General features: G+C 45.1%; 2 protein-coding genes across 19 annotated transcripts in view; both read left to right on the top strand.

The window, feature by feature from the left end:
• CAMTA1 (calmodulin binding transcription activator 1) overlaps window positions 1-12,325 on the top strand; it is a 1,857,772-nt gene extending 1,845,447 nt beyond the window's left edge. For 17 of the 18 annotated variants that reach the window (XM_068238930.1, XM_068238931.1, XM_068238929.1 and 14 more), the window contains one exon: window positions 10,467-12,325. In XM_068238930.1, the coding sequence (XP_068095031.1) occupies window positions 10,467-10,499 (33 nt within the window). In that variant the 3' untranslated portion in view covers window positions 10,500-12,325. The remainder of the gene's footprint in view (window positions 1-10,466) is intronic. The other variant, XR_011021914.1, reaches the window with a different exon arrangement.
• Window positions 12,326-47,112: 34,787 nt separating this feature from the next.
• VAMP3 (vesicle associated membrane protein 3) lies at window positions 47,113-118,373 on the top strand. Its single transcript, XM_068238925.1, has 5 exons — window positions 47,113-47,257; window positions 99,777-99,852; window positions 104,973-105,131; window positions 107,385-107,436; window positions 111,596-118,373. Coding segments are annotated over exons 1-5 (306 nt in total). The 5' UTR covers window positions 47,113-47,255; the 3' UTR covers window positions 111,613-118,373.
• The last annotated feature ends 25,806 nt before the right edge of the window (window positions 118,374-144,179 follow it).

The following is a 144,179-nucleotide window of genomic DNA, read 5'->3' as shown; positions in this document are numbered from 1 at the left end:
CGCAGTGTTTAGTGATTTTTCCACGCAAAATCACGGAAAAATCACTCCTGCAAAACACCGGCAAAAATCGCCGGCGTTTTGCGTTTCTAAGTGTGAATGGGGCCTAAATGAAGAAATAGTGTTTTTCTGTTTTTTCCCTTCTTTTCCCTTTAAAATGCGTTGAAAATAAGGTAACTACTAAACAAAATTATCACTCACTAAAAGCCTAATTTGTCCCGAAATAAACAATATATAGATCATTTAGGTGTGATTAGTAGTAATAAAGTTATTGGTGAATCAATAGGAGCAGTGCTGATATGTGAAAATTTGTTTGGTCCTGAATAGTTTTGATAGTACATTTCCCTCTACTTTTTTTACTTTTTTAATTGCAAATTCCAGAAAAGTTATTCTAAATTAAAGATAAAAAATTATCATCAGAAAACTCAGAAGAAAAAGTTAATTGCATATGGGCCAATATTTCATCTTCGGTGTAAAATAATTTTTCAGCACTTTGCAATTACAAAAGCACCAAAAAGTAGGTGAAAAAGTATTGTCAAAATGATTCTGTATTTTCTTGCTTGCTGGAGGCTTAAAAGGCCTTTTATTAACCACTTGCCGACCAGGGCTGTATTGGCTGATCGGTGCTGCGTGGGCTCTCCAGCCCGCAGCACAGATCAGTATTATGCCAGGGCGATCAGACTTCCCCCCTTTTTTCCCCACTAGGGGGATGTCCTGCCGGGGGGGTCTGATCGCCGCCGGCCATCTGCGTTTTGCGGGGGGGGCTCCTCAAAGCCCCCCTCCGCAGCCATTTCCGCCCTCTGGCTCCTTACCTCCCTCCCTCCCTCTCTCTGTAATGCGCAGGACGGAGTTCCGTCCTGCGCATTGAAGGATAGGCTTCTGCCTATCAGATGCCGGCGATCCCCGGCCAATCAGAGGCCGGGGATCGCCGATCTGCCTTACGGCGCTGCTGCGCAGCAGCGCCGTATGATGTAAACAGCGGGGATTTCTTCCCCGCCTGTTTACATTTTGCCGGCGAGCCGCTATCGGCGGCTCTCCGGCTGTTCACGGAGACAGCCTCCGTGAACTGACATGGAAAGGCCGCTCGATCGAGTGGCCGTTTCCATGGTAACCCGCAGACGACCAGTTTACGCCGATCGGCGTTAGCTGGTCGTCAAGAGGTTAAAGAGGCATATCACCTAGGAGAAAACATAGGTGAAGAAGTGAATTGAATAGAGGCGTATGGGCCATATTTTTCTCCGGATCATTTTTCATCTTATCTCAAAAATATTTTTTTCAGTGCTTAGCTATTGAAAACGTACTAAAAATTAGGTAAAAATGTAATATCAAGCTCGTTTTAGGTAGTTTCTTGCTTGTCGGGAGCTTTAAAAGTGCTCTGTTGATGAGGTTTAAAAATATCTTCTTGGAAAAAACTCAGGAGAAAAGTGAATATAATATGGCCCTATGCAGTTACCAAACCCACCAGCGTAAGTGCTGGTGAGTTTCTTAACTTGGGCAAAGGAGGCGTCACCTAATGCAATTACATTTAACCCCCCTCCCTCCCCAAGGAATAGAAGAACTCGCTTGGGTGATACATGAACTATGAAGACCCATTCATCATCTGCCATTTTTTGAACATGTTTAGATTCATATGTCAGGATATTCTCAGGGGATTTAGTTGGGGGAGGGGTGCTTTAACCCCAAAGCAGTCAGGCATAGAGCCAGAAGAGGACTCTCTTAGGTCTTATTTTCCCTATGAAAAGTTCTGAAATTACTTTTTGTGGTCTTATATTTTTACATCACACAATCCTGGCATTTTAACATAAAAACAGGGAACACCAAGAGCCCCAATAGTGTAATACATACTGGATAAGGTGGCAATAAATTGGTATTGCTAGATACTCACAAGTTAGGGTCACCAGCAGGCAACCACTGTAAAGGCAGGTGGGGAGATTATCCTGACTCCACTCAGGATTAAGAAGTCGCTCTCTGTACACAGGAAAAAAGGGTAGCAACCCTCCACCAAGGGTGGACTCCAAATTGTATACAATGAACAGAGGCGCCAAAAGTATAAAATTACATTAAATGAGCTTAAAAACCAACTTAATTGGCAAAAATGAAGGAGGAAGTGGTGGTCTTACCTCTCTCAAGCAGACACAACAACGACTGTGATTCAGACAGTCAAACACATTTATTAGAAACTCCCAAAAAATTGCAACGCGTTTCGCAGGCTCAATCCCGCTTCGTCAGGCAATACAGGGAGGAGTATCAAGCGATCTGCACAAGGATTCAAGTTAAGCGCCTCTGTCACAGACCACCACTTTCTCCTTCATTTTTGCCAATTAAGTTGGTTTTTAAGCTCATTTAATCTAATTTTATACTTTTGGCGCCTCTGTTCATTGTATACACTGGCATTTTAACAGTTCTGTACATTTTTATATGTCCACTGTAGATGCAAAAAAAAATATATTTTTGTAGTTAAAGCGGAATATAACCCTGCATTTCAACTTTGCTCTAAAACATTATTTACAGTATATTATATGCAACCAGCATTTTTTTTTTTTACTAGACCAGCATTGGAAGGGTTACACAGAGCTTTAAAGTTCCTGGAGATTTCTGCAGACGCATCCGAAGCTGACATAGATACATTTTGTTTACATAAATGTATCTAAGTGTTGAATGTGACTCATCTCTCTGACTGTGAAGGAGTTGGAGGACAGCCAAAGAGTGTGTAACATTTCTCAATAGATACATATAACTAAATAGAATGTAACAATCTGAACTTCTGCATATCTCTCCACGGAACTTTAAACCTCTGTGTTTAACCCTTCCAATGCTGGTCTAGTTAAAGAAAATGCTTTTTGCATATAATATGCTGTAAATAATGTTTTAGAGCAAATTTGAAATGCAGGGTTATATTCCGCTTTAAGATGAGTAAAAAAAAACTCAGGAGAAATATATCTAACATCTGTATGTAGAAATAGTAAAATACCCATGGAAATATTTACATTCTCACATGGCTGTGTGTGCGTGCGTATATCATTTATTTGTTACAAATTGTGTTAATTGAGTAAGTTAGTGAAGTGTGGCCCGGTGTTAGTCGAGAAGCAGAAATGCAGACATCAAACCAACAAAGGTTGAGTCCGGTGACACCTTTAAAGGACTTCCGAGGCCAAAATCCGGGCCCAAAACATAAAAAAAGTTAGCTACCTTCATGACTTTGTAAGGCACGGAGGACGCCGTCCGCGCCCTCCGTGCCGTTCCGCCTGGTCCCCTCTGCTGAATAGCCCCCCGAAAGGCTGCGACCCCACGATCCGGGTCGGCATCTTCTGCCTCCATAAAGATGGCCGCCGGAGCTGGCCACGGCTGCGCAGTCCACATAGCCGCTACTGCGGCTGCGCAGCTCTAGGGCCAACCCTCCGATCCACGCTGCCTGTTACGTGATCGGGGGGTTGGCCCTAGAGCTGCGCAGCCGCAGTAGCGGCTATGCGGACTGCGCAGCCGTGGCCAGCTCCGGCGGCCATCTTTATGGAGGCAGAAGATGCCGACCCGGACCGTGGGGTCGTAGCCTTTCGGGGGGCTATTCAGCAGAGGGGACCAGGCGGAACAGCACGGAGGGCGCGGACGGCGTCCTCCGTGCCTTACAAAGTCATGAAGGTAGCTAACTTTTTTTATGTTTTGGGCCCGGATTTTGGCCTCGGAAGTCCTTTAAGGACTAACTGTACATGGTTTATTGCATGCCTTCGAAACATTATGTTTCTTCTTCAGGCATTCTACAGAACTGGATCAGAACCGTGCAATAATTGTACGGTGCTTTATTGTACGGTTCTGATCCAGTTCTGTAACATGCCTAAAGGAGAAACTTAAAGGGATACTGTAGGGGGGTCAGGGGAAAATGAGTTGAACTTACCCGGGGCTTCTAATGGTCCCCCGCAGACATCCTGTGTTGGCGCAGCCACTCACCGATGCTCCGGCCCCGCCTCCAGTTCACTTCTGGAATTTCTGACTTTAAAGTCAGAAAACCACTGCGCCTGCGTTGCCGTGTCCTCGATCCCGCTGATGTCATCAAGAGCGCACAGCGCAGGCCCAGTATGGTCTGTGTCTGCGCAGTACACTCCTGGTGACATCAGCAGGAGCGAGGACACGGCAACGCAGGCGCAGTGGTTTTCCGACTTTAAAGTCAGAAATTCCAGAAGTGAACTGGAGGCGGGGCCGGAGCATTGGGGAGTGGCTGCACGGGCACAGCATGTCTACGGGAGACCATTAGAAGCCCCGGGTAAGTTCAGCTCATTTTCCCCCGACCCCCCTACAGTATCCCTTTAATGTTTCGAAAGCTTGCAATAAACCACGTACAGTTAGTCATTAAAGGTATCAACGGAATCAACATTTGTTGGTTTGATGACTGCAATTGACTTAGTAAGTGTAAAATAATAGTAAACATTTAGTATTCAGTTTTTGCTGTTGGGATTTTTGCCCACAATATCTTGCAAATTACTTCTGTTTGTTTTTAAATCTTTTTATTGCGGCACAAAGAAATATAAACATACATGATATATCTGGCAAAAGTTCAGTAACAAAAGGTCACATTTTATTTAAAAGAAGAGAGCAAAGAGAAAGACAAGATAACTTATTGAAACAAACTGAATGTTTTTTTTTTTGGAGTTCTGTTAGCAATTGAACTGAGTGTATGACGATTTGCCAAAATGCGTCTTTATACAGAAAGAGTTTATCAAATAACTATATTATACTGTATATAACAATAAGAGATAAAAATAAATTGCAAATCACTTCTAACTTGTCATTTATAGTCCTCCTCGCATGCATGCTATATTTAACTCTACCCACAGATTTTAATGATTGCTGAGTCAAGAAGCTGTGAGGGTCATTCCAAAACCTGGAAGCGGATCTCCAGCCCGGCAGCCTTCCTGTAAAAGAAAGTTATAAGTTACCTGTGCTGCCTGGTCTCTGAACCACCCGACTTCCAGCTCATGGCTCCGCCCCCCAGAGAAAAACGCCAAGATGTTTGCTGGAGTTTACTGGAGTAAACATCTTGGCATTTTTCTCCGGGTAGGGAAGGGAGGCAGAGCCACATGCTGGATGTAGGGTGATGGGTTTTTGGAATGGCTTCAAGAGACAACGCAGGTAACTGTAACTTTCTTTTACAGGAAAGCTGCCAGATTTTAACTTGCAGGCTGGAGGTCCGCTTTGAACTTCCTTTAATTCAAGTAGCTCATGGTGGAATTGGAGGTATGTTTACAATGACTTGTTGTAGAAGCAAATCCCTTTTTAGCTCCTTGGCTGTTGGCTGTTAAAGAGACTCCGAGCACCTCTCATGGGCATGCCTTTAAGCCAGAAGACTTCCAACAAAGTCGTGCTATGACCTCTCTGGAGGAGCCTCTTGCAATGGCCATGCGTGTCACTTCCTCTTCCTGCTTCACTCAGTGATGCACTCCTCTAACAGAGAAGACAGGGGTGACCCGGAAGTTATAACATAGCCAATATGACAGCCGCAATTTTTAAATTGAAATAGAACTATTTGGTGTAGAATGGCGATTCAGGCATCAAATGAAAGAGGAGAGCACAAGCTACAGAATGGTATGCATCTTTAAGTACTTTGCAGTACTGGTCGGAGTCTTAAAGGCATGCCCATGAGAGGTGCTCGGAGTCCCTTAAACATTAGCACCCACAATTAGCTGATCTTTAGTGGAATCCATTCTTCTCTCTACCTCTTCCACTGGCAGCCACACAACCTGAAAACAGAGTGGATCCATCTCCATGTTTTCTCCTGAAGATACTATATACAGATCATGATTTTTCAAGCAGTGCTGCATGTTGCAACACTACCGTTTCAGCCAAATCTTCAGCCGAATAATTTAATTTGCCTTACTTTTCCCTCTGAAAGTTTTGTTTTTAATCTTTCAGACCTTGCAATTGTTCACACAGACAATTGTACGTTGTTTACAGCTGACCGCATTGCTCGTATTTCAAGCACTGCCTATTCAAGTAAAACGGCAGCAATGGTACCCCTGTTTCTCGCCATTTACCGACATTTGCACATATGCTGTATTTCTATCCTTATATTTACCAATGTTTCAGTCGTCCCTTAAAGCAGCCGTATTGTTCCAAGGTTGTGTACTGCCATGTCTCTGTGTCCCCCTGTGAAGGTGCAAAAGGATGATAGCTGCTAAAGGCCACCAAAAGATGCTAAATGCTTTTCTGTATGCTTTCAGAAAAGCGTTTAACTAAGACACCGCCAAAAGCATAATAATATTATGGACAGTGGAACATGAAAGGTCAAAGCATTCAGCAGTCTTGAATAACTTTCATGACCATAAGATGTGGATGGCCATAATCGTCCATATCTGTGGAAATCTGTTCTGTAGACTCGGAAAAAGTAGCATTTCTGGTGGAATTTTTCATTAATTGCATCAAGGTCCTTGGCCTGTACACAGACAAGATTTTGCAGCACTATGGATCTGATGCATTGGACTGCTTAATAAACACTAGATTTTCAGCAGAGCTTGGCTGAAAACCATCTATACTGTGTACAAGGACATAGTCTTGCCTTCATGTGGCCATCTGTATTCTCCATCTCTTATGTAGGCTTGTGCAAAGGACTTGGGGACATGACCTGCGTATGGAAAAAGGGTTTTTGCCATTTATTTAGGAAAGTGTTCTTTACAGTAAAAGTACCGTATTTCGTGCCGTATAAGACGCTCCGGAATATAAGACGCACCCAGGTTTAGAGGTCACAAACCAGGGAAAAAAAGATATATATACTAAACCTGGTGCGTCCATATTCCAGGAGCATCTTATACATGTTCTCCCCCAAATGGTGTCCGCCTGTTTCCCCATGTCCCCTCCTGTGTCCCTTATGTGCCCTCCTATGTCCATTATGTGCCCTCTTGTGTCCATTATGTGTTCTCCTGTTTACCTTTATGTGTTCTCCTGTGTCTCTTTACATGCCCTCTTGTGTCCATGATGTTTTCACCTGTGTCTATACAACCTCCTGTGTCCCATATGTGTGTACCTGTGTCCCTTTATGTGTCCCATATGTGTGTACCTGTGTCCCTTTATGTGTCCCATGTGTGTACCTGTGTCCCTTTCTGTGTCCCATATGTGTGTACCTGTGTCCCTTTGTGTGTCCTCCTGTGTCCCATATGTGTGGCCATTCCCTGGTGCCAAGTGGGTGGTCGCTCTCTCCCCGTGTCTCTGATGCCCGTGCACAAGTGAATCAGTAATGCTCAGGCAGCCGGATCACATACCACATGGCCGCCGCCGCCGGGAACTGCCTCCTGTGTAATGCTGCTGGCGGCTCTTGTCCCGTGTGCCCGCTCGTTCTACTGCATGTCACTCCCCCATTTGCCAATGTAAATATCGGGCAGCTGGCTTCACTATCGCCGCGAGGATTGCAGACCTTGTCCCCCTGTGCGCGGCTGGCTCTATTGAAAGGCTCGTACTGATTGCGTCATCAGTACGAGCCTTTCAATAGAGCCAGCCGCGCACAGGGGGACAAGGTCTGCAATCCTCGCGGCGATAGGGAAGCCAGCTGTCCGATATTTACATTGGCAAATGGTGGAGCGGAGACGCAATAGAACGAGCGGGCACACGGGACAAGAGCCGCCAGCAGCATTACACAGGAGGCAGTTCCCGGCGGCGGCGGCCATGCGGTATGTGATCCGGCTGCCTGAACATCATTCACTTGTGCACAGTCATCAGAGACATGGGGAGTGGGCACACACAGGCAGGGAATCCCCGACATGGCGGCGGTTCATATCGGCGGGCGTTCGGAGGTCGGGGATTCCCTGCCTTTGCCGTATAAGACGCAGGGACTTTTTCTCCCCATTTTTGGGGGAGAAAAAGTGCGTCTTATACGGCGGAAAATACGGTAGTTAAAATGTGGAATGTATTCCCACAGGAAGTAGTTATAGTATATTCTATATCTGCGTTTAAGGGTGGTTTAGATGCTTTCCTTGCATTGAAAGACATCAATGGCTATAATTACTAGGTAATTCCCTGCAGTGTAATTGGACCAAGCCTTGTAAGGGTTTTTCACCTTCCTCTGGATCAACAGGAATATGTGAGGGTGCAGGCCAGTGTTGTACCATGTTTTCAGGTTGAGCTTGATAGACATACGTCTTTTTTCAACCCAAATAACTATGTAACTAGCTTCTGACATCGTTATCACAGCACTGTCTTGATCTGGTATCATTTTCATGGAATTACGTCAGCCCACCATTGATGCAGTTGTAGAAACAATGAGCATGTGTTTGGCTGCATCTTGTATCAGCCAATAATTTATTTGCTTCTTGCTGTGGCGGCAAACACATGGTGCATGAACATACCATTGTCATTGCAGTTTGTAAAACAATATGTAAGCAGCAGATCCTGAAGTGAATTGGGAGCAAACCAGGTGAAGGATTTTTAAAATCCAAGTGTGCTGATTTAGGAATGCTGCATTCTCAGCATGCGCACATGGGATGGAAATGGGCTGTAAAGTTAAACACAACAATTGTTGATTTGTTTGTTGTTTTTATATCGTATGTCAGCTGCCAATGACTGATAAAGGTTGAGCAAGTCCAAATTACTGATCATAGGAGGCCACATATTGTCCAATCATGCCCCTGACTCACTGGCATAGTGCAGTGCTTGGGTTGATTATGTGTCCCAAAGTTGTTCATTGGGCTTTTTGACAATTGAAAAATAGCTACAGGCGAAACTCGAAAAATTAGAATATCTGGCAAAAGTCAATTTATTTCAGTAAGTCAACTTAAAAGTTTTAACTCATATATAAAATCGGAACCTTTTGCAGGTGTTTTGGGTTAATTAGCTGATTGGAGTCAGACACTTTGAGCCTAGAATATTGCACATTTTCACAATATTCTAATGGGCTAAGATTTTGATTTTGGGGTTCTCATAAACTGTAAGCCATAATAATCAACATTATAACAAACAAAGGCTTGAAATAGCTCGCTTTGCATGTAATGAGTATATTTCATATATTAGTTTCACCTTTTAAGTTGAATTACGGAAATAAATGGACTTTTGCACAATAGTCCAATACAAACAATTTTTTGAGCGAGGAGAACGCCAGCGCATACCACTAAGGCTGCATCCGAAATGACCACCAGCTCAGTGTGCAGCACCCAAATAGATTTTCTGCACACTTTGCATTCAATTCAGATGCAAATCATATGCAAATCTGCTACTACTTATTATGCAAACAGGAAACTCAAGAGGAGGGCCTGGGGGCTTTTTTTTTTTTTTTGCTTAGCTGCTCCCAAGGTTTTAAATTTAGGTTAGGTCACTTGCCCGGAGGTTTGCCTCACCGTGGCGCAATTGTCTAGTATAATATACTTTGCATGCAAACCATATTGGAAGCTAAAGTTCCTCCTAGTGTAATAAATGTTAGCACTTGTCTTGGATGCAGGGCATGCATTTTTCAGTCTGGCAGAGGTGGTGTATGCCTGTGCGATTAACCATTCAATTGCAACATGTGTTTAGGGACGCGCAGCCTTTCTCCCCCACCTTTTCTAAACAATTTTTTGAGTTTGATCTGTATTTTAGAACCAGTCTTTTCTCATCTAACTAAAAGAAATGGATGGAAATAATTCACTCGGTAAAGGGTTCCCCTCTCTCATCAATTCAGGTCCTAAAACTCTGCTCAAGGAGGTAGATTTGTAAAGGAAGCACATGCCATTTTGTCAACTCCTGTATAGTTAAACGGTAGTCAACAGACTAATTATAATTTGAATGCGTTTTAAATTCGCTCTTTATACCATATGAATGTCTTACAGGTGGCCACACACCTTGCAATTTTTTTAAATTACTCCTCAATTCAAGAATTACGATCAGTTTTTCCTACTGCTCAAAGCATTTCAAAAAAATCTCACCGTTGTATCTGAAAATGTGTTACATTTTCCCCAATTATGAAAAACAAATTATTGAAAACAATAAAAAAAAATTGCTTGCGTCCATACGTTAAAAAATTAACTTTATACCCTTCAACATTCAATTTGATAAAAATTGATCAGAAACATCCACCAGTCTTGATCTTCTTTTAATAAAAAAAAATGGTAAAATTGATCAGATTTCTCAAACTAATAAAAAACTTTTCAGTTTTTCTGTACGACTGATCATTTTTAGCAAATCGTATCCGGTTTGGCCACTTTTAGACTATTGTACCATTGAACAATCAGATTATAAGGTATTTTGACCAATTAAAGATTGTACAACTAGATTGTTAGGTGTGTGGTCAGTTTTATCACCAAAAGGTAAGTGTTTGTCACACATTGGAGTCATTGTTTGCTCATTTACAGTTAGGTACATCTGCTGGCTATACGTCCCAAACAATGGCTGTCAAGAACCACACTTCCACCCCAATTTGATTTATAGTTGTTTTAAAGCATTATTGTGTTTATTCCTAAGTTTTGTAAAAAAAAAAAAAAAAAAAATGTAAATCTGTTTGTTTGTTTTTTTCTTTTTTTTAGAGTGAAAGAATTGAAAAAGGCCAAGGAACTTGAAGAAATCAAACAGCGCCCCTTAGCAATGTGACAGCGCTTTCTGGACTGTTTTCATTTTCTGTTTTTAGCAGAGACATGCAACAAAAAAAAGAAAAAACAAAAAAAACAAAAACACACTGCAGTTTTCAAGTGATCACCTGCAGGATTTTAACAGTAATCTTTTTGGTCATTGCATTTGCACTTTCATGGACAACTTTTGCTTTCTTCAGCAAGACATCTTGGAATTAATCTTCTGTTGAATCATGGGAAATAAAGATAAAAGTTCGGCGCCAGGAGATGTATTGAACGTAGCTCCGGTCTCTGAGAGCCGGAGCGGTGAGATTCACATAGGGCTGAATTCAAACAACGTGTGGAACTGTTCAAGTGTTATACCAAAAATTCTAAGGAAAAGGTGGAAATGCACAAGCAAAATCTGAATGCTAAACCCAGAGCCCATCGATCACTCACAAGGAGGCCATGGAGATCCTTGAATGAATAAAGGGTTTGGACCATACTTTAGCTTGACTGTCCTACTGTCCTTACCTGAGCTGCTTCTTTGACAGAATCTCCAGGTCTTTAGTATTCCCCATACATATACCATACAACATGTGCAATGTATAGGCATATCAAATTTAAACCGTTATGCTTTAGAGAACATAATATAAACAACACAAGTCTGAAGGAAATGCAATCTTCTTCAAGCGTGTCAGTCTTTTAGAGTGGCCAAGGACTCAGCCTGTCCACAATCTCAAGAACAGTTTTATATGCTCAACTCTTTTTTTATTTTAATTCAAAGATCTATGTATATAAACATATCTATGCATTGTGCACATTACTCCTTGAATGGACAGGATCTAGAGTCAATGTCTACTAGAAAAATGTAAACCTCATTTGAGAAGGGTTATAAAAATATGCTGGTTTAAACTTTTTTTTTTTCGAGTGATAACCAAGAATTTGAAATTCTGTATTATATTCATCTCACGAACATAACTGTGCACGGTATGATTACTACTAACCCCTACGATAAATATTCAGACCACCTGCAGAGTCGGTATATTCCTGCCAATTACGCAGTTCAGCTGTCCTGTAAGAGTTAGTAACGGGACTCATAAAAATTGACCATCGTCACCCTTGCCTCAACCAGTATTTAGCAAACTCCATTTTTAAAGTGGAGACCAGTATGTTATGCACAAATAATTATATATAATGATATAAGTAAGCAGAATGAAGATTATATCTTCTAGAAATTTATTTTTTCATGAGTTTACATGATCATTTATGTTTAAGCTTTAGTTACGAGTCTAATCTCATAACTAGGGAAAAAGAAACCTTGTGTGTATCGATTGCCTGTTTCCCATAGGGGGTTGCATATACTGCCCATAGGGATTAACCTATACTGCCCATAGGGTTGCATTGACATTGCCTGAACATTTTGCCACCTAAAAAAAAATCAATCGGTGCTGCGTGCTGGCCAGTTAATAGTATATTTGGTCTTCTCAAACAGAGAACCTGAGAAAGAATTGTATACAGAAGGTGGGAATGGAAATGGGAAATACTATTTCACTAAGATTATTCTTGAGCAAGAGTATATGGATGCAGGATAAAACCATGGTTGGAATCCCTATTATTTGTATAGTTTGTTGGACTGCATTGGAAACGTGTGGATGAGTTGTCTGTATATATTGTATATAATAAAGAAAAAAAAATAAGATATGTGCATGAAACAAAGAACTCAAAAGAGATGAAAAAAGCAAAGCATTAGTGGCTATGGTCTGTAAAATGAAACAAAAATTTTATTTCACTATAAAAGTAATTTATTTTAAATGTTCTTTAGAAGAACATTTTGCTAAGCATGATTAACTGCAGAAAAAAAAGCTACTGTATTTAGAATTTAGAAAAAAAAAAAAGCTAATTAACATTAATAAACTGATATGTTTACATTTCATATTTGGCTACCAAAACATACTTTGAAATGTTTAATTTTTCGTTTTACTTTTTAATTTTCGCCAATGGTGCCAAGTAACGTGAATGCTATATTGCTTAAGAAAATTTAGTTACATTCGCAAAGCAGATACTCATAAAAAAAAAAACTGTATATGCTTAAAATCATACACTCACGCCAATAAAAAAAAAGTAGAATGAAACTCAATAAAAATGCTAAAAACATAAAATGTAAAAAAAAAAAAAACACAAATAGTATGAAAGTAGAAAATATGTTTCACATTTTCATATCTACTTGCTGGAAGTCAGAAAATGTTAACTAATAATTGCACACAAACTAAAGTGTAATACAAAAGTGTAAAAAGTACAAAAAAAGTAAAAAAAAGATGCTAACTGGTCTTGTAGGGGACTCATGGTATAAGATATTTCCACACAGAAACAAGCCAAAGTGATCAGATTATAAAGTCTTTGAAAGAAGGAGAGTTACAAAATTAAGTGTGCTTCGGTATTCAACTTTTGGCACTCATTGCCAACAACATTTGTTTAAACTTTTAGACTTACAATCTGCTACATATCTGATTGTATGGGGAGACAGTACTATTCAGGTTGTACTAGCCTTTTTTTCCCTACTTCAGCAGTTTCTACTGTATATTTTTTTTATACTGAGAAGTAAAATGTAAAGATAACACAATGTGCATATGTAAGAAACTTTTATCCGGGTTGTTCAAGACAAAAAGGCTTGAAAATGAAGCTTAAAAATTGACGAGGTCAGTACTCTTGCTGCATTTTTTAACAAGTTCATTTCCTTCACGTGAGATGTACAGATAGGAAGGAGTTAAAAACACTGATGTATAGGTTATATACTTGTCATAAGATCACGCACAATCCACCATTATGAATAGTCTGTACATTTAAGAAAAAAAAAATATATATAGTGCTCTTTTTTGACGGGACATTGAGTGTTCCAAGAAGAATGTATTTTATTATTTATCCACGAGGAACGGGATGAAAAAATACACATATCAAAACGCCTTTTTGGAATAACACTGCTGTTATGTATTAGTATTAGCCTAACTTTTAGAATTTTGTTATCTGGAACTGTATATTAATATTTCCACTTTTCATGAAGAATGTACTTTTTTCTCACTTTGGCAAGAGTACTGGTCTCCCATGTAATGCTGTATTCTCTGTATATTTGTACTAAAAAAAACACATTAAGGTCAGTGTTGTGCAGTGTGTTGATAATGTTATCAGATTCAGTAACATGCAGGACCTTTCCAAGTTACTGTCGCACCAGAAAAAAAAGCCGTCACAAGGGCCTGTTCTAGCGCATCCCTGTTCTAGCGCATCAGATGCATTGAACTTTTCAGGTTGAAGAATAATTGCACTTTCACTCAATTATTTGAAAAAATAATTCAACGCTAATGGTGAGAATTAATGGGAATATATTACTACTGAATTTTCAATTAAAAATAATTACACAAGGTATTCGGTGCCCTGGCTTTGAAAGGGGCTGGGAGTACAAGAAACGGTTTAATGTCTAGCGCTTGTCTTCTCCTGCTGCTGCCCTGTCTGTACAACTTGCTCCACCCCTATTGCCACTGAAAAAGGAGAGGGGGGATTAAACACGAAATAAGCTGGTATTAACTTTTCACAGTATAGAGAGCCAGTGCCAAAGCTCTTTTGCTTCGTTTATATTTTTCCATTCTACCCTCACATTCCTTTCTAAGGAAGCTGCCTTGTTTGTAGAGCTGGATAAGTTTGGCCAAATGTAAGAAGGGCTGTAAAGTTTATTAAATAAACTGGTGTCACTTATGTTTTTACCTTTAATCTTTATCAGTATCAGTGGGATCTGAACAAGTTGTATCAGCTGAGAAAAGGGGACTTAAGACGCTTGGCCAGCTTCTACATTTGGCTGTAGGTAAACAAAGGGCAGCTGCTGCCCTGTACAATAGGATAAGAGAAAAGAAATGTACAATGCTGCCTATTTGCATTATCGATTACTAATCGGTTTAAAACATCTCTACAGTCCCGTGAAAGTGCAGTTATCCTTTTAAGAAGGTGTCTGAACAGAAACTTTTTTGCAGTAGACCCGTCACTGACAACAAAAGCTTGGATATTTTTGAATGTAAGATGCATAAAAACAGTTAACTTGGATGGGATACATAACATTTCCCAAGTGCCAGGAGTCTGTCATAATATGTAATTGTTAAACGTATTCTGTCTCTCAGCATTTTTTTTATTTTATTTTTTATTTATTTTATTTTTTTTATGTTCAGCTTCTGTAAACATTAAAAAAAAAATTACCATCTGTACTGTGTGAGAGAAATAGAAATTATAACGTGAAATCCCTACATGGTTGCACGCTTATGGCAGTTCCACACAGTAGTTGGCGCCAACGGGGGGCCCCAAAGGCTTGCATGTAAAGCTAATATAGATGTCTCCTTTTTGTAAGTTTTATTTTTGTAATTGTGCATGTAAAAAACAAAAAATCACCGAACTCAATGATCTGTTGAACAACTCCGCTGCTGGACCCATGCAAAATGTTTTGAATTGCCCTTAAAATTATGGAAAATGTTTTCTGAATGCTTTCTATTCTTTCTGCTGTAAATTACGAACAATTAAATTTCCCCATATTACATATGTGTTTGCCTGATTCCTTCTCATTCTTTCATTCGCTGTTATTCATACACTTTACTATAAAATTACATTTTTTCCATCAGATGCAATCTGTTGATGTGATTTTTACGATCGAAAATAATCGGAAGGTAATTATCAATTGTTCTGATAAAAGGGTCGATTAGGGTATTTTCTCTCTCCCAATTCGATATTAGGATCCAACATTCGAGTCGATTACAACAACATAATATATCACTGCAATAAGTAGTTTAATAATAATTTATTAATAATTGAATGCTGTTAAAGAGGGACTGTAGTGAAAATAACATAATGAATAAAATTGCTTTTTTTTTTACAATTACTTTATAAATTATTTAGTCAGTGTTTGCCCATTGTAATCTTTCCTCATCCCAATTTGTACTCGGAAATTTATCACAGGTGGCGACATCTTTAGAAAAACAAAAAAGAAGCGCTCAAATAGTGCATTAAAATTTTGAATGAGGATGCGCCATATAAAATTGCACTTACATTTAGGTTTCTTTAACCTCCCTGGCGGTACTCCCGACCTGAGCTCGGGGTAGAAAAAAGCAGCTGCTATCGATGATCCCGAGCTCAGGTCGGGGTAGGGAGTGCAGCGCTTTACCTTAAGTTGTGGAGTCCCGCGCGCGATCGCGCTGCGCAGCGGGACTCCAGCCTCTCTCCCCGGCAGTGTGGGGTCTTTCCCTGGCCGCCGGGATCCCCATGTTCCCGCTATTCTTTCAGGGACCCGGCGGCCAATTGGAGTGGCGGTGGCGGCGTGACGTCATTGGGGGCGGGGCTAATATTTAAAACAAACTTCTCTATATTAGAGAAATATAGAGAAGTTCGTTTATATGTATATCTAGTGGACAAATTTAAAACTGCAGCGCTGGAGCCCAGGAAGGTAAATTTTTTTATTCTGCTGCAGATCTCCCTGCCAGAAGGATTTTTTTCAGGTTTTAGGATCTGAAAGAGTGGAAAAAAATTGCACCTCTTTTAGACCCTAAAATCTGGAAAGAATCATAATGGCAATGGGGTTAAAATCACCATGTAAGTGGCCTGCCCACGATCTTGACCCTCTGCCACGGTCTGGCCAGGACCCAGAGTTGCGACGTTGTTGTTCCGCGGTGTCGCAAGGAGGGAAAGGAGGGGGCGTGACCACTCACGTCAGTGCCTCTACGTCACTACCGGTTTCGGCGCCTCCTGCGCCTTCATCAGGTCCAGCCCTGACGAAGGTGCAGGAAGTTCCAAAACCGGTAGTGACGTAGAGGCACTGACGTGAGTGGTCACGCCCCCTCCTTTCCCTCCTTGCGACACCGCGAAACAACAACGTCGCAACTCTGGGTCCTGGCCAAACCGTGGCAGAGGGTCACGATCGTGGGCAGGTCACTTACACACTGATTTTAATATATAATAAATTGTATGTGTAATACAGATAATAGAACATTAGTAGCAAAGAAAAGAGTCTCATGTTCTTATTTTCAGGTATATTGCTTTTTTTATGGCATTGCATCATTCTCTAATATTTGCAGTTTACAAACTACATGTAGAAACCACTGGCGTAACAATGGGGGAGGCGACTCCTCCCCTTAGGGCCCGCTCAGGTACTTTTGTGGGGCAGGAGGGGTCACAGCATAAGAGGAGAGCGTGGCCGCAGATCGGTGGGGAGGTGGGGACATCCCCCCCTCCCTCACCTTGGGCTCTCCTCTCAGCGCTCCCCCTCCTGCAATCATTGGTGGCAGCGGCGGCAGCAGGCTGAACACATTACCTCCTTCTCGCCGGAGGTCTTCCGATCTCTAAGAGCACCTTCCTGTTTACGCAGGAAGTTGCATGAAGCTCTTAGAGATCGGAAGACCTCCAGCGAGAAGGAGGTAATGTGTTCAGCCTGCTGCCGCCGCCACCAATGATTGCAGGAAAGGGAGCGCTAGGGAGGTGGGGGGCGGATTTTTTTTTTTTTTTTGCAGGGGGGGCCGGGGATTTCTAGGTATGCTCCTGGTAGAAACTTTATTTGTTGGTTGTTATGGGCAAAGACACACCTTCTGTTCGGCACCAGCAGCTCATAGCTGTGCACAGCGATACGACATCCCAACAGCCAATGCAGATAGCTTATCTAAAGTGGATTCTGGATGCCTCCATCTTTAAGGACTTTATTTGGCAAATAAAGTCATACAGGTGTGTGCATCAGTTATCTTTGTTACATGTTCATTACCTCAGCGAAGCAATCAAACTGTAGTAGGTCATCTTAAGCGTTTTTGTGGCGCTTTAGCTAAACCTTGTGAATAACTCAGCTTTTCTCTTACGAACATCTATGCTACATCGCACTAAGACAGGTGCTACAGCATACAGACACAGGAAGTTAAAGGACATTAGAAACGACTAGAAGTAGTCTAGAAGTAGAAGTAGCTTTCCCCGAGACCGTCCATTCTTTATAAACAGCCAGTCAAGGGTTAACACTGGAGCCCACCCTGAGGGGTGGAGTTCGCCGTCCATCACATGCTAGGCCTGCCATTGGCTGGCTGGAGCATGTGATGGAGTGATGCACAGCTTTACTGCGCATGCCCCGTGATCTACATCAGAGTTGTAACTTCTGGTGGCCTGTTACCTAAGCGATTTTCTGAGCGTTTAGGGAGTGATTCCAACCGCTAGCGATTTCCCTAAACTCTCAGCTAATGTTATTGGATGGGCCAAACACCATTGTGGCGATTGCGATTACCAAATCGCAAAGCGCAGGACATGCAGCATTTTTAGCGTTAGCGTTTCTGCAATGTAAAGTATATAAACGCTGGCCTAATCGCTCATCAAAACCTGCAGAGAGCGATTTTGCTAGCATTTTGAAGTTACTGCACACTGTAAACAAAATTAAAATTAATTGAAAGGACCATTCAGAATTAAAAATGCTAACCACTAATCGCTACACAATTGCTGGCAAAAACCTTACACTTTTTAAAATCGCTACCAAAACCGCTCATGAAATCGCTTACAAAATGCTCATACAAAACGCTAGCAATTGCGATTAGCGATAGCGTTTTGTAGTGGGTTCTAGGCCTTAATCTATTCTTTAGAGGGACAGGTCAACACATGTTTACCTTACTCCCGCCTGGATGCCGGCACATCTTGAGTTGATACCACACTCCGGCCTTCTAGAAGATACACAAAATGTTCTACTGCAACTTGTGCTTCCAGAAATATCTCTATTTCTCTCTAATGGTGGCCACTAATGATCCAATCTTTTTCATCCAATCTTACCAAATCTATGTAGTATAAGGGTAAATTGAGTGAATATACTGAATGGATACTTCAGTTAGTTCCCTTATATTACATAGAAATGGTAAGATTGGATGAAAAAGATTGGATCATTAGTGGCCACCTTTAGAGAAATCCTTTGTAAAGAGAAACTCTGTTTATAAAGTCTCTGACTAAAGCATGGTTCACTAACACTAATAGGAGATTCTCTACTGCAAGAATCTGATCCATAAGATCGCTTCTTACCCCACAAACTGTGTTTTAAACTATGAAACAGAGCAGAGCTAGTAAGCCTTTGAACTTCCTGGCAGAAAAAAACCTTTAACAAACAACAAACAGTGAGAGACAGGTTGAGATTAGGGATGGTCCTGCTTAGGAAGAAGCATGTGATCAGCTAATAGATTTGTAAGGTTCTGATTTGCTGGTCCTGGTCATGTGTTAAACCTGGAAGTCATCTCAGCAAATCAGGACCTTACAAATCTATCAGCTGATCAAACTGATTGCAGAGAGATGGAACAGCACTTCGGCAATCCTCTGTGGATGTGTGGGAACCAACCGCTTGTACCAACAGGGTAAAGATCCGTCTTGTTTGAAGATAATGGTCCGCACCACATCCAGGTATAAATCAGCTTTATTGAAGATCCATAAAATGCTGTGTAGCAGCTACAGTCCGCCGTTTCGGGTTATATGCCCTTTTACAGTGCTGAGCAGCTTGTAAAAGGGCATATAACTCGATACAGCGGGCTGTAGCTGCTACACAGCATTTTATACTTGGATGTGGTGCGGACCATTATCTTCAAACAAGCTGATCAAACTGATCACATGCTTCTCCATGAGTTCTCCTAATCAGGCCCATCCCTAGTTGAGATAAGTGCTTCAGAAAATAGCACTGTTCTCTGACTAAATTAGTAGGAGGGTTCAGAGAAGCTCTTTTGCATAGATAACAAGTGAAGTTTCTTAACCCTCCCTGTACTGGAAACAATATGAGACTCATATCTGTGCTACTAATGTTCTGTTTCTTAGGTGTACTACACATACAAATCTTATATCATAAGTTTATTTTCACTTCAGATTCCCTTTAAAGGATACCTTAGCTCTCGTAAATTTGAAAAATGAATCTTAAGGCATAAATGGTTAAAGGACATTATCCCTGCACTCTGATTGGCCCAATAGGCTGCCTGTCACTTCACAGGAAACTTGATAAGCAGCTTATTGGGCCAATCAAATTGCGGGGATAATGTCCTTTAAAGTGATTGGATCCGCAGGGGCTCAGGGCAGGACGAGTGGAGCTCTCGTCATTGCCAATTAGCAGGCATAGGTTTGTAGCGCTCGCTGTGCTACTCTGATAAGGCATGCTAGCGCTGATGAGGCACACTAACTCTGATAAGGCATGTTGACTCTAATAAGACACGCTAAGCGTGCAGTTAGGGGAGCTATAGTGATAGACCCCTATGGGAGCTAAGGTAAAAAACATGTAAAATGTTTTAATTTCTTTGCAACCGGATTTCATGTATTATGTACAGTGCTGGAGAAGATGATATGGAGCTATATAATAATAATGCCATCATTTTCTTTTTACAACTGCGGAGCACTTCCCAATTCTTGCCAGGAACTTGAAGCATTTGCTTATATCAATAACTGCCTTCCTCAGAGCAGAGGAGCACTGCTCTGATCAGCAGGAGGGTCCAAGGCAGGAGAATGCAGAGAGGAGCATCAATAGGATTCAGAGGTTTCCCTCTCCTTAGGTATTTGTTTCTGAAGTGCTTGGGAAACGTGGGTGATCAGATAAAAAGGATTGGAAAAGGTTAATAGTGCCCTAAGTCTACACCTGAGTTGTTTGAACTAGAGGTAACCGCATTGGCCAATAACCTCAGATCTGGTAAAAAATCTTGTTGTTGTTGTTGAGTTTTGTCTTAAAGCGGATCTGAGATGAAAAACTATAACAAGTAACTTGTCCATATAGCTTATCTAAAGTTTAGATCGTTTACATAGCAAATCTAGCGGCAAACAGCTTCAACAGCATATGATTATTTATTCCTGTGATACAATGAGGGCAGCCATGTTCTGTTTGTCACATTACACACAGACAAGCTTCTCTGCATCTCCACCCCTCAGCCTGTGAAAAAAAAAACTAATCCTCCCTCCTCCCCTCTGCCTCTGAAATCTCTGGCTAGTAATACCTCCTCCTGCCCAGACTGAGCTCGCATGAGCCCTTGCTACTGTCTGAAAATGCCAAGGCTCTCTGAAAGGCTGTGGGCGCCACTTGTTTAGTTTATAGGGAATTAGAGTATTAAAACAAAAAAGTATTTGGCTTGAGGAATGCCCTATAAACTATATGAAAGGAACACAATTATGCAATGCGTAAAAGTTCATCTCGGATCCACTTTAAGTTGATATGAAATAAGTTCCATGTGGTATATCCACCAGATCTAGTTAAGAAAGGCAGAAGTTGGAGGAATAGGGCCTTTCCAGTGTTTGGCTATGAGGCACCTACAGTATCAGCTGATAGAGGTGGGCGGGACACAGGCAGGCCAGTCCTTGCTCTCCATTCACGAGTGCTATTCAGGGAGGCCTGTCTGTGTTAAAATTCCAAATCTCCCACCACGGCCTTAACAACATGCAAACTTATGCGCTTATGGTGGGAGATTTGGGATTTTGAATCGCAAATGGAGGGCAGGGACTGGCCTGCCTGTGTCCCGCCCACCTCTATGATTGGCCTGTGACGCTATGCTCATTAACAATGCAGCATGCGCGTGATTGGAGGGAGAGAGCGCTGTGCACGATGGGAGGGGCGGCTGGTGACGTCAGTGAGCGCCCTCTACTGTTTGAACTTCGCCTTCTCACAGGACGGGACACAAATAGAAGATGAAGAAGACGCCAGAAGAAGTGAGAGACTGCGGGGACCTGGGGACTCGGCGGACAGGTAATGTATTGCTGCCAGCTCTACTGTAACAAAAAAAAAATTGCTACACCAAAACGCTCTAAAAATTGCTAGGCATGATTAGAAAATCGCTAGGCATATGCCTAGAATTGCCTAGAAAAATCACTCCAAAAAGCGCTAAGCGTTTGTGATTGCGCTAGCACTTTTTGGTGTGAACTGGCCCAAGGATCCGGGCACTGCTCCTCTACATGCATCTGCGCAGGTATGGCCACGCCTGCACAGATAGCTGGAGCCGCTCATGCACGAGCGCCTCTGTGCTAATGTGTGCTGTGCTCACACGTGTGCAGAGTAGTACGGTCAGATCATTGGACCAATGAGAAGCTGCAGCGGAAAATTCAAAGGCGCTTTTTTTCAAAGTTCTCTTTTCTGCTCCCTGCATTGCGATACAGAACTCTGACGAAACTCGTTAAAGTATCTTAGAATCTCCTGCCAAGGTTTCCTACTGGTCTCTTGCTCTGACCAATCAGAATCCTCATCAGAATCCTCAGCAAGAAGGATTGGTTAGAACAACAGACCAATAGGAGACCCTAGTGTGACATTTGGGACAAGAAATTAGACATGGATTGCAATGTGGAGAAGTAAAAATAAAAAAGGTTTGTTTTCTGTTTCCTTTTTTTTTTTTTTAAGGAAAGGTCTGTGTTGGGTGTTCCTTTTTGTACTAGGAACACAATACACAGAGAGAGAGAACATACAAGCCCCATGCAGATAGTGTCCAGTAGGACTGAGCCCATGACTCAAGTGCTGCAAGGTGAGACTGGTAACCACTATGGCACCTAGGCAGTGGCGTAACCCCAAAGTTAACCTCCTGAGCGGTATGCCCTGTCGGGCACGCCGCTCTAGAGGTTTTAATAGCCTCATAGTCCCCAGCTATAAAACGATTCGATTAAATGCGATCAGTGCATATTAGCTAGCATAGCAGTAGCCCCCCCCCCCACCCCCCCACCCCCGTAGTGACCAGGCCATTTTTACTGAAATAGGCACTGCACTGCACACAAGTGATTCCCCCCCCCCCCTTTCTCCCCACCAGCAGAGCTCTCTGTTGATGGGTCTGATCGCTCCTCCAACGTTTTTTTTGTTTTTTTTAAATAAATATTTAGTTGATATTTTGATTTTTTTTTTTAAATAAAATTAGCTATTTTTTTTTTTATTTTTTTTTTCCTATCTCCCTCCCTCCCCTGGCTAACCAATCAGTGTGATCGGCTGTCATAAGCTTCAGCCTATGACAGCGGATCAGTTTAGTGAGTGCCAGTGGGACAGCCGTGTCACACGGTTGTCCCCAGTACAGCGCTGCTGTAGATCGCAGCGCTGTACATAGTTATTAGACGGCGGTTTTGCCGCTGGGAGACTGAAGGCGGAGCGGAGCTCTGCCTTCCAAATGGGGATGTGCGCGCTACTGCGCACGCGATCTCCTGCTAGCCCCATAGAGAGCCATTCACGTGGAGCGATCCTGGGGCTGCCGCCGCGTCCACCCCAATCGGAGTGGAGCGGTCGGCAATCAGCTAATCTAATAGTTTTAAAGCGGCGGACTATGAGGCTACAAAACCTCCTGAGCGGCGTAATGCTTAGGAGGTTAACACCCTTCCCTTGCCTCCCATTGGTGCTCTTCACAGCCTGGGGTCCATCTCACAAGGGCCATAAGACAAGTGTGGCCATCAGGATCGTCACACCCATAACAAGTGTAGCCACAAAAATCCTGATCTGAAGGATGGTCCCCTGTATGGGAGGAAGGGAAGGTTAGTAGATGGGTCACCCCACCGCTCTTGAACCTCCTCCTCTTCTTCTAATCCAGGGCCAGATTATACCCCCCTCCCCCACTGAGCACAGCTGGCAGCAGAGTGACTGCATCACACATACCAATCTTACATCACGCTTTATCTATGTATTGGGTTTGAATGAAGATAACATCTTAGATTGTAAGCTCAGGAGGGCAAAGTTTCCTGTAATTGCTGTATGTTTTGCTTAGACAAGGTCTGTATAGATTCTGTTGCATTTATGTTGTATACTGCGTCCCATAGAAGGTGCCGCACGTTTCAATTAAAGGGAAATACAAAAAAGTGCCTGTACACCCCTCTGAGAACGTCCAGAAACCTGTTGGGGGAAGATGAAAAGGAAAGTAAAACAGAAAGGACTCCGAAGACAACAAGTACCACCAATAAGGTCAGCTGCTGGTAATCTAGCCCAAATATTTCATCACTTCAGGGGTACTTTGAATTGTGAGCTCCTCTGAGGACAGTCAGTGACATGACTATGTACTCTGTAATGTGCTGCAGAAGATGTCAGTGCTGTATAAATACATAATAATAATAATATGGAAGGACATTAGGCTGTGACTATGGTAGGATTAGATTGTGAGCTCCTCTGAGGACAGTCAGTGACATGACTTTGTACTCTGTAATGTGCTGCAGAAGATGTCAGTGCTATATAAATACATACTAATAATATGTCAGTACATTAGACTATGACTATGGTAGGATTAGATTGTGAGCTCCTCTGAGGACAGTCAGTGACATGACTTTGTACTCTGTAATGTGCTGCAGAAGATGTCAGTGCTATATAAATAGATAATAATAATATGGGAGGACATTAGACTATGACTATGGTAGGATTAGAGTGTGAGCTCCTCTGAGGACAGTCATTGACATGGCTATGTACTCTGTAATGTGCTGCAGAAGATGTCAGTGCTATATAAATACATAGTAATAATATGGTAGGACATTCGACTATGACTATGGTGGGATTAGATTGTGAGCTCCTCTGAGGACAGTCAGTGACATGACTATGTACTCTGTAATGTGCTGCAGATGTCAGTGATATATAAATACATAATAATAATATGGTAGGACATTAGACTATGACTATGGTAGGATTAGAGTGTGAGCTCCTCTGAGGACAGTCAGTGACATAACTATGTACTCTGTACACAGTGCTGCAGAAGATGTCAGTGCTATATAAATACATAATAATAATATGATAGGACATTAGACTATGACTATGGTAGGATTAGAGTGTGAGCTCCTCTGAGGACAGTCAGTGACATGACGATGTACTCTGTACAGTGCTGCAGAAGATGTCAGTGCTATATAAACACATAATAATAATATGGGAGGACATTAGACTATGACTATGGTAGGGATTAGAGTGTGAGCTCCTCTGAAGACAGTCAGTGACATGACTATGTACTCAGTAATGTGCTGCAGAAGATGTCAGTGCTATATAAATACATAATAATATGGTAGGACATTAGACTATGACTATGGTAGGATTAGATTGTGAGCTCCTCTGAGGACAGTCAGTGACATAGCTATGTATTATGTAAAGTGCTGCAAAAGATATCTGTGCTATATATTATTTTAGTTATTTAGTATTTACAGTATATAGCACTGACATCTTCTGCAGCACTTTACATAATACACAGCTATGTCACTAACTGTCCTCAGAGGAGCTCACAATCTAATCCTACCATAGTCATAGTCTAATGTCCATCAAAGTCTAGGGTCAACTTTTATTACAACCCCATCAGTAGACTTCAGCAGGACACAGGTACGGCTCAGACTGTATTAGCAGGAATATACTCCGAATTCAGTGATCTGAGCTGATAGACATATCTGCTGGTGTACGAGAGGGGGGGGGGGGGGTCTATCCAGCATCTCCTGTACAGCTACAGAGGGAAAATACCGGAATACGGACGCTGGGGGCTTCTGCAGCCTTTGTGGAAAATTAATGACATTAAGTGCATATTAAGAGAGCTGTTACATTCCAGCAAAAGGTCATATATAAATAATTTACTGCGGCTGAATAATTCAATCTCAGACTCTCTGCTGGGACGTGGCGGGGAATTTCATCAGTTCTGCTCCGCATGGTGCTACTGTACTATTATCCATGTGTAACTGATTATGTGTGCGGACGTCTCTATAGATAGATAGGGGACGGATGGTGCTATATCAATCATAAATAAATAATAACAACAGATGGAGATTAGCCAAACATTGAAACCAACATTGTGCCCCCAGAGCTGAGGTACGCGGCTGACTAGGTTGTAAAAGAGACGTATCTTCCAAAACGAATGAGTCCTACCTCAATCCAGAGGAAAGAAAGTCAAGAAAAGCAGAAACTATCTCGCTGGCTGGTATCATCTTGAACACCTAGTACATACCTCCCAACCGTTTGAGATAAGAAAGAGAGAGACACTTTAGAGGTGGCCACTAGTAACGATACAATTAGTTGTGGCACCCAGTACCTAGAATTGATGCCCCATCCAGCACCTAGCATCTCCCATCCACCCTACTAGCACCCAGTGACTGAGGCTCCCTTGCTCCCACCCCACCAGCACTTAACCCTCCCGACACCCCACCATCACCAAGCGTTTAATGCCCCCCCCCCCCGAATTTACATAACAGGAGCCTATAGGCATAGATGTCCAGACACCTTAGACTTCACCCTCCATGAACCAGCAAACCCCCCACCAAACTGCACCACAAGTGTGCTGGCTATCCAAGCTGTCACTTCTCCCTTACTTCCCTCGTCATAGGTAGCTACAGGTGCCCCTTAGTATTAGGTAACCAGAGGTACCCTCAGTATTAAGTAGCCAGAGGTACCCTCAGTAGAGGTTCTCCCAAACAGTAGGTAGCTAGAGGTGCCCCCAAATATTAGGTAGCTAGAGGCAGTGTTGATCGGATACCTCATTATCCTATTCGAGTTTGGTCGAATTCGGATAGTAAACTATCCGAATTCACTCGAAGTTCGATATTCTGTTTAATCGAATATCCGATTCGAACTCTGATATCCGACGTCACTATCCGAGTCTGTATTAGAGTAAAATATTCGAGCTGGCCTTAAATAACTTTTAAAACTTGTATTGGAGGTCAATGATGCATGAAACCACCTTTTTTATGAAGAAAAACATCAAGTGATTATGTGGTGATGTAGTAGTTATAAAAAAAGGTATCAAAAATAGTAAATGAACTTCATGAAAAGTGTTTGCATTAGAAGGTGTGTCCAAAATGGTTGTAAGTTGGAAGTCTTCATTTACGTCGTCTTCATCTTCTTCTTCTATATCTTCTTCTACTCGAATCTTCTTCATCTTCTACTTCTTGTATCTTCTTCAATTATCTTTTTCTTCTTCTATATCTTCTTCTTCTATATCTTCTTCTTCTTCTATATCTTCTTCTTCTTCGTCTTCTTCTTCTATATCTTCTTCTTCTTCTTCTATATCTTCATCTTCTTCTTCTTCTATATCTTCTTCTTCTTCTATATCTTCTTCTTCTTCTATATCTTCTTCTATGTCTTCTTCATCTTCTTCCTCTTCTTCTCTATCATTATACAATGTGTCTTGGTTTTCCTTTCTTTTGTAATAATTTTTTTTGTTTGTGGAAATATATATATATTTGTGGAAATATATATAAATATATATATATTTGTGGAAATATTTTATTTTAATAACACCATAGTTATATTTGTGTTGATGGCATAATAGGTACTAGTGGCACATTGCAAGCCACAGCGCCTTTTTCTGTGTACCCTGGCGGTAGTAAAACACAGACATCAGCAGGAGGAGGAAGTAGTTGCAGGCAGCTATTGTAGTGTGGTAATAGCTGGTAGGAGAGTGGGTGGCAGCAGAAAATAGTTCTTCTTCTGTTCTCCCTGGCAGTGGTAGCAGCACACCGACAGCAGAAGCTCAATGCAGCTACAGGAGGAGGAGTAGTGTGTGTCAGGCAGTGTGATGTGACTGCTGACATAATAGGCCCCGGTTCCTAGCGGTGGTACCAGGGCAGTAAATGAACATCATGAGGTTCCAGATAGCGGTCGTGAAGCCCACATTGTGTCCAATACACAATTGGGACGGCACAGTTTTCAACCCAGACACCTCTAAAATATTTTTTTTTTAAAATAATGCAGTTATTTGTGAGCGTAAATAGCTGGTGGCGCATGGGCAGCAGCACCTTGTAATGTGTTCCCTGGCAGTGGAAACATACAGACAGCAGGAGGAAATACAGCAGCAGGCAGTGTGAGGAGGTTGAGTGTGTGGCAGTGGCAGCAGGCAGGCGGGCAGCAAGACATAGCTGGTGGCGCATGGGCAGCAGCACCTTGTAATGTGTTCCCTGGCAGTGGAGACACAGACAGCAGGAGGAAATACAACAGCAGGCAGCGTGAGGAGGATGAGTGTGTGGCAGACTGGCAGCAGGCAGCAGGAGGGCAGGCAGCGAGATATAATAGGCCCTGGTTCCTAGCGGTGGTACCAGGGCCGTAAATAAACACCATGAGGTTCCAGACAGCGGTCGTGAAGCCCACATTGTGTCCACTACACAATTGGGACAGCACAGTTTTCAACCTGGACACCTCTAAAATAATAACACAAAATTATTACATTTTTTTTTCAGAAATGCAGCTATTTTTGAGCGTAAATAGCTGGTGGCGCATGGGCAGCAGCACCTTTTAATGTGTTCCCTGGCAGTGGAAACACAGACAGCAGTAGGAAATACAGCAGCAGGCAGCGTGAGGAGGATGAGTGTGTGGCAGACTGGCAGCAGGCAGCAGGAGGGCAGGCAGCGAGACATAATAGGCCCTGGTTCCTAGCGGTGGTACCAGGGCCGTAAATAAACACCATGAGGTTCCAGACAGCGGTCGTGAAGCCCACATTGTGTCCAATACACAATTGGGACTGCACAGTTTTCAACCTGGACACCTCTAAAATAATAACACAAAATTATTACATTTTTTTTCAGAAATGCAGCTATTTTTGAGCGTAAATAGCTGGTGGCGCATGGGCAGCAGCACCTTGTAATGTGTTCCCTGGCAGTGGAGACACAGACAGCAGGAGGAAATACAACAGCAGGCAGCGTGAGGAGGATGAGTGTGTGGCAGACTGGCAGCAGGTAGCAGGAGGGCAGGCAGCTAGACATAATAGGCCCTGGTTCCTAGCGGTGGTACCAGGGCCGTAAATAAACACCATGAGGTTCCAGACAGCGGTCATGAAGCCCACATTGTGTCCAATACACAATTGGGACAGCACAGTTTTCAACCCGGACACCTCTAAAATAATAACACAAAATGATTACATTTTTTTTTCAGAAATACAGCTATTTTGAGCGTAAATAGCTGATGGCGCATGGGCAGCAGCACCTTGTAATGTGTTCCCTGGCAGTGGAGACACAGACAGCAGGAGGAAATACAACAGCAGGCAGCGTGAGGAGGATGAGTGTGTGGCAGTGGCAGCAGGCAGGCGGGCAGCGAGACATAGCTGGTGGCGCATGGGCAGCAGCACCTTGTAATGTGTTCCCTGGCAGTGGAGACACAGACAGCAGGAGGAAATACAACAGCAGGCAGCATGAGGAGGATGAGTGTGTGGCAGACTGGCAGCAGGCAGCAGGAGGGCAGGCAGCGAGACATAATAGGCCCTGGTTCCTAGCGGTGGTACCAGGGCCGTAAATAAACACCATGAGGTTCCAGACAGCGGTCGTGAAGCCCACATTGTGTCCAATACACAATTGGGACAGCACAGTTTTCAACCCGGACACCTCTAAAATAATAACACAAAATGATTACATTTTTTTTTTCAGAAATGCAGCTATTTTTGAGCGTAAATAGCTGGTGGCGCATGGGCAGCAGCACCTTGTAATGTGTTCCCTGGCAGTGGAGACACAGACAGCAGGAGGAAATACAACAGCAGGCAGCGTGAGGAGGATGAATGTGTGGCAGTGGCAGCAGGCAGGCGGGCAGCGAGACATAGCTGGTGGCGCATGGGCAGCAGCACCTTGTAATGTGTTCCCTGGCAGTGGAGACACAGACAGCAGGAGGAAATACAACAGCAGCAGCAGGTGTAATGTGTGTGTGCCACTTCATGTCCCCTCTCGCCGACAACAGGGGCCAGGAATTCGCCTTCCACCCAAGCATTGGGTCATTTTGAGAAACGTCAGTCTGTCCACAGACTTGTGAGACAGACAAGATCGCTTCTCAGTGACGACTCCACTGGCTGCACTGAAGCAACGCTCCCACAGTACGCTGGAAGGGGGGCAGGAGAGCACTTCCAGGGCGTACTGTGCAAGCTCGCTTCAGATCGGCAGGTGCTTGACCCAATACTCCATGGGATCAACAGGGGCAACGCTGTCAAGCCCGCTGAAGGACCCCATGTAGTCAGCCACCATGCGGGTCAAGCGCTGTCTGTGACTGGAGAAGGATGCTGCTGCAGGCACCTCCTCTCTAGTCCCTGGCAGCTCTACACTCATGTAGAGCTCGTTGGTCAGAGACAGCAGGTCTGTGGTGCGCGTGTGCTTGCTGCTGGTGGATGCAGGCACCTGCTGCTGCCTCTGTGCTGGCTGGACAGTGGGGGTGGATGGCTGAGGGAAGGCTTCCTCCAAGCACTCAACAAGGGACAGCTGCAAATCCCTCATTTGTTGCGCACGGTCTCCTCCTGCAGGCAGGAACTGGCTGAGATTCCCCTTCAGACATGGGTCCAGCATCATGCAGATCCAGATGTCCTCCCTCTGCTTCATCTGGATGACCCTTGGGTCCTTGCGCAGGCACCTCAGCATGTGCGCTGCCATTGGGAAGAGTCTGGCCACGTCTGCTGGCACATCATCGGCAGCCCCAGAGCCGACAGTCCTGTCCTCCTCATCCTCTGCCTCTTCCACCTCATCCTCTCTCCACCCCCGCACCAGTCCAGCTGCGCACTGCTGCTCCCCCTCATCAGCAGCAAGGTCAGGGACCTCCACCAACTCCAAGCCCTCCTCCTCAGAGGTGGCCTGTGAAGCTGCCTGCAGCTCCTGCTGGTCCAAGGCTGCCGCTCCCTCTTCCAGCAGTGCATACAGGGCCCTGTCCAGCACACACACCAAGGGGACTTACTCGCACACTATTGCATGGTCCCTGCTTACCATGTTGGTGGCCTGCAGGAAGGGTGCCAGCACTGATCACACCTGCTGCATGTGCCCCCAGTCCTCCATGGAGATGGGAGGTTGGTGGCGGCACGCCCAATTGCAGTGATGGCGGCAACTGTTGCTCGTGCAACGTACTGGCTGACAGACTGCCTCTGTTCAACCAGACACTCCAACATCGCCAGGGTGGAGTTCCAGCGAGTTGGAACATCGATCATGAGCCGGTGCTGTGGCAGGTGCAGCTCCTTCTGCACCTCTTCCAGGCTCGCTACGGCTGCAGCCGAGTGCCGGAAATGATGCACAACCTTCCTTGCCGCCTCAAGGAGTCGGTCCATCCCCTGGTAGGTCCGCAGGAACTTTTGGACTACTCGGTTCAGGACGTGCGCCAGGCAGGGGATGTGGGTCAGGTCTCCCTAGCTGATTGCAGCAACCAGGTTTGCCCCATTGTCGGACACCATCTCTCCGACTCTGAGGCCTCTGGTGGTCAGCCAATTCCTCTCCTGCTCTCGGAGTTTGGCCAGGACATGGTTCGCCGTCAGTTTGGTCTTCCCCAGGCTGACCAATTCCAGCAGCGCTTGGCAGTAGCGGGGCTTCACGCTGCTGCTGAGGCGGGGGGTTTGGGCTGGTGTGCCGGAGGATGGAAGCGGATCAGAGGAACCTGCTGCAATTCCGCTGACCCTGCATGGTGGAACCACCCACTGCGTTGTTGCTGCTGCTGCTGCTCTGACATTGGCCGATGCTGCTCCCCCCTCCCTACCCCCTTCCACCAAACTGACCCAATGCACGGTGAAGGACAGATAGTGGCCTGTCCCAAACCGGCTGCTCCACGAGTCCATGGTGACGTGGACCCGTTGACCCACCGCGTGATCCAGCCCTCTCCCGACATTGGCCATCACAGAGCGGTGAAGTGCAGGGATGGCCGTGCGTGCAAAAAAATGTCAGCTGGGGATTGGCCAATCGGGGGCTGCACACATCAGGAGCACACGCATGTCGCTCCCCTCCTGCACAAGGGAATAAGGCAGGAGTTGGGAGCACATGGCCCGTGCCAGCAAGCTGTTCAGCTGACGCACGCGACGGCTGCTGGGAGGCAGAACCCTGACCACCCCCTGGAAGATGTCGCTGAGCAGGGTCTGGCGACGCCTTTTGCTGGCACGGGAATCACTGGAGGGAGCAGAGGAGGCCACTGAGGACTGGCTGCCAGAACAGGCCTCAGTGTCAGCGGCAGGAGTTGCAGAGGGAGGAGGAGCAGTGTGTTTCTGACGCACTCCTGCTGGTGCTGCTGGAGGAGGTGGAGGAGGGCGGGTGGCTGCTGCCGACGGCTTCGCAGTGGTGGCGGGTCTGCCACTGCCAGCTTCCTTCAACTTCATGAACTCCTCATGCTCATGAAAGGGTTTCTCTGCCAGATGGTTCACCAGAGAGGTGGTGCCGTACGCAGAGGGCTCCTTCCCTCTGCTGAGCTGCTGGCGGCACTGGTTGCAGGCGGCATACTTGCACTCCACATATGGCAGGGTGAAAAAATTCCAAATTGGGGAGGTGAAGTTGCCCCTTTGGCTGGAAGGTGCTGCTGCCGCTGGTCTCCCTGTGGTGGTTGGGGGGGGTTCTTGGTGCGGCTGTTGGCAATGGCAGAACTCTCCGCCTCCGGATCAGCACGCTGTGTGGCCTGCATACCACGCCCACTTCTGATCCTGCCTATGTCTGCGATGCTGATCCTTCTAGCAAGGCCCGCAGACGCATCCTCCTCCTCCTCTTCAGAGCTGATGACATCCCCAGGATCTGCCACCCAGTCTCTGTCCTTCACCCTGTCATCATCATCCTCCCCCTCCGCAAACATGTCCTGCTGGGATGACCCCACAAACTCCCCTTCTGCATGCATGGGCTGATGGACACTCACCACTGTCTGACTGTCCAAAGCATCATCCCCCAAAGTGCCCATCAGCATTTCTTCCTCCTCCATTGCCAATTCTACCGCAACAGCACTCCATAGCCCCGCTGTGCTTGGGGATAAGAAGGTGCTGAGTGACAGGGTGCTGGTGTTGCCCGCTGGGGCTGGAGAACTGCACTCCTTCTCCTCCCCAGGCAGTGCTGGGCAGCTGCTGCTGCTGCTCTTGCGAACAGGAGTGGTGGCGGGGGTGGAGGATTCGGTTCCAGAGCTAATGGTGGCCTGCTCATCCACCATCAGTTCCACCACAGAGTCTGCGTCCTTCTCCTCAATAGGACGGCTACGACCTGGCGGTGAGAGGAACATCTGCGCCACACGCTGCTGCTGCTGCTGTGTCTCTGCAGCGTGACTCCCAGCTGTTGGGCGGCCAAGGCGTCCACGGCCAGTGGCTAATGGCGGAATAGCCACTGGTGCAGACGCAGAACTACGCATGGTGGTGGTGGTGGCGCGGCTGCCACGACCTCCTCTCTTGCCGATGCCCTTGCTGCCCCTGCCCAAACCGCTGCTGCCAGTGCCAGACATCGTATATTTTTAATATTATACAAATGAAAAAAAAAAGTTATGTATGTAAAGGCGGGTGGGACAAGTGGGGTACTTTAATGGGGTGGGACTGGTGGTGGTGGTGGGTGTGTGAGGTGACGGACAGGTATACTCTACAGCAGAGATCGGTGTAGCGCTAACGAGAGAGTGCGCAGTGCGCATACAAAGACCCTAGCTGACGCTGACTGACAGTGTCCCTATACACAGACTACAGTACAGTACAATTCAGCGAATACACAATACAAGTAATATAAACAATAGGACGGGTGTAGCACTAATGAGAGGGTGCGGACAGCGCAGATGTGCACTGCGCACACAAAGACCCTAGGTATCGCGGTGACGGACGGTCCCTAAACACAGACTAGAGTACACTACAGTACTAACTAAACAATAGAAGAGTCTAGCTAAACAATAGAACAGGTGTGACTAGATTACAGAGAGCAGATACAGGACAGGTATAGCAGTAAAGATGGGCCTTGCTAACTACAAAATAGTACAATAATCTATCTAACACAGAAGTAGTACAGTAGAGTAGGACAGGTGAGAGCACAGATAACTAGAGACTAGAGCACAGAGCAGGGCAGGCTGCCTTGCCTAGGCACAGGGCCTAGCTGCTGCAGCTGCAGCAGCAGCACCAGTGACAGTCTGCCTCCCTAGTCCCTAATCACACAAACTAAACTCCCTAAAATACAATCTATCTACAATACAAAGCAATACAGGTGAATATCAAGTGTTGGAGTGTAAAAGCGCTAGGCGTTTTGAGCAATAAATGCACTTGCACACAGACAAAACGCACTGGAGCAGTTCTCTCAGTACAGTCAGTCAGTAAGTCGCAAGCAGGACGAGTGAGGCAACATGGCGCCCACTATTTATAGAGGGGGGCTTGGCCAGGCTCCCCCTCTGTGATTGGCTGCAGTCAGAGGGCTGGGAGCCCTCTGATTCGCTTGTGAGGACTCGAGGTGACGTCTGACGTGACGCTATCCGAGCTGATGACGCTATCCGAGCTCGGATAGCTAGGATATCTCCGGATAGCTGATTGCTATCCAAGTGCGCTCGGATAGCACAGCCCGGATAGCTAATACTATTCGAGCTCGGTATTCTAGCTCGAATAGTGAAAAAAGAGCTAGGCTATCCGAGTATCTCCGATATCCTAGCTCGGATGAGCATCACTGCTATACACTATTGCTATTTCCTGTTAGCTATACTTGCATTATTGGTGATTCTGCAGATCACCATATCATTAGGTATAGTGTCTGTATTATTGGTGATTCTGCAGATCACACATAATCAGACATCTGTGTTGCTACACCAATCGTTACAGAACCGCAGACCAAAAAATGTCTATGGATACACTGTTCAGTCACGTTGAATGCTTGATTACAGCGGTTAATCAGACGTAGGTGGCTTATAGTGTAGTGGTTAAGGGCTCTGCCTCTGACACAGGAGACCTGGGTTTGAATCTCGGCTCTGCCTGTTCAGTAAGCCAGCACCTATTCAGTAGGAGACCTTGGGCAAGTCTCCCTAACACTGCTACTGCCTATAGAGCGCGTCCCAGTGGCTGCAGCTCTGGCGCTTTGAGTCCGCCAGGAAAAAAGCGCAATATAAATGTTCTGTGTTTGTTTGTTTGTCTCACGTGGTTAACACCCAGCAGACTCAGATTCACCAATTATCTGAGAGGGTGCAAATCATTCAAACATCCACTGTACCAGTGTCATCCCCTGTTGTTCTGGAGCCCAGGTTCCCTCTTCCTGAGAGGTTTTCTGGGCATAGATTTCCAGAATTTTAGAAATCGGTGCCTGTCATATTTTGAGTCATGTCCTAGCATATCAGGGTCCGAGAGTCAGAGGGTCATATTAATAAAGACTTTGTTATCTGGAGATTCACAGGCATGGGCCTACAGTCTTCCCGATACCCATGAAGCATTGGCATCGGTTCAGGATTTCTTTAAGGCTATGGCAGTTATATATGATGATCCTGATTTAGCGGTGACGTCAGAAAGGAAGCTTAAGACCCTCAGACAAGGGCCTAACACTGTGGAAGTGTATGCAGCAGAGTTTAGAAGGTGGGCAGTGACGGCCAGATGGGGGCAGCATGCTTTACTTGACTGTTTTTTATCGGGGTTATCTGATGCAGTAGCTGATCTGATGTTGGGCCATCCTGAACCTAAAACCCTAGATGAGGCAATCTCCTTGGCAGTTAAGACTGATCATCATGTACGACATCAAAGACAGACCTGGGGTAAACTCACTAGGGGATCCTCTATGATTCCTACTCCTTCTCAGCCTGACCCTGTGCAACCCATTCCGTCCAGTCTCCCCGAGCCTGAAAAGATCAACGGACCTTTGTTGAGATCTTGTTCACGGGATACTGGGACGGAAAATGTATATCGTTCTCTGGTGGTTGGTGGTACCACTTTAGAGGATTCAGCTATACCGTTAAGGGATAATAGACTACTCCTCCCATGTACTATTAGTTGGGGAGATCAAGTCCAGACCACACAGGCTTTCGTAGACTCAGGCTCTGCGGCCAACTTTATGGACTATGATTTCGCCGTTAAGCTTGGTTTTCCTCTCCAGTCCTTGGCCTATCAGCTCGTAGTTACTGCAGTGGACGACTCACCACTGCAGGGGAAACGATCTTTTTCCCAAACTCCTGAAATCTTATGTCAGATTGGGGTTCTGCATAAAGAACAGATACAATTTATTGTTCTCAAAATGGCTACCTCCACTGTGATCCTTGGTATGCCGTGGCTTCAGAAACATTCCCCTCAGATTGACTGGAGTTCCAAACAATTGCTAAGTTGGTCTCCTTTTTGTCATCATCATTGTTTGGGGAAAGTCACGGTATGTGCCACCAAGGTTCAAGTGGAGGGGTTGCCTATTCAGTACTCTGAGTTTTCAGACGTGTTCTGTCCCCGGGCTGCAGACAGGCTTCCACCCTATCGAAGTTTTGACCGTCCGATTGACTTAAGATCAGGTTGTATGCCCCATAGGGGCCATCTGTATAATCTTTCCGGGCCTGAGAAACTTGCTATGCGGGAATATATTACTGACAATTTGGCCAAAGGGTTTATTCGTCCGTCTAGGTCCCCGGCCGGGGGAGGCTTCTTTTTTGTTAAGAAAAAGGACGGTGAGCTTAGGCCCTGTATCGATTACAGGGGTTTGAACAAGATTACAGTGAAAAATCGTTATCCTCTTCCCCTGATCAATGATTTATTCTCTCAGATTACTGATGCCAGTGTCTTTACCAAACTTGATCTTAGGGGGGCATACAACCTGATCCGCATAAGGCAAGGTGATGAATGGAAGACGGCGTTCAACATGCCCGACGGGCACTACGAGTATCTTGTTATGCCCTTCGGGTTGTGCAACGCACCCGCCGTCTTCCAAGATCTGATCAATGAAGTTTTCAGGGAGGTTCTGGGACAATTTGTCCTCGTCTATTTAGAGGACATCCTCATTTTTTCACCTACTCTGGCAAAACACAGGGAACATGTAAAGTACGTTTTGAGGAAGCTACGTCAGAATTCCCTGTACGCTAAGATTGAAAAATGCCTCTTTGAGGTTTCAGAAGTCCCTTTTTTAGGGTATGTGATCTCCACAGCAGGATTGTCTATGGACCCCAGTAAGGTGTCTGCTGTCCTGGAGTGGCCTCAACCTTTGGGTCTGAAGGCACTCCAGCAATTTCTTGGCTTCGCTAACTACTACAGAAGATTCATAAAGGGGTTCTCTTCTGTAGTGGCACCTCTTACTGAACTTACCAAGAAGGGGGCAGATACCTACAACTGGTCGGCACAGGCACAAGCGGCGTTTTCATCACTCAAACAGTTGTTCTGTTCTGCCCCCATCTTGAGACATGTAGATGTGTCCCTTCCCTTTATCGTTGAGGTGGATGCTTCTGAGGTTGAGGTGGGGGCTGTGCTCTCAACATTCCGGCCTACAGGGCAGGTTGCATCCATGCGCTTTTTTTTCTAGGAAGTTTTCTCCTGCCGAGAAAAATTATGACATTGGGAATCATGAGCTACTGGCGATCAAACTCGCGTTTGAGGAGTGGCGACATTGGCTGGAGGGGGCTGAGCATACCATAACAGTCTATACGGATCATAAAAACTTAGAATATATTGAAGGGGCTAAACGTCTCACCCCTAGACAGGCCCGCTGGTCTTTATTTTTTATGCGATTCAGATTTGTCATTACGTATAGACCAGGAAGTAAAAATTTGAAGGCAGACGCGTTGTCTAGATGCTTCGAACCCGAGACTGTGCAACCCACCTCTCCAGTGAGCATTATTCCCGAGAGAGTGGTCCTGGCGGCTTCAGGTATTCAGGATGCCCAGACTTCAGTTGAGATCTCTTCCCAGCAGGGCGGGTGCTTACACTCTGAGGAATGGAATTTCATACCAGGTGACTTGTTGTGGGCCCTGCCACCCAGAGGGGATGAGGTTAGTTCTTCCCCTGTTCACCTCTCGGGGTCGTTGGCGCAGGGACATCCCGCCCCATCCCTCCCTGAGGTCTCTGTGGCGCATAAATTTGAAGAGAGGTTTCAGGGGTTGCATCTGGACAGGCCTGGTGAACCGTGTCCGGAGTCCACGCCTCAAGAGGGGGGATACTGTAACATTTGCGGCTGCAGGCACGCAGGGCGTCTCCGCAGCCGCCTCGGTTCCCTGTTTGCAGGTTGTTTCCGTTCCGCCAGCGTCTAGCACGCCGAGGATGGAATTGTCAGTGACAGTAGGATTCTGGTATCGCGCGGCCGCGCAGGTAACCAGGACCTTTATGCTGGGAGGAGGCGCGTCAGCTGACCGGCTGGTCGGCTGACATCAGAGGGGACTCACGCCGCTCGTGATTGGTTGATTCCTGTGGGCGCGGCTGCGAGGTCTCCTCTGCTTCTTAAGCCTTCTCTGCTCACTCGCAACCTGTCTGCGGTTGCGAATACATACGTGTTAGCGCTCAGACCTTAGACTAGTATCCGGTGTGCTTTGATCTAGGAGGAAACCAGGGATTTCACACAAGACTAGGATTATTATTATTACTGTATATTTGATACTCTGTGTATGACTCTGCTCTTGCTTATTGATTCTGTACCTCTGCCCATCTGATCTAGTTGCTGAAACACTGCCTGAATACTTACTACTCTCTTGCTTACTGATTCTGTACTGTATCTGTTTCTCAGTTGCTGAACCCAGCCTGTCTGACCTCTCTACTCACCAGTGGGCCCTTGCCACTGATGGTGTTCCAATAGTACCCACCAGCTCCTCTGGTGAGGTTCTGCCAAACTAGTCAGTTACTGTGTTCTAACAGTGCCCACCAGCTCCTCTGGTGAGGTTCTGCCAAACTAGTCAAGTAACTGTGTTCTAATAGTATCCACCTGGTGAGGTTCTGCCAAACTAGCCAGTTACTGTATTCTAATAGTTCCCACCAGCTCCTCTGGTGAGGTTCTATCTATCTATATGATACTGTGTTCTAATAGTGCTTCCCAACTTCTCTGGTGAGGCCTAGTTATTGTACTATGTTACTGTTGCACCAAGCACTATACACTATTGCATTATCCTGTTAGCTATACTTGCATTATTGGTGATTCTGCAGATCACCATATAATCAGGTATAGTGTCTGTATTATTGGTGATTCTGCAGATCACACATAATCAGACATCTGTGTTGCTACACCAATCGTTACATCATGTTTCACAAAATTCACATTGTTGTAGTAACTTTTGTTTTGAAAAATTCAGCAAATTCAGCAATCATGAGGACCCCAACATGACCAACTCAGCAATCATAAGGCCCACAACATGACCAACTCAGCAATCATGAGGCCCCCAACAAGACAAATTCAGCAGTCATGAGGCACATAAATAGACAGCATTTCACATAAATAGGCAGAATGCCCCCTTAATATGGTAGACACCTCTCACCTGGCAGCAGTTCCCCAAAATACACTCAATCTGACAGCAGTGGTTCCCCAAAAATAGGTAGCCCCAGGTCTATAGGTGTCCCCAGAACAGGTGGCCAGCGGTATAGATGTCCCCAGAATAGGTGGCCAGCGGTATAGATGTCCCCAGAACAGGTAGCCAGGGGTAGAGATGTCCAGAGAACAGGTAGCCAGGGGTATATATGCCCAGTATATGTAGTTAGGGGTATATGTCCCAAGTATATGTAGCCAGAGGTATATGTGCCCAGTATATGTAGTCAGGGGTATATGTCCCCAGTATATGTAGCCAGGGGTATATGTGCCCAGTATATGTAGCCAGGGGTATATGAGCCCAGTATATGTAGCCAGGTGTACATGTACCCAGTATATGTAGCCAGAGGTATATGTGCCCAGTATATGTAGTCAGGGGTATATGTGCAAGTATATGTAGTCAGGGGTATATGTGCCCAGTATATGTAGCCAGGGGTATATGTGCCCAGTATATGTAGCCAGGGGTATATGTGCCCAGTATATGTAGCCAGGGGTATATGTGCCCAGTATATGTAGCCAGGTGTATATGTGCCCAGTATATGTAGACAGGTGTATATGTGCCCAGTATATGTAGGCAGGGGTATATGTGCCCAGTATATGTAGCCAGGGGTATATGCGCCCAGTATATGTAGTCAGGGATATATGCGCCCAGTATATGTAGTCAGGGGTATATGTGCCCAGTATATGTAGTCAGGGGTATATGTGCCCAGTATATGTAGCCAGGGGTATATGTGCCCAGTATATGTAGTCGGGGGTATATGTCCCAGAATAGGTAGTCAGGTGTGCCCCCAGCAGGAGTTGAGCAGCGCAGAGAAGAGGGAGAGCTGTGAGCAGCGGTGGAGAAAGGGGGCCCTCTCCCCCCCTTCCCTCACCTTAGTGCTCTCCCTCCCTCGCTCTCCCCTCCGGAACTAATGTGCGGTGGCTGGCAGGCAGCGGGCGGAACCTACCTCCGTCTCGATCCAGGGCCGGCGCGGGATGGATTTGCCGCTACTCTGGTCTGGTCCAGACCAGAGCAGCGGCACCAGAACTTCCGACGCTGGAGTGAGACGGAAGGTAAGTTCCGCACACTGCCAGCCACCCGCACATTAGTTCTGGAGGAAAGAGCGAGGGAGGGAGAGCACTAAGGTGAGATGGTCAACCTTCTCCACCTCTGCCCACAGCTCTCCCTCCACTGCGCTGCTCTCCTCCTGCTGGCCGCACGGCCACGCGGCCGGGGGGGAGGGGCTTCGGCGGGCGGTCAGGTGGCGTGGGGCCTCTTCAAGCGCGGGGCCTGGGGCGATTGCCCCAACTGACCCCCTCAAAGGCCGGCTCTGTATAGAGCCTTCTAGTTCCTCTCCCGGTCCCCTCATTCCAGCATGTCACCCCCGTTCAAATTTCCCACCGTGGGAGAATCTGGTTTTCCCCCATCATCTGTGTATATAAGATTCATTTGTAAATAAAGACTTCAGATTCTGTTCCATCAACTTCAGTGTTGTGTGGTTCTGTATCTCCCAGCTGGAGAGAGAGTACTCACTTAGAAGGTGTGTGTGTGTGTGGGGGGGGGGGATCTAACCTGGGTTGCAGATCTGGGATCTGCTAAAATCATTTTGTAGCTACCTCCGATAAAATCAAGCTATCATTGTCTTATAATTCAAACCACACCTGTCCTTTCTATCCTGGTTCATTTTCCTTCATATTAAACATTTTAAAATTAGTAATATATCAGTTTAAAGGATGGAAATAAAATTTAGTGTCAAACACATGTTTTAGTAGAGAGATATATATATTTACATAGAAAGAGGGACAAAGTCCTGAAAGAGGGACAAATGAGGAGTAAAAAGGGACATAGGGACAGGGCTCCCAAAGAGGGACAGTTGGGAGCTATGGATTAGGGGTGTGGCTTAAATGTCCCTCTTTCTTATCTCAAAAAGTTGGGTGGGATGCTTTACTGGCTCTAAAAGTTGGGAGGTATGTCAAGGAATAGTCAAAAAGCATAGTTCCCAACTGTCGCTCTTTGGGAGCCCTGTCCCTCTTTCCTCCTCATTTGTCCCTCTTTCAGGACTCTGTCCCTCTTTCTAGGTAAATATATATACCCCCCCCCCCCCATCCAGGGGAGGACTGAGACCTTTTGGCCAGGAGGGAAACCACAAACTAGAGGCCCATTTTCATGGAAGCCCCAGCCCAAATGATGTCACACACGCACCCCATGTGCTATATGCCGGTAGTCACGTGGGGTGCCAATGCAGAAATACAGCAAGGACATTTGAGGGACAGCATGACAGGTAAAGATAATGCACTGGTAACGGGGAGCACATAATACATTTTGAGAGACAACGGCTGGGGTTTCCTTCGCGTTCATCATTCATGATTATTGTACTTGATCGCCCACATCAACCTGAGATTTCCCAGCATCTCAGATCAATACATTCTACTAATTTCCACCCGAAATCAGTCAAAACGTTGATTGGGCATGCTTGTGGCGCCACAGATTTTCATCTGATTCGATAATTATCGAAACGGTTGGTAGATCGGCCAGCCCTAAATCATTAAATTAGAGGCAGCCTGTAGGGAAATCTCCCCTCTCCCCCCTGGCCAGTCCTCCCCTGCCACCATCCATGTGGAAGATATCGGGGAAGGCGGTAAGAGGATATTATCTAATGACACTGGCAGGAGGAGGAGACGTTAACACTGTGCAGCAGAAGTTCGGCCATGCGCAGTAATTTGTCAACTTCTGATGACGTGATGACTCATACTCAAGCACGTGATGACGTTTTCTGTCAGCATGCTGAGCTGCATTCGGGCTGCACTATCTGTCATTACACCGGGGATGTGTCTCATTGCGCTGCCTGTTAATTTGCGCTGCCCTGCATGCGCAGTAGGAGACTGTGCAGCCACATTTGCTATTTAATTATGCTGCTGGTGGTAAAATACTAAATATCTCTGCTTCCACACATACCACACTCCCCAAAATTTCAGGGTAGGTAAGGGACCCCACAAACGACCTATATGCCAAATTGCATATGCCCCGAGCCCTGCTGGTTTTCGAGATCTAATCTTGATGTAATCTATCTCCTGAAGCAGCTGAGCTTTGCAATTTGGCATAGAGGTCGTTCGGGGGGTCCCCTCCCTACTCTGAAAATGTGGGGAGTGTAGGATGTGGGGAAGCGAAAATATTTACATACCTTCCAACTTTTTGAGAAGAGAAAGAGGGACACTTAAGCCACACCCCTGATCACGCCCCCATCACACCCTAGTCACGCATACCATAAAGATTTCATAAGAAAAATAGGTTGTTTTATAATTCAAACCACACTGTTTTTTTCTATCCTGGTGAATTTCCCTTCATATTATCATTTGAAAATAAGAAATATATCTATTTAAAAGACGGGAATAAAGTTTAGAGGCAATTACACTCATTTTTCATTAGAGAAATACATATATTTACATATAAAGATGGGCAAAGTCCTGAAAGAGGGACAAATGAGGATAGAGGGACAGGGCTGCCAAAGAGGGACTGTCCCTCCGAAAGAGGGACAGTGGGGAGCTTTGTATTTAGTATTTTACCAACAGCAGCATAATTAACTTCACACTGCGCATGCGTGCTACTCAGTGTGGAAGGGAGCTTCCGGGCAGCACAATCAGACATTACATCTCTCTGCTGCTTCTGGTCATGTGATCAAAGTTCAAGATAAGATTTTTTTTTTGCTTCAGAAAACTCTGCACACACAAAACTTGACAACACTGACTACTGCTACACAACCAGCTGGTGTCTCTGGAGTTATATCAGTCAGTGCATGGGAATTTGTAGTGTTGTCCGGATCATGAACGATTCGGATCTTTTTTGTGAGTCGAATCATCCGGATCATCAAAATTAACGATTTGGTTCACAGAGGGGGTGGGGCTAGGAGGGGCACGCCCCCTCTCAGCGGGCATAGGGATCCTGGAAGCAGAGCAGAGATGGATCGCTCAGTTGGAGGAGAGCCAGGCTTGCAGCCAGGGACAGGTAGATGAGAGAGAGGACATGGGTGCCACTGCCAGATGTGTAGAGCACACGTACTGGCTGTAATGTGCTGCTGATTTTAGGCTGTCTGTTCCGTAGTTGTGCATAGTGAACAAATTAGAAACTTTTGGCTCAGAAGCACAGCTCAGTAACTTTACAGACAGCGTGCTAGGCTAGAATGACAGGGCAGGCACTGTGATTGCAGTGCAATATCATCCTCCTGCACTCTGCTCTAAACAGCTGCACGTAACTTCTCCCTAAATTTATGATGAGTGTTCGAGGTGAGAAAAGGACACATTGGGGAATGCTTTCTTTCACTGTGAGACGTTTGCATTCAAAGGAATATCTAAGGAATATTGCAAAGATTAAACACCTAATTCCTTCAGAGGATCTTCCAACCCTAGTCCATGCCTTCGTCACATCAAGGTTAGACTACTGCAACGTCCTCTACACAGGCCTGCATAAGAAAGACTTACGCCGCCTGCAATAAGTACAGAATGCCGCCGCAAGGCTGTTAACGAGCCAACCCCACCATTGCCACATAACACCAACCCTGAGCTCACTCCACTGGCTACCGATAACATGGAGAATTCTGTTTAAGATTGGCTTACTGACATTCAAATCCTTGCACAATCTGGGCCCTGGATACCTGAAGGACTTGTTGCAACTGCAACACACCCCCCACAATCTTAGATCAAAAGGACGTAACACCATGGTCACCCCCAGAGTCCATCACAAAACCTTTGGAGACAGAGGGCTCTATTCATAAAAAAGTTGTGGCAAAAAAACTCCTGGAGGGAAAACACCGCAGCAGTATTTTAGACTTCTGGGTGGTAATTCATAAAAATCTTGTCAGCTGCGATGCAAGAGCGGAGATCTCCCGCTGAAAGCTGGCGGTAAGCTGTCGGAAAGCATGCGGAAACACTTCAGCCGGCAGAGTCCCTCCGTGCACTGCTCTCTCTGGGAGGTCTGTCCCATTCACTTGTATGTAATCCGCAAAATCAGAGGAAGCGGTATTTCCCGTCCACATACCGCTTCCTCTAAACTTCATGAATGGCCATTTTGTTACTTTTTTCTAGATAAATCTAGAAAAACACTGGAGAAGGCGGAAATTTCTCGCTCTGCTGGGGGATTGTAGATTTTCATGCGGGAACAGATTTTATGAATGCCCACTTTGCTAAATGGACGGGAAAATCCGCTGTTTTGAGCGGAAAACTTGCGGTAAGGTTTTATGAATAGAGCCCAGAGTCTTTTGTCATGCTGCCCCTACACTTTGGAACTCGCTGCCACACCCAACCAGGACAGCTCCATCCCTGGAAGCATTTAAGTCTAAACTGAAATCCTACCTCTTTAGTCTGGCATTTATGAACATCTGACTATCTCCTCTGTAACACAACTCAGCCTGCAACCCTGTATTCATCTGAGACACAGCTATGCGCTTTGAGTCCTATGGGAGAAAAGCGCTTTACAAATGTTATTGTATTATTGTATTGTAAAGTACACAGATGAACATATAGGTGAAATTATCATATGATTGTAACATGTGGGTAATGTGTGCAAAAAAAAACATTTCTGCTCTCTGCTCACCCCTCTTCGTTCACCTCTGCCCTTCTCTGTCCACTCCCTGCCCGTCTCTGTCCACCATCCCCCCTTCTCTATCTGTCCACCTCCCTCCCCTTCTCAGTCCACCGCAGGGAAAGTCCTGTCCTGCTAAGTCATTTCACCCCTGAATGCTTCCCTAGTCAAATAATTCGAGATTCGGATCAAAGATCCGGATCTTTTCAATGATTCGATTCGAATAGTTGAAAAGATCCGGTGTAATGTCTGATTGCGGTGCCCGGAAGCTCCCTTCCACACTGAGTAGCACGCATGCTCAGTGTGAAGTTAATGATGCTGCTGGAGATAAAATACGAAATATCTCTGCTCCCACACCTCTTACACTCCCCAAATTTTCAGGGTAGGGAGGGGACCCCCCGAACGACCTCTATGCCAAATTGCAGCCCCCGAGACCCGCTGTTTCCCGAGATAGAATCTATCTCGGGAAACAGCGGGTCTCGGGGGCTGCAATTTGGCATAGAGGTCGTTCGGGGCAGGGCCGGGCCGACACATAGGCTCAGGAGGCTGGGGCCTCTGGGCGGAGCTCACTGCAGTCTGGGAGGGGCGCAAGGAGCAGGTCTGTGTATTGCCTGGCTTGCCGCCCACCATCCCCGCTGACTGTGTTCATGCTGGGCTCACTGGCCGGTGCCTGATGAGAGGCAGGAGAGCTGGGCGGGTGATCCACGCTAGCTGCAGATCAGCCTGTTGTGGAGAAATCGGCTGTGTCTGCTGCGTGCTGTCCCCAGTCTCCAGTGCGTGTGTGCATACACAACAGAGCGCCCCTCCCCTCCTCTCCTCTGTCACACTGAGGGGGCGGGTCCTGAGCACTGTGGACTGGAGACCCGGGAAATTCAGGAAAGAGGCAGTCGAACTCTGGAAGACAGGTACATAATTGTGTGAGGAATTGGTTGGGTAGAAGCACTGTGAGGAAGAGGGGAACGTGTCCAGAGCAGAATCTGCAGGCATTTTTCTGCTCACATCCAGCACACACTCTGCCTGTTCCTGAGGCTGAGCTGAAAAGATCCGTTTCCCTAATGCTGCTGCCACAGTCAGTGTACATGAGACACTCATAGCTGGGAGTCCTCTCTCCTTCCCTGAAGCTGCTGCATGATTATGTGGGGGCTGTAAGATAACAGGACTAATAACTGCAGTGTTAATATGCCAGAGCTGGGCTTCCCCTGTGAAAGGAGAGCACAGAGGAGAGTGACTATAAGCTGTGTGTCAGGTCTGGGATCATGCTTCTATGTCACCAACACACTCATGCCTCTTTCCCATTCCCTATCACTCTCAATTCCTCCCTTGTCATGATGCTATATTTCCTCTTAACCACACCCAACCCATCCCCCCCCCCCCTCCCCTCCTGTCTCTAAATCTTCTGCCTCTCTACCCTAGTTTTCCTTCCCTCAAATGTCTCCCTCTCCAAAAGCATCCCATCAGTGGCGTAGCTAAGAAGCTGTGGGCCCCGATGCAAGTTTTACAATGGGGCCCCCCAAGCACTCTATACATAGCAATTAATACGGCGCACCAAACCTGCCAATGGCCACTACAGTGTCAGAGGTGCAAGAAGGGGATGGGGAACAGTTTGTTAACAATTACCACTATTCAAAGTATCTATAGAAGTGATTATTATGAGCACAGGACCAATAGAGAGCTAATACTTTGGTTGAGGAAGGGCCCCGATGCAGTCGCAACCTCTGCAACCCCTATTGCTACGCCCCTGCATCCCATCAATGTTTCACTTTTAAAGTGGACCTGAACTCTTGCACAGGACAAAAGGAAAGCAGAGAGAAATGCACCCTGTATGTATTAAGAGAGTTTAGCCTGTCTAATTCCCCCTCATTTGTGACTAATCACAAGTGTTAATTTGGTCTCTCCCTTGTGCCACCTGATTGACATGGAAGATAAGGCATATAAGCCCATTTGAAAGCACATCCTGTTAGCAATATGTCTGCTTCCATGAAAGCAGGAAGTAGAAAGTGCAGATTTATTGCAGGATTTGTATCAGCTGCAACAAAAAAAATGTTTTTCTATGAAGGTTCTTATGCTATTACCTATATTTTAGAGCAGAGAGAAAATTCAGGTCTGCTTTAAAGTGGCCTCTACCGATACAATTCACCAGACAATCAGTTGTCCTGGACCACTATAGCAATACTGCTGATTATCCTCAGAGCTTAAAATGTAATCCTACAATAGTCATAGTGTAATGTCTCTACCATATTATGTATTTATATAGCAGTGATACCTTCTGCAGCACTTTACAGAGTACATAATCATGTCACTGACTGTTCCTTTGGAGGAGCTCACAATCTAATCCTACCATAGTCATAGCCTTATGTCCTACCACGTTGTTATTATGTATTTATATAGCACATCTTCTGCAGCACTTTGAAAAGTACATAGTCATGTCACTGACTGTCCTCAGAGGAGCTCACAATCCTACCCTAGCATAGTAATAGTCTAAAATGGGGGGGGGCGCATCTGGGCAGCTCAGCCTCTGTTGATAGTGGACCTTGTCCCGGCACTGGTTCGGGGGGTCCCCTCCCTACCCTGAAAATTTGGGGAGTGTAAGAGGTGTGGGAGCAGAGATATTTCGTATTTTATCTCCAGCAGCATCATTCTATAGGAAATGTGGCCGCACAGTCTCCTACAAATCAACAGGCAGCGTAATCAGACACAACACAGGACTTCCCATCTGGTGGTCATACCCTCCTCCCCTCACACAGGCCCTCCCCCCATAGTTGTCACGAATTCGCATTTCCTCAGTGAATTCCCGGGTATGTCACTCCCGGCCGCAGCCCGCACACGGCAAAGGCGCCGCTCATACAGAAGGAGGAGAGATTTGGCGGCGCGGAGTCCCGTGACTGGGAGACGCTCATTGTGTCCGCGCTCGTGTAGGGCCTGACGTCAGGCGCCGCCCATAGGCAGCTCACTCTGGCTGGTCTCCGGAAACATGGCGGCCGCAGCGGAGGCGGAGCTCCGCTCAGCGCTGGGGAAGTGCCCCGCCCTCGGCGCTGGCATTCCTTTCCTGGTGACGTCATTAAGGGGTCGTCCAATCAGAGCTGGTTGTCGGTAGAACGTTGACAGGAGCGGCTGCGGTGATTCTTCCTGCGCTGTGCAGTCAGTCCGGTGCCGTCGTCATGTGAGTGCCCGGGGCCGCATGGGGGAGGGGTAGTGAGCTCTGCTGCGGGAGATGGACACGCCTCAACTCGTCTGCTGACTCGCCACACACTGTTCACCTACTTCCCACCTCCTCCACCCTGCCCAGACTGACCCTCACCTAGCTACCCTCACCCTGCCCAGACTGACCCTCACCCAGCTACCCTCAGCCTGCCCAGACTGACCCTCCCTCCACCCTGCCCAGACTGACCCTCACCCAGCTACCCTCAGCCTGCCCAGACTGACCCTCACCCAGCTACCCTCAGCCTGCCCAGACTGACCCTCACCCAGCTACCCTCAGCCTGCCCAGACTGACCCTCACCCAGCTACCCTCAGCCTGCCCAGACTGACCCTCACCCAGCTACCCTCAGCCTGCCCAGACTGACCCTTCCCGACTTCACCCAGCCCAATACTGTCCCTCACCATTCACCAGCCACTAACCTGCCCTCTCCCACCGTCTACTGACACCCAACTACCAACCTATTATCTTACCAAGCTGTCTAATGGTGCCCATACATGGTACAATTTTTTTCATCCAATCTTACCATTTATATGTAATATAAGGGAACTGCCTAAATTATCCTTTGATTATATTCACTTAATTTACCCTTATACTACATAGAAATGGTAAGATTGGATGGAAAAATTGTACCGCGCATAACACCTCCTTTACAAGTACCCCCTCGGCTCCCCCACCTCAATACTAATCACACCCCAACAGGGCCGGGCAGAGGCGAAGAGAGGCTCTAGCCTCAGGGCACAGTATAGGAGGGGGTGCACAACTCACTCAGCTATCATTCCCTTATTGTGTTTGAAGCAGAGAGAAATAAGAAAAGGGGATACATGGCAGTGACTGCAAGCCAGATAACTAGAGATTAAGGTGTTGGGGGCCCTGGGGCACCTCTTAGTGTAATAGCAATCAGTGTGTGATGGCTGGGGTGGGAGGGGCGCACTTTGGTGTCTCAGCCTTGGGTGCTGGAGGACCTTGTCCCGGCTCTGCCCCCAAACATGTAGTATTACCAAGCTGTACAACATCTAACGCACACACACACTTGTCAGAGCTAGACTAGTTGAGGGGACACAGCAGGGAACCTGATAGACCAACAGCTGCTCCCTGCTCATGGCCATTTTGCTGTGACCACTAACTAGGGGACCCAGTGGGGAACACTATCTAATAAATAAACTCCTAAATTGCACACCAGGACCGTTAGGCCACTGCCTCTGCTCGCACCACGTTACTAAACCTTTACCATTTTAATAGATTGTGAGCTTGCAAGGGCAGGGCTCTCACACCCTTTTGTGTCTTGAATTGTGGTGCTCATTTCATAGCTCGCATTCTGTTATACATTTTGTTCATGCTACATGTGTCATTATAATCACCAGTTCTGTATTTTGAACCAGTGTCCATATGTGATGTATATTATCTGTATCATTTGTTTTCCTACTTTGTACTGGGCCACTGAATATGTTGGCACTTTCTAAATAAATAATAAGAAACCTATCAATGTGAGTAGGGAGCAGCCGTTGTTCTATGAGACTCTCTTACGTCCCCTTGACTAAACAAGCGCCGACTTGTCCAACACTACCCCTGCTCTGTAGAAAAGACACCCCTCCTCCAATATCTACTTCTTCCACCAACCCGTTCAACTCCGACCCTTCTACCAAGCTGCCCACACCAGCCCCTTCACATGTCTAATAACTCCCACCTACCAACATTTCCTAACCTCTTTCACTTGCCCACCAACTTGTCAAATACATACCTTGCCCACACCGCCAACCTGCCCATACCAACGCTTCCATAGAATGTACTGACACTGACCCAACACTTTTCCTGCCCAATACCCCCCCTCCCCCCCGCTCCTTCTCTTCCCAACATTTACTGTCTATCGCCTACCCTCCCCAGCATCACCCACTGACTTGCCCCATGACTACCCACACTACCAATCCTCCACTTCCCCCAACTTTTTCCATCACTCAATCACCCTGTTCAGCGTTTACCCCGGGGATGTGGAGTTGGTACAAAAATCATCTGATTTCAACTCTGACTTCTCAGTTTATGAAACCGCCGACTCCAGGTACCCAAAATTGGTCCAACTTCACGGCCCTGGTTTACCCTATCACTACTAACCTGCTGGATGCCAACCTTCACCTCTGACCAACATCTACTGTCACCCACTGTCCAATCTGTCCACCACCTACCCTCAGTCAGCTTCATGTGTGTGTTCCATTCAGTAAATATTCATTGAGTTATGTTTTTGCTCTAGGCAAATACTGAGTTTATCATAATGGAAGCGCAGGCTCCTCCTCCAGTTTTGACTGCAGTGATCATTGCCTTACTGTTCCCACTTTCACACTGCCCTACTAACTTCCTGGCTGTCACCTACCCCCCCCCCCCCTCTATCACTTCCTTCCTAAATTACCCTGCTCTGAACAGGAACTTTCCACAGGATTAGATCAGGAATCAGCTGCCAGTAATCAGTGGTTTGCAAATCTGATTTAAAGGACAACTGTAACAAGATTGCTATGGAGACTACCATATTTATTTCCTTTTTAAGCGATACAAGTTGCATGGCTTTCCTGCTTATCCTGTGCCTTTTAATTCTTTTTAGCCATTGACCCTGAACAAGCATGCAGCAGATCAGGTGTTTATTATTGTCAGGCCTGACAAGATTAGCTGCATGTTTGTTTCTGGTATTGTTCAGACACTACTGCAGCTCAATAGACCAGCAAGGCTGTCGGGCAACTGGTATTGTTTAAAAAGAAATGTGTGTGGCAGCCTCCATATTCCTCTCACTTCAGTTGTCCTTTAAAGGAGTTATCAGGCGTTTTAAAAAAAAACTTCCTCCAGCCCCAAGTTCCCAGCATGTCCCTCGCCGTAGCTCTGCTTCCTCCCGGTCCCCAGCGATGACATCAGGACGACCTGGAGGTCGGCCTGTACTGCGCCTGCGCAGTACGTTCTGCTCCATGTGGCGGTGATTGACGGCGCCGCTCGCGCAGTACAGGCCAACCTCCTGGTCGTCCTGACGTCATCGCTGGGGACCGGGAGGCAGCAGCGGCTGATGGCAGAGCTGCGGTAAGGGACATGCTAGGGGTAAGGGACATGCTAGGGGCTGGACATAGCCCCGGGTAAGTAGCACTTATTTTCTTTAAAAACGCCTGATAACTCCTTTAAGGTAAACCTGTAATGAAAAAATATTCCGGAGGCTTCTCGCTCCATCCAGGTTTCCACCGTTCCTGTGCAGGGTCTCTCTGAACGTATCCGATAAGCTTGTTGGATATGTCCGCGTGGCCCTATTGTGCCTATGCGGCAACATCTGTGCAGTAAACTGAAGACGCTCGTCCATGAGTGTTTCTGTGCAGGTGCGGGCGTACTCGCACAGTACACTCGTACATGGCAAGGTGCACGGCCACAAGAACATATCCGACAAGCTCATCAGGCCTGTTCAGACGGACCTGAGCATCCACCACTGTCGAGTTCCACCTTGCGTGTAGCTTAACCACTTAAGGACCAGGGGATTTTCTTCTGATCGGTGCTGCGTGGACTCTCCAGCCCGCAGCACCGATCAGGAAATAGCCAGGGCGATCAGACTTCCCCCCCCCCCCTTTTTTTCCCCACTAGGGGGATGTCCTGCTGGGGGGGTCTGATCGCCGCCAGCTACCTGCACTTTCCTGGGGGGGGGGGCTCTTCAAAGCCCCCTCCGGAGCACTTTCCGCCCTCCCCGGCTTTCTCTCCCTTACCCTCTGAGCTGCGCAGGACGGATATCCGTCCTGCGCCTGATATGATAGGCTTCTGCCTATTAGATGCCGGCGATCCCCGGCCAATCAGAGACCGGGGATCGCCGATCTACGTCACGGCGCTGCTGCGCAGCAGCGCCGTGTGATGTAAACAGCTGGGATTTCTTCCCCGGGTGTTTACATTTTGCCGGCGAGCCGCGATCGGCGGCTCTCCGGCTGTTCACGGAGACACCCTCCATGAACTGGCATGGTCCATGCTATACCACTAACGACCCGCCGACGCCTATGGGCGTTAGGCGGTCGTTAAAGGAACTGCTTAAAGAGGGGAATAAATATTTTTTTTTTTTCTACAATACTGTGTTCGTTTATAACTTATGTAGTCAGTGTTTGCCCATTATAAAAGATTTCCTTCTCCCCGATTTTATATTCTGAAATTTATCACAGGCAGCAACATTTTTAGTCCTGTCAGGTGATCTCTATGGAATGTTTGTTTACTGAGTTCTAAAGCCTGTAGAAAAGATCTATGGTCTCCCAGACTGCTCATGGGGGACAATTCCATATAATAAACAACCTAGGCTAAGCCTCAGTGGGAGGGCCAGGCTCTACAGACATATATTGTTACAGGAAATGTTTCTGATGCTGAAATCTGGATAATAATGACCATAAAAGTGGGTCTCCTGAATCGTTTACTGCATTCTACTATGTCGTTACGGTTCCTCTTTTACACTGCGCAAAGTTCCTGTACTTTCCACTGAAATTCCTCTTAACTGTAGAGCAAGAAAACCACCTAAAGATCACTGATATGCAGCTCTGCAAGGTTCACTGTGAAAGCTGGCTCCCAGCTGGTACAGAGATAGGAGTGATTATGCCCAACTTTATCTGTGGATGTGAGGATTCGTCCACCCTGTAAACGTGTCATGGGGGCGGGGGAGGCTAGATCCTCACCCAAGAAGGTATTTATCTAGTGTGTGTACCTAGGTTTAATCTCCCCAAACTTTTTGCATCATCAATTAACCTTTTAGCAGCCAAATAAAGTAAAACTTTGGCTGCAGGGCCAAATTTTTCCTGCCGCCAGGGAAGTGTGCCTCTCCCCGCCTGGCAGGGTATGTGGCATCAGGGAGCTTTTATAGTTACCTGTCCGGACAGCTGGATCGGCTTCTTCTTCCTCCACCGTGACATGACTTCTCGGTTCTGATCACATGATATGACATGGGATGGGGATCCAGGAGACCATGTCAGCATTACAGCACCACTTGGTGGTGGAAGAGGGGTGGTGGACCTTCCACCACCATCGGCTGGCACTGTAATACTGACACGGTCTCCTGGATCACACGTTATATCATGTGATCGGGACCCAGAAGACCTGTCTGTAGTTCAGAGCCGCGGGTGTAGGAAGAGAAGATGCCGTCCGGAACAGGTAAGTATAACCGCTCCCTGCACTAGGCAGCCAAGTGAGATTTCCTAGCAGAGGTTTAGAGTGCACAGCCGTTTCAAATTAAATATTTAGTTTGAAACTGATAATTGGTTAATGCATTGAAGATGGAAAACTGAATTTAGAAAGTAATAAAATGTAGTTACAAAATAACTGTTCTAGTGCTGATCTACATGACTGAAATCAGATGAATACTTGATGTGACCCCATACGCTGGCCCGTCGCCCTCCTCTGCACGGCTCAGAAGCTAGTGCACTGCGATTCCAACATGATTTTATTGAAATGCAAATGTCAGTCCTGCTGCGGTTTTGTGTGTGTTGGGCCAGCAGGATCGCGCTGTTATTGTGTGCAGTAGGTCCACTTGGAATCGCAGCTGTGATCATAAAACAGCCCACTCCTCATCACCCCAAACCTCCCTCCGTACTGCTGTTCCCTCCACTGCCACTCAAAGGACAGTTATTTTACCTGGGGTGCCCTACCCTATCTTTTTTACTTACTGTGTGGATCTGGCCTCTTACCCCTGCTACTATAGTTCATGTCTATATCCCTTGGTTGAGTGTATGTATCATGACTGAAGTGAGAGGGATATGGAGGCTGCCATGTTTCTTTCCTTCTAAGCAATGCCAGTTGCCTGGCTGTCCTGCTGATCCTCTGCCGACTTTTAGCCATAGCCCCTGAACAAGCATGCAGCAGGTCAGGTGTTTCTGACCTTATTGTCAGATCTGACAAGATTAGATGCATGATTGTTTCTGGTGTGATTCTAACACTACTGCAGCCAAATAGATCAGCAGGGGTGCCAGGCAACTGGTATAGTTTAAAAGGAAATAAATATGGCAGCATCCATAGTCTTCTCACTTCAGATGTCCCTTAAAGTGGACCTGAACTCTTGCACAGGACAGAAGTAAAACACAGAGAAATGCACCCTGTATGTATTTAAAGATTTTAGCCTGTCTAATTCCCCCTCATTTGTGTATAATTACTAGCTATAATCTGATCTCTTCCTGTGTCACATGACTGCCTATGGCAGAAATGGCAGATAAGCCAATATGAAAGCACAGGCTGTAAACAATAGGTCTGCTTCCATGAATCAGGAAGTAGAAAACTGTGCAGATGTATTTAAGTTTTGTATCAGCTGTAACTAAGAAATGTTTTTTGGTTAAAGGTTATTCTGCTGCTGTGTGTATTTTAGAGCAGAGGTGAGTTCTGAGTTCAGGTCCACTTTAAGAAGTTGATACAGCAGTAACTGGTCACCAGTCAGAGCTGTGCACAGGGATCCCAGTCATGCACATTTCTCTCTAAGCCCAGATAGGAGTGATGGTCAGTAGAGATGTCACTCTGAAATCACATGACTGAAGGGGAAAGCACTGAGGGCCTTGCTGAGGTCATCACTGTCTTCAGATAACTGTTTGTCAGGCCGGTTTACAGAATGAGTTAAAGAAAACCGTAGAGGAATACGTTAGAACTGATTACTGACTTCCTTTTGAGAATGGCCCATGCCTGGCTGCTGATGGAACGCATGTGATCAGGCTGAGCAGCTGATAAGTATTGTGAGCACACACACGGGGGGGGGGGGGGGGGGGGGGGGGCCTGCTAATCAAGGCCTGAAAAATCACATGATCAAACTAATCATATGCATAATCACAAGTCCTGGTAAACAATTCACTTTCTGATTGGCTGAAGCTGGCAGAGTGTGCAGATCATCTCTAATGACATCACTCTGAGGCTACTGAGGCCTCCTGCCTGCTCTGTATCTGGCGGTGTGTTACCCACTAATGGCTGTACCACTATATAGAATGCTGCAGTCTAATCCTGGGGGTGCAGCAGTGGAAAGGAGGTTATGGAGGTGTATGGCAGATTGGGATTAAAGGACATTTGACGTGAAAGGAATATGGAGGCGGCCATATTTATTTTCTATTAAACAATCCCAGTTGCCTGGCAGCCCTGCTGATCTATTTGGCTGTAGTAGTGTCTGAATAATACCAGAAACAAGTATGCAGCTAATCTTGACAATAATGTCAGTAATGTCAGACACACCTGACCTGCTGCATGCTTGTTCAGGGTCTATGGCTGAAAGTATTAGTGGCAAAGGATTTGCAGGACAGCCAGGCAACTGGTATTGCTTAAAAATAATTAAATATAGCAGCCTTCATATACCTCTTGCTACAGTTGTCCTTTAATGAGAAGTGGTAAAAAAAAATAGTTACCCATTTAGGGGGAATGGCTCTGGACCCCATAGAGGCTTCCCAGTCCTTTCTGCGTCCCCTCTGTCCACCTCTGTCCCCTGTTGAAATTCCTTGGAAGGCTTGGGAAGCACTCGTGTCCTTCCTAAGACAAGGAAAAGTTAATTTTCTTACTCAAAAAAAGTTTTCAATTTCTTATACAATCGATTTGGTTTTATCGAAAATCAATTTGATATCATGTATGCCTGGCCACCTTTACACTTGATGATGGATGCGGTGTTCCACTTTAAGCTGTAAAGGCTCATCTACACTGTACAATTTTACGTCAGTGGCAAAAAAATGTTAAAATTTAAAATATGTGCAAACATACAAATAAGTGTTTTTTCCAGAGTAAAATGAGCCATAAATTACCTTTCTCCTATGTCGCTGTCACTTACAGTAAGTTGTAGAAATCTGACATTACTGACAGGTTTTGGACTAGCCCATCTCCTCCTAGAGGATTCTCAGGGATTTATTTATTTTCAAAAGCACTTAGTGAATGGCAGTTGCTCTGTCCAACAGCCAAAAAACTGTGTAGCAAGCAGAGAAGCTGGCCAGCATCATAGTTTTAAATCCTTTTTAGGGAATATCTTAATAAAGAATAAAAGCTTTGCTGAGAATCCCCTCATGAAGAGATGGACTAGTCCAAAACCTGTCGCTTCTGTCAGATTTCTAATACCTACTGTAAGTGACAGCAACATAGGAGAAAAGTCATTTATGGCTCATTTTACTCTGGAAAAACGTACTTATTTGTCTATTTGCACATATTTTAAGTTTTTTACAATTTTTCACAATAGTGCCCCTTTAAGACTGATCTATTAGATAATTTCCAATCTGATTGCAATAGGTTTTGCAATAGATTTTGGGTACTTATCAATGCAAAATTGATCTGAAACAATTTGGACATCTACACACGATGCAATTTCTTATCAAATCACCGGTCGATCTGACGGAAAATTGTACCGTGTAGACGAGGCTTTGCGATTGCAATGATGACTGTCTGTTGTGCCGCCTGATCCCATTTCTACCTGAATCCTTTCTCTGCTCAATACTGTGAGTAAAGGGGTTTTATTTTCCCTTTGGAATTAGTATGCTCTTTACATATCTTGACAGTCTTGCGTGTTTAATGCTCAGGCAGCAGATGAGATACCTCAAAGCATGACACTGGCTGCACTGTTAGTCCTTGGCAAGACATGCAGATAGACGGGCATGCAGCCTTCTTTCGCAGGAAGAGCCTGACTGGCATGATATTTGTGTTCTACAGAGCCAATGGCTTTATGAAACATGATTGGGCGGGGCTTAGCTGGGGTCTGTCCTATCTCTTGTCTCGTCTGGCTGGTCACATGACTGATGCTTCAGCTCTGCCACTTTTATTACTTCATAAAGCAAAGTCCTATTTGCTGTACTGAAGACCTCTGAACACATAACAAGTCCTCTGTTTCTAATCGGCATAGTCCGGAAATTGGCTGTACCACAATGTTCTGCTTACTCTGAAGAACACACAGTGCCAGTCCCGGCTGTATCCTCGCCGCTCTCATTAGATTATTTTTAGTATTATTTTGGATTTAAGATGCCCGTTAGCTGTACAATATTCCCCTCAGATGCAATCATTCGATCTGATTTCTATGATTGAACTGTACAGAAAACCACGTGGAGATAATCGACGTGAAAAGATTCTATGGTCGATTGGAATACAGAATTTTGACAGCTGGAATGTTGGATTTTGCAGTCGTACCTAAAGAAAGTGTCATTATCAAGCCATTTATGGGAACCATCAATGGCTACCTTCAGATGACTTAGGATTCCGCATGTCTGATTGGAAGTATCGCATCTGAGAAGAATATTGTCCTGTTTATGGACACCGCTTATACAGTGGCTGGATAGTGTGCTGGGGAAGGGCTCCGCCTCGGACACAGGAGACCTGGGTTGCAAATATTCCTTTTCTTCCCTTCAGGAATAGCTACTCTGAGGTCTCTCCACCTTGTTTCAAGAGACACTGAAGGGAAAAAAAATGATATAATGAATTGGTTGTGTAGTACGGATAATTACTAGAACATTAGTAGCAAAGAAAATATTTTATTTTCAGTTATATAGTGTTTTTTTTTATAACATTGCATCATTCTATAATATTTGCAGTTTACGCACTACTCTGCATTCTAAATGATTTTACAGGGCAGGCCAGTGAACTTTTGAACTCTTCTCTGCAGAGAAAAAAGAAAATGCTGTGACTGACAGTTGAGATAGCAAGCTTCAGAAGACAGAGCTCTCAGCCTGGAGCTCAATGGCTCTTTTGCGTAGATAACTGCAGTTCCTTAAAGGAGTTATCAGGCAAAACATGAAGAAAAAAAACTTTACTCACCTGGTGGTTTCTCCCAGGGCTGTGGAGTCGGTCCAAAAATCCACCGACTCCGACTCCTCAGTTTAGGATTCCTCCGACTCCGACTCCACGACTCCGACTCCTCTAATTTGCATATTACAATTTTGTTGATTAAAAGTATGTAACGTGAAATTCGTCTCTTAACTGCCAACGCTTAGGAATTTTACAAGACAACTGAAGTGAGAAGGATATGTAGACTACTATATTTATTCCCTTTAGACTAAAACTAGTCCTTGGTAAGAGTACTTGTAAAAGGTACAAACCGGAACAAAGAACATCTATCAGGCCCTAGGCAGTGTAAGTGTGGGTACATGTAAGAATGATGTGCAGGTACTCTGCAGGGGAATGAGGAGATTGTAAACAGACAACACCTCTGTGTTCAATGTGCACAGCATTCTCAGTGGATTCCCTGCAGCTCTGTGGGGAGTGCATATGTAGAGTATAGTACTACTGTGTAACAAAGTAAACCTGAGACAGATGAAATTAAAGTTTTATACATACCTGGGGCTTCCTCCAGCCGCCTTCAGGATAATCAGTCCCTCGTTGTCCTCCTCCGCCACCTGGATCTTCTGCTATGAGTCCAGGTACTTGAGCCAGTCAGGCGTAGTGCGCATGCACACACTCCGCCGCCAGGAGCATACTACACCTGTGCAGCACTATTGCGCAAGTGCAGAATGTTCCTGGCTGTGGGAGCGGCATGCGGCCGGACAGCGCTGACTGGCTGAATTACCAGGACTCAAAGCAGAAGATCCGGGTGGTGGAGGACAGCGAGGGACTGATTAGCCTGAAGGGGGCTGGAGGAAGCCCCAGGTATGTATACAACTTTACTTTTCATCCGTCTCAGTTACCCTTTAATTTGTAGTCACCAAACCAAATTTTAACAACATATCAAATTATTTGATTTCATCAGCAAAGGGAGTGCATACATTTGCATAAATCAGCATCAGTGCAGAATTATTTCCATCTCATTGACCATCTCTATTAGTGACATAGCTACACATCAGGCTTTATTCTTACAGCATAGATGTTATTTAGTATATATAAGAGATTCCTGTGTACACATCATATATACAGTCACAATCAGATATGTATATCTGACCTTAAAAATACGGGGACTGCTTTATTGAAGCAGCACAAGTAACTAATTTTGATTGGTTTATTTCATTTTTGTGGACTAAGCACAGCTATTACTGTATATATACTGTATATATACATTATTTTTAATGACTATTATCTGAGAAATAGAACATTTTATCATATTTTTTATTTTAATTACAGTTACAAATTCATTAGGAGTCGGAGTCGGTGCATTTTTTCCCGACTCCGACTCCGACTCCAGGCACCCAAAATTGCCCGACTCCACGACTCCGACTCCACGACTCCGACTCCGACTCCACAGCCCTGGTTTCTCCAGCCCCTAGCAGCCGACTGTCCCACGCCGACCGCTCTGCACCGCCGTCCTAGTCTCCGTGCTCGATGCGGAAGCCGACCCCAAGGTCGTCCAAACCACCGCTGTCGATCAAGCCCACGTTGTATGCGGCTTACTGCGCAGGCGCAGTAGTTTGACACCTGCGCTCTAGTGGATGAGATCTGAGCGGCAACTGTGGGGATTGGCGGGTGTTTGTCACTGTGCTGTGGCTTAGGGCTTGTTTCCACTACACGGGGCTTCTGGATGCAGAAAAACTGACTCCCACTGAATGTCTATTCTATGGGCCTGTTTCCACTAATGTTTTTATTGTATAGAAAACAGTGCATGATGCAGAAATCTGAAAATTGCGTTTTAGTGGAAGGCATTCATTGGAGTCTGTTTTTCTGTATCCAGAATCTGCGTGTAGTGGAAACAGGCCCTTAGTGATGCATGCAAAAGTGACAAACTGACAAATTGAGTTAGAGTACCCAAGGTGGCGCAGGAGGAGCAGATGGCAGGACATGCCTCTGTCCCCCTAATCTCACCCCCCCTTCCCCAGCGTCGCGCTATCGCCCCCCAAAATTGTCCACAAACTCAAGGGGGAGGGGTTTGAGGTATTAAACACCCACTGGGGGCATTCCTGAAGCAGTTCTCCAGCTGCCATTGGGGAGCTCTCTCCCTGGCCACTCCCCCTGCCGCTCCTCCGCCTCCCTGCACTCTGCTTTGTGTGAGACACACAGAGCAGCTCTTCCAGCGTCGTGACCTCAGGGGTCATGAAAACTAAAGTGAGCCCTAGCAGGCCACAGGAGTGGCAGGGAATCCGACTACCGGATCCCCCCAGCCCCCTGGATCCGGTAGCGTGTGTTGTTTTTTTTTGTTGTTTTTTTTTTTTATCCCCACCTCAGGTTCCCTTTAAAGCAGGATTGTCACCATAAAAATCAAATTTCAACAGCAACTGGTCTGAGTGTATTAAGTGATAAAGATGCTAATCCTGCATTCAAAACTTGCAAAACTTTTTCGGCTGTTATGGTTTGTAGTTATCACATACTTTAGGAGCACTGGCCCTTGTGCTAAACAGTGCCAAAGAGTTGAATGCTGGGAGTTCTTTTTATCTATAATATATTCCTCCTTTTCCATTTATTTCCCTGCCTAGCTGCTTATCAAAAACACCCTCTGATTACTTGTGTTTACAAGCAAGGCTGAGGTGACTCAGTGATTGGATATGTAAATAAAAAAAAGACAGTGCATTTGTTAGTATACACCTCAGTGGGAGTGTCTGAAGACTCTGGGAGGAGGGCAGCTAATGAATACACAATGAGCAAGAGAAGGGAGGGGGGGGAAACAAGAGTCAGGGAGGATATGATGTCAGCATTAGCTTGGCAAGATGGCCACTGCCTAGAATAGGATTTTCTGCTTTTCCATTATAAAATTCACAGGAATCATTACGTGGATAGCACAATCCATCTGTTATGTAAGTAGAAGTAGTATTTATCTACTTCTATATGTATTTTTTTTATTTCTAGGTTAGCATGGGTGTCGCTTGTTCTTTAAACATGGCGCTTTGAGTCCGCCAGGAGAAAAGCGCGATATAAATGTTCTGTGTTTGTTTGAAACATCAGCTGTACAACTCTGTACACAAACCTCTGTTGATTTCCATGGCCGTTGGGAGTACCATTGCTTCTCTGACTTCCCTGAGTGTTTCTTTACCTCTTCTGATCTGAAAACATACCGTACTTTGTGTAAATATATATAACAAGATTTGCTTTATGTAATACCTATAATGACTAACTGTAGAAAGTTTTCTATTGCTGACTGTTTCTACTGTCGGTCATTAAAGGCATTAACAAAAGCAGCTTTTGTTATTTTGACAATAAGGTAATCTGGAACTTCTCTACACCAGACCACACCTCGCTTGTCTCGCTCCTACTGCCAGACAACGTGTTTACTACATTCCTGCGAGGCGTACTGCCTTTCACTGACTCCATTTATCACGGCTTCTAAACTCCTTCCAGCTCTAAACCCCCTAGCTCTGGTCTATTAACTCATCAACTGTCTACCCTACCTCCCCCACCACGTGCCTTAGGAATTGTCCGGCACAAAAAAAAAAAAGTTTTACTTACCTGGGGCTTCTATCAGCCCCAGGCAGCCATCCTGTGCCCTCGCAGTCACTCACTGTTGCTCAAGTCCCCTGCCGCAATCTAGTCCATTTTTACGCATTCCCGCTGGTGCAAGAACATTCACACATACATTTTTAGCGTTAGCGGTGCAACGATAACATTTTTTCGCATTGCATCGCTAACACTGAAAAATGTATGTGTTAATGTTCCTGCACCAGCGGGAATGCGTAAAAATGGACGCAATGCGGCCCGCCGACCCAAAGGTCGGCAAAAACAAAACTAGCTGGCGGTGGGGGACCGGAGCAGCAGTGAGTGACTACGAGGGCACAGGATGGCTGCATGGGGCTGGTAGAAGCCCCAGGTAAGTGAAACTCTTTTTTTTTTTTTTTTTTTTGCCTGACAGTTCCTTTAAAGAGAAACCGTCACCAAGAATTGAACTTCATCCCAATCAGTAGCTGATACCCCCTTTCCCATGAGAAATCCTTTTCACAAACTGATCATCAGGGGGCTCTGTATGGCTGATATTGTGGTGAAACCCCTCCCACAGTGTGATGGCAGGGCCCTGGTGCTGACCGATTCCTGTCTGTGAACCTCATTGCATTGTGGGAAATGGCTGTTAACTGCCAAAAAAGCAAGCATCTCCTCCTTCCAGTGACATCACCTGCCAGCAGTAAAAATGTCACCATGTGATAAATGTCAGAATGTAAATCAGGGAGAGGAAAGATTTTACAATGGGCAAACACTGACTAAATCATTTATACATAATTATTGACAAAATTAAGCACTCTTTTAAAGTCTAAACTCCTCACCTAGGGCATTACACTATGACTATATGGTAGGGATTAGATAGTGATCTCCTCTTAGGACAGTCAGTGACATGACTGTGTACTCTGTAAAGTGTTGCAGAAGATGTCAGTGCTATATAAATAACATAGGGGAGATGACAATCTAACCCTACCATAGTCCTAGTCTAATGTCCTACTGAGGACAGTTAGTGACAGGACTATGTACTCTGTAATGTTCTGCAGAAGGTGTCAGTGCTTTATAAACACATAATCATAATAATAATAATAATAATAAGGTAGGACATTAGAGTATGACTATGGTAGGATTAGAGTGTCAGCTCCTCTGAGAACAGGCAGTGACATGACTATGTATTCTGTAATGTGCTGCAGGATATGTCAGCTCTTTATAAATACATAATAATAAACTCCCTACAAGGCAGTCCGATCTCCCAGCAGAAGTCAGGCAGTGAAGTGGAGGGCAGGTCACATTCCAGCACATTAGAGAGGTTGTGTCAGGTTTGGTGGGCAGTGCTGTACTTGCACCACTCGCCTTCCTGTTAGTGTTGTATATTTGGCTGTAATTATCTCTGCAGGGAAGACAAGGGTGTCTGTGAGCTCAGCTGCTGTGACAGTCACCAGTGCAGCACTCTGTCACTGATAACTGTTAGCTGATAAAGGAAGTCGGCTGACCCTCATACAAGCGACTTCAAGTCCTGGAATTTAGCATTGTTCTGTGGATGAGCTCAGTGATTACCAGCTGCAGGCTTGGGCGGTTTTTCTTTTTAAAGCTAACCTGCCTTGCGTTAAACAAGAGCTCAGAACCAGGCGGCTGCAGTACTGACGCCACATTAGACTGGTGGAGGCTGGGAAGGGTTTGTTGGTCATGTGACTTCCTCTGCTGCTCTGCTTAAAGTTGGACCTGGGCCTCTTGATTTGACTTATTTGACTGAACAATGGAAATGGTTTGGCTGACCTCCCATATTGCTGTGTGCGGATAATACTGTGTGCGTGAGAATGTTATCATGTGATTTCTCAATCTTATGAAGACGCCTGTTTCAGCCGTCCCTGTGAATATGCAGTAATTACTATTGCATATTTATACTTTTTTGCAGTAAATATTTTTGAGGCCCCTTTTATGCTGGGAATACGATGAGTCTTTTCGGCACATTTACTGCCCGATAGTTTTTCTGTTCGATTTCCGTTCACTTCTATGAGAAAATCGATCGAAATCAGATCGGACCTGTCATAAATTATCTATTGAGCCATCTATCTGGGGCCAACCATCTATTTTAATGATATTTATTGGAAAAACATACAGGCCTGCCGGACGAAAAACTGTAACTCATGCAAATGTACTATCATGCATTGTCACTGATTGGTAATTTTAGCTTTTCATGCGGTAACTGCTTTTATGAATTGACATTTTCTTAAGTGCTTGGTAAAGTCACCTGTTTTCTGCAATACCGCATGCGAGAATGCTTTATGAATGGACCCAAATGATGCATTTCGTGGGTCATGCCTGCTTCCTCGGGTCAGAGTTAGGTGATGGTGTATCTGAGCAGAGTGCCTCTCTCTCTCTCTCTCTCTCTCTCTCTCTCCTCATCAGTGTATAGATTAAAGCGACTCAAGATGGGAATCTCAAGAATTTTGGGGTATAGACAACTTTTCATCTATAAATTTGGTCAATAAATTGTTTCATCTGGATTCAAAAGACTCTGACTAAAGATGAATTTAAAGCAAATCTGAAGTGAAAATAAACGTATGAAATAATGAATTGTATGTGTAGTATGGATAACGGGGCCGTTACGTAATCGCCTAATAAAAACTTCTAGACTTCTCCACTACCTGGAGTGTGCGGACTACATTTCTCTGTTTAGGCTACTTGCACACTAAGACATTGCGTTAGGTGCCACGTTAAGGTCGCATAACGTGCACCTAACGCGACACCTGGTGCTCTTCTATGTGGACGTCAGAGTGAGCCGCGTTGTGCAGCTCACTCTGGCGTCCGTGATGCGTACTCTTGTGCGCATGCGGCATCACGTGGTCCCGCGGGCCAATCGCCGCACAGAGCGGCCGCACCAGGAAGTAAACACTGCACGTCACTGAGTGCAGTGAATATTAATTAGCCATGTGCCTGGCCGCTCTCCGCTCCTCCCCAACATGATTGCGCACGTGCAAGCAGTCTAATGCGGCTTAAGCCGCTCTAACGCCGTAGCATGCTGCACTTTCGGCAGAACGTGCAGTGTTGCATGTAACGCAACGTGGGCTGTGTGAACAGCCCACTTGTGTTACATTGCTGTGCGTTGGGGGAACATTACAGGCTGCACTAACGTGCGCCTGTAACGTCCCTGTGTGGAAGCAGCCTAAAACTCATTTCTCTGAGTTTAGCATGGTAGAGTAATGTTCATTTACACTTGTAGTTTGGATAGCAAATTGAACATCAGTAGCAAAGAAAAGTCTCTGATTTTTTTTTTTAAATAGTTTTATTTATAACATTGCATCAGACTGTCACAGTTGCAGTTTAGAATCCACAATCCGTCTTTTAAGCTTTATTAACCATTTCTTCCGCCTGGACGTGAAGCTCACGTCCGGGTGGCTGCTCTGGTGCGCACCCATGCTTCGGTGCGCTCCCGCGCGTGCCCCCGTGGTGTTCCCCCGGTAGCCCTGGGATCAGTGAACGGGAACATGGTTCCCGATCACCGATCCCTGTCCCCGCAGAGAAACCGAAGCGCTCACCTGTGAGGCTTCAGTTCTTCTGCCCGGAAACATTTCCGCATCCCCCTTGTACTTCCGCTTAGCGAGAAGTACAAGGAGGGAAAACAAAAATGAAGGTGGCCAAATAGTAAAACTAGATCTACATATTTTTTTGCATTACAATTTACACAGATAACATTTAAAAATTAACTGTTTATGTCCTACACCAAAATATTACCCAAATGTTTTTTTTTTTTTTTTTTTTTTTCAACAAATTTTTTATTGTTTTTTACACATTAACACCCCAAGTTCACAAAGTAGAAGAATGGCATTTTGTGGTACATGAACATTCAGAATGGTATGATACATTAGTGATATTCAAGCTGTACCTAATTACTTCTGAGTGAATACTCTTTTCTTTGTGACTCACCCTCAAACCCACCCTCCTCCCCCCTCCCCTTGCCATTTCCGACCATTTGCTTTTCACTGTCTTTCTGTTATATCTAGTTTTCCTAGAGTACCCAATAGATGTTCGGTGAGGTACCACTTAGTATATTTGAAATGCTCCATCAAATCTTTAATTTCCTGTCGTGTGTATGACGTCAAAATAAAAAGCTTCCATTTTTTGAAAAAGGACTTTGTTTTTTTGTCTTTATGAGTAATCGCATCCAATTTGTCCAATTGAAATAGATGTGTAAGTTCCTCCTTCACATCCCAGGTTGTTGGTGGACTCTGATAGATCCATTTATTGAAGATTGTTTTCCGGGACGCTATCAGTACTAAATGGGCTAGGTTACTTATGCTTTTCGTTACTAAATGAGATTCTCCCCCTGCTTCCAATTTAGGTTCTTCATAGTTGAACAATAATAGCAGGGGGAGCATTTCTAATTGAGTTTTACACATTTGTTTAATATAGAGCAGTATTCCTTTCCAAAAATCAATTATAACTGGACAGGCCCAAATACAATGAAATAAATCCGCATTGGGGTATGAACATTTGGGACAATTTGGTGTGTAATATACCGGGGGAGTCTTGTATTTAATGTTAAAAGCGTATTTTGCTTTATGCATTAATTTAAGGTGAGATTCCCTCCAGTTTTCCCCGATTACTAATTTTTGAAATTTCTTGTGGCCTTCTAGAATCTTATTGGGTATATCTTCCCCTGGTATATGTTTGGACCAGTTCGATAAGTTAATAGATGCTTTTCTAGGGGCCGACTGTTTTTGGAGGTCTGTCTGGATCATTGACAGTGATATTTTAGGGACATGCGGTGCTAGAAACTCATCTAAGTTATTCAAGAAGGCTATCTTCTTAAATTGCTCACTCTTGCTTTTTACAAAGGACCTCAGTTGGCCATAATATAGAAAATGCTGTTGTGGAACGCGAAACTTGCATCTCACTTCCGAAAATGTTAACAATTTACCCTTGTTCAAGTCTATCAATTGTCCCAGGCATTTGATCCCCTTTTCCCGCCAGTCAAAAAAACCCCGGTGGGCTAAACTTGCTCGAAATTCGGGCAGACCACACAAAGGCATGTATTTGGAAATCGTGTAAGGCTTATTAAAGATTTTACATAGCTCTTTCCAGGTTACTATGGTGTCATTAATTATTTTGCTGCTTCTAACCTTGGGAGGAAGGTGCTTACGAGATGTATGTAACAGGCCAGGAAGTGCCCATGGTTCCGAGAACGAAGACTCAAGCCCATAATTTGAATATATATTTGATTGATTAAGCCAGTCTCGTATGTGGCGCGTAATGCAAGCCAAATTGTATCTTCTTATATCAGGTATAGCTAGGCCTCCCAGAATTTTGGGTAATTGTAACCTGGAAAGAGCTATTCTTGTCTTCCCCCCCTTCCATAGAAAGCGGGAAAATGCCTTGTAAAGATCTTTTATATCCGAGTGTTTTAAAAGCACTGGAATTGTTTGTAGAGGGTACAACAATCTACCAAACGACACTGACTTTATTAGTGCTGCTCGCCCCACTAGATTTATAGGTAACTTTTCCCAGTTAGCTAATTGGCGTTTAATATCTGTTATTAGTGGGTAGTAATTTTTTGAATACAAGAGAGCCGGGTCTTTATGGAATTTTACTCCCAGGTAAGTCACCTGTGAACAAACTTTTACCTGAAGATGAGTCAAATTTTGTGGAGGGGCCTGTGTAGATAGATACATTAGTTCGCATTTTGCGATGTTAATTTTAAATCCGCTTAGGCTGCCAACTTCTTTAACTATTTTTAGTACCTGTTCCAACTGGGTCGATGGGTCTTTTAGAAATAGTAAAATGTCGTCCGCAAACATGGCCTGAGAAACTCTGCTTTCACCAACCTCCATACCTTGTATATTTGCTTCTAGATAGCGAGTCATGGGTTCCAGGGCTAAATTAAACAACAGGGGGGACAGCGGGCACCCTTGTCTCGTTCCCTTTTCTAACGTAAAGGGTTCTGATAGGAAGCCTGGAGTGAATATGCGGGCCCGCGGATCAGTATGCATAGCGTTAATTAATTTCCTTAAGGGACCCGTGATGTTCATTTTGTCCAGTACCCCCTCAAGCCACTCCCAAGACACGTTATCGAATGCTTTTTCAGCATCGATCATTAAGATTGCGTAATTTTTGCACGTCTTGGGATAGGCTTTTACATAATCTTGAACTAGGAGCAATTTACGGATGTTAGAAACCGCAGAGCGATTTCTTATGAACCCCACTTGGTTGGGGCTAACCAATTGAGGTAGTAAGTTAGCCAGTCGGTCTGCCATTATCTTGGATAGTATCTTTATATCCTGATTAATCAGTGATATCGGCCGAAATGAGCCCGGTTGCATGGTATCTTTCCCCACTTTAGGGAGTAGTTTAATATAGGCCATGTTTGCTGACGCCGGGTATCTTCCTTCTTTTAGTATCTTATTAAACCGCGATAGTAGGTGAGGCACCAGGTCTGTTCGTATCATCTTAAAAAATTCGGGAGACAAGCCGTCTGGACCCGGTGCCTTACCATTAGCTAGGCCCTTTATTGTAGTATGGATTTCATTTTCAGTTATTGGAGAGTTCAGCTCAGCTAGATCATCCTCCGAGAGAATTGGAAGAGATATTTTGGCTAGCCAGCTCTGTATCTTTCCCTTGGAGCTAGGTGTAATAGGACCTGCATACAGTTGTTTATAGTAATCCTTAAAAATAGAATTAATGTCTTTGGGATTATGTTGGATCTGGCCCGACGATGACCTAAGTGAGGTAATAATTGTGCTATGGAATGGAGGTCTCGACATCCTTGACAGTAAGGTGCCCACCTTGTTGCCATGTCTATAGAAATATAAATCTTTGTAGGATTTTAGGTACATATCTCTGGATTTCAATTTGGTTTCCATTTCCCCTTTTGCCTTAAGCCAGAGTAATTTTGTCTCGGGGGAGGGTTTATCTAAAAAGCTCTTATGTGCTTTCCGCAGGATATCTACCGACTTCATATAATGGTCATGGGATGTTTTTCGCTTGGATGCTAGGTAACCGATGATTTTTCCCCTTAGGGTAGGTTTAGCTGCTTCCCAGAAAAGGAATATATCTTTCATGTGAGCTCGGTTATCGTCTTTATATTCCCACCACCACTGTTGAAGTAGGCTAGCAAAGCCTTCGTCTTCATATAAGAACGTTGGGAATCGCCAGATAATATCAGTCCCTCTAGGGATGGACGGGGAAAACACCATTTGAACAGGTGCATGATCAGAAATCATCAGATCTAGGATATCAATAGATGTGACTTGGGGCATGGTATGTTGAGATAGCAGAAAGTAGTCTAACCTAGACCACACATCGTGGGGGCGTGAGTAAAAAGTATACTCCTCTGTGTCTGGATTTAGAGACCTCCACCCATCACATAGCTGGGACATTTGCATATAATCTTGAAATAATAGAGATTTGGCTGCTGTATGGGCGCTGGCTCTGTTTTTCTTGGATCTATCTTCACAGAGACTGGCCATAGCATTAAAGTCTCCGCCTTGTATTATTTTATTAGCACCTGTGTTCAAAGTATTGGACAACAAATCCGTGAAAAATGTTTTATCCTCCTCATTAGGCCCATAGACACTTGAAATCGACAATTCTTAGCCTGCTAACTGCAGTCTGATCCTCACCCATCTCCCATCCACATCACATTTTTCCTCTAAAATCTTGCCCTGGAGTTGTTTGTGTATCAGTATTAAAACCCCTGCTTTCTTTCCCTTAGCCGGCGAGCCAAACACCTGCCCCACCCAGGATTTTCGCATAAAATTAAACTGATCTCTCGTTAGGTGGCATTCCTGTAGTAGCGCGATGTCAGTTTTTATTTTCTTTAAATGTCGTAATATTATGGATCGTTTGCCCGGTGATCGAAGTCCCTTAACATTCCACGTCGTTATTCTCAAGGCCATTGATCATCAGGTAAAAGAACAATTGACAGCTTTAAAACCTTACACGTGTAGTAATATATGGTCAGAAATGGCAGAAAAAGCTCTCCCTCCACCCTTTCCCTCCCCCACCCAAACCTTATCCCCACAACAAACAGAATGTAATATAGAAACCTTAAACGTCCCATCATGTCATAATGTGACTTCACTTCTTTCCCGGATGACCTCCCTCAGTCTCCAAAGACGATTCCCCCCCCCCCCCCCTACTTATACCGGCCTATAAAATGAACCAAATTTGCACAGAATATAACCAAATTCACTCTGTCTCAACTATAATACATCAGTCATTTGTGAGTGACTTTCTGCTTTGAATTAAGTTCTAATTCCATGCTTGTATAACAGCACCCCCTACTGGATCAGATTTGTAATAGAGCATCATGTAGAATCTTAAAAGTTATCCCTCTTCATTATCAGGGATTGATTTTAAGTATGTCACGGCTTCCGAAGCTGAAGTGAATATATGATCCTCATTCTTGTCGTCTGTGATCCTCATGGTAGCTGGGTACTGTAGGGCAAACTTCCACTTCCTATTAATGCACATCTCGCAGGCCGATTTAAATAACTGTCTTTTTTTGGATACTTCCACCGAATAGTCATTAAACAGACGGATTTTTGCCCCTTGGTAATCCATCGGATGTCCCAGATCCCTAAAGGCCCGCAGTAGATCCGTCTTTTCGGCAAAATCCAGATACCGTGCTAGCACTAGACGGGGGGGTTTTGAGCTCTGATCAGGGCGGGGTGGTCCGACTCTGTGGGCTCGCTCCACTTTTAAGGCCCTTTTGAAACCTAACATCTTGGGTATGGTAACCATACATAACTCTCGGAGTGCTGTAACTGAAATGCTTTCGGGGACCCCCACTACTCTCAGATTATTCCTGCGCGATCTATTCTCCAGATCCTGTAATTTATCTTTAATGCTTTTGTTCTCTTCCAGGAGCTTGTTGTACCCTGGGCCCCTCTTTGCCATATCGTCCTCCAAAGATTGAATTCTGTGCTCTGCATGTGTCAGTCTCTGGGCATGGGCCTGAATGTTGCTGTTGATGGCCTGTATTGATTTATCAAGTGTTGCCTGCAGTGTGGCCTGTAGCTCTGGGGCTAGTTGCCTTGCCACTTCCGTGGCTAATAGTTTATAATCTATTGCCAGCCGCTCTCCCTCACCTGACTGCTGGATTATCGATGCCTCCTCTGATCCCCAGTCTGCCTCTTGCTGTGACGCATTGTCCTCTGAGAGAGACTGGGACTGCGTCATTTTTTCAGGGGAGGCTGCGTCGGCCATCTTTGCCTGCTCTGGGTCCGCTTGCTGCTTCTTCCGTGGGACCGATCTCAGCAGGTACCGCTCCATATGCGGCGGTGTTTGCAGCGACGTGCTCCGGTCTCTTCCCTCTCTGATGTGGGTGAGTCAGGGGTGCTTTATCTGCGCCTCAGCCGTGCAGGGAGGGATCGGCTTGCGGAGCTCTTCTCCTACCCAACCACCATCCGGGCGCCGGAACCGGAAGTCCATAAATGTTTTTTTTAATGGGAAAAAAAATTACAATTAAAAAAAACAAAAATAAATAAATAGTTACCTAAGGGTCTGAACTCTTTAAATATGCATGTGAAGGGGGTATACTACAAACATTTTTTTAAATTATAAGCTTGTAAATAGTGATGGGCGCAAAACAGAAACAATGCACCTTTATTTCCAAATAAAATATTGGCGCCATACATTGTGATAGGGACAAAATTTAAATGGTATATTGGATTATTTTAAAGCTATAATGGCTGAAAACTGAGAAATGAATTTTTTCAATTTTTTTATCCTGTTAAAATGCATTTATAAACAAATAATTCTTAGCAAAATGTACCAACCAAAGAAAGCCTAATTAGTGGCGGAAAAAACAAGATATAGATCAATAAATTGTGATAAGTAGTGATAAAGTTATTAGCGAATGAATGGGAGGGGAAAATTGCTCTGATGCATAAGGTGAAAAATCCCAGCGGGCTGAAATGGTTAAGAAGTTAAAGTCTTCATATCATTGTACTGCATGTTGTGAAATCTGTATTTAAAGAGAGTCTGAAGCCTTATAAAATTCATCTTTTTATTTACATTTACCTTCTGCACTATCAGCCATGCTAAAAAGCTGCATCCCCACGGCAGAGCGCTGTATTTAAACTCCCCAAATCCCGGATTTTGCTGCCCGGGGAGGCAGAGCTTAGCGCTGTAGCTCTGCCTCCATGATTGCCGCCTCTCCCCGCCCCTCTGTCGAAAAAAGATTCAGAGGGGAGAGGCGGAGACTGACGCGAGTAGATTCAGAGCTATCAGGAAGTGCTCCCCATATTTTGCCCCAGGGATTTGGTGGGATTAATTACAGCGTTCTGCCGCAGGAATGCAGCGTTTTAGCTTGGGTGATAGTGCAGAAGGTAAACGTTACGTAAAAAGCTGTATTTTGTAAGGCTTCAGACTCTTTAATTTTAGCAGCAGGGTGTTTGGTTTTACCATAATGTGCAGTTAATTGCTGTTTAAAGAATGGTGCTGCTCTCTGGTTAATCCGTGCTTCCTGTAAATAGTAGGGTAGTTATTTACAGTTTGGGGAATTACAGGGTGTGATTGCTTTGTATAAATGACTGATCAGAAGTTTGCTTGTGACCATATGGACGGCTGCCAGGGCTAAAAGGTCTGCGATCCATGATGTGCTGCTGTATGCTGACACCTGGTGGTCAATGGTATCATTGCATGTTCAAACAAGATTCTGCTTTGTCAAAATCAGCTGCTATACATCAGTTCGGAATCACCTTTAGTTCTTCAAGTTGGCGTACCCGGAATTATTTGTGCTTCACATGGCAATGGCAGCAGGGCACAAGACAGACATAGCATTTATACTGTGAGTTACATAGGTAAAAGCATGGGACACATACATACATACATACATACATACATACATACATACATACATACATACATACATACATACATACATACATACATACATACATACATACATACATACATACATACATACATAGGTGTGAAAAACTATTTGCCCCCTTCCTGATTTCTTATTCTTTTGCATGTTTGTCACACTTAAATGTTTCTGCTCATCAAAAACCGTTAACTATTAGTCAAAGATAACATAATTGAACACAAAATGCAGTTTTAAATGATGGTTTTTAATATTTAGTGAGAAAAAAAACTCAAAACCTACATGGCCCTGTGTGAAAAAGTGATTGCCCCCCTTGTTAAAAAATAACTTAACTGTGGTTTATCACACCTGAGTTCAATTTCTGTAGTCACCCCCAGGCCTGATTACTGCCACACCTGTTTCAATCAAGAAATCACTTAAATAGGAGCTATCTGACACAGAGAAGTAGACTAAAAGCACCTCAAAAGCTAGTCATCATGCCAAGATCCAAAGAAATTCAGGAACAAATGAGAACAAAAGTAATTGAGATCTATCAGTCTGGTAAAGGTTATTAAGCCATTTCTAAAGCTTTGGGACTCCAGCGAACCACAGTGAGAGCCATTATCCACAAATGGCAAAAACATGGAACAGTGATAAACCTTCCTAGGAGTGGCCGGCCGACCAAAATTACCCCAAGAGCGCAGAGAAAACTCATCCGAGAGGCCACAAAAGACTCCAGGACAACATCTAAAGAACTACAGGCCTCACTTGCCTCAATTAAGGTCAGTGTTCACAACTCCACCATAAGAAAGAGACTGGGCAAAAACGGCCTGCATGGCAGATATCCAAGGCAGAAACCACTTTTAAAGAGGAACTCCAGTGAAAATAATGTAGTAAAAAAAGTGCTTCATTTTTTACCATAATTATGTATAAATGATTTAGTCAGTGTTTGCTCATTGTAAAATCTTTCCTCTCCCAGATTCACATTCTGACATTTATTACATGGTGACATTGTTACTGTGGGCAGGTTATTTAGCTGTTTCTAGCTGCTCTGTCTGTTAGACAGCTAATAACTGCTATTTCCTGTCTCTGAACATTGATACATTGTGGCAGTTTGCCAGCAGTACCGCGGTATTCAGAGCCTCTTGTGGGAGGGGTTTCAGCACAAAATCAGTCACACAGCGCCCCCTGATGGTCTGTTTGTGAAAATCATTGTCTTTCTCATGTAAAATGGGGTATCAGCTACTGATTGGGAAAAAGTTCAATTCTTGGTTGGAGTTTCTCTTTAAGCAAAAAGAACATTAAGGCTCGTCTCAATTTTGCTAAAAAAACATCTCAATGATTGCCAAGACTTGTGGGAAAATACCTTGTGGACCGAGGAGACAAAAGTTGAACTTTTTGGAAGGTGCGTGTCCCGTTACATCTGGCGTAGAAGTAACACAGCATTTCAGCAAAAGAACATCATACCAACAGTAAAATATGGTGGTGGTAGTGTGATGGTCTGGGGTTGTTTTGCTGCTTCAGGACCTGGAAGGCTTGCTGTGATAGATGGAACCATGAATTCTACTGTCTACCAAAAAATCCTGAAGGAGAATGTCCGGCCATCTGTTCGTCAACTCAAGCTGAAGCGATCTTGGGTGCTGCAGCAGGACAATGACCCAAAACACACCAGCAAATCCACCCCTGAACGGCTGAAGAAAAACAAAATGAAGACTCTGGAGTGGCCTAGTCAAAGTCCTGACCTGAATCCTATTGAGATGTTGTGACATGACCTTAAAAAGGCGGTTCATGCTAGAAAACTCTCAAAGCTGATTTACAACAATTCTGCAAAGATGAGTGGGCCAAAATTCCTCCAGAGCGCTGTAAAAGACTCGTTGCAAGTTATCGCAATTGATTGCAGTTGATTGCAGTTATTGCTGCTAAGGGTGGCCCAACCAGTTATTAGGTTCAGGGGGCAATTTCTTTTTCACACAGGGCCATGCAGGTTTTGAGTTTTTTTTTTTTTTCTCTAAATAATAAAAACCATCATTTAAAACTGCATTTTGTGTTCAATTATGTTATCTTTGACTAATAGTTAACGGTTTTTGATGAGCAGAAACATTTAAGTGTGACAAACATGCAAAAGAATAAGAAATCAGGAAGGGGGCAAATAGTTTTTCACACCACTATACATACATAAAGCAGCACACAACATATTGATTCAGGTATGGGGAGCAGACAGTTGGGGCATATGGGCAGGTGTTAAAGAGTACCTGAGGCAACATGAGATAAATGTGTATATACTGTGCAAAGCATATTAAAGGGAACCTAAAAAAATGAGTTTCACTTACCTGGGGCATCTACCAGCCCCCTGCAGCCATCTTGTGCCCTCACAGTCGCTCACGACTCCTCCGGTCCCCTGCCATCAGTGTTTTAATGTCCGCGACAGCTTCCTGCACCAGCGGGAATGCGTGCAAAGGTACACGTGGCGGCCCACCGACTCCGAGTCGGCAAAAACAAAACTAGCTGGTGGTGGGGGATCCAGGAGTGACTGTGAGGGCACAGGATGGCTCCCAGGGGCTGGTAGATGCCCCAGGTAAGTGAAACTCATATTTTTATTTTTTTTAAGTTAATGTTCCCTTTTAATAACCAGGCTGTTTTATTTTGCTGCGTGAAAGAGCTAATTTTTAGGCATGAAAGTGACAGCTTCTGTCTTGTCGGTACCTTGTCAGGAATATAGTAAACATCACTGATAAGCAAAGTACAGCCGTAAAAATTTTCCTTGCAGAATACAGCTTCTGAGGGTAGGGAGAGATAAAATACGTGAACTATTAGTTTTTTCTAACTCTGGGACACTTATTAGCCTGCTACTGAGCTGAGGCAACTAAACAATTTCCACCTAGTTTGTAAATCTAAAATAAAACCGTGGGATATAAAAAAAAAAGGTAATTTTTAGGAGTAGGAGGCTAAATACAATTGTTTCTCATAGGTTATTTTCACCTCAGGTTCACTTTAGGTTTGTGGGTTCAGGGGGGGGGGGGGTGCAGCTAGAGAATGGTGCTAGCCAGGCCTGGTTGCTGCAGGAGGACTGCCTACGGGAAGATGGTGCTCCTGCACATGGAGGTTCTGGAGGGGATGGCTCTGTAATGGCAGCCCGATAGGAGCTTGAGAAAGCTATTACCCGGGTGTGAGGAGTCATGTTGGGCAGCACTATAGTTAGCGCTCTCGCATTGTAGCGCGGGGTCCCCGGTTAGCATCTCAGCCAGGTCAACATCTGTGCAGAGTTTGTATGTTCACCCTGTGTCTGCATGGGTTTCCTCCGGGCACTCCGGTTTCCTCCCATATCCCTAAAACATACAGATAAGTTAATTGGCTTCCCCCTAAATTATCCTTAGATTATGATACATACACTACACAATATAGACATATGACTATGGTAGGGACTAGATTGTGAGCCGCTCTGACAGGTGACAATATAGTCTGTACAGCGCCGTGGAATAGGACGATGCTACCGTATATAAATAATAATAATGTGACATACTGGTGTCCGTCGTCCTCATTCTAGTAGAATGGAGGAGGTCCAGTGGTCGCAGGGGGGCACTGATGATTAGGTCTCAACATGGAAAATAACTGACAGGTGAAGTGAATGACTGATAATCTCATTACAATGGCTCCTGTCAAGGGATGGGACATATATTGGGTAACACGGGGACAGTCAGTTCTTGAAGGTGATATGTTGGAAGCAGGAAAAATGAACAAGTTTAAAGTTCAGAGTGACTTTGATAAGGGCTAAGTTATCATAGCTAGACAACTGGTTAAGAAAGTCTCTGTAGTTGTTTTCGGGTGTTTAGTACATTCCAAAAATGGTCTAGGGCAGGGGTCTCAAACTCGCGGCCCGCGGGCCATTTGCGGCCCGCGATACAATATTTTGTGGCCCCAAGGCCCCAGAGCTTGTAGGGGCCCCCAGTGGCTACAAGAGGAAAAAAAATTTTTTCAAATCGGCCTTATAGTTTTTGAGAAAATCGATTTTAAAGTTGCAAAGGAAAAAAATACACATTTAAAAACCCGCCGACTTTAATGGTTAATAGCAAATCCACCTTAAATGCTAGAAACCCTAAATTTGCAGGATATGTTAAGGAGATCATTAGGAATAAGAGGAAAAAACAATTTTTCAAAAAGACCTTATAGTTTTTGAGAAAATCGATTTTAAAGTTTCGAAGGAAAATAGTATACTTTTAAATGCGGTAAATGTCACTTTTAGTAGCAAGCCTAACGGTAGTGTAATTTTACATGTATCAAAAGAAAGAGCAATACATTTCCTGACAGAGTTTCCAGGGGGTCCATACGCAGCCGCAGCGCTTTGGCCAGGTATCGCTATACAGCCGTAATATGGCTGTATGAAGATTCCTGGCATTTTTTCCTATTTTCCCAATTTTTTTTTTTATGTTTAGAGTGGGCGGGCAGAGGCGGCGATCCGCCGCGATTGACGTCAGGAGGGGCAGAGCTGAAGCTGAAAGCTCTGCCCCTTCCAGGAAATGCCGGCGGATTGCCCCCGGGGCAATTTGGGGGCTCTGCAGCCCTCGTTTTGCGGCGGGGACACGTGAACTCCCTTATGCGGCCCAGCCTCATCCTGACTTTGCCTCCTGCGGCCCCCGGGTAAATTGAGTTTGAGACCCCTGGTCTAGGGGAATACAGCCGGTGAACTGATAAGGTTACCAAAGGGTGAATATGCACATGACATTTTGATTGGAGTACTACTGTACATTTCCATGTACATTTATTCCATGTAGTGCGAGGGCCAACAGACTTTGAAATGGTAAAATTGGTGAATCAAAATTGGAAGTGCACCAGGCTTAAAGCATACCTGAACTCAGATCTTACTCTTTGCTCAAAAAGCTAAGCAACAGCATAATGACCTTTAAAGAAACATTTCCTTGTTACAGCTTATAGAGCTTCTACAGACATTCCACAATGTAGTTACTTCCTGGTATCCTGGGAGCACTGAAAGGGTTAACCTCCTGTGTTTACATATTGGCTCACAGCTCTGCAGACATGTGACAGCTCAAATTACACTGGCTCATTACTTGCTGAGAAGGAAGAATTAGACAGGCTGTTGTCTGTAAACACACACACGGTAGATTTCTCAATCTAAATCTTCTGCTTACAATCCAGGCGACCAGAAGCCTCTGCTAACACAAATGAGCTCACTTGAGCAGGGCATGCATGAGTTCCTGAGCTGTGCATGCCCAGTAAATGAAGCATGCATGTACTTATATTTTTTTTCTTTAGCGCACAAGTTCTTGCTATGTGCACAGCTAAGTTACTCGTTCCTGCCAAGTTCAAAGGTTCTCGTTCGTGGCAATGGGTGCTTGTGCTTGTTCCCAGTTTGTGGATTAAAGGCTGCGGGAATGGGGGTGGAGCACTCTGAAGACTCAATGCTGTTGGAATATTGTGCTCAGGAGTCACTGTTTATAAATCCTGGGTCTTTATAACCACTTGAAGATGGTAGGCTTACACCCCCCTAGTGACCAGGCTATTTTTTATGATTCAGGCCACTGCAGCTTTAAGGCCTTGCTGCAGAGCCATACAACTGCGCACAGAAGTGAATCCCCCCCCCCCCCTTTCTGCCCACCAACAGAGCTTTCTGTTGGTGGGCTCTGATTGCTCCTGCAATTGTTTTTTGTTTTTTTTTTTAAATAAATTTGATATAGATATATCTATCTCTATCTCCTTCCATCAGCCTATGAGAGGGATCGCTCTTGTGCCTCCCCAGGGGACAGCTGAGTGACACAGATGGCCACAGTACAGCGCTACCGAAGATCGCAGCTCTGTACAATGTACAGTTTCGCTGTCAAACAGTCTTCCAGCGGCGATGGACGCTGGGAGACTGATTGAGCTGAGCTCCGTCATTCAAGCGGGGATGCGCGTGCAAACCACGCCCCCAGGCCTTAACGCCAATCAGCGTGATGCAGTCTTTATGTGGTTGAATAGGCGCAAGCTTTAAAAAAAAAAAAAAAAAAAGTCTGTAGCGTAAGGCTCTCTGTTAATGCTGCCAGGATTGGCGGGTGTCAGCAGCAATAACTCACCCGCTAGCCTGTGATGATTGGGGTTCTAAAAGTCCACCCCCTCTTTCTGCAGAACAGCCAGGACTTTTTTTTATAATCTTCTGAAGCTGTGGCCACTCCTACCTGTGTTGCCTCAGTCTGCGGCGATGCAAGTGGGTGTGGCCGGAGCTACAAAAGACTTCAAATAAAAATGGCTCCACTGGTCTTGCAGATGGAGGGGTTGGAGTTGCAGACTTTTAATGATTAAGGACATGCAGGTAAGTTATTGCCGCTGACAATGCAGAGCATTACCATAAGGGATCTTTCACCCTTATTTATTTACACTCTTGTTCTCTTTAAAGAGGCCCTGTAGTGACATATAGTAGAGTGCAGTAAATTATTCAGGATATCCACTTTTACAATAAATATCCTGGTTTCAGCATTCAGAAGACTTCCTATAGCAATATATGTATGTTGGGATGTTGTCCCTCCTTCCTACCGAAGCTTAGCCTATGCTGTTTGTTCTTTTTTTTCTACTGAGATCTTTTCTACTGGCTTTAGAACTCTCAGTAAATGAACATTCTGCAGAGCTGCACCAGCCAGTACTAAAGAAGTTTCTGCCTGTGAGCAATTTCAGACAGCGAATCAGGGAGAGGAAACATTTTACAATGCGCAAATATTGATTAAATTTATAAATGAATATTATTCATTATGTTTTTACCTACAGTTCCTTAAATGTTTCAAGGTTCGGAGAGTGGTGGATGTGTTTTGGAAGGGAATTCTAGAGAAGAACAGCTCATGAGAAATCTTGGATATGCAGATGTGAGGGGAGGTGATTGTAGTGGAGGACAGGAGAAGGTTGTGCTCAGTCAGGGCGGAGGCTGCAGTTGGGGTGGTGTCTGGAAACTAGTGGGATGCATGAAGAATTGTGCTTTGCAGGGTACAGTCATGATTTTGAACTGCATCTTTTGGTTGTCTGCACTGTATAAATATTTACTTTAATAATAAGTAGGAACATGACAGCCCTGAAGATGAGCCGTAACAAGAGTTATAACCAGCATCCCCTTTTGCTGGAAGCTGTCACTAGGTGGCAGTGTTGATTTGGCATTGTGTGATACAAACAGCATTCATAGAACAGCAAAATAAATGATATGCTTGCCATAAATGCTTTGCATACATTTTATGAATACTGTACACCAGTCAGCCACAGCATTAACCTGTTGAAAAAGTTGTGACAGCGCTCCTCTTCTTAATTATCTACACATCTGAAAAACAAGCTCCACATAGTGCATTACCAATAATACAAATTGAATGCATGCACATCCACCCAGTGAAAAGTAGTGACTTGTGTTCCACTCCTGTGACATCCAAATCCACTCTAGCGCTTTGCCACACGGCAACAAACTTCACAGCTCCAATAATTCAGCTTGTATAAAATCTCCAGTTTATTCCACCAAGAACATGTAAAAACAAATGAATAGCACATAGCATAATACTGTTTGCACATAAATTCCCTGGCCTGCGCCCTTCAGTGCACTCACTTGAATCGCAAAAGTTATGCGCATATCGGGCTTCTCAGCCCAGCAATATGGCTCTCTCACCGCGGTGTCGGCGTCCCGTACTCCCGCTGTACCAGCGCTTGATCCCCGTGCATACGTCCCGCTGCTCTGTGACGTCAGACGCACCTGGCTCCGCGATTCAAGTGAGTGCACTGAAGGGCGCAGGCCAGGGAATTTATGTGCAAACAGTATTATGCTATGTGCTATTCATTTGTTTTTACATGTTCTTGGTGGAATAAACTGGAGATTTTATACAAGCTAAATTATTGGAGCTGTGAAGTTTGTTGCCGTGTGGCAAAGCGCTAGACCCACCTGGAATTTGAGGTGGCATCTATTTGGTGAGCGGCTGTACTGAAGGGAGTGGATTTGGATGTCACAGGAGTGGAACACAAGTCACTACTTTTCACTGGGTGGATGTGCATGCATTCAATTTGTATTATTGGTAATGCACTATGTGGAGCTTGTTTTTCAGATGTGTAGATAATTAAGAAGAGGAGCGCTGTCACAACTTTTTCAACAGTATCTATATGGACTTGTGTTAGCGAATACTCAAAGACAAAGGTTCATTTAAGGCAGGCACAGTTTGCTTATACATAGTAACACAGCATGGGCAGCACGGTGGCGTAGTGGTTAGCTCTCTCGCCTTGCAGCGCTGGGTCCCTGGTTCGAATCCCAGCCAGGGCACTATCTGCAAAGAGTTTGTATGTTCTCTCCGTGTCTGCGTGGGTTTCCTCCGGGCACTCCGGTTTCCTCCCACATTCCAAAAACATACGGATAAGTTAATTGGCTTCCCCTAAAATTGGCCCTAGACTACAGTACGTTCACTACATAATATAGACATATGGCAATAGTAGGGATTAGATTGTGAGCTCCTTTGAGGGACAGTTAGTGACAAGATATATATATACACTGTACAGCGCTGCGTAATATGTTGGCGCTATATAAATACTAAATAATAATAATAATAATAATTAACCTATTAGCAGCCCTGCAGGATTATCTAAAGCTGGGGTGTCAAACTCAAATGCAAAGTGGGCTGAAATTGAGCTCTGTGACCTAGTCCTAGCTGACCTCAATGTCTAGTGGCCACCTCTCTCCCATAAAGTTCCCAGGTGTCTTATAGCCCCCCATCCCAATACAATTCCCTGGTGTCTAGTGGCCCCCCTCCCTCCTCTATACAGTTCCCTGGTGTCTCTTGGCCCCCTCCCTCTATACAATTCCCTGGTGTCTAGTGGTCCTCCCTTCCCTATACAGTTCCCTGGTGTGTAGTAGCCCCCACTCCCTCCCCTGTACAGATCCCTGGTGTCTAGTGACTCCCCTCCCTCTTCTATACAGTTCTCTGGTGTCTAGTGGCCCCCCTCCCTCTCCTATACAGTTCCCTGGTGTCTAGTGGCTCCCCTCCCTCTTCTATACAGTTCCCGGGTATCTAGTGCAGATCCCCCTCCCCAAATGTCTTCCCTGGGTATCTAGGTCTTACCCTCCATTTATAGCTTCTCTGGTGGTCTAGAGTGGGCCAAACATAATGCAAAGTGGGAAAACCACCTGAGGACCACATCTGATGGCTCCGAGGGCCAGATTTGGCCTACGGGCCGGAGTTTGACATGTATGATCTAGAGGCAGATAATGCAGGCCAGGGCGTCTGGCAACGGCACATGCTGTTTAGCTGCCTAATGCAGGTATGCAGAGTGGCGCAGGGAGCTTCTTTATACTTACCTGTTCCCGGAGGCTGATTTTGCTTCTCCTGAAAGAGATGGATGAAAGACTCTTCCACCACCGGGCAGCGCTGCACCGCTGATACCATCCCTTGGGTTACAATCACATGTCATATCATGTGATCGGAACCTTGAAGAGGATGCTGGGAGTGCAGCGCCGCAGGTGAATGGAGAGAAGCCGATCCAGCCACTCGGAGCAGGTAGATATGACACCTCCCTGCACCGCGATGTTATATGCTCCTACCTTGATGCCTGATGAAGCCGGGTCATGCCTGTGAAACACGTTGCACAAAACTCTGGAGTGTGTAAATAAAAAAAAAATATTATTGTCTGTCAAAATCAACAGTTTTTCTGTCTCTGCTTTGGAGGAGGTAAGTCCACCATGCGTATGAGTGAAATCGCCGCTGGGAGACTTGGGAGCAGGATACAGCCGGTATATGGCTGATCCTGCTGCTGCACAAGTGCCGGCGGTGTTAATTACTATTCCCTCTCCAGGCCAACGTGGATGGTGGGGAAAGATATAATTCAGCTTCCAGCTATTGCTGGCGGCCGGTTTAGTGTATCAAAATTAATTTCAGCTCCGTCTTTTGACAGCGCCAAAGCCATTATTCCTATTACGGTCTATGGTGGCGCCAGCTGCGCCCAAATCTCCTGCGCTCTGACGTGCTCGGTCCATCACTGCCTCCTCTATATAAATTTTAAGAATTTTAGCCTTTTTATAGTCTTCTGGTGCCTCTGTTTGCTTTTTACAACAGTGGTTGCTAACAGAGCTTCGGAGTCGGAGCAATTTTAGGTACCTGGAGTCGGAGGTTTCATTATCTGAGGAGTCAGTCGGATGATTTTTGTACCAAATCCACAGCCCTGCTAAGTATTTGACTAAGGAGTCGGAGCCATTTTCGGTACCTGGAGTCGGAGTCGCGGTTTCATAAACTGAGGAGTTGGAGTCGGATGAGTTTTGTACCGGCTCCACAGCCCTGGTTGCTGAAGGGAATAACTTTAAATATCTCATTTCAATGGCACCTTGGGTAGTGTTGACAATTTACACATGGCAAAGTGCGATAGCATCAGCTTGTGAAAGCAAACTTTTGATCAAGTTTGCCAGTATTAAGCCCTTTATCCATAATGCCCAGCATGACCATTAAAGAACTGAAGTGAGAGGGATATGGAGGCTGCCATATTAATTTCCTAGACATACCAGTTGCCTGGTTGTCCTGCTGATTCTCTGCCTACTTTTAGCCATAGACCCTGAACAAGCCTATACAGATCAGGTGTTTCTGACATTGTGAGATCTGACAAGATTAGCTGCATGCTTGTTTCTGGTGTGATTCAGACATTACAGCAGCCAAGGCAACTTGTATATTGTTTAAAAGGAAATAAATAAGGCAGCCTCCATATACTTCTCACTACAGTTGTCCTTTAACCCTTTAGGGGACTGCCGTAGTTAAATCCTAATGTCTAAAGGTGGCCACACACCATACAATTCTAAAGGTGGCCACACCAAAGATCTGACCAATGTACCACACAGATATGTAAAAATTTTTCCCAATTATGATAAAAATGATTGGAAACGCTGAGAAAATTGCTTGGGTGTGTATATTAATAAATTGACAATCTAACAAACACCATACAATCTTTAGGAAGATTGAAGAAAAGTATCTGGCATTCCAGAGCGATAAAAATCGAGGAAACCGGGTAAATCCGATCGGATTTTTCAGTCGAATGAAAAAAAAAAAGCTGGTTTTGCTTCAGGTTTGCTTTGAAGCAGGCCCTACACACATCAATTTTCCATATAAAATCTTTCAGGAATCTATAGCACATCACGATCCATTTATCCAACCGGACAAAACAATCTCGATCGATCAGAAGTGGTAGATTGACTGCCTATAGTGGTGCAGCAGGAGATGAACAGAGGCGCCAGCAGGATAAAAGTGGATAAAAACTTTAAAATTTGCTGGGAGGAAGCGGTGGACTTACCTCCATAAAGCAGACACGAAAGACTGTCTGAATAGTAGTCACATTTTATTAATTAGTACCCCAAAACAGTGCAACGCGTTTCGCAGGCCCAGCCCGCTTCATCAGGCAATAAACATGGGGACAAGACAGAATTTCAGCAATAGCAGGTGTAGCGCCTCAGTGCCTATAGTGGTGTACTGCCTTGAGCAGCGCAATGCTGCAGTTCAATGGAATTTTTTAATTATATCTCATGCTGGAAACTATTGAAAATCTATGCTGAGTGTGGAAGGATTCGATCCCTGTCTGATCACATCCAGATCAGAGGGGGATGGATCTGTTTGTCACATTGGGTGGCAGTCTTTGTATGTGTGGCCACCTTTTTTTAGATTTGCATCAGTCCCTTGTGGTTGACATTTGGGACACCTGTACACGCTGGAATCACTTTTCCTACTTGCATGTAACTTAAAGGGATACTGTAGGGGGTCGGGGGAAAATGAGCTGAACTTACCCGGGGCTTCTAACGGTCGCCTGCAGACATCCTGTGTTGGCGCAGCCACTCACCGATGCTCCGGCCCCGCCTCCAGTTCACTTCTGGAATTTCTGACTTTAAAGTCAGAAAACCACTGCGCCTGCGTTGCCGTGTCCTCGATCCCGCTGATGTCACTTAGAGCGCACAGCGCAGGCCCAGTATGGTCTGTCTGCGCAGTACACTCCTGGTGACATCAGCGGGAGTGAGGACATGGCAACGCAGGCGCAGTGGTTTTCTGACTTTAAAGTCTGTAATTCCAGAAGTGAACTGGAGGCGGGGCTGGAGCATCGGTGAGTGGCTGCGCCAACACAGGATGTCTGCGGGGGACCATTAGCAGCCCCGGGTAAGTTCAGCTCATTTTCCCCCACCCCCCTACAGTATCCCTTTAAATTGTGCTCAAGGCCTAAAAACCGATACTTGTGTAGGAAGAGGACTGGTTAGCGGATTCTGTTCATGTAATTTCGTTCTGCAGATGTAGACTTGAGAAGCCATCTAAATGTCATGCTGGGAGGTGTCACTAGGTGGCAGTGTTGATTTGGCATTGTGTGGTACAAACCGCACACACAGAACTAAACAAATGCTTGCCATAAAAGCTGTAATGTACATACTGTACATTATGCTGGGAATACACGGTTCGTTTTTGCCTTCGTTTAAACCTTCGTTTCGATTGTGCCTTTTGTCCTTTTCGATCCCGAAATAATCGGTCATACGGTTAATATCACCACCCACGGTTTCGTTTTTTTTTCCGATTCTGATGGTTTCGTTTTTCCAATGATCGAAGGCTGCAAAGAAACGAAACGAAAATCCCTTTTTACAGGGACGGACTAGCATAAACGAATATATAATCGATCTGAACAGCCATCAAGCCTACCAATGGCTTGATTAGATGGATAAAGAGAGATATCAAACATGTTCGATCACTAGTCGTTCGTTTTTGGGGTCTATTAATCGAAACTATAATGAGATTATGACTATTTTCACATACGTTTTCAACACTCGATTCGTTTACCGAACGAATCGAAGGTTTAAACGAAGGCAAAAACGAACCGTGTATTCCCAGCATTAGTCAGCCATAGCATTAAAGCTGATGACGGCTTAGCAGAATAACAATAATGATCTCATTACACTGGCACATTTTAGGTATGGGATAGATTAGTAGTGTTGGTGGGTTACCCTCACTAATACGCGTTCACGTCTGCTGGTGAAAGTAAACTTTGCAGTGAAGTTAGCCAGTGGCAATCCCTTTGAAGATAGTTCTTATATAGCACTCTGAAGATCTCCAGACCACGACTGGCATTTCTTCTCTCCCGCGATCCCCTGTTTGCCCGGAATACGATTCAGCACAGGTTGTGACCTCAGGAAGTCGCCGACCTTTGACCTGGATCTAGTGTGACCCGTGCATGCGCAGCTTGTTTAGTGACTACGCACTGGCCGCGCTTCTGCCGTCTTCGCAACCACAGCACAGCTAGAGCTGCGTCGCCGAACAAACAGCGCATTAGATGGGGGTCAAGCGTCAGGGACTTCCTGGATTTGCGACCTATACTGGATGAATAGATTTCATGCTGTAATTGATATAAAATCTAAAGGTGCCCATAGACCTAACTATTATGGGCAGATTCGACAAAGAGACAAATTTTATCTCGAATCGAATCTGATTAGTTTGTCTCTTGTTGAAGCTGCCCATATACTACAGGCCAATTCTCGTCTGATTTCTGCATGAAATCGTCTGAGCTGGCTGCGTCTGCACTGCAGCTGCCCCCACCCCCAATCCCCCCCCCCCCCCCCCCGCACACCAGTGGGCAGTGTTTTACATTTATTCATTTCCTGTCCTGTAGCAGCCTCCGCGCAGTATCCATCCATCTCACCGGATTCTAAGAGCCCCATACATGCTAGCGGCGCATAGCGTCTGACGTCAAGCTAGCGTGTATGCAGAACCCGCCGAGATGGACGGCTGACACGGGACAGGTAATGTATAACTGCACACACTGGGGGGCGCACATCGCTTGTTCCAAAATCGACCGCCGCGCACCCAACCAACTTCGGCCCGACATCTTGCAGAATGCACAATTGACCATGCAACCAATTTACGTCCCGAAATTGGACGCTTTTTCAGTCGGGAATGCACTTGGCGGGACAGATTTTCATTCAATTCGATTATAATAATCGAATTGGGCAGTCGATTGGCTGCCAAGTCGCCTTATGTATGTCCACCTTAATGTGTGTGGAAAGAGTCGATCCCTCTCATCAATTCGATCCCTCGCTGATCACGTTCAGGCCACAGAGGGGGGTTGATTTGTTTTCCATCTTCTGAAAAAGTACTATGAAGTTACTTAGAGTATTTTCGCGCTTGCTAATGGTTTAAAACACATTTTATTGACAAGTTGTGAAACGGATCACCTAGGACAGTGATGGCTAACCTTGGCACTCCAGCTGTGACAAAACTACAAATCCCATCATGCCTCTGCCTCCCTGAGTTATGCTTAGAGCTGTCAGAGTATTGCAATGCCTCGTGGGACTTGTAGTTCCACCACAGCTGGAGTGCCAAGGTTAGCCATCACTGACCTAGAATAAAAGGTGAAATGAATATGCGCCTGCGTACACTGTGTGTGGGAGGAGGCCACTAGACACCAGGAACGCAAGGAAATGGGATCACAAATGCACTGTGATAAAAAAAAAAAAAAATTTTATTTTTTTTTTCCCCGAGTTTTTTTCCTAGTAGCTTCCCCTACGTTTCATTTTCATGTGACACTAGGAACTCTGTGTAAGAGAAAAAGGGGTGACCATTAGTCACCAGATATGGGAGAGGGGAGACCACCAGACACCAGGGAATGTATGAGGGAGAGGGTGGGGGGAACCACTGGACCACCAGGTATGCTCTATGGCAGAGAATGGAGACCACCAGACACCAGGGATTGCATGAGGCAGAGGGGGGCACACTGCACCATTGGGAATGCTCTATGGAGGAGGGAGGGGGAAGCACTAGATACTAGGGACGCTGTAGGAGGAACACTGTACAGCGTGTAACACAAACCTGTAATATTCCAGCAGCATGCTCCTACTGTACTCACCCCGCCTACCACTAACCCCGAGGGAAGGGAAGGGAAGGCCTGGCACAGATACCACCACCGAGATGAGATGTTCCCAGCCACGCTGTATGCCTAAGAACTAGGGCAGGCTGTCCAAGTAGTGTTTATAGAATGACTTATAGAGGCAATGCAGTGACCTATAAGAAGTGTTTCTCTGCCAGTCCCACTGCAAACTAAAAGATCATATTTAACTCATCCACAGCAGTTAAGAAGTTAACCTGTGATCATATCTAAACCAATTGAGGTATCTAATCTGCACGCAGTGAAATATATAGTAGTATGCAGCAAACGATCCTGGTTTCAGTACCAGGTAGTCCCCAACTTACAGACGCCCGACTTATGAACAACCAAAAATTCAGATTGGACTTGTAGTTTTTGAGAATCGATTTTAAAAAAAAAAAAGCTTTTTATGGATACCCGAACTGGCATGAGATAGACGTGTATGTACAGTGCCAAGCACACAAATAATAAATGTTTTTTTTTTGTTTTTTGTTTTTTTTTTCTTTCTCTGCTTGAAAGAGTTAAATATCAGGTATGTAAGTGGCGGACTCAGTCCTGCCTCAGACAGGAAGTGACTACAGTGTGTCCCTCACTGATAAGAAATTCCAACTATAAAACACTTTCCTAGCAGAAAATGGCTTCTGAGAGCAAGAAAGAGATAAAAAGGGGAATTTCTTATCAGTGGGGTTCACACATCAGTAACGGCAACCTCTTTAGTACTGGCAGATAATCTGCAGAATGTTTATTTCCTGAGAGTTCTAAAACCAGTAAAAAACAAACAGTAGGAGGGTGGGGCTGCATACCAATATACAGTTATAGGAAGTGTTTCTGATGCTGAAACCAGATGTTTGTTGTAAAAGTGAGTATTCTGAATAATTTACCGCCTTCTGCTATATGTCGTTATGGTTTCACTTTTACATTTTAGTGATTGTTGGAAAATGTGGATTAAATAACTTTTTTACTCTGCAGTCTCAGAAACTAGATTTAATCTGCTGATTTTTAACCGGTGACCCTTTTTGCAATGATCTCCTTTTGGTGGGGGTGTTCTGACGTCCGTCCGACAGCCTATCAATAGGGTGTCAATAATGTCGTGTTTCCTGCGTTGAGTAAACAAGGGTCGCGTCGCTAGCGTCACATAATTGCAGCGATTTACCGTGAAAGTAAGACTTCATAAAACCTTTACCCGTAACAGCCCGGAATGGGAAACCGTGACCGTTTCCTCTTCGAAGCAAGTCAGGGGTCTCTGAGCGCTCACAATCCAGTTTTCATGCTGAAGTTAGAGAATATTAGCCTTGCAAAGCAGCTTATTCATCTTTGCTATTTCTGACTATTCACATGCAGCATTGATTTATATTTATTTTTCTCTCCTGAGAAGACATGCTGAGTTATTGCTGTAACATCTACTTGTTACTTTTAAATGGCTCTTCCCTGTTGTAGTAACAAGAGATTAAATGTTAACAGTTGGCTAGCGGTTTTCTGCTGTCTGACTCAAAGTGCAGGAGCTGTAGCCATAACACTCCCCCCCCCCCCCCCCCCCCTCAGATTTGTTTGTCCTCCCTTTCCTTTTGTTTCTTTCTTCTCCCTCTCCCCATTCTCCACCACCTTCCCTGGTCTCTCCTACCTGCATTCCTCTCTTCCCTTTTTCCATTATTCCACTCCCATCTTTCTATTCCCCAGTTCTCCCTTTCTTTTCTCCACCCCTCGCCTGTATCCTCCCCTCCCTATTCTCCTTTTTTCTGTTTTCCGTGCCCCCCCCCCCCCATATTCCTTTCTTTTCCTCTCCTTACCCTCCTCTGCGTTCTCTTTACCTCCCGTTTCTTTGCACTCCTTATCCCACCTTTTTTGCCTTTGTACCCCCCCCCCCCCCCTTCTTTTGCCCTCTCCACCCCTCCTTGTTGCCGTCTTTATCCCATTCCCTCTTTATGGCCCATACTCACGAGGGACTTTTGTCGCCTCAACACACGGCGCGCGCGTGTTGCGGCGACAGGTCGCTCGTGAGTATGGGCCGCCGCACGCGCGCGCACCCCGAACTGTCGCCCGCCGGTCATGTCGCCATGCGATTGAAAGTTTCAATCGCATGGCGACAGTCGCCGCCGCACCTCCCCCGCAACTGTCGCTAGTCCGCGTGAGTACGCGGACTAGCGACAGCAACCTCCATTGTATCATATGGAGCTTCCGGCGGGGGGAGGAGGAACGTCGGCGACAGCTTCTGCCTCGCCGCTGGTCCCTCTTCCGCGTGTGTACGCGGAGGGACCTGGCGAGAAGCTGTCGCCGGCCTGTCGCTAGCACGCTCACGTGTGCTGGCGACAGGCCACTTCTGCAGCCCGTAAGTACGGGCCATTAAAGGCCCATACACACGGGCTACAACTTTTGCTGGAAACACATGGCGCGCGCATGTTGCGGAAACAGGTCCTCCATGTGTATGAGGCGCGCGCAAGCAACTGTTGCTAATCAGAGCTGTCTCCAGGCGATTGACTTGTTCAATCCCTGGCAACAGCTGTTGCAGCAACCGTCCCTAGTCTCAAGTCGGTGCGGTCATGTGTATGCTAGTCTCTAGCAACTCTTGTGAGTCTTATTGGCCCGTACTCACGGGCTGCAGAAGTGGCCTGTCGCCAGCATACGTGAGCGTGCTAGCGACAGGCCGGCGACAGCTTCTCTCCAGGTCCCTCCGCGTACACACGCGGAAGAGGGACCAGCGGCGAGACGGAAGCTGTCGCCGACGTTCCTCCTCCCCCCGCCGGAAGCTCCATTTACCTCTATGGAGGTTGCTGTCGCTAGTCCGCGTACTCACGCGGACTAGCGACAGTTGCGGCGGAGGTGCGGCGGCGACTGTTGCCATGCGATTGAAACTTTCAATCGCATGGCGACAAGAGCGACGGGCGACAGTTCGGGGTGCGCGCGCGTGCAACGGCCCATTCTCACGGGCGACCTGTCGCCGCAACACGCGCGTGCCGCGTGTTGAGGCGACAAAAGTCCCTCGTGAGTATGGGCCATAAAGCCCCATACTTACGGGGGACGGCCGTCGCCGCAACCGCGTGGCACGCGCATGTTGCGGCGACAGTTCGCCCGTGTGTATGACGCGCGCGCCCCGAACCGTCGCCCGTCGGAGCTGTCGCCAGGCGATTGACATGTTCAATCGCCGGCTACAGCCGTCGCCGCAACCTCGCCGGAACTGTCGCTAGCCCTGCATGTGTATGCGGGCTAGCGACAGCTACCCACAGGCAGTACACGGAGCATCCGGCGGGGGGGAGGAACCTCGGCGACAGCTTCCGCCGCATCGCTAATCCCTCTGCTGCCGTGTGTATGCAGAGGGACTTGGCGACGAGCTGTCGCCGAACTGTCTCCGAACTGTCGCGCACACGCTCCCGTGTGCAGCGACAGCTACAATTGTCCCCCCGTGAGTACTTAGCTTGACAGTTCATTGAACCTGCGACAGAAGTTGCTGAGCAACAGTTTCCGCTATGTTGCAGACAGGTTGCCGCATGTATACAATCGTTGCTTGTATACAACTGTCGTTGCTGGAGACTTTCAACTGTTGCTTGTCTCCATGCAACTGCAGACATCCGTGCCTCGTGTATGTAGCTTAACACTTTCTTTCCTCTCAGGTACACTTGAAGGCAGTGGTGTAGCTAAGAAGCTATGGGCCCCAGTGTGAGTTTTAAGGCTCATACACACGGGGCACAACTGTCGACACAAACACGTGGCACGCGCATGTCTGTGCGACAGTTGCCCCGTGTGTATGAGGCGCGCACCCCGAACTGTCGCCGGAGACTGCAGTTGCCATGCGATTGAAAAGTTCAATCGCACTGCGTGTGTATGTGCGGACTAGCTGCCCACAGCCAGAAGGGAGCTTCCGGCGGGGGGACGAAACTTTCGGCGACAGCAGAGACTTGTAGACAGCTGTCGCTCAGGCTGTTGCGCACACGTCTCCTGTGTGCTAGCAACAACGGTGCCCTGTGTGTATGAGCCTTTACATTGGCCCCCCCCCCAAGCACTCTATACGTAACAATTGATACGGCGCACCAAAACCTGCCAATGGCAACTACAGTGTCAGAGGTGCAAGAAGGGGGTGGGGAACAGTGTGTTAACGATTACTACCGTACATCTATAGCAGTGATCATTACCAGCACAGGACCAATAGAGAGCTAATACTGTGGTTGAAGGAGGGCCCTTCTGGTGCTGGGGCCCTGGTGTGGTCGAGACCTCTGCACACCCTATTGCAGGTCTGATTTGTATATTTGGTTGGTCTTCATATACTTATTAGAGTTGTCATTGCATGGTGGGCATAACCCCTAGGCGGGTTCAGGGGGGTATGAGGGCTTAAAGAGACACTGAAGCGAACTAATTTTGCCCATTTTACCTTATAATTCACTTCAGTGCTCTCATGACAAGTAAACTGCCGTGTCCCCGCCGCAAAACAATGGCTGCAGAGCCACCAAATCCCTCTGCAAATATCCACAACCAACTTGGATGTGGATTGTGCTGCCCTGAGAGGCTGAGCTATAAGCTGTAGCTCTGCCCCCCCTGACGTCAATCGCCGCACGGATGGCCGCCTCTCCCCGCCCCTCTCTGTGAAGGAAGAGTGAGAGGGGCGGGGAGAGGCGGCGATCCACCGCGATTGACATCAGGAGGGGCAGAACTGAAGCTGAAAACTCTGCCCCTTCCATTAAATGCCGGCTGGATTGTCCCCCGGGGATTTGGGGGCTCTGTAGCCGTCTAGTTGCGGGGACACGTCTGTTTACTTGTCATGAGAGCACTGAAGTGAATTATAAGGTAAAATGGGAAAAATTAGTTTCGCTTCAGTGTCTTTAAATATACAAGTAAAACAAACCTGAGAAGACAAACTTGTTGATACTAAGGAAACATTGATTTTCGCACTTCGTTTGTTGGAAAATTATTTAAATAGAACGATGGATTACCAATGGAAGATGGATTACATTTAATGTACGAATGACTGAACAAGTTACTGGATGAGTTCCAAAAAAAGTTATAAAAATTCCAAAAGTTCTTACCCCTTACCACACTTTCCAAAACGAAGTTCAGTTTTTCCCCTGGAAGAGGATTTTAAGAAATGTACAGGAGGTATGTGATGTCATTTTGCCTGTTCCCAGGGTCATTTGCTAAGTATAGGCTTTCATGAGGAAGTTCCTCCTCCAAAATACTGCCTGGACACGCTGATCTTTTGCACATTGTTATTCCCGGCTATTGTACTTCCTTTTGTAGGACAATGTTCCTGGGGACACGTGGCCAGCCAGCCCCAGCCCTGGTGTTTGCATGCAGAACACTCTGTACTGTACTTGGCACTGGTTCAGGATTAAAATCATACCAGTCTGTCTGCTTACATAATATCAGAGCTGAATGACTCACCGGATGCCTCTGCTGAAAAGAGTAGTGTCAGCATCTGAAGTCACCGTGTCCTCTCTTGGTATGGGGGACTGACTAATCACTCTGTCCTCTCAGTATAGGAGGCGCTGGATGCCTGACTCTACTTTCACATATTACTGTACTCCATACATGGGGCGGAGCCATGACTAGAACAAGTCACAACCGATAAAACGGCAATGAAATAGTTTCTGGAGTGCCTGGAAGATGCTATTTATAACTAATACAACAATTGAGTCTAATTTTTCTGTTAGAGAGACACTGAAGCGTAAAAAAAAAATTTGATATAATGAATTGGTTGTAGGGATGCCCTCCGACCTCAATCACAAGTAATCACGAGTGATTACTCGTAATTCAAATGAGGTTTAATTAGAGCAGGTGAGTGCGGGGGGTGAATGCATTATTTACCCCTAAATCAGCATCCTCCCTGCAGTCCATGCGTCCTATTAGTCGCGTCCAAGCCTCACTGCCGTCACTTCCTCCTTCAAACCTGAATGAGGAAGTGACAGCAGCAAGGCTTGGACACAACTAATAGGACGCATGGAGCGCAGGGAGGATGCTGATTTATGGCTAAATAACCCTTTCATCCCCCGCGCTCACCTGCTGTAATTAACCACTTTATCCACAAGTCAGGAGATATACGTCCTCTGTGACTTCATCTAAGCCACAAGTTAGTAGATCTACTGACTTGTACAGAAGCAGTGCTGTGCAGGATTGGGCATTGCTCCTGTGCACATTTCTGACACTATCTGATGCAGCACTAATTGGTGAACGGGAATATATGTTTCCTGAGCTAATGAGATAGATTTTTACTATTAAACATACTTTTATTTTCTCATTTCATAGTGAAAAATACACTCTAGCATTATTTCAGAATCCAATATCTTCACCATAAATTGTGACCGGAACATAATCTAAGTTTTGTGATAAGCATTAAGGAATAGCCAAACAAATTTTGTGTTTTTTATCTACAGTAGCACTTTTTATTTTTAAACTGGAATTGGTAAAACTGAGAAATATTTTTTTTTTCTATTTTTCTTTGTTTTCCCATTAAAATTCATAGAAAACAAAATTGTTCGAGGGGAAAACAATGGCATACAATGAAAGCCTAGTTTGGAAAAAAAAACAATATAAATTTTCATTTCTGTGTCCTAAGTAGGGATAAAGTTATTTCTGATTAAATAAGGACATAGTTAAACTGTCAAAACTGCTCTGGTCAATAAGTGGGGAAAAAAGGTCTGGATGCAAAGTGGTTTAACCTTCCTGGCGGTGCCGCGCAGGAGGCTTCCTGGCGGTAACCTTTCATGCCGCGCAGGAGGATTTCTCAGACCCTGCTGGGGCCGATTTGCATTTTTTTTTTTTTTTTTTTTTTTGCAACACGCAGCTAGCACTTTGCTAGCTGCGTGTGCATTCCGATCGCCTGCTCCGCGCAAAATCGCTGCGCCGCATCCCCTAACCCCCCAGACCACCACCCCCCCCCCCCCCTCCCCCGTGCGCTGCCTGGCCAATCAGTGCCAGGCAGCGCTGAGGGGTGGATCGGGACTCCCTTAGACGTCACGACATCCACGGGGGAAGCCCTTCAGGAAATCACGTTCTTTGAACGGGATTTCCTGATCAAAGATCGCCAGAGGCGATCGAAGCGGGGGGGGGGGGGGGGGATGCCGCCCTACAGCCCTAGGCTCGCTACATGATTTGAAAAAAAAAAAGGATCTTTTAAAAATAGTGCTTCGCAGCTCCCTGGAGGTTTCTAATAGACCGCCAGGAGGGTTAACCTCATTTGAATCAAAAGTAATCACTTGTGATTACTCGTGATTGAGGTCGGAGAGCATCCCTAATTGGTTGTGTAGTACGGATAATTACTAGAACATTAGTAGCAAAGAAAATATTCTCATGTTTTTTTATTTTCAGTTATATACAGTGGTGTGAAAAACTATTTGCCCCCTTCCTGATTTCTTATTCTTTTGCATGTTTGTCACACTTAAATGTTTCTGCTCATCAAAAACCGTTAACGATTAGTCAAAGATAAAATAATTGAACACAAAATGTGTTTTTTTAAATGATGGTTTTTATTATTTAGTAAGAGAAAAACTCCAAATCTACATGGCCCTGTGTGAAAAAGTAATTGCCCCCCCTTGTAAAAAATAACTTAAAGGTGGTTTATTACACCTGAGTTCAATTTCTGTAGTCACCCCCAGGCCTGATTACTGCCACACCTGTTTCAATCAAGATAAATAGGAGACACCGAGAGCCCAATATAGTGTAGTATGTATTGGAAACCGTGGATAAATGTAAGTGTGAGATGAATATACTCACAAACATGGGTTACCTCTTAGGCAACCACTGTAGATGCAGGTGAGGAGATTAGACTTGTCCTCACTCAGGATTAAGATGTCGCTCTCTGTAGATCAGGAAAGTAGGGGTAGGTCACCCCTCCACCAGGGGTGGACACAGTATTATCGTAAGAGAAACAGAGGCGCCAGCAAGATAAGAGGTGCCATTCGTGCTACTGACGAGCTACTGTTTGTCCCCTATCTTATTGCCTGATGAAGCGGGCTGTGCCTGCGAAACGTGTTGCATCTTTTGGGGTACCAATAATAAATTTATTTGGTTAATTCAGACAGTATTTTGAGTCTGCCTTCCGGAGGTAAGTCCACCACTGCCTCCCAGCAAATTTTAAAATTTTTATTACCTTTTATCCTGCTGGCGCCTCTTTTTCTCTTACGATAATGTTTCAATCAAGAAATCACTTAAATAGGAGCTATCTGACACAGAGAAGTAGACCAAAAGCACCTCAAAAGCTAGACATCATGCCAAGATCCAAAGAAATTCAGGAACAAATGAGAACAAAAGTACTGTAATTGAAATCTATCAGTCTGGTAAAGGTTATAAAGCCATTTCTAAAGCTTTGGGACTCCAGCGAACCACAGTGAGAGCCATTATCCACAAATGGCAAACACATGGAACAGTGATGAAACTTCCCAGGAGTGTCCGGCCGACCAAAATTACCCCAAGAGCGCAGAGAAAACTCATCCGAGAGGCCACAAAAGACCCCAGGACAACATCTAAAGAACTGCAGGCCTCACTTGCCTCAATTAAGGTCAGTGTTCACGACTCCGCCATAAGAAAGAGACTGGGCAAAAACAGCCTGCATGGCAGATATCCAAGGTGCAAACCACTTTTAAGCAAAAAGAACATTAAGGCTTGTCTCAATTTTGCTAAAAAAATCTCAATGATTGCCAAGACTTTTGGGAAAATACCTTGTGGACCGACGAGACAAAAGTTGAACTTTTTGGAAGGTGCGTGTCCCGTTACATCTGGCGTAGAAGTAACACAGCATTTCAGCAGAAGAACATCATACCAACAGTAAAATATGGTGGTGGTCTGGGGTTGTTTTGCTGCTTCAGGGCCTGGAAGGCTTACTGTGATAGATGGAACCATGAATTCTACTGTCTGCCAAAAAATCCTGAAGGAGAATGTCCGGCCATCTGTTCGTCAATTCAAGCTGAAGCGATCTTGGGTGCTGCAGCAGGACAATGACCCAAAACACACCAGCAAATCCACCTCTGAATGGCTGAAGAAAAACAAAATGAAGACTTTGGAGTGGCCTAGTCAAAGTCCTGACCTGAATCCTATTGAGATATTGTGGCATGACCTTAAAAAGGCGGTTTACAACAATTCTGCAAAGATGAGTGGGCCAAAATTCCTCCAGAGTGTTGTAAAAGACTCGTTGCAAGTTATTGCAAACGCTTGATTGCAGTTATTGCTGCTAAGGGTGGCTCAACGAGTTATTAGGTTCAGGGGGCAATTTCTTTTTCACACAGGGCCATGTAGGTTTTGAGGTTTTTTTTCTCACTAAATAATAAAAAACATCATTTAAAACAGCATTTTGTGTTCAATTATGTTATCTTTGACTAATAGTTAACGGTTTTTGATGAGCAGAAACATTTAAGTGTGACAAACATGCAAAAGAATAAGAAATCAGGAAGGGGGCAAATAGTTTTTCACACCACTGTAGTTGTTGTGGTTTTTTTTTTATTTTTTATAACATTGCATCATTCTCTAATATTTGCAGTTTGCACACTACTCAGCATTCTAAATGATTGTACAGAGCCAAGACACCCCCACTACATTACATATTGTATAGAGCAGGCTAGTGAACTTTTGACCTGTCCTCTGCAGAAAAAGAAACCATACCGTGCCAGACACTTGAGATAAGTTTCAAAAGTCAGAGCTCTCTGCGACTTTGAAAGTTGTGGCACTCAATGGCTTTTTTGCATAGAGAACTGGAGTTTAACTCTTCCTGTACTGGAAACTATATTAGACTTATGTCTCTGCTCCTAATGTTTAATTTCTTAGCTGTACTACACATACAAATCATATCATTTTTTTCGCTTCAGTGTCTTTTTTAAAGAGACTCTGAAGCGAGTCTCAATTCTCTTTTCTAACCTGAAATAATGTTAAGCCCCATAAGCACAGCTAAACCACCGCTATCCCGCAGACAACAAGGGGTTAATACCCCCCAAATCCCCCCCCCCCCCCCCAGCAAAATCCACGACTTTCTTGGTCATGGATTTTGCTCTTCCTGGAGGCAGAGCTATGAGCTGTAGCTCTGCCTCCATGTGTGTCAATTGCCGCGCGGATCTCCGCCTCTCCCTGCCCCTCTCAGTAAAGGCAGATGAGAGGGGCGGGGGAGAGGCGGGGATTGACGCGCTTGAGGCAGAGCTTATGGCTGTAGCTCCGCCTCAATCAGGAAGTGCTCCCCCGACACAGGAGAGGGGATTTGGGTGGTATTAACCCCTTGTTTTGCTGTGGGATAGCGGCGGTTTAGCTGTGCTTATGGGGCTTAACATTAATATAGGTTAAAAAAGAGAATTGAGACTCGCTTCAGAGTCTCTTTAAAGAGAAACTGTAGTGAAAATGACATAAAAATTGTAACAATATTCATTTTACAAATTATTTATGCAGAGTTTGCTCATTGTAAAATCTTTCCTCTCCTTAATTTACATTAAAAAAAAATGTATCACAGGTGGTCAGGGGGCTTAACAGCCGCCCACGAGGGAAATGGTCATGGGGTCCCATGAGATCCAGATTTCTCCTGATCCCCGATCTGCCCCCCCACCCCTTACGCATGCAGAAAAGCGCAGGGACCAGAGAAATATTTACCTGCAAACACTGGCCGAGATTGGTACCAGGGGATAGTCGATATATAAAGGACAAGGACAGGCCCTACAGGTATAGAGATGTATTGTCAACATTCATTTTAAAATACTACCATAGTATAAAATGGGGTTCTCATAGTTGTGAGTTTTTACCGCTCTGCAGACATGCACAAATGTGCTTCAACAAGATCAATGCCGACAGCAGCTCTGGCAGGTCAAAATTTGATATATAAACTAAAGTCCACAAGGACATGCCCTATAGGTATCGAGATGTATGGTCAACATTCATTTAAAATACTCTGAACACTGTGGATGGCTAATCAGCAAACTGTGTGCTGCCTGACTGTTTTTAGCACTTCCCAATCTGTTTATATATGCCGACTTTGTTCTATATCGAGGTATAGCTACACCTCTCCCCTACAAATCGCTCAAGTGGCAGAGGGGGATCAGCAAAGAAGGGGGGGGGGGGGGTAGGTCTTTGCTGATCCCCCCCTCTGCCACTTGAGCGATTTTGTAGGGGAGAGGTGTAGCTATCCCTCGATATAGAACAAAGTCGGCATATATAAACAGATTGGGAAGTGCTAAAAACAGTCAGGCAGCACACAGTTTGCTGATTAGCCATCCACAGTGTTCAGAGCATTTTAAATGAATGTTGACCATACATCTCGATACCTATAGGGCCTGTCCTTGTGGACTTTAGTTTATATATCAAATTTTTACCTGCCAGAGCTGCTGGTCTCCTCCATGCATCACAGCTGCACACTCTCTCAGCTGCCACTCACCAGCTACCGATCACATGATTTGCATCAGTCATGTGATCGGGAGCCAGCGAATGGCAGCAGAAAGTGTGTGACTGCTATGAGACAAACACTACTGGAGCAGGTAAACCTTACTGTGGTGGCTGGATGGTGTAATGGTTAAGGGCTCTGCCTCTGACAGGAGACCAGGGTTCGAATCTCGGCTCTACCTGTTCAGTAAGCCAGCACCTATTCAGTAGGAGACCTTTGGCAAGTCTCCCTAACACTGCTACTGCCTATAGAGCGTGCCCTAGTGGTGGAAGCTCTGACGCTTTGAGTCCGCCAGGAGAAAAGCATGATATAAATGTTATTTGTCTTGTCTTACTCCACTACCTGTGCAACTCTGTATCTGGGTAAGGAGAGGAAGGAGGAGTGGGCCCTCCATTGGCTGCGATTGTCAGGTGGTGATGTCTTTAGTCCTGTCAGGTGATCTCAGCAGAATGTTTTTTTTTTCCTTAGAATTCTAAAGCCAGTAGAAAATATACCGGATCTATTATTTAACAATAAAGTATATGGTTGAATTTGAGCGATCCTGGCTTATTGGTATCTTGATAAATAAGGTTATAGGTCCTCTGCATGCGTACTTTGTAATCCTGGTGTGCAGTGACCCAAGGCTGCTCACCAGTTTTGTAGTGATGCGTTTTCCTTATAGAAGAGGTGATGATGATTTTGTCTTGTATATGAACACTCTCAGTCATGTAGTCCATAATAGAACCTAGGGACAATATATTGGCAAAGTTTATAACATTCTGTTATAACACACACTGACTTATATATACTACAGTGTTCCAGTATGGAATATTAGTCACGGGTCATTATGCTTGTTCCAGTTTGGAATACGGGTCAACATACGATGGTTTAATATGCAGCATTAGTCATTGTTTATTATGCAGTATTCTTCAAATGCTACTCCTGAACTTGGCATATGTTAATCGCCCTCGGGCACTTACACTTTTACCAGGTAGTTGAGTTGGCACCTTACACTTTATCTGACAATCTAATTCCATTGCACGTGGTACTTTTTTAAGGTGCTCATACATCAGAAGATGTACGGGAAGGTCACCCAAGAGACAGAACCCTAAACCACAGGCCGATTCCTAATCAATTTCATGCAGAAATCGATCCGGGATCGGCCTTGCGACGATTTGTGACGAATCATTAGGTACACTAATGCTTAAAATTTAGCATGTCCCAATATATTGTATGTTTAATAAGATTTGTTGAAACCTTGTATCAGCTGGGTTCCAGTGCATAGATCTGCTCCCTTGCTGAAAATGGCCCTGACCTATATGATATAGTAAAGTTAGAGGCCTTTTTCTGCAAGGTGGCAAGGCTACACACTGGAACCCGGCTGATATGGGGCTCAAGTGAAACTTATACAGACAACATGCTGGGGCATTCACGTTTACAATGACAGGCCAGGATGGCTGACCGAGCTATGTGTCCGCTTACTGGCTAGAAGTTTCTTGTAATTTGCATATTCAGTAGTGGTGCATTGTGGGTAACCACAAATATTCACTGATAGCTGAATTATTGCAAATTTCCTTCTGTTTTAAGAAGGCACATTTCACAAAGCATTGCTTATTAGCAGGAGGACTTTTTGGTCTCCTATCTCCCTATACATGCCGAGTGGTTTGGGTCACCCCGAGCTGTTTGGTTACTCTGTTGTTACCAAGAGCAGATACTATCTCAGTATAGCTTTAAAGTTCCTAAGCATTGGCAGTGATGAGATGCCTTTTATATTTGGATTCGGAAGATTTTTGTAAAATAAAAATCCATGTGTACATCCCGTATATAATTAACCATTTTCCCCATTTTCTGCTATATTAATCCAATTTAGTTTAAGTTCCCATTAGTGCTTGCAATTTTACCGAACGATCGATCCTCCGATCAATCGTATTGGATAGTGTTGATGGTGCCAATCAACTACAATCGTTCTTTTTATCAATCTGTTTGCAGATCGATTCCATCTGAAATGATCGGATTGGTTATAACTTTTTATTCCATTGATAGGCCCGATCGATGATATTCGATTGTTTCCTTTCGATCACAATGATCAGAAAGGTAAACCTTTTGGTAAAATTGCATTGGTTGGCAGCTCAAGAAGCATACACCGTGTCAATGCAGGAGAAGCTTGTAGATCAATTATGGGGATGACAAGTTGTATATGAAAAGCTGTGTTTCTAAACTTTTTTTATTTTGTTTGTCTCCGCCTCTTCCAGGTCAGCCCCCGCAGCCCCCAGCGATGCTTCAGGCAGCAATCGGCGCCTGCAACAGACACAGGCTCAGGTGAACGAGGTGAGTGGCACATGCCGCCTATCGATCTGTCATTGTGACGTGCTTAATCTCCATCACAAGCTAATACATCACAGGTGCGGACTAATTTTAGCTCCCCGTTACAGTCGTGCGTTTCCATTCTCCCGCACATCAATGAATTTCAGAAACAGCCGGATCGGAGGCCCCCGCGAGGGTTAAAGCCGCCTGACGTCAGAAACCATGTTTTATTATTTTGTTTGGATGATTACCGCGTCCAGAGGTGATCGGCGTCATCGGGCGGCGAGCAGAGACCCAGCAGTCCTCATAGACCTAGTTCTGAACAATCGGTTTATTTATCCCAGATAATTCCCAGCGAATGCCCATCAGAAAATACACACAGAGCCGGCTTCCGGCGCAAGGCTATTTCTGGCTGCCCCTTTGTACCGCTTTATTAGTTTTTGTTATTCCTCTGAATAGCGTGAAACTAATCTATCAGTTTTCCGAGATCGGGGGGGGGGGGGGGGAGCGTGTCCTTATCAGAGAGTCACTATCTGTTCCTTGAAACCAATTACACCCGCCTTGCTGGGCCTCTGAGAATTCTATTGATCTGAGAGGTGGGAGATTTGCAGAATGGATATTCCAGTCTTGGCCATTCATGTGGCAGAGGGGTAGTGGTTGAGATTAGACGCTCCAGTAAGGATCTCGCATGGTTTTTATTATTGGGGGCAAATCATTGCAGGTTTTTACAGAAGTTTCTTTAGTGACGCTCTTCGCTCCTCCGATGCCATGACTCATTGACCATGAAAGCTCATTGACTAAAGGCCTACGCTCCTAATACTACTTGAAAGGGATAGTAAACACCTTTCACAGTTTGACTTGTTTGGATTTTTATCGCCAGGGCCGGAGCTACCATAGGAAAAAATGGGCAATTGCCCCAGAGCCTGTAGGGGCCCCCAAGGTTTCCCTCCCCATCTGAACTGTTGCTCCCCAGGGAGTCTGCAGAGACTGTTAAGGTGGGAGGTGATTGGGGGAGGGTCAGCAGCCAGCTCAGGGGCCCAGGAGGGAAGTTTGGCTGCAACAAAGGGCCTCTAATGACGCTTTTTGGTCAGTGGGTGTCTGTTGGGGGCCCCCAGGCTAATTTTGCCATAGGGCCCAATTGTTACTTGAACCGGCCCGGTTTATCGCAGTAAATATATACTGTGTTTTTCGTATAGGGAGTCAGCTGGACTTTATAGTTTTTCCTTCTCCCTATAGTCATTTTTTTAAGCATCCAGACCTTGTTTTCCCTTTATGGACCAAAGCAGTTTTGACGATTTAGCTATGTTAGTCAGCAATAACTTTATCCCTACTCACAATGATCTTTATATAGTTTTTTTTTTCCCAGACAAACTAGACTTTCATGAGGTTGTATTGTGTCCCAAGAAAAATGTTTTCTACATATTTTAATGGGAAAATTTTGAAAAAATGCATGATTTCTCCGTTTTTAACAAATTCCATTTTAACTGCTTGAGGACCAGAGGCTTACTGATCACCAATCCCCCCATCCACCCCCCCAATTGTTCCTTACTGACCAGGCCATTTTTTACAATTCAGCACTCTGCAGCTTCAACAGTTCGCTGCAGGGCCATTCAACTAAATTAATCTTGCCTCCTTTTCTTGCCACCAGCAAAGCTTTCTGTTGGTGGCATGTGATTGTTGCTGCGTTTTTTTTATATATTTTTTTTTTTATTCATTTTATTTTTTAGGTTTTTTTTTTTTTTTTTTTAAATAGTCTATTTTTTTTAAATTATCCCTCCCCTCCGAGATCTAATCAGTGCGATCACCTCTCATAGGCATCAGCCTATGAGAGGGATCGCGTTGTGAACCTCTCCTGGGGACAGCTCAGTGACAGAGCTGTCCCCCGTACAGTGCTGCACTAGATTGCACCACTGTACATGTTGTTCCGGTGTTTTTTTTTTTTAAATTACTGCCTGCCAGCTCCGATCGTGGCTGGCAGGCTGCTCAGCGGGGAAGCGCGCGCATCCACACTGTCCACACTAATCTCCGCCCCCAGGACCTGATGCCGGTCGGCGTTAGGCGGTCCTGGGGGAAACACTCTGTGGCCACCGATCGGCATTAGGCTGTCGCAGAGTGGTTAAAAATAAAAAGTGCTACTGTAGATAAAAGCCATGCTGCCAGTGTTATGTCCCCCCAGTATAGGTAGCGTGAACCGTAAGTGAAAATAAACTGATGAGATAAACAATTGTATCTATCCTCCTTTATATATACACACAGTCCCCTACTTACAAACCACTTACAGTACAAAGTTGTCTCTATGTAGAAAATATACAGTACAGCTTTTGTTTCTACATATTTTTGTTACATGGTACAGTATTGTATAAACTGTTGTAAGTAGTTTAAGAGACACTGAAGCGAAAAAATATGATATAATGAATTGGTTGTGTACTATTTTTTTTATTATTATTATTATTATTTAGTATTTATATAGCGCCGACATATTACGCAGCGCTGTACAGTGTGTATATATATATATATCTTGTCACTAACTGTCCCTCAAAGGAGCTCACAATCTAATCCCTACTATGAATAATTACTAGAAGATTAGCAGCAAAGAAAATATTCTCATATTTTTATTTTCAGGTATATAGTGTTTTTTCTAACATTGCATCACTCTATAATATGTGCAGATTACACAACACTCAGCATTCAAAATGAGTCTTTCAGAGCAGTCTGTGAAGTAATGACCTCTCCTCTAGCAGAGGAAAAGTAAACAGTTCAATTACAGTTGAGATAATAAAAGTCAGATAACAGCCCTCTCCAGGACTAAGTTAAGGTAGCCATACACTAGGTCGATTCCCGGGCGTTTCGACAGCAGATTCGATCCTGGGATCGAATCTGCTGCCAATCGTTCGCGGTAAACGCAGCCGCCGATCCGATTCCCTCCCGAAATCTGATCGGTCCGTCGATCGCGCCGTGCGGGAAATTACCCTCGATCTCCCGCGGGTAAAGTGCGCGTCGCTAGCGGCGGCCGATCCGATCAGGTATACATTACCTGAGGCTGGCTCCCGGGCGTCTTCTCCGTGCTGCACGGCTCTGTTCCGGCTCCATCCATCCCGGTGCTTCCTGTGTCACTGCAGTGACCAGGAAGTTCTAATAGAGGGCGCTCTATTTGAACTTCCTGGTCACGGAGTAACACAGGAAGCGCCGTAATGGATCCGGAACAGAGCCGTGCAATGCGGAGAAGATGCCCGGGAGCCAGTGTCAGGTAATGTATACGGGGGGGGGGGACAGGCGGCAGGAGCAGCTCAGCAGATGGTGAATCGGTTTCAGGCTGAAATCGATTCACAATCTGTTTGCAGTAAAGGCAGCCATACGATCCCTCTCTGATCAGATTCGATCAGATAGGGATCTGTCAGCTGGTCGATCTAATGGCACATCGACCAGTGTATGGCTACCTTTAGTCGGAGAGCTTAATAGCTTTTTTGCATAGAGATAACAACTGGAGTTTCTCAACTCTTCCTGCACTGGAAACAATTAGACTGATGTATCTGATCTTAATGTTTTTTTTCTTAGCTGTACTACACATACAAATCATCATCATCATCATCATTTTTTTTTCGCTTCAGTGTCTCTTTAAAAAAGCATGTTGAAAACTACCAAAAAACATTGTTAAAACTAATACAGTAAAATCCCCTTATAGTGAACAGAAGTTTACTACGTTAGGATTGGTTATACATTGTATATACATATAGGCACATGGCGTAGACCTGGTGACTGGGTTTACAATAACTAGAGGTTTACTATATTAGAATTTATTGCAGTAAAATCCCTTTATAGTAAACACAGAGGGGACCAGGAAAAGTAGTTTACGATCTCAGAAGTTTACTATAAGTGAACACAGGCAGCACGGTGGCATAGTGGTTATTGCTCTCACCTTGCACCTCAGAGGTATCTGGCTCTTCCACTGACCACATCTGCTATTGCCTGATGAAGCGGGATCAAACCTGCGAAACTTGTTGCATTGTCACCTGGAGTTGGTAAATAAACTTGTTCTATTTGACAAACTCATCGGCAATTTTTGTGTCCGCTTGGAGGAGATAAGTCCACCACTGCCTCCTCATGTTTTAAACTTTTTAGATACTTTTATCCTTTTGGCGCCTTTGTATGCGCACGAGAGAAACCCCCGCCGGTAGACTTGGGCGCAGGATACAGCCAGTATGGCTTATCCTGCTTCTGCACAAGTTCCCGGCGATGTTAAATACTATTCCCCCTCTATATCCATGTGGATAGTGGGGGAATGAAATAATTTGGCTTCCAGCAATTGCTGGAGGCCGAATTACAGTGTTTAACCACTTGAGGACCACAGTGCTAAACCCCCCCTAAAGACCAGGCCATATTTACTGAAATGGGTCACTGCAGCTTTAAGGCCAAGCTGCAGGACCACACAACACACCACTCAAGTGATTTCTCCCTTTCTCCCCTCCAACAGAGCTTTCTATTGGCGGGGTCTGATAGCCCCCCAGGATGTTTAATATGTTTTTTTCTTTTTTACAAATGTTTGTTCTGTGTTCTCTTTTTTATATATTTTTCTTTTATTATTCCCACCCTCCCTCCCTCCGTCCCCTGGCCAGCCTATTACAGTGATCGGCTGTGATAGGCTTCTGCCTATCACTGCCGATCGCTCTCTTGTGCCCCAGGGGCACAGCCGTGACACACGGCTGTCCCCAGTACAGTGCTGCTGTATGTTGCAGCGATGTACAATCTCCGCTGGGAGACTGAAAGCGGAGCTCCGCCTACCAAGCAGGAGATGTGCGATCTTCTGCAGTAGTCGGCCCCAGGACTTTACACCAATTGGCGTTAGGCGGTCCTCCGGCTGCCGCCGCGGTCACGCCCATTGGCGAGACGCGGTCTTGAGGTAGTTAAATAGTAACTTCAGCTCCAGCTTCTGACGGCGCCGAAGTTGCTCACTATAGCTGTAATTCCTATTACGGCCTATGGTGGCGCCGGCTGCGCCCAAATCTCCTGTGCTGGAATAGCAGTGTTCGCCTCTGTGTTCATACTAAACTCCTGGAAGGTAACCTGTCTGTAAGTAGGAGACCACCTGTGCTTGATGTCCATTTCTGCTCATTGAGATGTTTTACCTTCTCTTTTCTGAACGATAGGTGGTGGACATTATGAGAGTCAATGTGGACAAAGTCCTGGAGAGGGACCAGAAGTTGACCGATTTAGACGATCGAGCAGACGCCCTCCAGGCTGGAGCCTCACAGTTTGAGACCAGCGCAGCCAGACTAAAGAGAAAATACTGGTGGAAGAACTGCAAGGTGAGGATTTCTCTCCTTTCCCACTAATCTGTAGTATAAGTGTAAACTGCTGACTCATCAGAAGTGTCCAGCCCTCTTTGCTGTGCCGATGAGTAGAAAGGGGGAGGTGACTGGGAGGGGCTTGTGGCAATGACCCGCAATGCTTGTAAATGAGCTGAAACCAGAAGGCCCCGTTAACACTTAATCAGTTGGTACACGTTTTTTTTTCTTCTCCATAGCAGTGCATTATGAAAAATCTTTCAGTTAAACCGTGTATAGTGTGAACTGTGCCATAGGAAAACATGGGCATTAGTTTGAAAATCGGTTGTCCTTTCAGTTTTAACTGAGGGCAACTGATTAAGGGTATCATTCATGAAGGAGCTGTCGGTAAGGAGAATCAATGCGGGAAAACACCGCTGCCGGTATTTTAGACTTCTGAGTGGGCATTCATAAAAATGTATCCAGGTGCGATAGCACTGCGGAGATTCCCCGAGCTAGGCTGACGGTAGGCAGGCGGAGACACAGGAAGCTGCCGAGTTGACACATTTCTCCGTGTTCCGTTCTACTGCAGCTGCCTGGGAGGTCTGTGTGTCCATTCACTTTACATTAGTATCGCCACATGAGAGGGAGCGGCATTTCCCGTCCACATACCGCTTGCGTAATTCTTTATGAATTACCATTTTGTTACATTTAAAGCAGAGGGACACCAAGAGCCCCAATAGTGTAATTCGTCTTGGGGACAACAAAATAAATGAGAAGTTAAAATTATACTCACAAACCAGGGTTACCAATAGGCAACCACTGTATAGGCAGGTGGGGAGAACAATCCTGACCCCACTCAGGAATAAAAAGTCGCTCTCTGTAGACAGGAAAATAGGGTAACAACCCTCCACCCAGGGTGGACTCAATGTAGTGTACAAGATACAGAGGCGCCAAAAGAATAAAAGGTAATTAAATGAACTTAAAAAACCAACTGGTTAAACAGAGGAGGCAGCGGTGGTCTTACCCCCTTCAAACAGACACAGGCAAGGACTGCGATTCAGACAGTCAACAATTTATTCGGAACTCCAAAAAACAATGCAACGCGTTTCACGGGCCATACATCCCGCTTCCTCAGGCAAAATACAGTAGGAGTCACAGCATCTGTATTATATCAGCGAGCTCGGCGCCTCTGTGACTCCTACTGTATTTTGCCTGAGGAAGCGGGATGTATGGCCCGTGAAACGCGTTGCATTGTTTTTTGGAGTTCCGAATAAATTGTTGACTGTCTGAATCGCAGTCCTTGCCTGTGTCTGTTTGGAGGGGGTAAGACCACCGCTGCCTCCTCTGTTTAACCAGTTGGTTTTTTAAGTTCATTTAATTACCTTTTATTCTTTTGGCGCCTCTGTATCTTGTACACTATTTTGTTACATTTGTCCCGATAATCACTGCACAAGGCGTTGATTTATCGCTCTGCTCGGTAGTGTCATTTTTTGATGTGGAAAGAGGCTTTATGAATGCAGAACTTGCTGAGTGTTCGGTAAAGTCTGCTGTTTTAAAGAGGAGCTGTTAGGTATAAGGTCTCAGAGAAAATAAACACATATATCAGTAGCTAAAGATTGGCTGTACTTACATTACATATGCATTTCACTGTCCACGTTTGTACTTCACAGAATTTTTATATAGTATATGCAGAGATTGATGCTCCTGACAGCTCATGGCAGGTTCCATGTTTTTCTGTCTTCTATGAAGCCAAATGTGTCGTCATGTCCTCCCTGCTTCCTGATAACAGAAAAGCTCGTACTGAATAACAGTGTGCAGTGAATATTTATTAATTAGCCATGTGGCTAGGAACAATAGCTGACTCCTGCAGTGTACTCTGCCCGGAGATTTATCAGTGCTACGCGCTGGACTGATTACAAGCTGCTGTAACGTCTCATTAGCAGCCGAGGGGAGGGCCCGAGAATGCTTTGCAGTATAGTATGCGGCTTGCGTCCTGCTTGGGTCTAACAGCTTTGCTGATAAGCACACATCAAAGGTAAGAGAGATTTTTATCTTCACTAATGCCTTTTTGGCTTCCTTCTAAACTGTTTAACACAGGAGAATAGAGGTTTAAATTAGCTTCTGCAGCCTGACAGTTACTCTTTAAGCATTTCCGCATGCGGAAATGCTTTATGAATGATAGCCATAGTGTAAACTGGCCTTATAGTCAGCCTTGCATGGCAGACCTCACAACTAGACTAAGTGCTTTATAAGTATTCTACTCTATAACATATTTTTTTCTTCTCGTTCTAGATGTGGGCCATACTAATAGCAGTGATAGTGGTAATCATCATCATTATCATTGGTGAGTATTTCAGTTATTTGCCACAATGTGTTATTGTCCCTCCTGCTGCACTATAGAGTGACTTCTGTGTCATCTTCTCTTCTCTTACACTGGGACTGTCCAGCGTCAGTGCAAGCAGTGGGATAATTGTGTGCAATTCATATGCTAGGCTCCTCAGACTTAGAGACTCTGAAGTCTCGTTTTTTTACCTTGTTTTTCCATATAATCCTGTTGTACATGAATGTCCCACTAGATTCGCTGCATTCCCGCGGCAGATGAATGATTTATTCCTGTGTAATAGACCAGCAAAGTTCTAAGACTTTGCAGGTCGCAGATTCTGCTGCCCTGGAGAGGCAGAGCTTTGAGCTGTAGCTCATCCTCTCCGCAATCAATCTCATTGGATCTCCGCCTTCTCCCCACCCCTCTGTCTTCCTTCACTGAGGGGTGGGGAGGAGGCGGAGATTGATTGCGGAGAGGCTGAGCTACGGCTCAAACCTCTGCTTTTCCAGGAAGCGAGCCAGGGCAGCACAATCTGCGACCAGAAAAGTTGTAGAACTTTGCTGGTCTATTACACAGGAATAAATCGTTCATCTGCCGTGGGGATGCGGCGAATCTGGTGGGACATTCAAGTACAACAGGATTATATGAAAAAACAAGGTAAAAAACGAGACTTCAGTCTCTTTAAAGTAAACCTGAGGTTAAAAGAAAGATTCATACATACCCGGGGCTTCATCCAGCCTGATGGCTCCCTCGCCGCCATCCTCCGCCTCCTGGATCCTCCGTTATTGCTCCCAGTAACTTTGGGAGTCTGGCTTGCTGTGCATGCGCCACCCAGCCACTCTAGTGCCCCTGTCGTGCTCCTGATGCCGGGAGCGTTCTGCACATGCATAGTACTATTGTGCAGGCACACAACCCTCCTGGCTGTGGACACGCATAGGGGGAGCATGCCTGTACCGACTGGCAGAAGATCCTGGGTGCAGTAATGGAGGATCCAGGAGGCGGAGGGCGGCGACAAGGAAGCCATCAGGCCGAAGGTGCATGGAGGAAGCCCCAGGTATGTTCAGGTCCTTCTCAAAAAATTAGCATATTGTGATAGTTCACTATTTTCTGTAATGTACTGGTAAACATTAGACTTTCATATATTTTACATTCATTACATACAACTGAAGTAGTTCAAGCCTTTTATTGTTTTAATATTGATGATTTTGGCATACAGCTCATGAAAACCCAAAATTCCTATCTCAAAAAATTAGCATATCATGAAAAGGTTCTCTAAACGAGCTATTGACCTAATCATATGAATCAACGAATTAACTCTGAACACCTGCAAAACATTCTTGAGGCTTTTAAAAACTCCCAGCCTGGTTCATTACTCAAAACTGCAATCATGGGTAAGACTGCCGACCTGACTGCTGTCCAGAAGGCCATTACTGACGCCCTCAAGCAAGAGGGTAAGACACAGAAAGAAATTTCTGAACGAATAGGCTGTTTCCAGAGTGCTGTATCAAGGCACCTCAGTGGGAAGTCTGTGAGAAGGAAAAAGTGTGGCAGAAAACGCTGCACAAAGAGAAGGGGTGACCGGACCCTGAGGAAGATTGTGGAGAAGGACCGATTCCAGACCTTGGGGGACCTGCGGAAGCAGTGGACTGAGTCTGGAGTAGAAACATCCAGAGCCACCGTGTACAGGCGTGTGCAGGAAATGGGCTACAGGTGCCGCATTCCCCAGGTCAAGCCACTGTTGAACCAGAAACAGCGGAGAAGCGCTTGACCTGGGCTACAGAGAAGCAGCACTGGACTGTTGCTCAGTGGTCCAATGTACTTTTTTCAGATGAAAGCAACTTTTGCATGTCATTCGGAAATCAAGGTGCCAGAGTCTGGAGGAAGACTGGGGAGAGGGAAATGGCAAAATGCCTGAAGTCCAGTGTCAAGTACCCACAGTCAGTGATGGTCTGGGGTCCCATGTCAGCTGCTGGTGTTGGTCCACTGTGTTTTATCAAGGGCAGGGTCAATGCAGCTAGCTATCAGGAGATTTTGGAGCACTTCATGCTTCCATCTGCTGAAAAGCTTTATGGAGATGAAGATTTCATTTTTCAGCACGACCTGGCACCTGCTCACAGTGCCAAAACCACTGCTAAATGGTTTACTGACCATGGTATTACTGTGCTCAATTGGCCTGCCAACTCTCCTGACCTGAACCCCGTAGAGAATCTGTGGGATATCGTGAAGAGAAAGTTGCGAGACACAAGACCCAACGCTCTGGATGAGCTTAAGGCCGCTATCGAAGCATCCTGGGCCTCCATAACACCTGAGCAGTGCCACAGGCTGATTGCCTCCATGCCACGCCGCATTGAAGCAGTCATTTCTGCAAAAGGATTCCCGACCAAGTATTGAGTGCATAACTGAACATAATTATTTGAAGGTTGACTTTTTTTGTTTTAAAAACTTTTTTTTTTTTTTCTTTTATTGGTCGGATGAAATATGCTAATTTTTTGAGATAGGAATTTTGGGTTTTCATGAGCTGTATGCCAAAATCATCAATATTAAAACAATAAAAGGCTTGAACTACTTCAGTTGTGCGTAATGAATCTAAATTATATGAAAGTCTGTTTATCAGTACATTACAGAAAATAATGAACTTTATCACAATATGCTAATTTTTTTAGAAGGGCCTGTCTACTATGTACACACACCAGATGAAACTCTGTCGAGGCGGCCAATAATGGCAGTCACTTCTATAGCATGTGTACAGCGCGACCCACGATAAAACTGCTTCTGGCAGGTGGAAAATGGGAATACTGCGCTTATCAGTTTATGAGGTTTAAAGACCCAGACTCTAGGTAGACTTGTGCAGAGGGTTCAGGCTGCATCTGCCAGTTTACATAGCATGTATATAAGGCTTAAAGCCTTCTCCCAGTATAAAGAACAGAGGCTGCAATGTATCTATTATTGCTGCCAGGATCAGTGGGTGGTAGGTTTAATTACTTACCTGCTGGCCCGTAATGAATTAATGACAGAAACTCCACCCACCCTCCTTGACGAATCCACCATGGTGGTGGTGTTTTTTTTTCCCCCAAAGTCTTCTAAAGCTGTAGCCACCCCCACTTGCTTTCCATGGTCTGCCCCCAGCTCGGCAGCAATAGCTTAGTTAGTGTTTGTTGAACAGGGGGTGGATAGCCACAGAATTTCAGAAGTCCTCAGGAAACATGGCCGAAGCTGTTTTACAAATGGAATGGGCGGAGTTTCCACCATTAATGAATTAGAAGTGTCTTGGTGAGTGATTGGCCCTACCACTTGCCGATCCATGCAGCAATAATAGAGAATTTACACTGGAAGTACTGTATAATTGGAAAGGGACGAACTGAACCTCTGAGAAATTTGTAGCTTAAAGGATACCTGAAGTGACATGAGATAGACATGGGTATGTACAGTGCCTAGCACACAAATAACCAGGCTGTGCTCCTTTTTTTTCTTTCTCTGCCTGAAAGAGTTAAATATCAGGTATGTAAGTGGCTGACTCAGTCCTGACTTACACAGGAAGTAACTACAGTGTGACCCTCACTGATAAGAAATTCCAACTATAAAACACTTTCCTAGCAGAAATGGCTTCTGAGAGCAGGAAAGAGATAAAGAGAAATTTCTTATGAGTGAGGGTCACACTGTAGTCACTTCCTGTCTGAGTCAGGACTGAGTCAGCCACTTACATACCTGATATTTAACTCTTTCAGGCAGAGAAAGTAAAAAAGGAACACCGTATAGTTATTGGCGTGCTTGGCACTGTACATACACATGTCTATCTCATCATGTCACCTGTCAGTTCGGGTATCCTTTAAGACAGTCGGCCTTTAGAGCAGGAAGGTGTTGTCTGGGCTACTGACCAGATAATTTACAGGTGATTTATTTGGCATCGGCTAACTGAGTTGCTTCAGCACTGACAGTGAGCTCTGTAGCTGAATGCTGCATGGATCTATGAAAACATTTGTATTCGCAAAGGGTCTTCATTAGTACAGAAGCCACACTTGCCTTTCAGGAAGACTTCTTCCTGAGGGACTCCTGAGGCCAGCAAGCAGCCCAACACAGTGTCGGGCATACCGCTAAGGAGGTTAATGGGCGGGCCTTTTTTACTAGTTCTCTATAAACCTCTTTGATTTGCTCTGACGTCTCTTCTATGGATGTTTTTCAGTGTGGAGCGTATCGTGAGACCTGCTGGTGGTGGGAGAAGAGGTGGAGCTGATGCCCGATTCGAGCCACAGTTCCCTCCCATATCAGATCTGCTGTATTCAAGAGTTTATATTCTGTGATGGCTATGAGTCCATTTATATTACTTTTTAGGGTTGCTCTCTTGTCTTGTTGAAGTGCCTTTTCTGGGATGTTGACCGCTGCGATGCACAGCTTTGCACCATTTGCACTGTCTTAGCACAATGTAATAATTAATTTGACACAACTTTTTCCAGGTTTGTAAATGTTTGTACTCAAGTTTTTTTCTCTTTTTTTTCACTACACAAAGATGATTTATACTACTGCGAACGCAGAGCTTTGTGAACAGTTTACCTTTGACTTTTTTTATATTTTGTGGATGACTTGGAGAAGGACAACAAAAAAGACAACTGTAACCTAGTAAAAAAAAAAAGTTACTCACTTAAAGGTAACCTGAGACGAGAAGATTCTCAGGTTCCATACTTACCTGGGGCTTCTTTAAGCCCTCTTGAGGCCGCTCGTCCCTCGCCATCTCCCTGGGTGGTTCCGGTCACTTGCAATTTAGCCCGAAAGCTTGGCCGAGTTGCGCTTCATTGCGCAGCAAGGCGTGCTCCCCTGTCAAGTTTTTGCCCCTTGGATTGTATTGCGTATGCGCCATAGTACTGCAAAAGCGCAGAATGCTCCGACATGGGAGTGAAGGGGAGTGTGCCTGGCCTGGCCAGGCCATGCATAGGTGATGAAGCACAACTTGGCCAGGCTGAATTGCAAGTGACAGGTGCCACGGGGGGAGACGGCGAGGGACGAGTGTTCTCTAGGGGGCTAAGGAAGCCCCAGGTAAGTATGGTGGTACCTGAGACTCTTCCCTTCTCAGGTACACTTTAAGAGGAGAGAAGACTCTGGATCCCTTGGGGCCTTCCCATTCATCACTGCATCCCCTCATTCTACCACTTTAAAGTTCCTGCCTCCAACTTTAAAGACGAAGGGGTCTTCGGGTCTCCTCAGAAGGCAACAAATACTCAGGTCTCTGAGTACTTCCAAAAGCAAGCAGCTCTGTACTGCATGAGTACGGAGCAGCTTACCTTCGGAAGTACTTGAAGACTAAGCCGGGTGGAAATTCGAACGTGCGCCTGGCGGTAGAAAGTGGGGACGCAGAGAGGAGCAGGTGCGTATCTTTTATCTTTTTTGTTTTAATAGCTTACAGTTGTCCTTTAGGTTTGTTTAAGAAAGGGGGTTCTAAGGCAGATACTACATTGGTTAACCCTCGGCTGAAGGATGACCTCATGTGGGTTTCTCCAGGACTTCTACAATGCGTTTGAAGCAGCTGATTGGAGAGAGTTGGAGGCTGGTTTGAAATAGTAATGCTCCTCCCCTCAGCCCTCTACCACTTCCTGGTTTTCACCAGAGGTGGTTAGCAGAAATAAGGGAGCAAAAAACAGCGATGTTGTGTAAGACCTTTTTCAACCAGCATAACTTCAGCCAAAACTGTTTATTGTAAATAGAGTGGGGAAGTTAAGCTTCCCGTCAGGTTGTCTCTTCCATCTGCAGTACAGATGGACGGGGTAACAAGCTGGTCGTAGCGAGCCTTGGGAAATACGGGGGAAGGAGTCGAGGTTTGGTAGAAACAGCTGTAAAACCTCATACCACAATAATGGGGAATATACTCCATTCTTTACTATAGAAGATGTATCCCCTTCCCCATGTCCACCTCTAGTGTGTGTTCATAATTCTAAGTATATTGTCTCCTCTTGTCCTGGTGACAACCTGGGCTTTAATGAGCTCATATTAAGTCCATGGTGTCACTAGAGCAAGAACTGAGGGAGAATAATGAAACCCAAGAGATTCTACAATTGTCCTTTGTGTTCGGTCAAAGAGATTTATGCTCCTTCCCCTGAGAAAGGAAGAAAAACATCTAAGTACAAAGATAAACCGTAAAAACCGGAAAGTTTGTAGCCCTTCTCCACCGTATCAAAAGGTAACACCAAAAGCTTGCCAGTCATTGGGCTTTAGTTGGCTTACGCCGATGAATTCTGTGCTCCGATTGGTTGCTTTTGTGTGATTATTTTGTCATGTTGTACCAAGTTTTAAGATTCCCCACTCTTTAGCCAAGCAATAGTTAATGAACAAGAGAACTGTGTGGCGAAAATTGAAGTATCTCTCCCAGCCAATCAGTAGTTTACTGTTCATACTGTGATGTGTCATAGCGGCGCTTCTCCAGCGGTAACTGGACTGAATTTAGTTATAGTTTTAGTATTTAGTTTCCTTTTTTTTAGTTGTGTTTTTGGTTTTTGATATTTTTTGTACAGCCATTCAGCCAAAATTCAAAAAGACGCCACAAGATGAATGGAGATCTGTCACAAATCAACCAGCCGTTCTAAGCATGACATTGTATTCCCAGTCGTAGTTTCTGTTCCACTCCTGGCTTGTATATTGGTTCCAACTTTGTGCCACCAGTTGTATTGAAACAGATTTGGATTAGGGACTGGTATTCAAAACGAGGGTCAGAAAAGGGCAACTCCCATCAGATAACAGACTGTGTATCTATATACTCTTCTCTTTACCATTGCCAGGTAAAGTAATACTGAAGCCACCCTAAAATAAACTATCCTATGTAGAGGGAAGCCTTCCTGATCCTCTCTGTGCTCTCGGTCCACCAATGTCCCTCATTGAAATCTCCCACCTGTGTGACTTCTTTGAAGGCTTCAAAAAGCAATCTTGTCCCCGAGTGCTTCAGAAAACTGCAGCTCCGCATTGCACAAGTGCCCACTAGCGCATGCACAATACAGAGCTAACTGTCTATGGAAGTACTAAGGGATGTGAGAACTTCCGAAGGGGGGGGGGTCAGTGATGGAATGAGGGCATGGACGGTGGAATGGGAAGGCTTTATGGGATTTGGAGATAGATCACCTCTACATAGGAGAGTATATAACTCTCTTTTTTTTGGGGGGGGGGAGAATAGGTGGTGGCTTCAGAATTGGTGTTGCGCGACTAACATTTTGCCAACCTCTTTAAAGCCTCTCGTAGCTTTTATAAATCCAGGACTACTAGATTCGTCTATGAAATAACTTTGTGCCAGTATCTAATTTACTAATGTTTCAGCAACCCTGTCTTGTTCCACTATGACCCAGGAAAGCACAAACTTTTCCCACCCAGCAGAAGTCCATTTTGGTAAAATTCTACATTTTCTGATTGGCCTATATTTTCTTCAACCAGCAAGTCACCCCTGTAGAGTCTGTTCTACGGGAATAAGTAGGAGTTCGCCAAACTGCCCAATTACTTTTTTACCTTTACTGGATGCGCCCAGCCTTGCCCTGCCTCATATCAACCCCAGGCAGCAATCTCAGTAGCACACTTTACCCCCATACATGTATTCTTCATGCGTACAAAAGAGTACCAAGTGTGTGGTGCTTACATGCATACATCATCATTCTGCTGTATTACTGTAAAATAAATGCTCTGCTTCCCCACCCTCAGGGCAGCTAGGAGGGGCCTCTTCCTCCAGTACCCTAGTTCTTGCCCCCCCCCCTCCTTTCCAGCATTGGGGAACTGTATCCCACCCCCCTACGTATCTCACCCTGTGGTTGTACATATTTCACACTGAAAAAATAGCTTCCCAGACTATTCCATTAGAGGAGTGTCTCATTAGGGATGGAAAAGAAGGTGCCAACAATTCTGAATTCATACAACTTCTGTGTTCTCTCCAATTCTATGCTACCCATCGCTGATCCCACAGACCAGCAGTCTGTTCTCGGGTCTTAAGGACCATCAAATTTCAAGTACCAAAAATCAGCCTTTTTCAATGTTTCATAGTTAACAGAATTATCTAGTTTAGAGTTGTCCTCCAAGTAAATAAACATGACTACTTGTTGGCTACTCTGAGAGGTTGAAAGATTATTCTGAAAAATTCAAACAAGTCGCAGTCAGTTCTTCCACGTTTCACTTCACATTGTCTAAATTGTGGCCAATACACTCGTTTTTTCCTGCTGTGTTGTGTCTTAGTGGTTCACAGATTCTATTCCAGGTTTTGAGCAGTCTCCATATATTTTTACACTCTGTAGTCCGACGTCAGTCAGTTTTTAAATGTAGGCCGCTGTAAACTTGCAAAATCAAGTTTGACGTTCAAGCTTTGATAACTTGTGAATATAGGCTTGCTGATTGCCAAAGAACATTGTTTGTTCACGAGTGTGTCGGCGTTCTCCTCTCAGGTGAAAATGTATTCATGAATCTTTAGTGCCTTCTGCCAGATCCAGGATGGTTTCCGGTTATTTATTCTCGCTGTACATTTACAGAGACATGTTGTGAAGTTCTACTTGACTTGTGTAAGGCCTTGAAGGCTTCTGTAACTTTTCCAGCAAGTTTAATGGTAGTTAGCTATTACGTAGACACATTTTAACCTTGTTGCCTTTGTTTGGTTTTCATAACTTGATTAGGATGAAAAGAGGAAACTTGGGTTATTTGTAGATGGTGTTTTTCATTCACTTCATGTTGTTTACATCTGCCATGTTCTTTAGCAAAGCTCTTTTCTATTTTGGATCGTTCAATAAGGGCAATTCCAATGAAACCGAAGTATAATAGAGATATGAGCCTGCTGCTTGTCGGAACTTGACAGTGGCTCCTACTCTTGTGCCGCACAGTAATGTAACCAACTGCATGGTCCAGGCTGTGTAATGTGGGTGCTCCCTACTTATGCAAATGGAAACCCAGTCATGGGTGCTATATGCATGTCCAGGTCTACAGTGCTAGTAGCACCTTGTAGATCCTGCTGTATTGTAGCACTGTTCGATATGGTTTATTGTCCAGTTTCTGGCTAATGTCTTTACCCACCAAGCTAATAGCCCGACTTTGTTCTTCCAAAATCTCCCATCCCCCATGTCCATTCTCTACTATGGGGACCGTCAACTTTAGGGTTACGTGGTTCCACTGTCAAGGAGTGGCTAACCACGAACCTCTCTCATTTGGTTCCCAACCTACATCATACACCATAGCCACCATCTGGTGCCTTAGATTGTACACTTTTCTAGTGCCTGCTTTAATACAAGCATTTTTTTCATATTGTGTGTGTGTGTGTATATATAGTCTTAAGGGCTAATGCCAAAGTGGTTCAGGGTGTCATCACAAGGGCTGAATACTGCCATTATAAACCCCTCCAGTGCCTGTCTGTAGAATTGAAGAGTGCCTGTTCATACATAGAGGACACCTCTTCCAAGCTAAACCACAGCAAGTACGCAACCATGTTGTGTTTTCATGGCACAATGGTGTCACCAAGACCAAGAGTCACTATAATGGCTCCTAGGAAATTCTTAGGTGTTGGCTGTTGGAATCGAGATGGTCAGTGAGCTGAAAATAATTCCGTACAGATATAATGTAAACTGTGAATGCAGCTTGGCTTTAAACCTGTCAAACTTCCTGTTGATTCTGATTGGCTGAACCCAAACTGCATACAATTTTTGCTTGCAAGCCTGAAGAATTTGCAATTCATTGACGATCTCTATTTGGAGACGCACTGAAGGCCACCATGTTGTATCTAGCCAACACATACTCTTCACTTCTGCTGAAGTTTCACTTAGTTTTCACAAGTGCATTTTTTTTTTAACTTCACTAAAAACACTTGATGATTGCAAGAATTCCGCATGAGCAAGTACTGAATCCCAGGAACTGAGATGAACAGCTAAAAAAAGTTTACGTCATTCCCACATTTGTATTGCAACGGGTTCTGTTTCAGGTATAAAACTGCAGCATGTAGCTTGACTCATCGATGACGGCTGGGCGGCCATTTTGTCTCTATAGCTTCCATTGCTGCCCAAACTAATACATACACGGTCCTTTCCAGCTTCTCATCCACTAGTGAAAAATGAAATGCATTTAATAGTTGTAAATTTCAGCTTATGCCAAATACAGCTAGTTCTGCTGAAACATAACGTGTGCCAAGATGTGCCTATTTCTTATCTGGAACGTGATGTATCCATTAGATATCAGTCATTTAAAGGGGAGTCTGAAGCCTAAATGGGAAAAAAAAAATACTTGCCTATGGAGGGGGAGGTCCTATAGAGCCTTCCTGTTCCTCTGCTTGTCCCGCTGTTCCTGCACTAACTCCCCCTCAGTCGGAGACCACTCTCTTCCATTACGTGTGGGCTACAGAAGTATTTGGGAGCACTCGGGCTCCACTGTCTCGTGCGTGCGCAGTAGAGCGCTGCCCATCTTCCGAAGCCTCCTGTGGTGGGAAATTTAAACAAATGCACTTGTGGGGGAATTGGAGGATAAGGAAAGGAATGGGAAGGCTCTATAAGACCCAGAGGCGTCCCCCTCCTTAGGTAAGTATTTGTTTGGTTTTATTTTGTTTTATTTAGGCTTCAGATTTGCTTTAAGCCAGCGATGAATGAAGATGTTTGAAATAAATTGTGACTAGTGTCTGAGAAGAGTCTTTTCTGTCATTCTACCCTTCCGGTTTACAGTGGTCTTTTCCCTTCAGTTTGGGGAATGATACGCTATACCTATAACAAGTCCCAGCGTGCCTCTGCTCGGTGTGGCCCTATCACTGGGGTAACTGTTCGGCACACAAGGATTTGGCATGTAACACCGGTATTTGCCAGCATCTCGGGGTCGCTGAAAGCAGCTGCATCAGTTTGTACATGCTGTGACTGTTAAATATGTATCTCAGTTTTGTTCTAGTGAAAATAACTCTGCCTTCTGTTTTATAACTTGTTGTCATGATTGTCAACCTGTATAAACTAACAAATCTCTCTTGTAATAAAGCCATTTCTGCAGAACTTTGTGCCTCAGCATTTTTTTATTGTGACTTGCTTGGATGGCTTCATTCATTGCAGAGAAGTTTCTGAGCCAGCCAGATAGGCTAAACATACTTATTGCAGGGAGTACAGACACAATGACACAGGAAATGCTGCATTGCTAATTAATGCAAATTCACCATCCTAGGCAATAAAACATAGGAGAATGAACCAGGACTGTGGGCCCCTAAACATCTGCTAGAAAGACAGGAAGTAGATTCTAGCTTGCAGTTTAGATACATGTGGCTGAACGGTGGCGTAGTGGTTAGCGTCCCCGGTTTGAATCACAGCCATGTCAAAATCTGCAAGGAGTTTGTATGTTCTTCCCGTGTCTGTGGGGGTTTCCTCTGGGCACTCGGGTTTCCTCCTACATCCCAAAAACATACCGATAAGTTAATTGGCTTCCCTTTAAATTGGCCCTAGACTATGAAACATACACTACATGATATAGACATATGACTATAGTAGGGAATATATTGTGATCTTCTCTGAGGGACAGTTAAATACTAAATAATAATACATGCACACTTGAATGAAGATCGAATTTTTCAGCAATACAAGAGTGTCACTGTAGCTCACTGTGCTCCCAGCCCTTGTGCACAGAAACAGACCGGTGTGCTCCCAGCCTTTGTGCACAGAAAAAGATGAGTGTGCTCCCAGCCTTTGTGCACAGAAGCAGACAGGTGTGCTCCCAGCCTTTGTGCACAGAAGCAGACAGGTGTGCTCCCAGCCTTTGTGCACAGAAGCAGACAGGTGTGCTCCCAGCCTTTGTGCACAGAAGCAGACAGGTGTGCTCCCAGCCTTTGTGCACAGAAGCAGACAGGTGTGCTCCCAGCCTTTGTGCACAGAAGCAGACAGGTGTGCTCCCAGCCTTTGTGCACAGAAGCAGACAGGTGTGCTCCCAGCCTTTGTGCACAGAAGCAGACAGGTGTGCTCCCATCCTTTGTGCACAGAAGCAGACCGGTGTGCTCCCAGCCTTTGTGCACAGAAGCAGACAGGTGTGCTCCCAGCCTTTGTGCACAGAAGCAGACAGGTGTGCTCCCAGCCTTTGTGCACAGAAGCAGACAGGTGTGCTCCCAGCCTTTGTGCACAGAAGCAGACAGGTGTGCTCCCAGCCTTTGTGCACAGAAGCAGACAGGTGTGCTCCCAGCCTTTGTGCACAGAAGCAGACAGGTGTGCTCCCAGCCTTTGTGCACAGAAGCAGACAGGTGTGCTCCCAGCCTTTGTGCACAGAAGCAGACAGGTGTGCTCTCAGCCTTTGTGCACAGAAGCAGACAGGTGTGCTCCCAGCCTTTGTGCACAGAAACAAACCAATGTGCTCCCAGCCTTTGTGCACAGAAGCAGACAGGTGTGCTCCCAGCCTTTGTGCACAGAAGCAGACAGGTGTGCTCCCAGCCTTTGTGCACAGAAGCAGACAGGTGTGCTCCCAGCCTTTGTGCACAGAAGCAGACAGGTGTGCTCCCAGCCTTTGTGCACAGAAGCAGACAGGTGTGCTCCCAGCCTTTGTGCACAGAAGCAGACAGGTGTGCTCCCAGCCTTTGTGCACAGAAGCAGACAGGTGTGCTCCCAGCCTTTGTGCACAGAAGCAGACAGGTGTGCTCCCAGCCTTTGTGCACAGAAGCAGACAGGTGTGCTCCCAGCCTTTGTGCACAGAAACAAACCAATGTGCTCCCAGCCTTTGTGCACAGAAGCAGACAGGTGTGCTCCCAGCCTTTGTGCACAGAAGCAGACAGGTGTGCTCCCAGCCTTTGTGCACAGAAGCAGACAGGTGTGCTCCCAGCCTTTGTGCACAGAAGCAGACAGGTGTGCTCCCAGCCTTTGTGCACAGAAGCAGACAGGTGTGCTCCCAGCCTTTGTGCACAGAAGCAGACAGGTGTGCTCCCAGCCTTTGTGCACAGAAGCAGACAGGTGTGCTCCCAGCCTTTGTGCACAGAAGCAGACAGGTGTGCTCCCAGCCTTTGTGCACAGAAACAAACCAATGTGCTCCCAGCCTTTGTGCACAGAAGCAGACAGGTGTGCTCCCAGCCTTTGTGCACAGAAGCAGACAGGTGTGCTCCAGGCCTTTATGCACAGAAGCAGACAGGTGTGCTCCCAGCCTTTGTGCACAGAAGCAGACAGGTGTGCTCCCAGCCTTTGTGCACAGAAGCAGACAGGTGTGCTCCCAGCCTTTGTGCACAGAAGCAGACAGGTGTGCTCCCAGCCTTTGTGCACAGAAGCAGACAGGTGTGCTCCCAGCCTTTGTGCACAGAAGCAGACAGGTGTGCTCCCAGCCTTTGTGCACAGAAACAAACCAATGTGCTCCCAGCCTTTGTGCACAGAAGCAGACAGGTGTGCTCCCAGCCTTTGTGCACAGAAGCAGACAGGTGTGCTCCAGGCCTTTATGCACAGAAGCAGACAGGTGTGCTCCAGGCCTTTATGCACAGAAGCAGACAGGTGTGCTCCCAGCCTTTGTGCACAGAAGCAGACAGGTGTGCTCCCAGCCTTCGTGCACAGAAGCAAACAGGTGTGCTCCCAGCCTTTGTGCACAGAAGCAGACAGGTGTGCTTCCAGCCTTTGTGCACAGAAGCAGACAGGTGTGCTTCCAGCCTTTGTGCACAGAAGCAGACAGGTGTGCTCCCAGCCTTTGTGCACAGAAGCAGACAGGTGTGCTCCCAGCCTTTGTGCACAGAAGCAGACAGGTGTGCTCCCAGCCTTTGTGCACAGAAGCAGACAGGTGTGCTCTCAGCCTTTGTGCACAGAAGCAGACCAGTGTGCTCCCAGCCTTTGTGCACAGAAGCAGACCAGTGTGCTCCCAGCCTTTGTGCACAGAAGCAGACAGGTGTGCTCTCAGCCTTTGTGCACAGAAGCAGACCAGTGTGCTCCCAGCCTTTGTGCACAGAAGCAGACAGGTGTGCTCCCAGCCTTTGTGCACAGAAGCAGACAGGTGTGCTCCCAGCCTTTGTGCACAGAAGCAGACCGGTGTGCTCCCAGCCTTTGTGCACAGAAGCAGACAGGTGTGCTCTCAGCCTTTGTGCACAGAAGCAGACCAGTGTGCTCCCAGCCTTTGTGCACAGAAACAGGTGTGCTCCCAGCCTTTGTGCACAGAAACAGGTGTGCTCCCAGCCTTTGTGCACAGAAGCAGACAGGTGTGCTCCCAGCCTTTGTGCACAGAAGCAGACCGGTGTGCTCCCAGCCTTTGTGCACAGAAGCAGACAGGTGTGCTCTCAGCCTTTGTGCACAGAAGCAGACCAGTGTGCTCCCAGCCTTTGTGCACATAAACAGGTGTGCTCCCAGCCTTTGTCTGTAGCGCATGCTATTGGGCTGAACACGTTAATTTGCAGGGCAGAAAAAGGACGTAGGGAAAACGAGTTGCTGGGCTGCGTAATTAATGAGCCAAACTATGCGTGTCAGCGGAGGAGAGGGGGTGACGGCAGAGCGCGGTACTGGCCTGCTGAGAAGTTCATTCAATGAATCTCAGTGCTAATTATTCCTGCTATTCCCATTCACAAAACCTGCGTCTCTATGTACAGGGCTATCGGATCGCCTTCCATTCTCTACCAAAGACTAGTTCCCGGCTTTTAACTTTAAATATTTGTAAAGCTTAAAGCGGACCTGAATATAGTTCCAAAAAAAACTCACTAACCTGGGGCTTCTGCCAGCCCCCTGCAGAAGTCCTGAACGATCTTCCAGTCCTTCGCTGCGCCACAGTTTCGTTTTTTTTCAACTTACAAGTCAACAGCCACTGCGCCTGCAAAGTCCTGGCCGTGCACATCCTCGTTTGTGTTCCCTGCGCGTCCTGCGCATGCACATCACAATAAAATCCTTACTACGCTTGCGCAGGACACTCAGCGAAAGGAGCGCGAACGAAGATGAGCGCGGTCAGGGTCTCGCAGGTGCAGTGGACAGCGACTATATTGTGGCGCAGTTGGGGAACGGAGGATTGTTGAGGACGTGTGCAGGGGCTGGAAAAAGCCCCAGGTAAGTGAAAGGTGTTTTTTTTTTTTTTTTTGGGGGGGGGTCCGCTTTCAAAATTTCAAGGGGCTTTGTTGCAATCTGTATCACAGATGGATTAGATGTAATAGGGCCCTAGGTGAGGGTAGTAAACAGTAGTGGCTGGAACGTGTAATGGTTAAGGGCTCTGCCTCTGACGCAGGAGAATCTCGGCTCTGCCTGTTCAGTAAGCTGCACATATTCAGTAGGGAGTTTCTTGGGCAAGTCTCCCTAAGGCCCCATTCACACCTAAAAAAGGCAAGCGTTTTGTGTTTTTGTGCGCTGTTTTTTCTTTCCCCTCCCGACGCTCCACTGCGCACTGCGTTTTTGGTAAAGGTGCTTTTTCACAGCGGTTTTGTTATTCACTCCTTGGTGCAAGTCAGAAAGTGAACGCTTTGACCCGGAAAAGAATAAATACAATGTATTTATTCTAAAAAAAATGCAAACGCAATCACCGTATAACGTTTTTTTTTTTAGCGTTTAGCGCACTTCCTATACCTTCCATTCTAGCCAAAACGCCCTAAAAATTGTACAGGCACCGCTGTGCTGACTGCAAAGCAGATGCTATGCACTTGTGCAATGAATCTCTATGAGAAGGTTCATATCAGCATTTTGTGGCAGATTTTGAAAATTGCCTGCACTGGAAAAAGGGGCAAAACGCCCTTCGTGTGAATGAGCCCTGACACGGTTACTGCCTACTGAGTGCGCTCTAGTGGCTGCCTCACAAGCGCTTTGTCAGACAGGAGAAAGGCGCTATACAAATATAGGAATTATATTTTGTGCCACCTGAAGATTCTTCCAGCTGGGGTATTGGATAGCAATAAAAGAGAGGGTGCATACAGGCGCCCAATTTTGCTTAGCCAATTTTGTTACTTCCATGTAATAAGGGAGCTTACCTACACAATCTGTTCATACATCTGTTTGCCCTCATACTACATGGAAGATGGTAAAATCGGATAGGGATTGGCCAATCAAAATTGGATGTGTGTACCAGGCTTTAGCCCTCACCACACTATCCAAAATTCTACTCCAATGGTGCTTTCACATAGAGTGCAGTGAGTTCCGCTGTTCGTTTACCAGGCAACATTCACAGTGGCAGTGAAGCATACTATTGTACTGTATGCTTCACTGTTTAGTCACATGTCTACGCGCTATGCCATTTTTCGGTACAGTTACAATCTTGCAACACAACTGGCAAAGTAAAAGGACCTTCAAGGAGAGGTCCAAGCTAAATAAAAAAACAAAATCCACTTACCTGGGGCTTCCTCCAGCCCCTGGCAGCCATCCTGTGCCCTCGCCGCAGCTCTGGTGTCTCCCGGTGTCCACTGCTGCAGAAACATGGTCTGACTGCCGTCGTTATGTCTGTACTGGGCAGGTGCTGAACAGACTTCATGACGTCGGCCAGACCACGTGACCCGAGCGGTGGGACGCACAAGAAGCAGACCTGGCGAGGTCGGCTTCTGCAGTGGAGGACACCGTGAGCCACCGGAGCTGCAGCGAGGGCACAGGATGGCTGCCAGGGGCTGGAGGAAGCCCCAGGTAAGTGAGTATTGATTTAGCCTGGATGTATCCTTTATGAGTTGGTAGATTTATTTTTATAGCGCCAGCATCTTCTGTGGTGCTGTACTACAGCATACGGAGCAGGCTTTCTCAACCAGGGTTCCCTGGAGCCCCAGGGTTCCATGAGGACTCTGCAGGGGTTCCCTGGCATTTTCCCCCATTGTGTGTGTGTGTGTGGGGGGGGGGGGGGGAGAGTATAATAAAGCACACTATTATAGGTGGTACTGTAACAACACTAAATTGGGGAGGTCAGGAGATGTATAATGAGTGGCAGTGTAATGGGGGTAGTGAAAGAAACAGCAACACCTACTTTTAAAGACCACGCCTCCTGCAAAACAATTGCAGGGGTTCCTTGAGATCCAAAAGGCATTTGTAGGGTTCCTCCAGGGTAGAAAGGCTGAGGGTATAAGAATACAAAATAAACAATACAACAGTTAATACGAGACAATTGTGGAGTACAGCTGATGCAGTGAACAGACCAACTACAGATTTTTACACAGGAGTTGGAGCTATGCACACACAATGCATTGGCTGATTGTACCCATCAAAAATGGTTCATAATCTGCAAGCAGTCTAAAAAAGAAAAAGTGTTGGCTATATCTAATTAAAGGATACCCGAAGTGACATGTGACATGATGAGATAGACGTGTATGTATAGTGCCTAGCACACAAATAACTGCTGACTCAAAGAGTTAAATATCAGGTATGTAAATGGCTGACTCAGTTCTGACTCAGACAGGAAGTGACTACAGTGTATCCCTCACTGATAAGAAATTTGAACTATAAAAAACTTTCTTAGCAGAAAATTGCTTCTGAGAGCAAGAAAAAGATAAAGACATTAACCACGTTTCGTGGTAGGCACCGTTTCTTCAGGTCAATAAAGAAAATGGTCTCCGCAGAGAGCAGTAATCAGCATGAGCTCATTGACGGCTCTTGGTGGAGGCACATTTTTTTTTATTGACCTGAAGAAGCGGTGCCTACCGCCAAACATGTTGTCTGTCTTATTGTGCTTCTATCCATCAAAAAACATTCAAAATCTACAAACACTCAAAAGCGGTATTGTCACCATAAAAATCTAATTTCAACAGCAACTGGTCTGAGTGTATTAAGTGAGAAAGATGCTAATCCTGCATTCAAATCTTTCTGCTGTTATGGTTTGGAGTTATCACGTACCTTAGGAGCACTGGCCCTTTAATAGCCATTGCCATTCAGTTTTCGATTTCTAGTGTGTATTTTACATTTTTGGGCACCACCATTACTGACAGTCTGTATGAGTAATACATATACTGTATGTGCGTGTGTATTTGTATATGTATATGTATGTGTATGTTGACTAACTGGCCTTGTTGACAGATATTTTGAAACCGCATAAAAATGCAAATTGTCGTTTTTCTTTCAGGTTCACAATCCATCTAATAGCATAAAATGATGTTCTCGAGTCTACGGCAGACTTCCAGAGAATGATTGCAGAATACGATGATGATGTATGACGTGTGACATAATCGCTGGTCAGATGTCACCTTTTGGCGTGATGAGATGCAGTTCACAGGCGTCTTTGTCATCCTCATAGGTGACAAGATTCTGCCGTGTTTATATCATGATTAAAGGCAAACGAGATGTAATTTAATGACAGCCGCCATAAGATCAGCGCAGTGTTTTTTGATGATTGTCAGGAATAGGCGTGCGTCACCGTGTATTATACGAAATCGCGGCCCACCTACGGAACGCTCTCCCCCCGTCACACTGCTTCACCTGTAAGGTGACTGACGCTGCCTTTTATTCTCCGCAGATTATCTATGTCAGGAACGCATCATTCACGAGTCGTTTCATCTCATCCGCTGCCAAATGACAAGTTGTACAACAGATCGGAAGATCGGAAAACAGGATAAATGAGCAAGTGGAAACCTCTCCCCTATCAGTTCATTGGGGGCCACAGTAGTCCAACAGAGGAAGTGGGCGGGGCAGTGAAAATTACACACTGTAAGGGCTGTTTTAAGGTACCCATACATCTATCGACTTGGCGGCCAATCGACCATCCGATTCAATAATTATCAAATGGGATGAAAATCGGTGCTGCCATGTGCTTGCCTGATCAATGATGTAACCAATATCGGGCTGCTGCGAAATGTGGGGTCAATCGGGTGCGCGGTGATGATGGTGAGCGATAATGGAACAAGCGATGAACTTGACGAAACTCCTGGCGCTGTTCCTGCAGTTTATAAGTGTACATGTACAGTATGTGTGAATTTATACATACCTGTCCTGTGCCACCATGCCCGTCCGTCTCCCAAATCCGCTGATCTTCCATTAGCCTTGTACAGTGGGGTGCGAATGTTTGGGCAACCTTGTTAAACGTCATGATTTTCCTGTATAAATCGTTTGTTGCTACGATAAAAAATGTCAGTTAAATATATCACACACAGTAATATTTCAGAAGTGAAATGACGTTCATTGGATTTACAGAAAGAGTTTAAATAAAATTAGGCAGGTGCATAAATGTGGGTACTATTGTCATTTTATTGGTTCCAAAACCTTTAGAACTAATTATTGGAATTCAAATTGGCTTGGTAAGCTCGCTGACCCCTGACCTACATACACAGGTGAATCCAATTATGAGAAAGAGTAATTAAGGGGGTCAATTAATAATTGTAAGTTTCCATCATCTTTTAATATTCTCTGAATTTTCTCTGAAGAATAGCAACATGGGGGTCTTTACAACAACTCTCAAATGACCTGAAGACAAACCTTGTTCACCATCATGGTTTAGGGGAAGGATACAGAAAGCTGTCTCAGAGATTTCAGCTGTCTCATTCCTGTGGAAAGAATTTTATAAATAATCTGTTAATCTTTATGTATACTCTGTATATTCTGTATATCCTGTGTAACCTATGTGACTATATAGTCCACATGCACAAGATTAGATTATTGTGTTAGAGTGACACTTTAAGTAATAGGATTATTGTTAACCAAGGAGTTATCACGATACCATTGAATATATGTTATATATGTTTTTGAACCATATACTGTGCAGTCTCCTTTGTCCTTCACAGTGAAATTCCAGAACAACCTCCAAACCTTTCCCCAGTGTCATTCTGTACCAAGCACGGGGCAGTGAGTTGGAAAGAACAGCCTAAAACCAGTTCTCTGAAAGTGTGGGTGATTTTGAAGGACATGAGACAAGGAACTGATGTCAGAGGATTTCTTCTTGCTGTTGACTTTCATTTATTCATGAGGGACACAGAGGAAGAACAGACCCACCCAAAAGAAGAAACTGGACATTGCTCATTGGACTTATGGGATTACAGACTGTTTGGAGGGAGGAATATATTAGCATGTTAACTGGGGTATAAAGATTTACAGAGGAAGGAAGTCTCTACCCTTTTGTGACTAGCCGGGCTGCAGCTAGCCTGTTTCTCCTTTCATAAATGCTGGTATATAAAAGGGTCCTCAGCTGAGTGAATAAAGATTTCATTTTCATTGGCACGAAATGGAGGAGTCTCATTGAGTAAGTTTATTTCCTTTAACATCTGGTCCTTCGAACCGGAAAACCTATAGTCACAGAGAGGTGAGGCCTAGGAACGCGTTTGCGACTGGCGAATCTGATAGTAAGCTGGTGAAAGCCCACCGGGATTATATTTCCTTTAAAAAGGTGGCCAAATGCAAGATCTAGATCTCACGTCTTTGTGACATACGGTTTATTTCGAACCGTGAGACTTCTTCAGCCAAGGTCGGTGAAATCGCCTGCTTAGGATTCTAAAACAAACTTCTCGGGTGTCCTGAAAGCTTCTTAAATTGTAAGTACTACCTTTTATTTCTGTAACTTCTCATACATAGGGCTGCGCAAAATTAGAGTATAAGTTTTGATGTGTTGTTATATTGTTTTGCATGACACAATCTGTGGTCAGTTTCCTGAGCTACTGTGTGCCTCAGCGGAATTGTAAGTTTTTGCAATAGAACACAGCCGCGTAACAGGCAGTAATATCGGAGTGGATCTAGATCACAGGTTGTTTCTGTATTTTAGTCAGGGGTACCCTCATGCAGAGGTTCATCACACTGAGTGAATCCGGTCTCCGCTGCAGCTCCCGACGGGCAGATACGTAGTTCTGCCAGGTAGAAACGTAACTCTACAAATCCATCTCAGGGACGAGACCGCTGACATTGTAATTCTCAAAACAAGTGTATGAACGAGGGAGGTTGAGAATGGGGCAAGGTACAGGCAAAATTAAAGCAACTGATGATGAATATGTCATGCGCAGGAGGAACAAAAGCTGGGTAAAATATTGTAGCCTGTGGAGGAGTAAATTTGGTTTTTCGGGACACCTTCACCCTGACGGGTGCAAGAAACTCGTTTCTCAAATTAAATGTGAAGCACAAAGTGACAGGAAGCTAGAAGGTCGGTTTGGCTTAGCAGAAGCTAAAATATGGCTAGAAGAGGCGCATAAGAGGCAGAAACAGGTGAATACATATTGGTTAGGAAAAAAGAACAAAGACCTGGAAGTGGTAACATGCACTCCACGCCAAGACCCCCAGATCCCTCCCCCAGCCCAGGGCCAAGCCGTACCAGTCCTAGACCAGGCTGAGGCCCTCCCACATGACGCAGATGGGGCCCCACAGGGAGGTGGAACTAAGCAAAAGGAGGAAGGGGGGGCCACGGGAGGTTTGGAGGTAGGAACAGATAGAGAGGGAGTGCTGACGAGAGCCAGCAAAAAGAAGATAGAGGGGGAGGCAGGGGTGCACGTTTCACAAGTATATCCACCACTACCCCCACCATATGTGCACCTGCGGGCTACAGCCCCTGCCTATGAGGCAACTACTATGCCCATGATTCAGATGCCAAACCCTGCGGGAGGTGAGGCTGTGAGAGTTTATAGGCCATGGACAGATAACGATGTGAAGGAAGCTCTACAGGGCATACCCTCACATCGTGAAGACATAGATACATGCATAAGGGATATGAAAAACCTCCGTATCAGCTACGGCCTAGACGGGTTGGAATGTGAGAGGGTCCTTAGAGGGAAGTTCCAAACAGACTGGCACATGGTAGCTGGTACCTGGAACCCCTTTGATGCAGGAGATCCAACAGGAGATCCACCTGTTCCCCCTAAACCTCTGGTCTGGGACAGCGCTGATCTGATTCAAAGATATGATGCTGTACTCGACAGGGCTAGGGAGAAGTATAAGACGTCACCTGATTGGGGCCAGATTTCCATCATCACCCAAAAAGATGGGGAGGGAGTGGATGAGTTAGTAGCCAGGGTAGTGGAGGTTTTCAACAGACATAGTGGCATAGCTCCCCCTGCTGACCGAACAGTAGATTCCCCATACGAACAACAACTTAAAATTGCTGTACACAGAGCTTTGAAAGAGGATGTGGCCAAGTTTGTGACAAAGCATATGGTTAACCATAGAACTTGCAGACTGAATGATTTTCTAGAATATGCCCGGCATGCTGAACGTGTTATCAAAGAAAAGGTAAAGAAGGGGAAGAAAGTTGCCACAAATGTTTATGATTGCAGTGATGAGAATGGTTGTTATGTGAATGATAATGGGCATTTCACACGCCCACGAAAGCGCAGATCTAAGGATTTTGAAGGTCGCAGAGAACGCGGAGAATGTTTTGAATGTGGGTCGAAAGATCACCTGGCCCGGCATTGCCCCCAGAGGGCCCGAGGTCAACAGCGACAAAGTATGGTTAAGGGTATTAATTCTGCCCTAGTTGAAGGCAACTGAGTAAGTGAATTTATTGATGAAAATAGAATGTTACGTTGTGGTGTGTAAGATGTGAAGCTGGGAATTCTGAGCTCTGAAATCTAAATCACCAGAGCTCCCAGGGGAAGTATCCAGCTGAGGAGGAGGAGGGGGCTATAGGAGAAATCCACAAGTTATGAGCTGCTGTTTGTCTGTCTGTTTGTTGTTTGTGTAGTTTCTACAGTATATAAATGTCTGTATAAGTTTTATACTCTACCTGTCTGATGTTTGTCTGAAGATTGGAAATTTAAAAGTGATTTTTACTGTCTGCAGTTGTCTGTTTGTAATGTTAAATTTTGTGAAATTCGAGTGGAGTTTCTGTCTGGGATTTGTGTGAAGGTATGGGTTACGCCCATATTTCTGAGGAGGGGGCAAGAGGCCTCATGGACAACTAATCCCAGCCTAGATGTGTGTATGTGTGTTGGAGCGGAACGGAGTAATTTGAGAGAATGCATGTAGCAAGATGAAAGGTTTGTTGGCAAGAAGTTAATGTATATATTTTATGAAACCCAGAATGCGGGATATAAAAAAAAAAAAAAGAAACCCCGCAGATATTACTTTCAATTATAAGAGTAAATATGATGATTTTTGTTTTTTTTTGTTTCTGGGAACAATTGATTGCTGCATTGCTGTAGTATGTGGGTCATTGTCATCGATTGATTAGCCGTTTTGATTGACACCTGATTAAATTTTTTATAATTCATGGATATGTTAGAAGGAGTTCAGTAAAATGACTTTTATAGAAATATTTTGACCACAAAGCCTTGTCTGATGGCGACTGCAGAAAGGGATGCATGATTGTAGTTCTCTGCCAAGAGCCCAACCCCACCCCCCACCCCCCACCCCCCCACCAGCCCCACCCCATCCCACCAGCTCCATCCATCCACCCCCCCCCCCCCCCCCCCCGCCTATGCTGCACAGCCAGTTTGCTTGGGCATTTACGTCTTCATTGTCCAAAAAAGCTGCACCACCCTGGCCCCTGTACTTTTGTTTTCTGTGTTGTTTATTGACCAGAGGATGTTTCTCCCATCCGCATCTGCGCGCAGTGACTTGTCCGCAGGGCAATTAACAAATCTTTGTGGATCAGTTCTATGTGCATAGGAGGGAATACACCAATGATTGTCCTGGTCTTACAGTAGTGAGCTGAAGAACATCGTGGAATAGATAAGCTTCTTTCTGCGTCTCTGCTCAAGCTGTGTGTTTATTATTTACCCTGTAATATGGGATTCCGTTCCCCACTGTTTTCACGAACAGTCTGTATGCTTTCCCATCATGCATACGTTTGTGGCTTAGTGACGTCCGCAGGGTTAGGTGTCTGCAACTGAGGAGCCCACCCGTCCTACAGACCATGGATGTTCTCCGGGCTCCCACAACACTGGCCATTCACATGTGTGCAACATCCCAGTCCCCTCATCTCCCGTGGCAACGACTTGGCAGTCCTGACATATGCAACTACAACTCCCTCTGCTGACTTACAGTCTAAGACTTTACCTACAGGTCGCTCTGTACACTGCTGACCTACTAACCTTCCTTTGACTGATTTTGTCCAATTTATTTGTGGTGATGACACATGAGTCTTACATGTGTCAACAGGAGGGATAGTGACTAAATTAGAATAAAACCACATGGGAACATTTAAGCCATTGCAAGAGGGCGCACATGGGCCCTCCGAATCCAGATTAATTAAAAGATTCAGAGCCACAGCTTGCTACGAACACTCACATGAAGCTTCGGTGGCTTTTGAAACAAAAGAAATGTTGTTTGAATCTTGCTCAAGAAGAACGCTTAGCGGTCATTTCCTTTTAAAACAGTAGCCAGATCCAATCTGTTCTTGATAGTTAGCACCACGGGGTAAAGAGGGGCGGAAATTTGAGATCCTGAGGCGACGGGAACATTTGCCTGAGCCTCAGTGCGACCACGATCTCAAAGGCTGTGGGAAGATATTAGAGGATTCTTCCTAAGGCACAGGTGTAGTTCTTTATCTTGAACCATGGTGAAAAGGAGATAAAAAAGGGGGAACAGATACCTAAAAAGGCTACATAGGGGAAGTTGGGTTAGAGCCATAGCATTTTTACAGAAGAAGAAGAGCCCTGGAATGACAATGACAATGACAATACGACCTCCATTGAACAGCAATGACAGGATAGACAAAGAGATTACTGACCCATCCCCACCGGACAGTATTAACAAGATGAACGTGACTAGTGATAAAGTTTTAGTGACCGGTGGAATTTTTAATTTTTGGATTACTTTGGCAATTTTTACTGCAAACCGAGTGAATGTACCGAGTGAATGTGTCTGACTGTATTGTGTGTGCAGCGGCTAGACCGCAGATTGCTCTGGTATCAGTAGTGGCGAGTGGGTCTGAATTAGAATGTATGATACAAAGTATGATAAGTATGAATCAACCACGGAACTGTACCACAGAGAGAGTCCCTATGAAGGTACCAGGCATGCCGCAGCGTGCATTTGCTACAGCCAGTAATCTTACGTGCTATAATAGATCTGCCCCCAGTAACCATCCAATGATCAAGTATTGTGGAGAAATAGTGGAAATAACCAACGATAAAGGGTTGAGCCTAGGAACAAAATGGCAGTTAGAAGATACATGGTGGACTTGTGAACCCAACAAAGCAGAATCATCATTGCCACCAGAATGGAAAGGGTTGTGTGCCCCTGTCTGGATGATAGAACATGTCACTATATTGCCCTATGAGTCCTTTAAAATTTTGGTGGATAAAAAGGTACACCGGAGTAAAAGGGAGGCACCAAAAGGGAGTTTGGACCCATATGTATATATTGATGCGATAGGGGTCCCCAGAGGGGTGCCAGACGAGTTCAAGGCTAGGAACCAAATTGCTGCAGGGTTTGAGTCCATTTTCCTATGGCCAACAGTTAACATAAATGTAGATTGGATTAATTACATCTATTACAATCAGCAGAGATTTGTTAATTATACTAGAGACGCTATCGAAGGTTTGGCAGAGCAACTGAAAGCAACATCATTAACAGCACTGCAGAATAGAATTGCATTAGATATGCTGTTGGCAGAGAAAGGGGGTGTATGTGAATTTTTTGGGGAACAATGTTGTACCTACATTCCAGATAATACATCCCCTGATGGAAAAGTGACAGTGGCTCTTCAGCAGTTAAAAGACCTATCCGAAGAGCTGAAACGAAACTCAGGTGTTTCAAACCCAATAACAGACTGGTTACAGAACTGGTTTGGAAGCTGGACTTCATTTTTTCAGAGTTTTGGTATCGCATTCCTAACTGTTCTTATGGTTCTGTTCCTGCTAGCCTGCTGTATTTTTCCAATGCTGAGAACATTTTTTGCAAGGTTGATAGATAAGCATATGAGTATTACTATGTATGCAGCCTTAGCACAGCATGATGAAGAAGCATACGGTGATTTGGGAGGAGATTATGATGGTATGCTGGAGGGAGATGGCCAGGCCAACGTGTGAGGCAATAATTCCAGCTCACGGCCAGAGCCTGATTTTTGTTTTTGAGCATTTCACTTCTATGCCTTGACTTGCTGTAGTGCATACCCATTTGCAGCAAAGGGGAGTAGAAGGCTGTGTTTGCTTGAACCTCTGACCCCTGTAGTGGAGACACATTTGCAGATACCTGAGGCTTAAGTAAGCATAAGCATAGAAATGTGAATGTAAATATTCTTTTTATAACACATATATAATTAAGCCACAACCCACAGTATTAATTATAAACAGGAGGGAAATGTGGAAAGAATTTTATAATTAATCTGTTAATCTTTATGTATACTCTGTATATTCTGTATATCCTGTGTAACCTATGTGACTATATAGTCCACATGCACAAGATTAGATTATTGTGTTAGAGTGACACTTTAAGTAATAGGATTATTGTTAACCAAGGAGTTATCACGATACCATTGAATATATGTTATATATGTTTTTGAACCATATACTGTGCAGTCTCCTTTGTCCTTCACAGTGAAATTCCAGAACAACCTCCAAACCTTTCCCCAGTGTCATTCTGTACCAAGCACGGGGCAGTGAGTTGGAAAGAACAGCCTAAAACCAGTTCTCTGAAAGTGTGGGTGATTTTGAAGGACATGAGACAAGGAACTGATGTCAGAGGATTTCTTCTTGCTGTTGACTTTCATTTATTCATGAGGGACACAGAGGAAGAACAGACCCACCCAAAAGAAGAAACTGGACATTGCTCATTGGACTTATGGGATTACAGACTGTTTGGAGGGAGGAATATATTAGCATGTTAACTGGGGTATAAAGATTTACAGAGGAAGGAAGTCTCTACCCTTTTGTGACTAGCCGGGCTGCAGCTAGCCTGTTTCTCCTTTCATAAATGCTGGTATATAAAAGGGTCCTCAGCTGAGTGAATAAAGATTTCATTTTCATTGGCACGAAATGGAGGAGTCTCATTGAGTAAGTTTATTTCCTTTAACATCCCACAGTTATGGAACATATTGAGGAAATGGAAGACCACAGGCTCAGTTCAAGTTAAGGCTCAAAGTGGCAGACCAAGAAAAATCTCGGATAGACAGATGCGATGAATGGTGAGAACAGTCAGAGTCAACCCACAGACCAGCACCAAAGACCTACAACATCATGGTGCTGCAGATGGAGTCACTGTGCATCGTTCAATCATTCAGTGCACTTCACACAAGGAGATGCTGTATGAGAGAGTGATGCAGAGGAAGCCCACAGCACAAACAGAGCCACTTGAGGTATGCTAAAGCACATTTGGACAAGCCAGCTTCATTTTGGAATAAGGTGCTGTGGACTGATGAAACTAAAATTTAGTTATTTGGGCATAATAAGGGGCGTTATGCATGGAGGAAAAAGAACATAGCATTCTTACAGTAAAATATGGTGGTGGTTCCATCATGCTGTGGGGCTGTGCGGCCAGTGCAGGGACTGGGAATCTTGTCAAAGTTGAGGGATGCATGGATTCCACTCAGTATCAGCAGATTCTGGAGACCAATGTCCAGGAATCGGTGACAAAGCTGAAGCTGTGCCGGGGCTGGATCTTTCAACAAGACAACGACCCTAAACACTGCATAAAATACACTAAGGCATTCATGCAGAGGAACAAGTACAACATTCTGGAATGGCCAGCCATCTCAGTCCCCAGACCTGAATATAATTGAAAATCTGTGGTGTGAGTTGAAGAGAGTTGTCCATGCTCGGAAGCCATCAAACCTGAATGAACTAGAGATGTTTTGTAAAGAGGAATGGTCCACAATACCTTCAACCAGAACCCAGACTCTCATCGGAACCTACAGGAAGCGTTTAGAGGCTGTAATTTCTGCAAAAGGAGGATCTACCACATATTGATTTCATTTACTTTTTGTGGTGCTTAAATTTATGCACCTGCCTAATTTTGTTTAAACAATTATTGCACACTTTCTGTAAATACAATAAACTTCATTTCACTTCTCAAATATCACTGTGTGCGTCTCCTATATGATATATTTAACTGACATTTTTTTTATCGTAACGACCAACAATTTATACAGGAAAATCATGACATTGAACAAGGTTGCCCAAACTTTCGCACCCCACTGTACATGCTGCCATTAGACAAGACGACGTGTTTCGCTGGCAAAGCCCTCTTCCTCGGGGCAACTTGCAATCGTTAGCTGTGTAAGCGGAGCACCTCCCCTTGTGTTTTACACAACTTCTGACACTTGTAAGTTGACTTGAAGTACACCGCGTCCATTTATGCCTAATAAAGATATTTTTTGGCGTAGTTGTGGTCATCCTTGGAGGATAATTCGGGATTCCATGTTTATTTCATGCCCACGGTATGCAACTCAGAATCCGCCAATCAAAATTACGAGGAAGGGCATTGGAATGTCCAATTTACAAGCCTTATACAATTATTTGGAAATATTACCTTTCTGCTGACCGCCTCTATACCTCTATGTGCTTACATTAAAGGAAACACGAGGTGAAAATAAATTGATGAGAAAAACAATTGTATCATCCTCAGTCTCCTAGAAACAACTTTTTTAGATATCCCACAGATTTATTTTATATTTAAATCTAGTTTTCAAGTTTTTACAGTTTCATGGTCTCTTCTCAATGACACCTTCATGGAAGTATGCCAGAGCTAAAATCTGTGAACTATTGATTACTAGCTGGTCGCCTGGCGCTGCCCGGGTATGTAATTGGCTAGTGTTAGCTCTGCCCACTTTTTCTAATCCTAACACACAATTACTCAATGATGACCCAGTTTGTGAGCTTTGCGGTCTTTGGCATCAATAATTGGCATTGAAATGAAATAAATCTAATTGGCTGTGGCTCCACTCCTTTGAAAATCAATAGGTGAATTTTGATTAGCTTTTGTAGGCTCCACCCACTTTTCTGAATATTAATCCCAGTCACCCAGTGACCAACTGTGCAAAGTTTAAGAACCCTGCCATTGACAGACAGTGTAAGAATGGCTGCAGTTTACATTCTGGCAGTGAAATTTGTATTTTTCTCCACCCACTGATGTCCTAATGTTTCCCAGGTATGTATTTGGCTGCTGTTGGCTGTGGCCACTTTTTCTAACCCTAACACACAATTGTCAATAGTCAATTACCAAGTTTGTGAGATTTGTGGTCTTTGGCATGAATAATTTTCATTGAAATGAAACACATCTGATTCGTTGTTTGTGGCCCCACCCCTTTTCTAAATATTTAATCCCAGTCATCCAATGATCAACTGTACCAGATTTGAGGCTTGTGCCATTAACAGTGCAAAAATGGCAACAATTAAATATTTGCCTTGAAAAGCAATAGGTGAATTGTGATTGTTTTTTGTAGGCTCCACCCACTTTTCTGAATATTAATCCCAGTCACCCAGTGACCAACTGTGCAAAGTTTTAGAGCCCTACAATTAATAGTGTAAGAATGGCTGCAGTTTACATTTTCCCAGTGAAATTTGTGTTAGTCTCCGCCCACTGATGACTTGGCATTGCCCGATTATGTATTTGGCTGGTGTTGGCTGCGCCCACTTTTCCTAACCCTAACTCTTAACACACAATTACTCAATTACTCAATGACTAAGTTTGTGAGCTTTGCGGTCTTTGGCATCAATAACCTGCATTTAAATGAAACAAATTCAGATTAGCTGTTTGGGGCTCCACCACCTTATATAAATTTAAACCCCAGTCACGCAATGATCAACCGTACCAGGTTTGAGTCTTGTGCCATTATCAGTGCAAGAATGGCAGCAATGAAATATTCCCCTGAAAAATCAATAGGTAATTTTTTATTGTTTTTTGTAGCCTCCACCCACTTTTATGAATATTAATCCCAGTCACTCAGTAACCAACTGTGCAAAGTTTGAGAACCCTACCATTAACAGTGTAAGAATGGCTGCTGTTTACATTTTCCCAGTAAAGCTTGTATTTGTCTCCGCCCACTTATGACCCTGCGTTGCCCGCTTATGTATTTGGCTGGTGTTGGCTGTGTTCACTTTCCTAACCCTAACACACAATTAATCAATTACTCAATTACCAAGTTTGTGAGCTTTGCGGTGTTTGGCAACAATAATTTGCATTGGAATGAAACAAATCTGATTGTCTATTTGTGGCTCCACCCCCTTTCTGAAATTGAACCCCAGTCACCCAATGATCAACTATACCAGGTTTGAGGCTTGTGCCATTAACAGTGCAAGAATGGCAGGTTTGAGGCTTGTGCCATTAACAGTGCAAGAATGGCAGAAATATTCCCCTTGAAAATCGACCAACTGTGCAAAGTTTGAGAACCCTACCTTTAACAGTGTAAGAAAAACAAAAGTTTGCTTTCTTAACACAGAAATAATTTGCGATAATTCAGGTTGGAGTGAGCTTGAGATGTCTCCCAGTGCATCACTGCTGAATATATGCAAATTAACCCTTGTTACCCTTAGAAGCTAAACACACTTCCAGAACCGCTGGAATGCAATGATGTGTCAGCTTGTTAATTTGTACAGAGCCATAATAATCCAACATGCATACAGACTGTTTTGGATTGTTTGATCCTCATCAGTGCATGGCATGGATTAATTTGGCTCTATGCAGTAGGGCTTCTAACACCGAGAGGTACAGACTAACCAGCTAGCTCATGGTGACCCAGAACTCATTAGAGTGTGTAAAGGACTACAATGGTCCTAAAAGCCCCCTTACTAAGATGTTAAGAAAAACAAAAGTTTGCTTTCTTAAAACAGAAAGAATTTGCGATAATTCAGGTTGGAGTGAGCTTGAGATGTCTCCCAGTGCCTCACTGCTGAATATATGCAAATTAACCATTGTACCCTTAGAAGCTAAACACACCTTCAGTGTAACAGTGTAAGAATGGCTGCAGTTTACATTTTCCAGTATTTGTCTCTTTTTGGTTATGGGAATAAAAAGTATCCTATACTTTATTCCAGGTAATGTACTATGAGTGTGCCAAATTTCATTGAAATCCGTTCAGCCATTTTTGCGTGATCGAGTAACAAACATCCGAACTTTCCCATTTATTATATTAGTAGGATTTTTATCTCTTTCCTGTTCTCAGAAGCCATTTACTGACAGGAAAGTGTTTTATGGCTGTAATTACCTATCAGTTATGCAATAGTCTTTGTACAGCAGGAGACATTGGCAGTGCTTCCAAACAGAGGCTGCACCCAAATTGACTACCTGCAATAGATGTGCAGAGCTCCACAATGTGGACTAAAATACACAACTTGCATTCAAAACAGGTACAACAAAGGACCTTCAGTATAAATAATATGTGCACAAATTATTCCCTACTAGACTTCCCCACGGCGATGACGGATCCTCTCGGGGAAGACCTACCAGTAGTCTAACGATAAAAACATGTCATGATTTTTTTCCTAGTGCTGCTAATCATAAAATGGTATACCCATTTCTTCAAACAGACATCAAACAAATGACAGCGCTCATAGGCTGCAACTGAATTGTAGACCAACAGAGGCATGCAGAGCCCCACAGGGCTAAGTACATGCCTTGAATGCAAATCAGATGCAAATCATGTACTAGTCCTAATCTATAATTTGAATGCAAATTGAAGCACATGGATGCAGCTAACCATAGGTATACTTAAATGAGTTTTGTACAGCAGGAGACATTGGCATGCTCATAGACTGAAGAATTTATGCTATAGTCTGACCCAGCCCAGACCCGGACAGAAACAGTCACTTGCATACCTGATGTTTAACTTTTTCAGGCAGAGAAAAAAAAAAAAAAGGAACATAGCCGAGTTGTTTGTGTGCTTGGAACTGTACATCATGTCACGTCACCTCGGTTGTCCTTTAAGGTACCCTTATTGCACATCTTTGTACCACATCACACCCACCGCTCTGTGAACGTTGCTGTAGGTGGTGCATTGCTGTGCGGCAAGCCACGTTACAAAGCGGCCGTTATACCGCACCACAAGGCGTATCTAGAGGGGTGCAGGCATGGCTGCCTCCTCCTCCCTCATGCTTCACCACCAATACTGAAGGATGCCTCCCAGGCATTTGTACCTGCTCTTATGCTGGAGGACTAGAATAGTATGAACAAAACAGAGGCGCCAGCAAGTATAAAATAATTAAAAACTGTTTAAAAGGAGGGATGTAGGTGGACTCACCTCCCTCAGGTAAAGACCAGCCAATGAGCCGTCAGTAAACAAAAATGTTTTTATTTTTTGTTATTGGGGATTCTCCAGGTACATGCAACGCGTTTCACGGGCAAACCTCCCGCTTCATCAGGCAATCAAGATTGGAGAAAACACATTCAAAAGTCCGGTTCGGGTAAGAGCGCCGCTGGTCTTTACCTGAGGGAGGTGAGTCCACCTACATCCCTCCTTTTAAACAGTTTTTAATTATTTTATACTTGCTGGCGCCTCTGTTTTGTTCATACTATTCTAGTGATCAAGTCCACCCTAGGTGGAGGGGTGTATCCCCATCCTTTTTTCTTGTCTACAGAGAGCGACATTTTAATACCTGAGTGGGGTCAGGTTATAATTCTCCCCACCTGCCGTTCCAGTGGTTGCCTTTGTGGTAACCCAACTTTGTGAGTATATCTACTATCAATTTGTATGTACGTCATTCCATTCAGACATACTGCACCATATCGGGCTCGCCTCTCGGTCTCGTTTCTTTCTTTCTTCAAAGCCGCTTATGCTGGAGGACATCTCCCACTACCTATACTGGGGGGTCTAATTATACAGGGGGATACCTGCCAAATCTATGCTGGGGGGGGGGGGGGGGTGTTACTTATACTGAGGGGAACCTCTCATTACCTATACTGAGGGACCACTTATACTGGGGGATACCTCTTACCACTTATGCTAAGGAGGAAGAGGAACCAGTCCGACGAAGGCTTTTTATAAGTCGAAAGCTCACTGTTTATCCATCTCTAAGTTAGCCAATAAATGGTATCATCCTGATTCAAAACTTCTTGCACTTATGCTAAAGAAGGCTACTTATACTGGGGAGACATCTCTAACTACATATACTGGGAGGGCAACGTAAACATGGGTCTACTTATACTGGGTGAAATACCTCTGGCTGCCTATACTAGGGTGCTGCCTCTGGTTACTTTTACTTGGGGGTTAACTCTAGCAACCTATGCTGGGGAGACTTGTATCATTGCAAGAAAAGGAACTGTTATTATGGGACAAGGTGGTTTGATGGGGGGGGGGCGCAATTTCAGTGCTTGCCATAGGCGCTTTGTCACCCAGATACGCCCCTGACAACGCATCACTGTAAACAGGGCCTAAGCAGTGCCGGATCTTCGACCAGGCAACTAAAGCACTTGCTTGGGACCCCAGTCACAAGCTAAGGGAACCCAGGCACGGTGTGGCTGCTGGGGTGAGAGGAGGGCGGCTCACTGGCCGTCCTAAGTGCTCCCCTTCTCGCCCTCCCTCTCCTTGCGGGACTGCGGATACGCAGAAAGATACTCACCAGCAGCTTCCGACATTCCTGCGCTGACAGCTATCTTCCGCAGCGCCCCTCGGTGTCCTCTCCATGGTTACAGCAACAGCATGTGACAGTACGTTCCCGAAACGTCACATGACAATAGTTTTATTTGGGATGGTTTGTGATTTGTCAAGGAAATCTGAGCATTTGTAGTGATGTGTAACAACTTTAAAAAAAACTTTCAAACTCAGTGCACTGGCCGGGTTTCAAACCAGTAACCCAGCGCTGCAAGGCAAGAGCACTAAGAACTATGCCTCTGTGCTACCTTATTAAACTTAATTTGCCTTGAGTTCTCTTTTAAGAATCCAAACTTTTCCAAATAATGAAACTGCTTGCGATTGTATTGATGCAAAATCTGCCATGCTGATCGATCTGGAAACGATCGATAATGTGATCATTAAGGATCGATTGTGCTCACCAGCTTCTTGCTAAAAATTGTACTGTTAATGAGTACCTTAAAGTGGACCCAAAGTAAAAATACAAGATTTCAGAAATAAAATCTATTTTCTAAAGTATAATAATAAATAGCAGCCTTTTTTCAGCAGCATGATGACAAATATAAAATATTTTACATTTATTGGAGGAACCCCTCCCTTCCTTTCATATTGCCGGGACAGAATCCGGCAGACTGGTGGAGGAGATGAAAAACAAAAACGAAACACAGGCTGCTACTGATGATGTCACAGGGGAGGTGATCTCAGCTTGTGTGAGATTTCACATAGACAACGCCCCTGTGAGGGAGGGTAGCTGATGACAAACACACCCATGATCTAAGACCTCCTACTAAGCTCAGAAGTAATGGCTGCCACCTGTATAACCCTAGTTATGAAAAGAAAAGGGTGAAAAGCATGCACTGAAATGCTCATAGGCTTAAAGGAGTGTTTATTTATCTTTGTATGTGTCAGAGTGGTGCAAGTGCAACTAAATATTTTGAATTAAAAAAATGTTTGGTTTGGGTCCGCTTTACCAGGGAGGTAGGAAATTTGGGCGCATGAGGCAGGTGGACAAAAAGGGGACCGCCATTCACTCCCATAATAAATATCATTTAATGGGCGCCCAACAGGAAAAAAGGGCGCCGGAGAAAAATAACGTTTTACAAGCGGCGCCCGGAGACTTTTAATGTTTTATAACTGCTTCTCATGATTACACATTATTTAATGATTTATAGTTTTTTTAAACATTATTTTTAAACGCAAAAAGTAAAAATTTTTAAAACATTTTTAAACAAAAAACAGCACAATATTTTTTAAAACGTTATTAATGCTTATCACAGGGGGTCTTAGGTTTAGGCACCACCAGGGGGGTCTTAGGTTTAGGCACCACCAGGGGGTATTAGGTTTAGGCACCACCAGGGGGGTCTTAGGTTTAGGCACCACCAGGGGGTATTAGGTTTAGGCACCACCAGGGGGGTCTTAGGTTTAGGCACCACCAGGGGGGTCTTAGGTTTAGGCACCACCAGGGGGTATTAGGTTTAGGCACCACCAGGGGGTCTTAGGTTTAGGCACCACCAGGGGGGTCTAGGGGTTAGGGGTAGGTACAGAGAGGGTTCTGTGTGAGAGTAGGGTTAGGTATAGTTTTAGTAAAGAAAATGCAGAGTCGGCACTACTGCTCCTAGTACATTTATTGCCAATAGGTGTACATCAAATCACGTGCAGGGTGAATGGGTAAAACATACCGTGCATTAGAGGCTGAAGGTGGAGAGCTGATGGTGGGCGCTAGGTGCAGGAATAGCCTGACGGCCGTTTCGCGCTATCCAAGCGCTTCTACGGAGGCTGTGAAACTTGGGCTGGCTGACCGGCTAGAAATATCCTCTGCTCGGGCGTTCGGCGCACTTCCGCCTACTGGTACCGCCCCTATTCTTCCCCTGTAGCCAATCACGCAATGGAGCGCATCTGCGCTCCATGCATGACTTCCGTGCGGAAGAAGAACTCAACTACAGGTGCTGCAATGTGCCACACTACATTAGACGGGCAACTGAGCTATTGCTCTGCAGAATACCTGTAGAAGATTTGGCGCCATCATGTGGCCATAGACCAGACTGCATGAACTAAACCTAAAAATATATAAATGTAGAAAAAGTGTGTACAATGTGTGTACGCTGAGAATACATATTTCGGACTGGTTGTAACCAGATAAAGTGCAAACTGGAGTGACTCCTAAAGTGAACTGGTGCTAGAAAAATTAGTGCAGATTATAAGGTGACTATAAAACCTATAAAACAGGGTGTATGGCAGTATGGTGCCTACATGGTGCATTAAAATGCTCAAATTTGAGCAGGCTAAAAAAAGGGGGAGAGGAAGGCTGGGTGATGGAGGTAGAAAGTTATAAAAAGCACTGTCTCCAGTGCTCTGGACTTAAAGTTTGACATATAATTCAATTAGGACACACACTTAGTCGATTAGGGGAACAAGGTGGTTGTAAACAGCTCTCCAATATTGTTTGATATATCATCCTAATAAACAATTTTAATAAACATTTTTAAGGGTCTAGAAAACATGAAAAATCGACGTAGTCATTAAGACCTAAAGGGCCCATAGCTTCAGTCCTGATAATTAGCAGTATTTCTTCCCTTTTGAGCTTTTTTTCCCGATCTCCTCCTCTTCTCAATGGAGGGACATGGATAATGCCTGCAACAGTTAATACTGCGGGGTTACTGTTATGTACTTCTCTAACATGTTCAATCAATCTGGGTGAACCATGGCCTGATTTGATGGAATTAAAATGTTCTCTAAAACGTCTGTTAATTGATCTTGTGGTTTCTCCCACATAGAAGCGACCGCAGGGACACCATATAGCGTAAACGACGTACTCTGTCTGACACGTGAAAAATGCATTAACTTTACGTCGTAGGGGCCCTAACTGGTAGCTTTTTCCAACTTTAATATGGTTGCACGATACGCAATGGCCGCATTTATGGTTCCCATGGGATTTAAATTTCTCCAGCCAGCTGCCTCTATGCGGGGTAATAAACTCACTTCTGCTGACCTTTGATCCTATTGTGGGGGCACGTCTAAAGGAGAACAGGGGTCCTTCAACCACCAAAGGTTTCAAGACAGGGTCTCTTAGCAAAATGTCCCAATTTTTAACCATGATGGATTTGATTTGGTTTGACATTGCTGTATAATCAAACGTCATTGGTGTCTTCTTCACAGTTGCAGATACATCTTTCTTCTTTTTACTCATTAAAGTTGTTCTTTCTTTAGAGTTGGCTTTTCTAAAGGCCTGTTGTATTTGTTCGGCTTGGTATCCTCTTGCTAAAAGTCTCTTGCCCAGATCCTCCGACTGCCGGCGAAAATCTTCGTCGAGCGCGTTATTGCGACGTAGTCGGAGGAACTGGGCGTAAGGGAGTGTGCGAGTCACATGCTCTGGGTGAAAGCTATTTTTGTGGAGTAGGGCATTTGATGCTGTTTCTTTACGGAATCCTATTGGTACTAGCTTGCCCTCCTTGATTATTAGCTCTAGATCAAGAAAGGCTACCCTCTCCTGTGTTATGTTCGCTGTGAAGGCCATATTGGCCTCATTAGCATTAATATAATGCACAAACTCATCAAAGGTGGCACGAGTCCCA

This window comes from Hyperolius riggenbachi, chromosome 6 (assembly GCF_040937935.1).
Source record: "Hyperolius riggenbachi isolate aHypRig1 chromosome 6, aHypRig1.pri, whole genome shotgun sequence".
In the NCBI taxonomy this organism is placed as follows: Eukaryota; Metazoa; Chordata; class Amphibia; order Anura; family Hyperoliidae; genus Hyperolius; species Hyperolius riggenbachi.
The sequence above is the reverse complement of the archived record's forward strand: the minus strand, read 5'-3'. Positions and strand labels throughout refer to the sequence as shown.

Coding starts and splice junctions, on each gene's coding strand:
- VAMP3 (XM_068238925.1), top strand. Junction 99,853..104,972: donor CACAGGCTCAGGTGAACGAG/GTGAGTGGCACA, acceptor TCTGAACGATAG/GTGGTGGACATTATGAGAGT. Junction 105,132..107,384: donor ACTGGTGGAAGAACTGCAAG/GTGAGGATTTCT, acceptor TTCTCGTTCTAG/ATGTGGGCCATACTAATAGC.